General features: G+C 39.3%; 10 protein-coding genes across 13 annotated transcripts; 6 read left to right on the top strand and 4 right to left on the bottom strand.

The window, feature by feature from the left end:
* The first annotated feature begins 14,658 nt into the window (after positions 1 to 14,658).
* stc2a (stanniocalcin 2a) lies at positions 14,659 to 21,071 on the top strand. Its single transcript, XM_026330120.1, has 4 exons — positions 14,659 to 14,921; positions 16,955 to 17,097; positions 17,741 to 17,952; positions 18,186 to 21,071. Exons 1-4 carry the CDS (start codon positions 14,783 to 14,785, stop codon positions 18,547 to 18,549), a joined length of 858 nt encoding a protein of 285 aa, XP_026185905.1. The 5' UTR covers positions 14,659 to 14,782; the 3' UTR covers positions 18,550 to 21,071.
* A 4,726-nt stretch (positions 21,072 to 25,797) lies between these two features.
* Positions 25,798 to 35,337, top strand: LOC113144329 (cytoplasmic polyadenylation element-binding protein 4-like). Of its 2 annotated transcripts, none has more exons than XM_026330306.2 (12): positions 25,798 to 25,934; positions 26,876 to 27,991; positions 28,107 to 28,205; positions 29,069 to 29,159; positions 31,080 to 31,103; positions 31,429 to 31,605; positions 31,893 to 31,982; positions 32,099 to 32,217; positions 32,651 to 32,765; positions 32,858 to 33,039; positions 33,183 to 33,411; positions 33,831 to 35,337. In XM_026330306.2, exons 2-11 carry the CDS (start codon positions 26,930 to 26,932, stop codon positions 33,408 to 33,410), a joined length of 2,187 nt encoding a protein of 728 aa, XP_026186091.1. In that variant the 5' UTR covers positions 25,798 to 25,934; positions 26,876 to 26,929; the 3' UTR covers position 33,411; positions 33,831 to 35,337. The 2 variants fall into 2 exon arrangements, with proteins under 2 accessions (XP_026186091.1, XP_026186092.1); XM_026330307.2 differs by lacking the exon at positions 25,798 to 25,934 and adding an exon at positions 26,248 to 26,383.
* A 9,833-nt stretch (positions 35,338 to 45,170) lies between these two features.
* LOC113144453 (homeobox protein MSX-2-like) lies at positions 45,171 to 47,283 on the top strand. The gene is made up of 2 exons (XM_026330524.1): positions 45,171 to 45,590; positions 46,058 to 47,283. Exons 1-2 carry the CDS (start codon positions 45,215 to 45,217, stop codon positions 46,504 to 46,506), a joined length of 825 nt encoding a protein of 274 aa, XP_026186309.1. The 5' UTR covers positions 45,171 to 45,214; the 3' UTR covers positions 46,507 to 47,283.
* Positions 47,284 to 60,828: 13,545 nt separating this feature from the next.
* Positions 60,829 to 64,257, bottom strand: drd1a (dopamine receptor D1a). Its single transcript, XM_026329632.1, has 2 exons — positions 63,937 to 64,257; positions 60,829 to 63,608 (listed from the first exon to the last, which is right to left on the bottom strand). The coding sequence occupies exon 2, from the start codon at positions 63,265 to 63,267 to the stop codon at positions 62,158 to 62,160; it is 1,110 nt and encodes a 369-aa protein (XP_026185417.1). The 5' UTR covers positions 63,268 to 63,608; positions 63,937 to 64,257; the 3' UTR covers positions 60,829 to 62,157.
* Positions 64,258 to 74,129: 9,872 nt separating this feature from the next.
* On the bottom strand, positions 74,130 to 77,709 carry nek12 (NIMA-related kinase 12). The gene is made up of 2 exons (XM_026330563.1): positions 76,470 to 77,709; positions 74,130 to 75,842 (listed from the first exon to the last, which is right to left on the bottom strand). Exons 1-2 carry the CDS (start codon positions 77,596 to 77,598, stop codon positions 75,643 to 75,645), a joined length of 1,329 nt encoding a protein of 442 aa, XP_026186348.1. The 5' UTR covers positions 77,599 to 77,709; the 3' UTR covers positions 74,130 to 75,642.
* A 998-nt stretch (positions 77,710 to 78,707) lies between these two features.
* pin4 (protein (peptidylprolyl cis/trans isomerase) NIMA-interacting, 4 (parvulin)) lies at positions 78,708 to 81,751 on the top strand. The gene is made up of 4 exons (XM_026330706.1): positions 78,708 to 78,852; positions 79,050 to 79,117; positions 80,037 to 80,156; positions 81,303 to 81,751. Exons 1-4 carry the CDS (start codon positions 78,816 to 78,818, stop codon positions 81,459 to 81,461), a joined length of 384 nt encoding a protein of 127 aa, XP_026186491.1. The 5' UTR covers positions 78,708 to 78,815; the 3' UTR covers positions 81,462 to 81,751.
* A 382-nt stretch (positions 81,752 to 82,133) lies between these two features.
* On the top strand, positions 82,134 to 88,229 carry faf2 (Fas associated factor family member 2). The gene is made up of 11 exons (XM_026330705.1): positions 82,134 to 82,245; positions 83,052 to 83,120; positions 83,215 to 83,349; positions 84,415 to 84,491; positions 84,592 to 84,730; positions 84,850 to 84,935; positions 85,099 to 85,190; positions 85,789 to 85,966; positions 86,154 to 86,325; positions 86,457 to 86,600; positions 86,983 to 88,229. Exons 1-11 carry the CDS (start codon positions 82,183 to 82,185, stop codon positions 87,163 to 87,165), a joined length of 1,338 nt encoding a protein of 445 aa, XP_026186490.1. The 5' UTR covers positions 82,134 to 82,182; the 3' UTR covers positions 87,166 to 88,229.
* Positions 88,230 to 89,852: 1,623 nt separating this feature from the next.
* Positions 89,853 to 99,894, bottom strand: rnf44 (ring finger protein 44). Of its 3 annotated transcripts, none has more exons than XM_026330253.1 (11): positions 99,598 to 99,894; positions 96,135 to 96,327; positions 95,064 to 95,283; positions 94,689 to 94,856; positions 94,054 to 94,227; positions 93,768 to 93,929; positions 93,264 to 93,379; positions 92,937 to 93,024; positions 92,712 to 92,833; positions 92,513 to 92,612; positions 89,853 to 92,411 (listed from the first exon to the last, which is right to left on the bottom strand). In XM_026330253.1, exons 2-11 carry the CDS (start codon positions 96,239 to 96,241, stop codon positions 92,349 to 92,351), a joined length of 1,320 nt encoding a protein of 439 aa, XP_026186038.1. In that variant the 5' UTR covers positions 96,242 to 96,327; positions 99,598 to 99,894; the 3' UTR covers positions 89,853 to 92,348. The 3 variants fall into 3 exon arrangements, with proteins under 3 accessions (XP_026186038.1, XP_026186037.1, XP_026186040.1); XM_026330252.2 differs by lacking the exon at positions 99,598 to 99,894 and adding an exon at positions 97,621 to 98,150; XM_026330255.2 differs by lacking the exon at positions 99,598 to 99,894 and adding an exon at positions 97,621 to 98,148 and having other exon boundaries at positions 94,737 to 94,856.
* Positions 99,354 to 116,077, top strand: cdhr2 (cadherin related family member 2). The gene is made up of 32 exons (XM_026330251.1): positions 99,354 to 99,431; positions 102,864 to 102,952; positions 104,725 to 104,781; positions 104,869 to 104,928; positions 105,048 to 105,187; positions 105,306 to 105,356; positions 105,433 to 105,522; positions 105,731 to 105,820; positions 105,909 to 106,031; positions 106,631 to 106,777; positions 107,085 to 107,160; positions 107,429 to 107,538; positions 108,159 to 108,380; positions 108,487 to 108,636; positions 108,722 to 108,883; positions 108,977 to 109,038; positions 109,151 to 109,394; positions 110,010 to 110,249; positions 110,357 to 110,426; positions 110,509 to 111,093; positions 111,293 to 111,364; positions 111,652 to 111,701; positions 111,793 to 111,944; positions 112,421 to 112,517; positions 112,643 to 112,731; positions 112,831 to 112,902; positions 113,219 to 113,354; positions 114,173 to 114,294; positions 114,434 to 114,547; positions 114,651 to 114,734; positions 115,011 to 115,074; positions 115,159 to 116,077. Exons 3-32 carry the CDS (start codon positions 104,727 to 104,729, stop codon positions 115,303 to 115,305), a joined length of 3,876 nt encoding a protein of 1,291 aa, XP_026186036.1. The 5' UTR covers positions 99,354 to 99,431; positions 102,864 to 102,952; positions 104,725 to 104,726; the 3' UTR covers positions 115,306 to 116,077.
* A 6,673-nt stretch (positions 116,078 to 122,750) lies between these two features.
* Positions 122,751 to 132,388, bottom strand: sncb (synuclein, beta). The gene is made up of 6 exons (XM_026330625.1): positions 132,259 to 132,388; positions 131,113 to 131,246; positions 127,744 to 127,773; positions 127,392 to 127,477; positions 124,835 to 124,921; positions 122,751 to 123,458 (listed from the first exon to the last, which is right to left on the bottom strand). The coding sequence occupies exons 2-6, from the start codon at positions 131,231 to 131,233 to the stop codon at positions 123,429 to 123,431; spliced, it is 354 nt and encodes a 117-aa protein (XP_026186410.1). The 5' UTR covers positions 131,234 to 131,246; positions 132,259 to 132,388; the 3' UTR covers positions 122,751 to 123,428.
* Between the last annotated feature and the right edge of the window lie 10,988 nt (positions 132,389 to 143,376).

Here is a 143,376-nt window from a genome sequence, read left to right as displayed (position 1 = left end):
GGAGATTACACTGAATGATGTCGGACGTGCAACACTGACTGCCTGGTCTCATTAACAGTTGACTTCATATTTATAATCACACACCTAATTTTACAGACAGAGGTTAAGGACTCAGTGTCATGATGACAAAGTTTTAACGGCTACATGCACATACACAAAAACCATTGCCTCGTTGACTCGTTGGTTTACAGGACAAGACCCCCATGTGTTACTCAGTGAGGCGTCTGTTTATTGTGCTGTTTTTACTGGTCTATAAAATATTAGTCTGAACCACTCTGCTCTTCTCTGTGTGGAAAAGCCACAACTGAGGCCTGCTGGTTTGTCATGAGTGGCTGTGGGGAATAAGAGCTAATGCCGTGGCTTGGGATCCTTCCTATAACAACACAGACTCCTTTGAGGGTCCCACCATGACAGCCAAGACCACTCGGGACTTGCCTGCTGTATATACTTCAAACATCAAACATGTTACAGAGGACCCGTGCTGTGTTTACTGACCGACCTGTCTGGCCTGTTGCCAAGAGCAGCTCTCATACACAAGTTGTTCCTCTGACCTCATCACACGTCTCAGCCTGTGAGGGGATGATGGGTAGGCCTGTATGAAAGTACAAGAAACCATCATCAGACCAAGCAAAAGTGTGTGCACTGGTCTCTAGAGGGGCAGCACATCCAAAGAAAGAAGTTTGGTGAAGACTGAGTCATGTCTGCCTGTCTTGCATGACCTTCAGCCTGCCCCTGTCTTTGCTTCAGTCACTGAGAACTCTTTTGTACATCATTTACGTTTGCATTACATTTTACATTTACAGGCTTCCTAAGCTCTCACTGAAAGAATATCTTGGTTGGCTGGCTGGATTATAATAATCCTATGAATCAGTTCTGGCTCCACAGGCAATGCAGCTAAAGCTACATCCTCCTGAGACAGGGACCACTGGTCCATTATCAGACCAAAAATGATGAATGATGAAGCCAGAACATGAAGGAGAGGATGGGAATCACAAGTCTTTATTTATCTGCATTCATTTATTCATCACTCCCTGTAGAGTCAAATCACTTCATATTAAATGTTTAAATTAATTTCTACCAGCTATGAAGCATGAAAGGGAAACCCAAATTGATCAATTTCTATTTATAAAGTTTAGATCTCTGCTCATACTCTGTCTGTAGAGATGAATCCAGCTCACTCCACAACAGGTACACTTAAAACAAACAGTGAGGACAAACTCAAACTCTTGCAGAGATTGTGAATAACTATACAGACCCAAAAATGCAAAAAAGGATTTTGTTTTTTTAATGAACACACCCCCCTCCTTTCAGGTCAAGCACAGCTAATGCACCTAATGCTTTTCACTTCATTACAAAGAGAATGTTTGGAATCTAACATACACACAACACAAACAGACTGAGTTATATTTGTATATTCAGTGAATAACTGGGTCTCTAAAAAATGTAAATAGTTCAAAAAGACAAACTGAATCTGTAGAGGGGACATAAACCATGAGAAACTAAGAAAACGAGAGGGCGGTGGGGGAAGAAGATTTAGACAATGAGGTATTATGATGGAAGATGGCCCAGGGCATTGAATCTGGCATACACACCACACACACCACTCTGTGTCCTGCATTTGTACACACAAACACACATTTGTATAGGTATCTTTGTGAGGACATGCACTGATATAATGTATTCCCTAGCCTCTCACCCTAACCTTATCGATCACAACTAAATGCTCAGCACCAATCCTTACTCAAACCCCAACCTAAATCTAATTGACTCAAAAACCAAGTTATGACCAACCAATGTCCTCATTCCCATGGTATGAAACTCACAAATTGTGAGTCACAATGTATAGACATAAGTACACATGTACATACATACACACACACAGTGCATCCCATCCACCAATCCAGCAGGAGGAATGTGGGTCCAGTAAATATCTAGAAGGGGAGAGTTGACATATGGCAGCCCTGAACACAATAATTACCACATACTTCCCACCACTGTGCATGTCTGCTACATCCTTAGCTCCCCAGGCCAACTCCCTCTAACCCAAACCAATGGCACACATTCAACCAGCAAAGAGCCCACACAGCAACTTCATCCAGCTTAGTTCTCCAAAAGAAATCTGGCTTTGGGTTAGCAGCTAAATCTAACCCGCAACACATATACACTGGCTAGTTGTTAACCAGAAGAATTAGTGCACAGACATATAGGTTTGAGCAAACGAATCATGTGATACTGCAGCCGGGATCAGCTCTGACCACAGAATCCTATAACCACAGAGGCAGCCGGAGGAGCCATTGTCTGCCTCTCTCAACAGACCTCAAAGACCACAGTTAGACCCGGGGGCTGCTTCTCACACCATAAACGCTCGACTTCAATTCACTAGCTGTCTGCAGCTCTCATCCAACCCACAGGTATGACTACGCACCCTGGAATGGCCAAGACAGCATAATCATCAGATTGGGGGTTAGAATCCGCAACCATGAAGATGAGTGGCGCCCACCATCGCAATGTCATGAAAACTAAGCTGCACCTCAGCGAGGCGCTGAGGCTCCCTGGACCTTAAAACTGTCTCACTCTGCCCTGTGGTCTCTCCTGATAGAAAATTCAAGTCCAAACAAGTTCACATTAGAGAAAGATATCAACATTGCAACAAGTACTTATGGGTCCAGTTTATTTCAACTTGTTGCACAACAACAGTAGAGCTTCAAATGTTTACACCGGAGTTCTCAACCTTGGGGTTGAGATGGATGCTATTTGTGGCTGCTTATTATGCAAACAGGATCACAGGACATATGTCAAACTGATAAATGAATGTCTGATATATTTAGATGAAAAATAAGAAACTCTAAAAACATCAAAATGTCTATGTGATTCATTTGGAGCATCTTCTACAGGAAACAAGTGAAAACGTTAACAGGACTGTAGCATGAGGACCTAAAAACTAGGTCAGAAAGGTTGAGAAATCCTGGTTCAGGCATCAGAAATAACTTGTCTTGAAATCTAATTCACCTCACAGACAACAGATTTATTACGTGACTCAATAAGAGGTGCTCAGAGCTAATGAATAAGTATGGGTTTAAGAGATAGATAAGGGAATGTGAGCTGGATAAACGTGTGTGCACAAATGACTCAAGGTGGACTGCTCTCCTTCTCTTACTGTGATCTTTCAGCACAAAGTAATGATGAAGAATGAACCAGCCTACTAGGGTTCACTGAGTTGGTCTACAAGTACTCCTCCCCCCCCCCCGTGTGCACTCAGCTCTAATGCTTGGCCATGCAAGGAATGTTCACACATACGGTTACAAACACAAACACTTGGGCATGCCCTGAAAACTGCTAGCAGGTTATCTAACATTCCTTACCTGGAAGACATTGGCTAAAATTGGAGGGTGGTTGTCACTAGAAAACCTACAGCACTGGTTGTTTGTTCAAACGCCTTAAATGATCTATGTTTATGATTTTCTCAGAAGGACCTCGTGTGGCCATGCGAATTATGACTGTTGTCTGTCAGAAGCAAAGGTGGAAGCAGAGTGATGTTGTTAAAGTACCACAAAATCTCCTAGGAAGAGGTTCCAGTGGATATTTGGGTAACTGACTGCTGTTTGCATCCCCTTTACTACCAGCTGTGGAATCTTCTTTTATTTGACCAAACCACAACTTTAACCAACAGGTTTTTAGCCATAGGCTGTAAAGATGGCAATGTCAGTCCCTTGGTCAGTCAGTCCACCACCAGAATGAAAGCAAAAAGTATGGTTCAGGTCTTAATATCCAGAAGATGAATCCTATTGACTTTAGTGATCTCCTGGCAATTGTTCATGCTTCAAATAGGTTGACATCTTTGGTTTTGTGTGAAATATTTTTTTTTTAGTTTTTAGTGGAATCTCTAAAGCTAAAGTCATATCCACCGACAGAGACGCCATCCCTAAGATCAGGGTACAGGATCAGAAAACATCCACATGAGTTATTTTAGAGTTGCTTTGTTTAACAATTAATGTAGTCTGCCAATACCCCTGATGCAGATCAACACAACACTGGCTAATAATGATAATGATTAGTACCTTTTGTTTTGGCCAAAGCCCCCTCAGAGCTTTTATATGGAGTTCATGGTGTTTGTGGTTCAGCTGCTGCTGTGTGTTTTGGTCCAGCATCATTAGATTTTGACTTACCCTTTCTTCTTTTTCTGGTTCTATGTTTATCCCATCTGTTACTTTCCCTTGGTTGTAGGGCAGTGGAGTGGAGAGAGAAAGTGAGTAAGAGCCAGCCTTCCAACCCCATGAGACTGGACTCCATCAGCCATGCAGCGATGGAACCACAAGCTTTGCTAACCACACTCAGAAATGCTCATGTCAGATGTTATAAAGTGCCCATGTGGGCCTTATGAAGGACCTCTGTGTGCCATCTCTAGTAAAGGGCCCTTTTATCCCCATGGCGACTCACAGATTGGTCTGGCCAGGAGTTTAATCCTAAAAATAAAATACACATATGCATTTTAGGTATCGGTATATTTGTGTCACATTGAATTCATGCACACTCACTGATGCTACACCAAAGATTTGTTTAGAGGTTTAAGTGAAAAAGCAGTATGACAAGGTACTTCATAAGTTTTAATTAAAACGAATCATTACAGTCTGACAGTGGCACTAAAATAGTCTTCTGACCCTTTTTTTCAGACAGCACTGGGATGAGTTTGGGAACATGTTGGTCAGCAATGCTGTTTACAGAACAGCAAAGCGCATAAATTCATCTTTACTCCCCATGAGTTGACATACTGTCAAAATAGTAGCACTTAATCAGGAACAAAATGTACAGAGCAAATAGAAACGCCCATGGTCAGCTCATACCTCCCACGACTCACACCACAGAATTTGTGTCCCCAAGAATTTCTGGCGGATGAAATAAGGAGACTGTACATAATGCCATTCTGACAACATAGTTAGGTGGGAATGATAAATGTGGGCACAAGAGAGTAGATATTAAGAAAGCTCAGGGAATGCTAGTTCCTATGACAAGTGTGTTACAGGGGTAGTGATCAACCGATCACCTCACTCAGCACCACCCCTCAGCTTTGGAAACCAGTTTAGCATCTCGCAGCTCACTGAGAGGCTGGTTTTCCAGCCATAGCTTTACTGTTAGCTCAACTGTCACCTCTCTCATAGTGTCACTCTCTGTCCAACACCAAACAGCAGTCCAATATAGAAACTAGCTGGTGAACAGTGATTTCCCTCAAAAGTCAATGGAGTCCAAAAATAGAGCTAAAAAGAGTGTATATTAGACCTACTCATCAGGATGACTAGCAGCATGACCTCAAATGAACACTAATGTTGGTCCATGCACACAGGCCACTGTTTGTCCAGCATATCAAATGAAATCATGTTATCTCAGTGTTGGGTTTGGAGCTTTCCACTGCCCCAGCGTGGCCCAAAAGATGAGTTACTGGTGGTCTAACCAATAAACCTACACAATGTAGTATCTCATGTTCCTCCATCTTATCTTCCTCTCTGCTCTGAGGCTCTCCATCCTCTCCCTCTGTTTCTGCCACTTTCTGTCTCTCATCTGTGATGATGCTAGTAGAAAGCCAATTGGAATGTGTGCACGTGTGTGTGCGTGTGCGCATGTGTTCACCAAGTGTGTGTTTGTAATGGGTGTTGAGGTGGTGGAGGGGGGTTTGTTGGGCCTCTGTGCCGTGGATGTCATAATTAGGATCTGGAATTCTGCGAATTCCTGGGAAGGTTGGACGGTCCTGGAAGGCTTTTCATCTGCTGCAGCGGCCCAGCCCTCTCTCAGCCGCTGGCCTTACGGAAAAATACAACATGTTCCAACACACACCATCACAGCAATCAATCACTGCTAACTGTAGAACACACATCGTACGTCGTAAACAACAAATATCCCAAAACATCCTGCAATTGTAACCTCATGGCACTGAGGTTCACAAGCATCTGTGACATGTTGGTTTGATCTGGACCCAACCACTAATTCATGAGCTGGCTAATTAACCTCAACTATTCTAAATATATCATGTGCTTTATTTATACCACTATCAATAGCCTTTTTTCCAAACAAGGAAAAAATGCTAAATGCACATGGTACTCTTCAACAGTACAATAAAATTCTTTATTCTGTACAGTCAGGTAGCCTTATATAACACTGTTGCATTAGAAGCATAACAGTAGAAATGTTTTCTGAAAACACAGGTGCCAGTATAAAAACAATGCTCTTCAATCAAACCATGTCAAACAACACTTTTCTAATGAGCTACCTGACAGGGTTATTATTGCTTACCAACGCATAGTCCTCCAGGGCCCAAGATCAGGTCTGAGGAGCTAATTACAGACCCAAATAAAAATTTAGCTTTTTCTTTAGAATCTCACTGCGTATATACCAATCACCCCAAACAACCACATGAAACCAAATCGATGAGTTAGTGAAATGGAAATTAAATATTGCTACTATGAGGTTTTGGCAGTGAAACCCAGCTGTAACTTAGCTTTTTTAGCCATTTCAACAGCTGTTTACAATTTCGATTGGGCTATGGTTTAAAGCCTGAATTTATGTTAATGGTTAACACAAGTTTAACTGATTTTTTGCTTCATTCTGAAGTGAAATGGTCCATCACACATATGATTTGTGAATTTTGGAGTTTTGCGCCATGATTGGAAACTAAAGAACAATGGGTTTGTTACAGTAACATTATATTGGCTTACTGCTTCCATGTGTATACACACCAGTGGTCTTTTTGGTATAATAATATTTTTCAGTTTAGCAAATTGCCAATTGTATTTTTAAATTGCATTTAGGTTAGTTTAACATTATCCCACAGTTGATGAAGCTCCATGCCAGTGGTAGTTCAAACAAAGTGATATCATATAATTGGCTCTGATGACCCAAGTTAACCACCCCATCAGTGAATCTCTTCCGCAATTGGTCAAACAGTGTCATGTGACAAATTGCAGGTCAACAGTACTTTGTGTTTTCTGTTCTGGGCTCCATAAAGTTGTTATTATTCTTGTTTTGAAGAAGTAAAGAGTTGTCTCTGTTCCCAGCTTAACTCACAAGGTTTACCTTCTTGTGTGAATGCCACAAGCAGACATGGATTCATACCCACTAGCCTAGACCTCACAGCACTGTATGTATCAGAATATGGCACTAAAGGTAGAGAATATGTATGTGGTGTGTGTTTGTGTAAGGCAGGCAGTCAGCCACTTGTTTCTGCCATGGTAGGAGCGCTGCCAGGAGAAGTAGCGCAGTCACTTGGACAGGTGAAGCGGGTGGAGTTAAAGAGCCAAGAGGTCCAAAATTGCTTTAGTCAAAATGAGCTCACCTCCAAGACATATATGTTGCACAGTCAGTTTATTCATTTATTTTCCATATTACTAGTGAGTGAATAAATGAATGCATGAATGGATACCTGCAGTTGCCATAAGAACTCTCAAAAACACACACACTAGAGCCCAGGTTTTGGTCTTACAGTGGAAAGAGGTATTGTTGCATTGTAAGAATACTGTGAGCCAGCTTGTCTTCTAACACAGTCTAATGAGGCAGGAACAAATGACTATCCACTCTAACACTCTTTCTCTACGTGCACTTCTCTGAAGATTGTTAATTATCCCCTATGTCTTGGCTGACCTGACTCTGAATGTGGGTCACAGGCCACACAATCACCTGGTAATTACCAGAGAGTAAACAAGCCAAGCCAGGGGAGAAGTTTTAATGATTGTCAGGCTGCCACAAAGGACCCTTCATCTCTAATGAGGGGTAAGTGTGTCTTATTATATTACACAATTGTTGGGCCTGATCATTATTATATATATAGCATCCCTGGATCTAATGTAATAGAATCAAAGCAAAGGTAGGGGTTTGCTGTAATCAAATAGGAGTGTATTGGTTCACTTTTCCTCAATGATGTTGTCTAAATTGACCTTATTTACCTTTGCCCTACTCTTGAATCAGATTATTAATTGCTCACTGGTCTTTTCAGCAGCTGTGACACTATGTGCCACCCATGGAGTCCGCTCTGGCCTCATGTCTAACTCTCATTAAATGGGGCCTTTGTGTCCCAGCTGCTCTCTTTTGTCCCAGCACGCCCACCTTTCAGAGGGGTCGACCCCTGTGTCTCTAGCCATGATGACATCACCTCTACCCTCATCGAGGCTAGAGCAGCCAAGGTGAGGGCTCTCATGGGCAGCAACAGCCCATCTCTTTCCCCTTATCACTCAATCACTCCTTTGTGCTGGCGAGGCCTGCAGGCTTATATGAACAGTAATGAGACAGAGCACTTTGTAATCTGCCAGCACTGTAGCAATATAGCCCATAGAGAGCAAATGCTATAATAGCACATTGTTTGAGGCGAGTTAAGTGAGGGTCTGAGATGTGGCACTTTCACACCAGTTGGAATCAGAGCCCAGAGTTGGGCTGCTGAGCTAGGCTAGTAAAACCTCTCTTTTCACGAGTCAGGTGAGTTAACACACCAAAGAATGCATTAATGGGGAAGAAAGTGAAAGGCCTCGCAGCACAGTGGTACAAAATTGCACTTTTTTTTTTTTCTTGCAGCACGCACACTATCAGTGAAGTTTACATGCTCCTTAATGAAATGTGACCAGTAATACACTCCTAGACTCATACAACTTGGATAAAGCCAAGAATGCACCATCATCCTGCTAAAACAAGAATGTTTTTCATGAAGCACACAACACTTGAGAGATGCAAGGTTTTCACCTGATACCATCAACATGCACACACACAGCCATAAACGGTGCCAAATTTAGAAACCAAGGTATCATCTTCAGGTTCCTCGAAGACATTGGTATTTCATATTTCATTTCATGGTCTTCTCACAGCACCACACTGCTCTTCTGTCATGTTCTTTCTCTACTGAGTGGGTTTATAAATTATATTTACACTATAGAAATTAATGTTGCAGCTTTTTCTTAAATACAGGTAACATTATATTTTTGTCATTATACCCAGAATCAGTCTGAACCGATCCCTTTAATGTCAAATAACACAATTATCATACAGAATAACCACCTGCTAAGCATTAGTAGAATATGAATGTAGTATGTGAATGAAGAGCAGACCTTGTTATCACACAGCTCAGTTGTGGCTATGTTTATTGCAGAAAATCCAGCCTGGCTTAGTGTAAAACGGTCATGTGTATTTTAGTTGCATATTTTTTTTGTTTTAAAGGAATAATTCAACATTTTTTGAAATACACTTTGATAAGAAAATTGACCTTCGTATCTATGCAGTTAAAACATGAGGTTACAGTTACCAGCTGGTTAGCTTAGTGCGAAAATCCCATCAAACCCATCCATCCATTTTCTATACCCGCTTATTCCTAACCAGGGTCCCAGGGATCTGCTGGAGTCTATCCCAGCTCTCTTTGGGTGAAAGGCAGGGGTCCACCCTGGACAGGTCACCAGTCCATCACAGGGCCACATAGAGACAAACAACCTCACACACTCACACTCACTCCTATGGGCAATTTAGAGTCACCAATCAACCTGACATACATGTTTTTGGACTGTGGGAGGAAACCAGAGTACCTGGAGAAAGCCCACACAAGCACAGGGAGAATGTGCAAACAGAAAGGCTGGGTTGCGAACCCACAACCTTCTTGCTATGAGGCAACAGTGCTAACCACTCAGTCACCATGCGGCCTCATCAAACGCAAGAAAGTAAAACTTTTCCCAAACTATTCATTTTGGAATCTTTTATGCTGGAATACTTGGACAGAGGTTCAAATAAAGTATGTCAATTAACTTCACAGTTCACCTGAATTTCCCCCCTTGTGATCAATGAAATTATATCTGATTGCACAGCTCATGCGTTTCTGAAAAATACTGGGTAAACCAAGTGTTTGTTTTCCCCCACAAATACCATCAAACTAATCTATTGCAACTGTAGCTGATGATCAATTTTTGCACCAGAAGGCATAAAAGTCAAATAACTGTTTAGACTGAGCTGACATTTCTGTTTTTATAATATATATAAGATTAAGGATCATGAAGTGGCCCAAGATAAATATGAAGAAGTCAAACTGATTTTGTTGCTGGTCACACTGGTCACATATTGAAGAAAAAATCTGACTGGGGACCATATCTCCTGCAGAGTGAACATATGTACAGGCTATTGTCATGAATGGGGCCAATCCCAGCCAACACTGTGTGTGTTCTATGTTATTTAGTGTTACTGTATAGTTAATGGGGAAGGGGGTTGTGTGTGTGTGGTGGTGGTGGTGGTGGTGATGGGGGGTCACAGACTAAACTGAAGTGTAATTTTTTTGCATTGAAGGTGGAAACCCTAGTCTGTGCTTGTAGCCTTGCCTTGCACCCACATGCTTCCCATAAAATAGGCTACTAGAAGAAGAAGTCTGTAAACTGGTAACATTAATTGCTGTTACAGAAGCCTCCTTTCCAGTGAAGCGACCCCCATTCACACACAAATACACAGGCGCACACACACCCAGCCTGGCCTCTCTGTTGTGGTTTCATCGGCTGATTACTTGCCAGGGCCCCAGGGGTCTCAACTCAGAACACGTCTGCTTTCTGTATGTTTACAGTACAGCAGTCAAAGTGAATGAACGTTACTGCTGTCAAAGCATGCTTGTCTATTTTCTGGACAGTGTCACCAAAAGGAGACAATTGCTTCATGCAGCATAAACATGAAGTAGACAGATTAATACATCTGAAGCAACACAGATTAAATGTAGGCTAAATATAATAATATGTATCACTCTATCCAACACACACTCTACCAGCCAAACTATGACAGTCCTGCCAGCATGTTTGTCATCACAGGCAGCGACAGCTTTGCACTGTGATCAGATATTTAAGAGATGATAACAGATGCGGCTATGATGTGAATGACAACTGCGGGAGGCTGCAGGTCGTCAAATAAAATGCAGTCTCACCCTGACATCCTCACTTCCACTTACAAATGAAACATAATTAAACTCGACATTTAAGCCAACGTAAAGGACAGAAAATGGAGGATGGAAAATTGAACATCAGCTATTCCATGACCACCGATCAAACTCCATCTGGTAATGACACTGGCGATGTGACTGGAAGCACCAAATAGCCACAAATGGCACTAAATGTTGATAAATATTGTATACAGTAGCTTCTTACGTATTGCAAGCTGCTCCTAAAATCTAAATTCTGACATTATTTTAAACCTCGTGAATAATGGTTTAAATATATATAATTTAGATATTTATTTATTAGGTTAAGCCTGTTTAGCATTTTGTGTTGCATTCAGGTACAGTAGTGTACAGTAGTTACGCACATTACCTCAAGAGTACCACTTTTTATTCACCTTTAAACAATTCACTTCATTTTCCCAGTAGTGATTTTTCAAAAAATAAATATCAGTCACTTGATGATTAAACCTGTTCCACAATTTGTGGTTTGGAGTCACACCAAGTATTACTCGCCCCTGACATACATGAACTTTGAAGAATGACTGTTCATTATATATTGTAGATATAGACTAGTCATTTGACGACAACAACAACAACAATAATAATAATAAATTAACTCAAGGTACACTTACCAGCTCCCTGCCATGCAAATAGTTTACAGCTAAGTTATAGACCCACTAAGATAAGTCTCTGACCCTTCTCAGTAAGAAAGTGAAATGTGGTTGAAAGTTGAAGAAAGAGTTTGCAAGTGAACTTTGAGTTAACCTTGGCTGTCATTTCGTACAGAGTAAAGATCCATTTGTTTGTTTTGAATCACAAGGTTTGTTTTTCTGTAGGCCTGAACACACTCATGTTTATCTCTCATTTAAACTATGTTTTCAAATGCTAATAAATAAATAAATAAATAAATAACAACTGGGATAGCAAAGTCTAAATAATTACACTACTAAAATAATTACAGGTCTTTGGTGTTGGTTTGAAGACGTCCGGCAGTATTTCCCATGGGACGTGAATGCAGCACCAGCAGGCAGCGGTGACGCACACGGTCTCACAAGCCTGTGGTCCTGTGCAGCACACCGATTGGGCTAAATCAAGGGTGTGTTCAGAGCGTGGGCAGTTTTTTGCGAGACATGAATTGAGCAGGTATAGGCACAACTGGAAACGCACGGAGCTGCTTCTCCAGACACGTGCACGTTGCGCTACACCCTCCTGTGTGAGCCTGTTGGAAATCCAGGCTACTATGAAAATACTGCTGCACTGCAATTTTCGCTGTACTTGTCAAGCTTAAACCAATTTGTACATTTTTTTTTTTTTACTGAAGAGAACAAGGGCTGTAGTTGAAGCACCATACTAATTACACCATATTAATATCATATCAAAAGTAATGTTTGTAGGAGAGCAGGCTATTCTAATGAGAACAGAAAATAAAAGTGGGATAAGATCATCATAAATTCATGGCAGAAAAATAGTTTGCCACCGAGTCCACTATAAGAATATAATGGGAACGTTGAAATGTTGAGGTTTTCTATGCTACACCATGTCCTGGCCAAAATAACTTTCATTTCTCAGCTGTGGTGACTTTTCCAAAATTCATTCCATTGACTAAAAACCTCAATTAAAACGATAGATACTGCAGTCTCAAGATAATAATTATCTATATTTAGAGCTGTAAGTGATCGTCATTTTGGTTAGGTTAGAGTTGGAGTCCAATTCCTGCTCTAGGCTAATTTCATTGATGGTCTAAATATAGCCTCTGTTTTAAATTTTTCCAGCAGACAGAGCCAGAGCTTCCCATGAAAAGGATTTTATGAAAATAAATGAAATGTTATGATAAACAGATTTCAAAGTCACAGATCTATGAAATTCAGCCGGCCATAATCAGATGCCTGTTTGCCTGTGTATTCCTTTGCCTGTCTTTCACAGCTGTCAGTAATTTCCACATGTTTGTTTATGGGGCGCCTGAGCAGCAGCGTAATGTATTTGTCTCGGGGTCTGGGTTTTAGATGGGCCCTTACCCTTCATCCCATCACACACAGACACTAAACCACATTCCTGTTGCTCATTATTCTGACACCCAGAAGTTTGTTTCAAACTTGAGAATTTGAGCAGTTAAGTCACCAGTCATAAGAAAGCTCGTGGCTGTGGTTTTGGGAGTTTATATGTAATCTTTATGTCACCCTGGGTTTCTCCAGGTGCTTCCACAATCCAGACATGCAGGTTAGGTTGAGAGGAAAACCTAAATTGCCTGTAGCTGTGAATCTAAACGTATGATTATGATTGCCTGGAGGTTTATCAAATTAGATGTTGGGTTTGTTGGTGAAGTAGCCCATATATTAGTGAGGTTGTTCTGTTACTGTGATGTAATTAAATGAAAATAAATAAACAGTTAGTATTAATGGGCCCCCTAGAGGCACAATGCCTAACCCCAATGTTTTTGCCCCCCTCCTTCACATCCCAAGTCATTTCCTGCCATCAGTACCATCTCCTGCCTTTTTGGCATGATGAGCGACACTGCAATGTGCCGGTTTGCATCTCACACTGGCTCCTATAGAAGCCTTTACCTGGAGGTAGTAACACCATTAGGTCACTGGAAACATTTTGAAGACAGAGACTTTATGTTCCTTTGCAGGCTCAGTCTGCTTGCAGTTATTCCACATGGCATCCTCAAGTGTTGCCCTTGAAAAAGATTCCTCTAACGTCTCCAAATGTGCAGCCGTGCCAATGTTGGTCCTCTATTCTTAGATCACTCCCTGTAGTAGTGGTTAGCAGACCTCATTGTCACAGACTAAACTGGGCATTGTGTGACAGACCCCTTCATATTCACTTCCTCATAAAAAGTTAAGTAAAAGGCATTCTATCTATAGGAACTTTCAACAGTAAGTATACAGTTATTGTGGCATAATCTAAAACATCTATATAAACACACTATATAAGCCTATACAATGTTTTGTTATCCTGATGTTTGTGTATCATTATACCCATTAGGCCTACTGGAACATGAATGACAAGACTATAGAGTATAGTTCATTTACAGAGTGTTTCTGTTGTCTAACTTTTCACCCACTTTGTGTGAATGTAGCAGACCTCTAGGAGGCTGTAGTTAATATAATTACTACCTTGCATTAATGACTTATAGGTTGTAGATCCACAAGCTAAACCTATTTTGGACATCATATACTTAAAGTTTCTCCAGTACTTTGGCAAGCATGGTATTTCTTGATCCTCCCACTGCTCTCATACATAGCCCTGTAGCCCAAATATAAGTGCTCCGGCTTTATGGCAAAAACAGATTTTCTGTTGATTTTTTTTAACCGTTCATATGCAAATCATATGAGGTTATTACAATGTCTCTGTGGGTTATTAGAGGTCTGCGGATCATACTGGATAATATATGATTGACTTTTGCAGATGTGATTTGCTAAAAGCTGCTTGCTCATCCCAGAGCTGTCACAGTCAGCTCACTCGTGAACATTCCTTTATAGCTCCAGTTTTATGGCAAAAAGGGGACTTTCACAGGACACGCCCCTAAAACCTTGGACGTGGATATCTGCGTCTCTGATTGGTTGTGAAGCCCCGACCGACAACACCTGCTTAACTCCTTCATCCAAATTGACACCCGGGGCTCTGAGAAATATAGGCAGCATCCCTTCTGCTCATTCAGTCCCATAGCTGCCCCTTAAGACACCAAGCCGCAGCTGCGCTGATCACTGATACAAGGTGAACCCTCACACACACACACACACACACACCTACTCACACACACAAACACGCACGCACACAAACACGCGCGCACACCCGCACACACACTCCACACACTGCCGGATCTTAGCTGGGAGTCGAAGCGCACTGTCGGAGACGATGTTGGTCAAACTGGCCGTGGCGCTGCTGGTTTTGTCAGTGCTGGAGCAAGTGGTGGGATCGGATAATATTGACATTCATGACAGTCCTCCGGAGAAGCCTGTGAGCCAGAAAGGACGCCTCTCCCTGCAGAACACAGGTAAAAAAAAAAAATTGTTCCCAGAGATAAGAATATGGGAATTCTTGAGTTGTGCAAATGCTCACAAATCTACGTGGGGTCTGTCCGGACACGTGTTTCTTTGGCTTTAAAATTAAACCGTGCAGGGGACACGTCCGGGTGATTTGAGCAATCTGCAGTTTTTAACTTAAAATCCAGGCGCAACGCTGCACACCAAAGACCATTTTCGATTACCCAGAAAGACGATATCTTGTAAATACTCCCAGGCAGCAATTCAATATGTTAGTAAACTATTAATAGCATGGCACAAGGTAATAGGTAATGTATACGGCAGCGTGCGCGCTGGTGTAGGGTATGTGTGTGCGGGTGTTATAGGTAACAGTTCAGCTTTTTATTTGTCAGGGTTTGCATGTGTCGCGCTGGATTTTGCATCTGAATGTTTGGTGATGCGCTCAAGCAGGTTAGTAGAGCAGTAATGATTGTAGTAATCTAATGTGGTGGTTGGTCAGCGCTTGAGGAAAGCTGCAGTTCATTTGTTGAAAAAATCATTTGAAATGGCGCTTAAATTATCATAGAAAAGGGATGTGTGCTTTGCCCAATTAACGCAAAGCAATAAAACTACTTTTGGCTCCTGAAATTCGTTGTTTGCCTTGGCTGATTTGTCTTAACAGCATGACTGCGATACAAAAAAAACTTGTGTCAAAATTTTGGAGTATTATTGTTATCTCGTCTCCACGTTGAAAAACAGCCCCAATGCAGGTTTCACGACAGAGACCCCGGTAACGCCACTGTGTAATTCAATGCACGCTGCGGCCAAGCTCGTACGATCCAAGCACATTCCCGTGATGCCAAAAGCGCTGCTGCGAGCGGCTCACTTTTCCTGCGCACTAAAGTTCAGCTCAATGTCTCCAAACCCCGCAGCAGTTCTTGCCTTTGCCACTTCCTGCCGTCCCCAACAGAGGCTCTTTGTTGACAAGTGTTATTTCAAATAAATCACATGTAATCCTTTATTTGCTGTGGACAACACAAACTCTTGTTTAGGCAACTGGTGCGCACTTCCGATTGAAGGAAAAACGTTCTCACGCCCATCAGCTGTCGCCTCCAAGACAAATCACGCGTATAATTATGTTTTACTTAAGTCAACAGTTGGGGGGTTTAATAGCCAAACTGTATGCCCCCCGTTGGCTCTCTACCTAACCTGCGGTATTACACTTAATAACTTCAAATAACCGTTGCTGGCAATGTCACATAATGCAGTTTATGTAACATGTTTCCATGTTTCCTAGTCAGATGTCTCATATATGCTATCAGACCGCAGTTTTGGTTCAAAAGAGAGTTTCACTTCCTCTAGGTAATTCATTTTCTCATTTATCTGTTTTATGCCAGTTGATAATAAGGGAAAATGGCACTTGAGATCCAACCCTTGATGTATACAGGAGCCTGTATTATGACATGGACTTACATATTTCTGAAGTTTATGCCTGCATTGCTGCTGTTGTATGCCCTTATGTAGCTAATGATGCATCCTTAATATGGTCATTTAAATATGCAATCTCAGTCTGTCCATGAATGCAATAATGAGAGACTTGTTGATGCACTTTTACAATAGGTGACTGACAATAGAAAGGACTGTCTTTCCTCCACAAGTAGTCAAGGCTGTATCTGCAATGCACCATCCCATCTCAATGCTAGGCAGTGCAGATGGACTGTGGTGCAGAATGACACAGTAATATCTGTCACCAAGTGTTCCTCTGCAGGAACCCCTCAGCCTGGGAAATTAGACTTCTTCCCCCTTATCCTGCATCCCTTTTCTCTCTCAAGCAGAAAGTACCTGAAACACACTCTAGATCATGAACGCACAAACGACCGCCTGTGTCTGTGGAAATAGCTGCATGTCACATCAGCTTTGTTATTTGTGCAGCATTCAGTGAAAAGATCGAATTGCGCCTTTAAGCCATATGGTCTTCATTGCCAACACGCCTGTAACAATCTGCTGCTGTCTCTGCTGTGAACAGATGATAAGGTCCCTCCCTTAACCTGTTCTCTCTTTCCAGCTGAGATCCAGCACTGCCTGGTGAGTGCAGGGGATGTCGGCTGTGGTGTGTTTGAGTGCTTTGAGAATAACTCCTGTGAGATACGAGGGCTACAGGAAATCTGCATGACGTTTCTGCACAACGCTGGCAAATTTGACTCTCAGGTACTAAACGAGTGTGTCTGTTTACATGAATGGTATAACTGGAGGCAGCATTCCTTTTCCTTTTCACTGGTTCACGGCTCCACATTTGTCGTTCGTGAACAGATTTGTTTACTTGTGTTAGGTTTTTTTTTCTACATACCTTACAATATATCATTTTTTTAAAAGAAGTGCAATCAAACTTATACTCATCACATAATCTCTTTCCCTCCCTTGGGAAGTTCACTTCCTTCTCAGTGGACTAATGCATGTACAGTTAGGACCAAAGGTCAAGAGCCAGCTGGCCAAAAGCCCAGTTATCTCCCTCATCATGCATAGCGGAGGCTGAAGCCCTGCCAAGCCAGCCCTGACTGGGGTCTTAATATGTCTAAAGCGTCACATGCTAAAAGCTTACATCGTTGGCAAACAACTCTAAAAAGCATAACATGATACAGCTATTCATGCAGAATTTCTTCTCCACAATATTTGCTCTAACACAAGCGTACAGACACTTCAACACAGCTGAAACTATGTGCATGACATTGCCAGAAGTACCAAAACTATTACATGCAAGTAATAAGTATTTCCTTTGGCTGATGCCTTAGCTCAACATTATCAAGGGACCTTGTGAGTTCACTCAGCTGTTGCGCCCCCTGTGTGTACATAGGGGAAGTCTTTCATCAAGGATGCTCTGAAATGTATGGCACACGGGCTACGGCACAAGTTCAGCTGTATCAGTAGGAAGTGTGTGTCTATTAAGGAGATGGTGTTCCAACTCCAGAGAGAGTGTTACATCAAACACAATTTGTGCTCTGCTGCTAAGGAGAACGTGGCTGTCATGGTGGAGATGATCCATTTCCAAGATCTCTTCCCTAAAGGGTGAGTCGCTGGTCTGGACAGCATGTTTGAATATTTTGTCTCTAGGCCTGTTCCTACTCTTTTATCTGTGACTGTTTACTTTCCCAGGACTCTTCTGCTAGTTTCTTCTGTTCTTCCATGTATAGTAATTCTACGTTCACATTTATTTTTGTCATTTACTGGACCTTGATGTGTTGTGCTTCCAACCATTAAATCACAGGCTTCATGTGAGTAATCTGCCTCTCTCTGCCCAGTCCATATGTGGAGTTGGTGAATATCCTCCTGAGCTGCGGAGAGGAGGTGAAGGAGGCGTTGACACGGAGTGTACGACTACAATGCGAGCAGAACTGGGGGGCTCTGTGCGATAGCCTGAGTCTCTGCTCCTCCCTCGCGCCATCACCTGCTGGGTCTGCCGGCGAACACCACCGCCACCCCTCGCCTTCCCACCCCTCGCCCGAGCACCCTCGTCCACCACGACAAGGCGACAAGGACAAAGCTGGTAAGGCCGGCTTCAACCCTCACCCACGCAATCGTAGTCAGGGACTGCGCCGCCAGAGTCCAGAAGCCAGGGTGGTGGCTGAGCAGGAAAATCCCGAAGCCCCTGACATCCGCAGGTGAAAACACAAGAGACTATCCTGACCTTTGGCCCCTTAGACAAAAAACACACTTTCAGACTTAAGCACATCTCCACATCGTAACACACACACACACACACACACACACACACACACACACACACACACACACACACACACACACACACACACAAATTCCCAGACAGACTGAGCGGAAGGAAACAAGCCCCGACCTTTCCTGTCCTTATTCCACCCTCTCAAGTCATTCCAGCAGTCCCACATGGTAAATTTGCAGGGTAATTGTGGTGTAGCTTGTACTGTTATGCCAGACTGTAGGCCATGATTTTTTTTTAATGAATAATAATTGTTATCATGATTATTTCAACTTAGGACTATTTTGGCTCTAATATAGCATTTCTCAAATCATACTTACTGTAAGATTTGATTATATTTGTATTATTTATTTTATTCTTTATGCAATGTTAAAATATGAAATTGTACATAGAAATATACTTATCTATATTTATATAAACATGTATAAATATAGTTACAATATGCAATACTGACATAATATATGGTGTGCTGTCTGTTGTTCTCATCACAGTATTGCACCCATCACACATCGGTCTGTAGATATGTAACATACACCATTTGTTGTTTTAAAGTGGGAATGTATATTATAATTATAGATACTTGATGATTAAATACAAATTGTACAGGTTTCAAGTCCATTTCTGGCACATATGAATTGTAGTGCATGATGGCCATGAAGCCAACAAACTTGTGCATTCTTAAAGTGATAGTCCACTCTAAAAAGGATGCAAATGTAATACTATGAATATGAAAAGTTATTTCACATTTCTGTGCAAGTCTGTTGTAAAGCTACAAGTAAGAGAGTTAAGACTGATCTCTGATGTCATCAAGCACTGCTGTCTGGGCAGCAATGAATGAGAGACTAACACAGCAGATGCAGTTTTACGGACTCTTTGTTTTTTAAGTGTTAGTGCAACTCTGACTTGTGTCTCATTTGGATGCAAAATGTGTCACATTCATTGTTTTAAGAGAGCTTAAAACTGTCTCAGTGACATTACAGACTAATGTTGTGTATTCAGCTTCTGGAGGAATTGTTTATGTTCACATTACAATAACTGAACTTTCAAATGTTATACATTCTCTTTGAGTTGGTTTTCCATCTATCAGCTATCAGTGAACTGCAGCAAACAGTGGATGTTCAGTCCACAAGTCCTTCCAAATGTAAGAATCAGACACATCAAGGTGCCTAAACTTGTTATTGTCCACACTGACCGCTTAGCTGTGATTTAAGTGAATGGATGATACTGTGTCATGGTTAGATTTAATGTTGAGCTATTTTACATGATGTTGAGCCACAAAAGTCTTAGATTTTGCACTTTGGATGACTGTCAATTTGTGTTGGACTGCTGCAGTTGTCCTCTAATCAGACCTTACTACAGAGGACATCGCATATGAGCGAGCCTGATTTTCTTATTATCAACTATACCACCATGTCCTGTTCCCCACGTGCTCCCTATGACCAGATTTAGCCCCTTTTTAGCCATGCTACCCTTCTGTGGTGTCCCAGTGGGCAGGAAAGAGGCTTGACAGAAACCCTCCAAATCTCTGGCCCCTATAAATTAGCCCTTATTCCTCTCTGGACTCTTACCTAGGTCAGGAGAGACATAAAGGTCTGTTATTCTACCCCATAAGAGCCGCAGGCAACGCAGCAAGGACCCAGGAACTGGGTTAAGTCCACACACAGGGGCTCTGGCGCTGTTATTCCAAATGTTATATTTACCAAGGCCACCAGAGAATTCCTCTGGGCTACAGCCAAGAGTCAGCAACACAGCGAAGCAGAGAGGAGTGGAGCAAGAAGGAGAGAGGCATGCTCAACTTTTTTTTAAAATGTGATGATCCACTCCATCTCTACTTCTCCTAGTAGTCTCCTTTTTTCCTCCTTTAGGTCACAGAGATAGGCTTTTAACCATTTCAGGCCAGTCACATGCTTTAGCTGTGGAATTAAAGTTTGTGAGCACACCACATGGGGGGGCACTTAGTGCAAAAAGAAAACAAAACATGCTCAGACTTTGTGGCTCAGTTTAGGGGTTTTCACTTTGTTTTCCTGGTGTACTTACAGTAACGTAATGTTTTGTCCTCCCAGTCATTTAAAGACTATTTTAAGCTCCAAGGGTTTGAACTAGCCGTGAGGCCTTCAGGCTTTTCTTTTTTTTGTTCTGTTGTGGAAGTTGGGATTCCTGTGATATCCCAGCACAAAACATAAGCTAATCCTATTGAGAATGTACTGTATGTGTGTAAAGTGACAATCTGTTCAGCTTTCTGTCATTAGGTTTGATATGGCTTTTTGTATTAATGTAGTGGTTTGAATGGGTTCTGTATATGTATTCAGAGGAAAATAAAAACTAACTACATTTTCTGTATTGTTAGTTCTCCATTGCCACATTACGTGTTGTCCGATGTTAAGCACAAGGACTTTACTTTCACCGTTGAAAATACAGAACATGGTCTAGAAGTTTGTAACTCACTTGTAAGACATTGGGCATATGATTCTATAAATATCTTCAGACAGTCAGATGTATCTTGTCATCATTAAAGTATTTTTGTCTGTATTTTGTACATCTTGTGTGTTTCAATATATTTTTCATTTATTTCAAAGTAGGCTTAGTATAAAAGCATGCACAATATCACAACACAGGAAAAGATGCAGAATGAAGGCAAGTGGTAAAACATACAAACAGTTCTAAGCAGGTTAACAGAGTCTCAGGTCTCAGGTGTCTCAGGTATACACACAGGTACGAGTATGGGCTGTGTTTAAAATTTTAGGTATCCTCTGTATTGAAAGACCTAAACATTTGCGTCAGTGGGTCTGGATTGTTTGCAGTGCTTGGGGCGAGTTCAGGATGTCAGTTTTTATGAGTTGTCCCAACAGTGTACGTAGTGTGCAGATATGAAAGGCAGTCTTCCAAAAGTTTGAGGAATTGTACTTTATTTAATTTCTAAAGCTCTAACCGGTTCTTTACTCAAGTTGAGTTTGCTGATGTGCATTTAATTTGCCATACATGAGAGTTTGACATTGCCCTAATTTTTTTCCAGCTTGTGTTCACTACGACAAGGAAGAAGGAAGGCTATGTGTCATGTCATAACATATTATGCCACTTTCATATCAGCCTCTCTACAGTTCACTCTCACTGTCTTGCACTGTCACCGACCACAGCTGTTACCAGCTCTCAGTGTGTAATTATAACAAATAACCACTGGATGGCGCCACTTGTCTGCTTATTGAAATAAGAGCACCTGGTGGAACCAAGTATGCGTGATCTAATTGACACTTCACATGCTTTTAAAGCTGAGTTGAGTAATTGGGTAAAATATTTAAAATGTCTTAACTCCCTTTTATTCTTGTTTCTCTTGAACTACAGGAAATAAAAGAGAGTGTTTGAGGTTAAATAACCTTTACCAAAAAAAATGTATTATATTAAATAAACTTAAATAAAGTTCAAATATATTTCCCAAGTATGCTTTATATAGGTATATTAATATAAATAAAATGGTAGTACACTTTTTGAGACCATACTGGCCCAGTTTTAGTTTATAAAAGTCTACTTTTATCTATACTTTAGGTGTAAGAGCTTTGAGTACACAAATAGTTTGTATTGCAACTGTATTGTGTACTAAACTTGCAGACTTTGGGGATATGCTTTCATCCCATGTCTGGTTTTTGAAAATATACTTTGAAGTATACTGCAAATGAACTTCTCTATATATTATTAGCTACCTAGTTACATAACACTCATTCCCTTTGTAGTTTATGAAAGTTTACTTCTATAGGTATAAGACAAAAATGTTAGCTCTTATATTTTACCAATAATTTACCTCAAATTTGTGTTTTGTACTGCAGCTCTACTGTAGCAACACTGGTCTGGACAAAAAACACTGACAGCATTGAAATAATAGCCATGCACACTGCTACAATCACACACAACTTAGGAACAGAACTACACAATCTGAACACAAACAATAATAGCAGTCCAACACAGTTTCTATCCTTGTAACATGCTTGGAAATCTTTCCTCGTCCAACATGCTATTACACTGGGTAGTACACTATAAGTGAAGTTGTAGGTACTAGTTACACCTTTGCCAAATCAACAGAAATGTGACTAAAGGAGCAGTTATGAGTGATATCACAAGTCTAATAACTTATGTATTAGTAGACCTGCTCCTTTTGCTACTAATGGTTCAGTTCCACCCATGTAATATTTACTCTAAGCTATTCCACCTGAAACTATAAAGCAAAATATGTATAACGCAAGAATATTTAATTATACTTAATTATACTAAGTATATCTCAATCAAAAGATTAAGTACAAATATAGATTATAATACACCTATAATACATTTCTGTATACTTGTCAGGACAAGCCAAGTATTCTTGGCTTTAATTTTGTTTAGTATATCTCTAGTAAGTACATAAAAGGTCAACGGAAAGTATCTTATTTTAAAGTTTAAAAGTATCCTAATAGCACACTTGAATACATTTCTTTTTGGTAAGGGAAGGCAGATGCATTTCTGGGGATATCATGTTGAATTATGGGAAATTCAACATTTTGGAACTTGACTCACTTGATTAGAGCATAAAAGTAATAATATTTCATCCTCTACCATTTCAGTTACATAAGTAAATCTGATTTGACTATATCCTTCTTTTTAATTTACCTTTTGTGAGTTCTCAGTGCTTATGGAAATGCATTACTCAATGGCCAGAGGGCATGTTTTACCTGTTATACATAGCCTTCAACTACTAAACAACTTTGCTTATTTAAACAGATTAAACAGAAAAGACAGATTGGGATCATTGCATCTTAAACTATTTGCATCTGCTTTAACATTCAAAACAAACTTCTAATTTTGTTGGCACTGTCGGCCCATACAAATTATAATCACTGCAGTAATATGGCCTTTTCAGTATAGACAGCGGGTGAAATATTAACAAATAAGTACATGCATATGGATGGAAAGGGCAGTGTATGCTACAAGTCAAAAACATGTATGCAAATATCTTGACCTGCATATTGTTGGTTTCACACTACAGGCAGAGAGCTGATAAGAGACCTTGGTGTATATACTACAGCATGTGGGGGAAATTATGCTTTGTCACACTTGGCTTATTCAACAAAACATTGAGTCTGAGATGGATGACCTCCTGGCCAAACAATGGGCTGCTGGCTGGATCAGAAATCTCCCAGCTTGTGTGGTTGGTATGGCAACGGTGCTCTGTCAATATGGAGGCAGCAGAGCTCACATCTGAGAGGAGACAGAGACTTCACCTCTGGCCAGAGAAACCTGAGATAGCTGTATGTAGGTGCTTTGTGAATGTCCGCCCTGTGCTCCAATGTGAACTAATAAATTAATGACTGCGTTCCTAAGTTGCATGGATGAATCATTTAAGAACCATCCACAGTGAATGGGTGCATCCCATTTCTATCTGCTGTTGCCCTCAGAAAGATGTATATCCTATAGGTTACTCTACACCCTAAAATACTAGAACATTGTACTAAAGATTTGTAAATGTAACAGAGTACCGACCAATTGTGTCTACCCATTCAGCTGCATAAAATGAATGGAACCTCTGCAGCACAGCTATATTTCATAGTGAAATATAGTGTGTTGCTTAAAATGGTAATTCACTGGGACTGAGTTACTGTGAACCTTAAAAAAACAACATAGAAAAGATGATGGAACACACATTTAACCACACAAAGATACCAGTGCCTTAACAATGTCTCTCAGGTGGTAAATATTATAACACCTGGAGCAGCAGACCAGAAGCTCAGGACACTGTTGTGTTGTTAAACCACCCCAACAGGCCCTGCAGCGCATGGGAGTGGGGTGGGGCTCATGTATGCTGCTGCTCTGTCACAGGACACTTATTTTAGCCTGCATTCATTATTATCTCTTTTTTTTTTTTTTTTGTACTGTGTTTTGTGTGTTTGATGTTGAATAATCCTTTCTGAAACCTGCAATGCTGCCATTTTGGCCCAGCCTCCTTCAAAATGGGATTTACCTAAATAAATAGAGAGAAAATAAAATAAATAAACTACAAATGAAAGTTTAGTTTACCTTGGAGAGCTACACACTGAGTTAATAAGACTCAGCAAGCATGGGCGGAAAGAAAATGGAATTTCTAGTATTTTTTTGAGTAGGTTGTAAAACCAGTGAGTCTACTTTTATATAAGCCTGTTTTTGATAAAGGATTTGTGTATTCTCTGAAACCCTATTTCCTTAACAAGACAACTTTTGCAAGTTATTCCTGAGGCAAAACGGTCAGCAGCATTGCTGAATGGATAGGACATAGTTGCTGTAATTGCATTATAATATATTAATATATCATTCTTATAAGAATACCTAATCTTCACTTTCATATTGACCACAGTTAGCTGTATGGTGCTTCCTAGCAGTTTAAAGGTGTTACTTTTACGTTAAACACAAATGATCTTGAGTAGTGCATAATGTAGGTCTAGCAAATGTACTATTTATGAATAGGATGGTGAATGTTCATTAAGATTTTAATGAATCAGCTTTAGTAAAGAATACTGTACACCGATGTGAGGTTCTAGGATATAACATTAAAAAAATATATCTTATCACAGATATCTGTATCATGGAAAGTGAAAATAAAGATATGACAAAATGATCAGAGCATAGCACTGATATGACCAGAGTAAAATTAATCAAGGTTTAAAGCTTGATTATGTGCTGAAAATAGCAGGTGCTTACTTTAATGAGATTGCTATGCTGTTCTTTGCTGTGGGGAAATCTGTCTGTCTATCTGTGTATCTGTTAAAATTTTTCAGGGCAACTACAGGCTATGGAAGACATTTGCTTAGCCAAATCATCTCATCTACATGTGGAGGAATTGGTTGTAAATACTTTGCATTGTGCAGCCACTGTCTTATAATACTCTTAGATAAACATTCTTCTTTAGTCTTGAAGATATGTGTTAGAAAAAAATTATTTTTTGGCTCGTTAATGTATTTTGCTAAAAGCAACTCCTCCCATTGATTTCAGGGCATCCTTATTTGGGAGGAGAATGTCTTGAGAGCATGTGCCATTCATTCAGAAGGCGTGTTGTGGGCGTGGCTTCGCAGAAATCATCCAAACAATGTTAGAAGTGAGGTGAAGTGGGCGTGGCTTCACGAGGGAAATCCTGACAACCCAATGGCTGGTGGCTGATGGTGGGGCGGGGCTTGTAGACGGAAGTGTCTCCCGACTGGCCCAGCTGTCATCTACAGGAGAGAGGAGACCATTTATACCGGCTGCCTAGGAAATGCAGAAAAAGGAAAAACGCTAAAATATGGCAACAGCAAAACGATAAGGTCATGACGCCGAAGTGAAGGTAGCTATGTCCGACATATCACCAAATACACGTTTGTCCGCATGTTAGAGTAGCGGTCGAGGTTGCATTTCGTTATTTCAAGATGTGAAAACGATGAGAAGGATTGGTTGGTTGTGTGACATTGAACATACAGGACACGAAACAGACGAGGTCGCTTAAAGAGCCACACACCATTTCCCACTTGTCATGTCCTGGAAATTTCCGCCGTGCCGTCGCTGCTAACGTTACCGTGTACGTTAACGAGAGTTGCCGGGCCGCTGTACGCGTTTATTGCCTCCCAGCTGGTTTGCAGAAAATGCTACAACGCCTCTGCGGCTATTATCCTAGCCTAGCTGCTCGGTGAAAGGAACTACCCTAGATTCAGTGCAGACAGGAGACGTCATCAGCATTTTCCTGTATTTAAATGGTTGCGTATGAGGAGGTCATTGCTGAAAAAGGAAGATTATTCGGTAGGTGTCCATGCTGTAAGCCGTCTCAGCGTTTGAGCGTTTACAGAAACACTGTAATGTATAAACGCACTTTAAAATAGACTGCTGGGCTCTGTATGATTAATAGGGGCACATGGAAGGTGGCGGAGCAGCTGTTAGCTCGCTGCTAGCTGCGTAACGACCTTTGGAGACGTCAGCTTTACCAGCTCAAGCTGTTAGCTGCGTCTGCTGGTTAGGCTGGGTGTTTTCCATGGTCGTCTGCCTGCTATTCGAGTGTTATTTCATCCAGGCCATGCGAGTCAGTGATTTAATCTCACTGATTGCATCACAAGACCAGGCAGGGTGCAGCCCAAACACATTCACTGCGTTTGGAAGGGCTTGTTTTTTTTTGTTTTTTTTTTATTTCACAGGCCAGATCAACTTGAGGTGTAACAGTTTTTTTTCCCTTTTTTTGTCACCTGTCCCCCCCCCCCTCCTTCTCCTCCTTTCTCCTTTACTGTGTCTCCCTTTTAGGATAAAGAAGACGGTGAAAGTCTGAAAAAACTGAAGATTTACAGGGTGTCCTAAATGGGGGACTACGGGTTTGGAGTTCTGGTAAAAAACAGCAGCGGTAACAAATCTGCTTTCCCTGTAAGGATCCCTCCTCACCTCCAACCCCAGCACCCTCACCACCCCTCCAACCCACCCAGCCCCCCTTCCTTCATAAACAACACCTGCTCCACCAATGGAGGCAGTGCTTGGCTGTTTCCTGCTGTAGCCCAACACAGTAACATGCAAGATGAGATTCTGGAGTCAGACAAGTCCAAGGCCTTAGACCTCCAAGACATGCAGGAGAAGACTCAGGTCCAGACCCAGGCTCAGGCCCTGTCCCCAGGCCAACAGGAGGCTAGCGGAGGACTAGGTGACCTCGAGGGAGCTCTGCCTGAAGACGGTTCACTAGAAAAGGGTTCCATAGAGAGCAGCGGTGGAAAGGAGAAACTGAGGATGGAGTCACCAGTGCTCAGCGGCTTCGACTACCAGGACAACCTGGGAATGGGTACGAGCTGTGCACAGTCCACCTCCTCCTCATCCTCACTTACCAGCTTCAACAACTGGTCCCCTGCTGTCCCATCCACCCAGTCTCCAGTGGTAGGGGAAGATGTTGGAGGGTTTTTTGGTCCAGCTGGCTCTAACACAAACGGGCCTCCCCTATTGTTCCAGAATTTCTCCCATCATGCCGGACCTGGTTTTGGAGCTGGAGGTAGTTTCTCCCCACAGATTGGCCCAGTGTCCCAGCACCACCCACCTACCCCTCATCCCCAGCACTACCACCCCCACGGTCAGGGGGTCCCACAGCAGCACCGGCGATCCCCAGCTAGCCCTCATCCACCCCAGCCCTCTTTCCCTCCGCATCCCCATCGCACTGGTCCATTCACCCAACTGCCCCATCTCACCCCTGCCCAGAGCAAGCCACCTTCACCTTGGGGTAACTACCAGAGCCCCTCCACTCCCACATCCACCTCCTGGAGCCCTGGTGGCTATGGTGGCTGGGGAGGCACACAGCCGGTTCGGGACTACCGGCGGGGAGTAGGGGGCATGACAGGCCTTAACTCCATCTCACCATTGAAGAAATCCTTCCCAAACAACCAGGTAAATGAGACTGTCAGAACTGATTTCAGAATCTTAGCAGATCTTTGATTGATATTCTAGCACACGGTGAATTGGGTTAGTAGATTTGTATGAAATTCATCTCTCTGTCATCCAGGTTCCCTCTCAGAAGTTCCCTAGAAATAGCTCTGGCTTCAGTCACAAGGGCTGGGTGGAGGACAATATGAGCCGCAGTGACAGCGTCTACCCTTTCCAGGTAAGCATGTCAAATGGATATATGTTCAGTAACACGTCTTCTTTTACACGATAGTCCTAATGATTAACCATACATTTTCACTGCATCAGAATTCACTTAAAAAGCAATACACTTGACTGTGATCCGTCAGTACCACATATTGAAAATACAACATGTCTATTGTGTTCTCCAGTGCCAAATGATGTTATTCCAGTCCCATCTGTATCAAATGTAACTAATGATCCATGAGCCATACAGAATACATGTCAGTCAAGTCCACAAAACAGATGAATTGTGTACTTGCATCTAAAGTCATATCTAGTTCATTTGGATGAAGCAGAGCAGTCTTATCTGCTCTGATCACATGGTTTTCTTCTTGTCCTGATTTGAGAGGTCTTGTGCTGTACTGCAGCTTTACATGCTATTAGCCTATTTAGATGCACACTGACGCATTTCGGCTTGTATTACATGTTACTCATTATAGCTTTTCTTTGTTTTTGAATTTGTTTCAAATGCAAATATGTGTTTTCACTGTAGGCCATATAATTAGAATTCATGTTAATTTCAAATTGGCCAAATGCAATGATTTTAGCTTCTGTGGTAGCATTTCTAATTGTCAGAAACAGGAAAGATGTTTCTTGATTGTAAATATTTGCAGGTGATTTTTTTTTTTTTTTTTTTTTGTCATCCCACAGTCTGTGCTCCATTTTCTGTTTACAGTACTTTCCACTGAGGGTCTCTATGGAGATTCTCTCTCGATTTTTTTTTTTTTTATTAGCTATTAGCATCATACCACACTATGTCAGCGCTCTTGCAGCTCGTGCTGCTTCGATGGTGATGTGGGCAGTGAGGAAGCTAATTGCTGTCTTCCTCTCTTTGAGCAGGAGAGAACACGGTCCTTTGATGGTTTCAGTATGCATTCTCTGGAGAACTCTCTGATTGACATTATGAGGGCTGAGCAGGATTCCTTGAAAGGTTGGTTCCCACACTAACAATGGTGATGAAGGCTTAGTTTTTCTCACTGCTTGTTGAAGATAAATACGTGTTTGCTGCATGTATTTTGATATCAAGTTGAAACTGGGTATTATTTCAAAGTGCTGGCAGGTGACCGTTGACACCAGGACAGTTTGAACATGCACACTGTAGGTCTCAAATATTAAAAATGGCTGTGTATATACAGCAGAGAAAATAACAGAAATATTGTAAATATCACTGTAATGGTGCTCGACATGGAGATTGGGATTACCTTGGTGGAAATTTCTAATTCTATGATAGGAAGTGCAGTTGAAATACTGTTTTTTCAGTCGGCTCTGATTAACATTCCTTTCTTAATGCAGGTTCATATATTGTCAGGATTTTGAGACTTTGTCTTGCAGTGTAACAATTTGATACTGACAGCCAAACAAAAAACCCAATGTATATTTAATGCAGCTTTGTTGTGGTGTTTATAGGGCTAGGTATCATTCAGAATGCTTAAATATGGGTGACAATATAACACCTGAGATTTGGTAATGACACAAAAGAGTACTGCAGTTATGTGCTGACTGGCAATCCAAAACTATTGATGGTTAGTATCCAGTGCTGGATATTAACCGTCAATAGTTTTGGACAACCCAAAGTTGTTTCTTTTGCTTGTTGGATATAACATACCTCTAACCCATTTAGAATATTTTGTATTTCACACAACTAGCTTCACCTAAAATTTACTTTTTGAGTCTTGATCAGTAGCAATATATCTGTGTATAATGTTTGTGGAAATTCTAATGGAAGGTGAGTTTTAAATGCAGTATAAGTAATAATTTCTCTTTGGGTATTTATTTTATTTATTTATGTTTGGGTAATTTTATCTTATTTTGTGATGACATAAATTGTCAATACTTATTTTTAATGATTCTTTGATCATATAGTGCCCGGTATTATTTTGGCTTGGTGCGAAACTATACATAAACAGTATGTTAAATTCATATCAGGTGGATGAACATTTCATAAGAGACCCACTCACACAGAGGTGGAATTGGAAAATTCACTAATAATTTGCATAGCTGTCAGGTCGAACAGACATTCTTCAAATTTCACTAGGGTAGTGCTGACTGCAGATTGAGAACAGAAGACATTGCCCCAAACCTTTCCTTTATGATGTCCGTGCATTCGGAAGCAATGTAAACATAACGGAAAGGAATAATTGAATGAATAGTGCAAAAATGACATGTATACAAATATCCAGTCAGGTTGCAAAGGTCAGAGCTTACAATGCCAGCCAACTGTTAATAAAAAATAATTGTTAAAATTGTGGATAGGAATTTGTTTTGGTGAGCTTAGATAAAATAAATAATAAAAAAAAAAAAACAAACGAAGACATACAGTTTTATTATTGAAGTTATATTACTTGTTTTAAAGCAGTCTAAACTGCTGTGCTTGTTGCAGTACACAAACAAAGTGGCTCTCTAGGAGGAGAAAAGAAACTATCATGTCAGTTGTTTCTGCAAGTAGGAAAATACTAATAATGCCATGAGGGGAGGTTCTGAGGCAACAAAGAACCAATATACTCCACCAGAGGCGGACAAGCCTTTTGTAAAGTTAATTTATGTTTGTTCTAATATAAAAAGCCAGTCACTAACTTTCCCTTGGATAATGATGAGCATTTTTATTTTGGAAGACATTAACACAGTGGTTATCAATCATATGTGCAGTCACTGACTCTGTAAAACAACAACTTACATAAGTAGAAGTGCATGTTGCCTTTTTAGAATGTAGAACCAGTTTTAGAACGTAGAAGCCATTTTGACTGGTCCATCACAAGAATTTCAATCTTTTGCATGTAGTGTTCTTACTTTTTTTTTTTAATGTGCCCTTTTCAAAAAGCTATTTCAAGAGTGTTTTGTGTTTTACATGCAGCGAGAAGTTACGGCAGAAGACGAGGTAATGATTGTGAATTTCTTTTTTTTTCAATGTTACTTAGAAAGCAAATAATGAATTGCTGTTTTGGCTATGTCTTTGCTAGATATTGTCACTGTCACTTATTCTGTTTTGAATGCTCTGAGGGATTTTAAGCCACCTTTTCTTCTGCAGAGTGTAAAAGCCTTTAAAGTTTGTCTGCCAAGAACTAGCAGCTATAATATTTTTGCTTCTACTGTCATAAAAATAGCGAACATGGCTGCTTTTGTATGTGTATCTTGATTATTTGCATCCATTGAATTCTTTAATTCTTGAAAAACATAATTCATTTAACCTGCATCTCCTCTAGGGCATTCCTCTCTGTTCTCCATGGAGGATGAGCGCCCTTTTGGAGAGGATGAATCAGGTGACCAGGGGCTTCCTGGCCTTGGTTCAGCTCACTGTTTCCCTCACCTCAATGGTGAGCGTGTAGAACGTTATTCTCGCAAGGTGTTTGTTGGAGGGCTGCCTCCGGATATAGATGAAGGTAAAGACTATTCCCAAATTTTTGATCTGTTATTGTAGATCACAAGCTGTGACAAACCAGAAATTTGAAACATTTTATCTGTGGTGTCCATAATGTTTGAATGGAATGCTTTGTTTAATTCTGTATTTGTGAGAATTGATTGCATGTAATACCGTAAGTTTTAATTTTACAACTCCAATATCTCAGTCCAGCTACACTGCAACAGGACATTCTTTAGTTTTATTGAGGGAGCACAGTACTGTTACTGACTGTAGTTAATGTTTTTCTGTCTGGGTTTTGCTTTTCAGATGAAATCACTGCCAGTTTTCGTCGATTTGGGCATTTGTTTGTTGACTGGCCTCACAAGGCAGAGAGCAAGTCCTATTTTCCTCCTAAAGGTGGGTCTAACAAGAGTGAAGTACTTTTGTGCCAGTATGTTGACTCTGCAGCATTAATGTGCGATCATGCTCTGTTTTTTTTTTTTTTTTTTTTTCCCCTTGGCTAACCGTTCCAGGATATGCATTCCTGCTGTTCCAAGACGAGAGCTCTGTTCAGGCTCTAATTGATGCCTGCATTCAGGAGGATGGCAAGCTTTACTTGTGTGTCTCCAGCCCCACCATCAAAGACAAGCCTGTGAGTGTCTTCTTCTATTATCTGCTTCATGCTTGTTATCCATCCATCTCAACAAGTGCAGTGTTCAAATTGTAGACTCAAAGTGATCTTTTAGTGTGTTTGTATGTCAAAAAACTGGAAGGTTCAGTGCAGCTCCCTTGTTTAATTATCAAGGAAAACTGTCTAAGCAAATTTAAATGGCATTGATCTGGTTACCCCCTTGGAATATTTATGGTGTCTCAAATGGATGTTACAGTAAATGATAAATGTAAGAAGTGTGACACCATCAGTAGGCCAGCTACAATAGTTCATTGTCATTCCAGGGGTTTCCTGGAAAGAGCCCCAGGCTGAACCAACAACATCTGACAATAGCAGGAAATTGAACCAACTTTAACCAATTTGTATCTTGCTTATAAATGACTAGAGTCTTTATTTGTTTTTATCATTGATGTAGGTCCAGATCCGGCCCTGGAACCTAAATGACAGTGACTTTGTAATGGATGGCTCTCAGCCTTTGGACCCAAGGAAAACTATCTTTGTAGGAGGTGTCCCTCGTCCCCTACGTGCTGGTATGTGTTTGTTGTGACCCCAAAATGCATTACATTTCTCTGATCAGAAGTAGTTAGTGCCCAATAACTTGCATTTTCATTTGCCATTGCAGTGGAGCTTGCCATGATCATGGACCGTCTATATGGGGGAGTGTGTTATGCTGGGATTGACACAGACCCTGAACTCAAGTATCCAAAAGGCGCAGGGCGAGTGGCCTTCTCCAATCAGCAAAGCTACATTGCAGCCATTAGTGCCCGATTTGTTCAACTGCAGCATGGGGAGATTGATAAACGGGTAAGATGATTTGATGTTAGCTTTTTCCTGAGGTCTTAAAAATGAGAAGTTACTATCCCACACACTGCTGTGTCTGCATTAAAGTGTTTCTCTGCCTCCATTTTAATACAATTTCCAAGTCGTCCATTTCATCTCTGCTTCAGGTGGAAGTGAAGCCATATGTCCTGGATGACCAGCTGTGTGATGAGTGCCAGGGCACCCGCTGTGGGGGGAAGTTTGCGCCTTTCTTCTGCGCCAACGTGACCTGTCTGCAGTACTACTGTGAGTACTGCTGGGCAGCCATCCACTCTCGGGCTGGACGCGAATTCCACAAGCCACTGGTGAAGGAGGGAGGGGACCGACCACGACATTTCTCCTTCCGCTGGAACTGAGGCGAGAGGGAAAGGGAGGGAGACAATACAGGAACAGGGAGGGATTGAGAGAAAGGGGTAGCTAGGGAAGGGGTATGGGCTATGATATGAAAAATAAATGCACTTTTCTTTTAAGTTAAAAAATAATTTATTTTTTATTTTTTTGGTAATTGGGCCTTCAAAAAACAATGAAATACTAAGAAGCGAGTGAAATCCCATTTATGTTTTGACTTTAAGTGTGCATTTTGCATATGGATGCATCAGATTTGGATTTAGGTGTTTTCTGACTTGACTGTACTTTCTTTTCGTGTTAGCTGGCAAAGCTGCTTACATTTGTTGTCAAGAGTAACATAAAATTTAAGTGAGTTTCATCATACCGAAATCAGTATACTACCTATGGAAGTTGAGTTTAAGAAAGGTGCATTTTCTTTTTGCTTGCAGGATTAGAGAACAACTGTACCATTTACCAAAGGTTGAGTGCAAATGGTTGGGGTGAACAGAGGAGGAACACCATTTCAGATGGTTGGACGATGGTTTTTCAAGCAGCTCAGTGTATAGCATCTGGCCATGTTACAAAAACAAAATCTCCCCTCAGTCTGGCACATGTGTTTAGATTGCTGGCACGAGTTTTTACGTCTTGGTTTAACAGTTGACACTTTGCAAACAGGAAGAGCAAACCAAAGATTGGCCTAAAATACATCAAAATCAGATGTTGGTCTGAGGTTTTTCAGGATAATGTGCTTGTCATATGACAGAGGAAAGGCTAGACTTGTCTGGAGTTTTGGTTTGTGGGTTTCAGCTAATAAAGACACAGCCCTCAGGGCTCAGGTATTGGCAGTAGTATTTGCTCACTTTATATTGTCAGGGATATTAGCACTGGAAGCTAAGATGTTAATGTAGTACAAACTAATGGGAATGCACAGTCCAGTCTCCCTGAGCTGTCCTCATGGTGTACCACTGCACGCTCTACCATGACTGGAGCTTCTATCACATGTGTTGTGATTGGATATGGTAGTAGCTAGAATTTGCTGTCACAGAGATAAAGATATTATTTTATACATGGCCTGCTGATTTTTGTACAGTGTTTTATAGCTGATTATTTTGTCATGAACATATAAACATTTATTATGCACTACTTTTCTAAATATTTTTTTCAATAGTCATTTTAGGCACATTTTTCACAGATGGGAGAACTCCTTTTGCAATACCTCATTTTTTTCACTTGGTGAAAAATAATTTTGTACCTTTGTTACTAAGAGATCTGCATTTATGGTAAACTTAATTTAAAAAAAGAAATGAATGATATTAATATAATTTTCAATTAGCTTTTATATATTTAAGTGCTGGTAAATCTAAAAATTGTCTGGTGCATTGGTGTGATTCTGTAGATAAAAAAAAAAATAAGGCTATCATTAGCCAGTCATATATGGATTCTCCTCTGTTCTAATTAACATAATTACAGGATCCTAAGGCATGACAGGACCTTTCTAAACTGATTTTGATAGTCTCTAAAATATATTCTGATATATTGCTCCTAGGTGTAGTTAATAAGATTATCAATAGGGTACATGTTTTGGCTTTGGTCAATGTAAAATCTTCCCTTCTATCACCGGAGTCGGTATCAGCTGTTTGAATATTTAGACCCTCTTTCTGGGACTGCCTGTAAGTTCTACTTATTCTTGGCATGCATATGTAATACAGAAATAACATGGCTAGTGTTAATGCAGGACCTAATGTAATGCACTAGATCTCCTTTTTCCTTTAACTTTCTTTTCATTATCTCTTTGAGATTGCCTCTCTTGTAGCCTCTCTTTTACATGATGGAGTCTGCCTTCCTTACACAGACATGTTTATGCAATCTACACAGTGACAACACTTTGAATGCGTTTTGCAATGTAGAGGACACTCAGTAGGACATAGGTGAGGAGACTCACTTGAATCACTTGACCCCCCCCCCCCCCCCCCCTCCCCTCCCTTTGTGATGTGGCATGCTTTGGGACATAACCTGAATGTGATTTAATGTTGCAAGTTAACTTTGAGCCATTATGTGCAATACTTATTCTTTCCAGAAACAAGTCTCTGCAGTGTAAGTCATTTAATCCACATAAACCATGCAGTCATTTACACATTGTTTCCTATTGTTCATGCTGATGTCTGCAAGAAAAAAAAAAAAACTAATTTATACCTGAATTTATTTTTAAACATTAGTTTTGTGCTTATTTACTTATTTTGCTACTACCATGCTACTGTGATTGAAAATATTGTATATACTAGGTCAATAATGTATTTAGCATTTGCTATATTTTCAATTGAAATGTATAACTATCATTTTGATCAGATTTTTGTTATATTTTTGGGGTGATGTGTTAAAACTTGTTGATGTGTCTAGTTTTTCTAATTGCTGTTTTGTGCTCCCCAAAAGAATATTATGTCTGTTAGTATTACTTGATTGCAAAATTTCAATAGTTTTTAATTGTATGCTGGGATGGTTATATTTATTAACTTTTTTTTTTTTTTTTTTTTTTTACCTGATATCATTTGATTTTTATTAAGTCATTTCACATTTATACGTAAGTTCCAATTTTTATATTTTCTTCCAGATTAATTTACGCTACAAACAACGTAAGTTTTTATAGTTGGTTTGTAGTATTGAAGTAAAACAAAATTCTAATGTCATGGATTAATTTGCTGCCAACTGTTTGTAACTGTATGCATACATTTGAAGTATTTGTAATGTGAGATGTTGAACGAATAAAACAGCTGTGAGGAAGAATTATACGCATAATATTGATTCACAGAAATTTAGGTTTTCCCCTTTCAAGCATTTTAATGAATTTGTCTCTACCTGATGACGCGGTCTGAGAGCGCTGCTTTGGCACATCTGGTGAGCTGGGTTGAATGAGGTCAGAGGTATTTTTAGACAGGTTTATTTCAGGCATTAGTGAGGGCTATTTAGCACCACTAATGTTGTCTCACTAAGCCTTCTCAATTAAAGCTTGCTTTATTGTTTGTTTTTTTTTTTTTTTGAGTGAGCTGTATATACATAGGCAACAATGAGTGAGGCCAGTCAGCCATTTTACATCCCTGATGTTATTCAAAGAGGTCTTCCTCAGACAGGAGTTATGCCTAGCACCCTTTTCCCTTCCATTAATTTGTTGAACTAGCATTGATGCAATGTAACTAGTAGTCTGTATTTAGTCAAGACAAAATTTTGAGAACCTTAGACATGACTACAATTCATACTTTTGTTTGACACTGACTTTATTGTACCACCTCACAATATAAAATGTTACACATTCACCAAAATCTGACTTAGTTTTGGCTTTTAACACTACAATACAGTATATTTTTCTAACAGTACACAGGTTTAATGAACTACGCTAAATAGATTCTGATTACTTCCTCCATTACTGGTTCGTGGGAAAGGTGTCGTTTCTAAGACCATAAACTTACCTGAGGTTTTACCAGATTGGTTTATGTCTGACCTAGATACATTTACACAGAATGATTTGGGGGGAGGTGGGGGCTGGGGCTGAGGCTGTTTCCATAGAGACTAAACTGAACTGTACTGTACTGTGCCACATTTTCCGGGTAATAGCGCCACCTGCTGGCTGACAGCTTTACAACAGAACGTATCCAGTTGTCTTCCAAAAAAAAAAGAGAAAGCTGTTTGGTTTTCAGTCCCTAGTGTGGATTTGAAGACAGGGAAACATGTCTCGGCCTAAGACTGTGAATGTGGTTTTGTCACAGCTGGGCTCCAGCCAAAGAGATGTACCACAGCCTGGCCAGACTGGGACCCCCTCTCAGACAGGACTACGGGAGGGAAAACGCGGGAACAAGCGAGCTAAAGAACAAAGTACCATTAGTACTCGGACCATTTTAAAAGTAAAATTGCCAAAACTCGACCGCCGCAATTTGTCCAAGAAGACGACTAGTGAGGACAAAGCGCAAGAAAAACGGATACTGGAGCCTGCCGTGCCTAAAGCCAAGACAACTATGAGAAGCACAGCAGGAGGAGGAACACAGTGTAATGCATTGTTAGCTAACAGTAGCTAAATAGACTGAGTTAGCTGGTTAGGTTAGCTATAATACAAGCTGTCTTGCTACAACTTTAACTTTGAACTCAGAAAAAATGAACATAAACATGTCTGACATGTCACTTAAGACTCGTCACAATTATATTTACACATTTACAACGCTGTAAATCACAGTTACTCAACATAATGCTAGTTTTATTTTGTGCTAATGCTAACTACTGTTTCTTCTGATGGATGACGTGAAAGGAGCTCTCTCTCTTTAGCAAATGTAATTAGGGTAAGAGTTACTGGGTGCAGGAGTCAGGGAGAGCTAATGGCTATAAGAAAACCTGTAATTTATCCAAATATGTGTTAAAAAATGACAATTTGAAGTAGTCATAGCTACTGTCTAGTTTTGGGGAGCTCTACAAACTGAAATTCACAATCTCCAGAAGAAAGTTAGCATTACCTAGCTAAGTCTGTCAGCAGCATTTAAAACCTCTCTAAGCTTTCAAATTGATTAAGTTAACTTCACAAGAAATTTTTCTAGACTCTACCGTAATATATAAAATGCTCTCCTAAGATATGTAAAATTTCTTAAAAGATCACCTCCATCTTGTTACATGGTGTTTACACAAAAAAAATCTCTCACATTGAACAACTTGAGAAGGAAAACTCATTCTTTGTTTGAACTTTTCATAACTCAAGTATTCATAAATTACAATAGTGGGTAGACCTATTGCTTGAATTTAAGGGGTCACAAGCTAGGAAGGCTGAAAACCACTGCAGTAAGGACGTCTAATACAGTCTTTCTGCAATAAAAGCATTTTGTAAGAACATCACATATAATATTTAGTTTTGATTTGAACTGGTAATGTTGATCAGGAGTCACCAATCCTGGTCCTCAAGGTCCACTGTCCTGCTGGTTTTCCAACTATCTCTGCCCTTTCAGTTTTTGATTGGCTGAACACACCTGATCCAGGTAATCAGCTGTGTGGAGGGCAGGGATATCTGGAAAACAAGCAGGACAGTGGGCCTTGAGGACCAGGATTGGTGACCCCTGATGTAGATGATAGGTTTAAAAATGCATTTTTTTTTTTCAGGTGCTGGCACAGATTCTATATCTGTTGATGCAGATGTTTACCTCTTCCCCCAAGGGCCCACCCTCCAAGCAACAAATGAGGAGGAAAAGGTAGGATTCCAACAACAGAATAGCTTTGAGAATAACTGGAGAAAACAGAAGAAATGAAAAACAAAACACTTAAATATTGTAAAAGGTAGGCTTCATAAGTCCTTTAGCTTTACATTAAAAATCTTGAGAACTAACAAGTCATCACAGTATGGAGGTTTGACATTATAGGTAAAAAGCAGAGGGATAGGCTATGTCTCCCACTCAAGACAGCCATTGTTTTTTCAGCTGTACTGTACATTGTGAGGTAAACCCTAATCAAATATGTCCCAGTGATGTTAATAGAAGTGTGCGTTCTGTTTAATCCAGTGAAAAATTCTGGTATTGTTAATGTTAACTGTAACACTTTTCTTGCTTTAAAAATCCAAAACATTTGCTATGAAAGTTACTTTTTGATTAAAACACTGAATCTGCTCCTCCTCATCCATTATATAGACAGCCACATGCTTTGTTTCGTCTGTACCCATGAACTTCCAAGCTCTTTTATTCCACCCTTCCTCTTGCTTTTCTGGACGTGTGTCCCCTTTTCTTGATAGGCCAAGCTTTCGGTTCTTAGGACCATCTCCAAGATGCTGGAGGAGAACCAGCTTATCAGACAGAGATTGGCCACCCTCAGCCAGGCCAATTGAGGCTGCACTGAGTGAAAAAATGGCCCACAGCCATAACAGGTCATGCGCCTTTACTCTATGTAAAAGATGTCATTGTTGTTGAAGCCAGTATTATAAGCCACTGGTTTGTGGCTCATTTGTATTAAAACATATTTGTTAGAGGCAGTTTTCTTCTACACAAAGTTCAATGGACAGTGTTATTGTATTAAAGTAATAAACATTCAAGTCTTTTTGTATTCAAACTTGTACAATTTGACAGTATGGCTAAATTAACTTTTTCGACCATCATATGTGTTAGTAATTACATTTGTGACAAGCTCTGCTGTTCATTGTAGGTTGAATAAATACACATCAAGTAATAGGTGAATAAAATAACACCACCAACAACAAATGCAAAGGTGTGTGGCATGCGATTGAACAGGTATTTATGATATTGAGTACATCCACAGTATAACATGTTGAAGGAGTTAGATTAGAAAATCTCAGCTAAAACTCTAATTTCTCCACCAGAGGGCACTAGTTTATCTAGTTTCATTGTCTGCTGTGTTAGTTTTTATTCAACACTATACAATATATTATTAGATTCTCTTACACTATAAGAGACTATTTTTTACTGTCATTCACCAGGCCCTTGTACAGTAAGGCCAGCACACCAATAAACATCTGTACTTGTGAGTTATGTAGCATCGTTACTGTTCTAATAATATTTTACTATAAAAATATGTTTAACCCTTAGGAGTCTACTGTCATGCCATCATGATCAAATCAAATGACTAGTTCAATGGCCTAGACTTGTAACGGTTAAAATGATGGCCCGTGTTGAGCTTCTATGAACTGAAAATTTTTTCTGTAATACCAAGAAGTTGAGTGTAGTCCTTTTGTTTACATAGTGGTGATAATTATCAAATAATAGTATTGAAATGATTTTGTTTACCAAAGGTTTCCGTGATGAATCTGCCATCAAAGGTTTCAAGTTTATCCCCTTTTTTTAAATCAGGATTTACAATAGTAAATCACCTTGAGAGCAGCATATGGTAGTGATTATTTTACCTCTAAAATAATTATTGTTAAACCATGGACAATTTACTTTAAATTGTTCTGTAGTTTCATAATGTTTTGATTGATGAGCTTCATTGCCTCTGTTTGGAGGCCAGTTCTGCTCTGAACAAAACATGGCAGCCTTATCAGAGTTCTCACTAAAGTTCATAGAAGTGTTGGCACTGCAAGTGCATGTGCCATGATATAAAGCATTCATTGTCGTTATGGAATGACTGTATGACCCATATTTACTACAGCTGTGAGTAATTGAATGTTTTGTAGTTTTCAAATTTTAAAGGATCATCAGATATACATATATACTACATAAAGGTTAGTGGAATGTATAATAGTATAATCATATAATGCTCGATTCAACCTTCAGAAAATTGAAGGTGCTTTCATGCTATTTCTTACCCAAATCTAACCAATCAATTGGTGCATGTCTGCTGCAAATAGAGCAAATAGAGTTGGTGGTTTTGCAGCAGAAAACAGGTGGTTTGTTAAAAGTGTTTTTGCAGCACTGAGGATACATGACTATTGGTGTCAAACAAGTCTTGCTGTGGTCAGTAAGGAGACTGGCACTCTTTGGCAGCTGTAGCTCCAGACCACACTGCAAAGACTGTTGACCAGCAGTTTGCTACATTATTTACAGACATTGAGGCCCCAGAATGTGCTGTTGTTGTGACCTGTTTAGGTCACTGTAATCAGCAGAAACAGTGGATGTGTTGGAGAAGAGAAAAAATAAAAAACACTGAGCTGTCAAATGTAAAGCAGCGCATTGCACTGTTGTGCGTTTAGTGTTGCCTTATGTTGTTGAAACTCTAAAACGCTATGCCTTTATGGATTCTAAGCAGCTTTGTGACGTTACAGTTGTTTGGTTTATTTGAATTTTAGTATCCTAGATAGCATGCATTTGTGCAGCATCTGCTTTTGATGATTTCTTTGCTTTAACACCTACTATACCACATCCTGACTGAAAAGACTCAGCGTGAGAAACACGATCCAGTAATGTCAGCATGTTTGAGAGGAGTGTTGTTACACAGCACTGCCAGGACAGTTTAGTAGAATACCAACCACCTGTGAGATTAGGGTATATAATGAGCAGATAGCGATGACTTGATAACTTGAAACTAAATGCTCCAATGTGTTCACCAGTATTCTAACTTTGCTTTCCTTTTCTTTGGTACCAAGGTGGCAGTGTATGTTGTGTTTATCAGGTCAAGAAATAGTATTAATGAAAATGATGATAGTGAACCAGATCAGTAAAGTTGTTGGTATAACACCGTGAGTTAAAAGATGATACAGTTCTCCAGTGAGCGGAGGGGAAAGAATGTACTAAGTAAAATGCTCATTTTCTGACATTACATGTAATCAGGAAGGTAAATTCCTTGAAAGTTCCTCTGTAACTGTCAAGACATTTTACACAAGACCGTAAACATGAACCTCATGGTGGTGCTAGATGAAAGGTCAGGGGATCATCAAAGTCATTTAAAGTCACCTTCTGGAAAGAGAAAAGAGATCTTGTCATTGTAAATCCTGTGACCTGTTAGGCTGTGAGATAAAAAATATTTGACATGTCCAAAACAGAAAACTGAATCCAACATGGTCAATGGAGATGCCTTAATTATGATTCTTATGAGATTGTAAAATGTTATTGTAAATTCTCTGTGTTTTCCCTCTTCTGTTAGTAATAGCCCCAACATTTTAAAAGTTTGGCAACATTTTAGCATTTTCCTCCTTTCATTCCTGTAAAAAAAATAAATACAAGGAAAAATTATTACAACACAATTCCATAATGTCATTATGATGACTCCTGTGTTTTATATAGATTACCAACTCCTCAAAAGCAGGAAGTTCTGGGAATTTTAAAATTTCAGGAAACCAAATGGTATCAGTTTGATCAGCTTTAATTCAGTAAACAGGCACCATCTCTTTGTAAACCAAGAGCTGCTTAGTGTTAGACTAATATGTCTCTTTAATCTCTGATGGCATCTACAGAGAAAGCGAGAGTGAAAGTTCATTAACCAGCTAGTCTTTCGTCCATATATGAATATCTAAACTAAAGTGAAATTTCACAGCTGAAACAATCTTCACAGTGCCACTGAGCTGCTCTTGGTCTTTGCCATATCGTGTCATTTTTATACATGGACATATCTAACATTGGATAAAGTGTACATATTTACCTATATAACATATATTTCAATGCTCTGTTAGAATCAAGTTGTAAATCATGTATCATCACATTCACATGAGAAGCCATTGATTCTGCAGCTGGATTCATTCACATTAAACACTAAAATCCTATCCGCAGTATTTAGTGTCTGATGACATTAATGCAGGTGTAGTTCTTTAGTGAACATATGGATGGGTGACTGCTGACATAGGGCTTCTTCATTTCTGCCCCCTTTGAAGGTAGTGGGTAGAAGAATATTTTCAAAACAAGTTTTTGCCGTAAATTTGACTTTTACATGTTTGTGGGGTTTTGCAAAAAGAAAGGGCTTGTGTTGATTTTGATGGTAACAACAATTCTTCAGTAGCAAACTGCAGACACTCTGATGTCTGAGTACATTAGTGTGTAAATCTATATGTAATATTACACTCCACCCTCTTCCCAGCACAAACAACGTTAGTGAAGTTGGGGGGGGGGGGGGGGAGCACCGGTAATTGGTGTTTCGTGTGATTAGTGTGAAACCAGGCCGTTAGCTCCCTCATCTGCTGCTGCTTTGCTCCATATGGAGACTGGCTGTAACTTTTGGTTACCTGGTTAGTTGCACCAGCTGTGTAACAGTGAGACCAGTGGACAGCAGGGAGGTGATTGGGCCTTGTTAGAAAATGACAGACTACAAAGCATTGGTCACGTGGGGCATGTGATGCACAATTGGATCACTGTCAAATTGAATAAAAAATTATTTGTTATAAAAATTCGGTTACTTCTGCTTATACAAAAAACTTACTTGAGTAACTAGATCGGCTAACAAAAACAAACAAATTGCTGCTTCTTCCCCTTGTGCACCCCTATGCTGCCACTTACAACTCCTATATGTAGTGGGTACATGTACTGCTGCTACTTCTAAGAGCTACTCCTAACTTTAACTATTGTTACTTCATCTACTACTGCTAGTATTACTATTTAACTATCCTGCTTCTGTTAATGTGTCCATTTAAAATGCTACTTGATAGGAAATTGGATCAACCAGTCATCTCTCTGACATGCAGTCTCTGTGTCAAACCCTCATGATACACTCCACTTTGTATAATCATCATTTGTTATATAGGAGAATACTTCAACTGCTATTACTTGACAGGAGTTTTAATTATACTAAGCCATTCAAGCAAAGAAGCATTTTATGTAGTATTTTCTCCTTTCCTGTGCCTTGTTAGTTTAGTTTTTATCAATAATTTGTGCAAAATAAAATGAACCATTCACATTTTGCTTGAATGTAATTTAGAAAAGTACTGAAATTTGAAGTTTTCCTGGTTTCCCAAGTTTACCACCACTATTATCCATAAATGCTTTCAATAGGTCTTAATAACTTAAGCTTTAGTCTAATTTCAAAGGTGCTCACAAACACACACTAACACCCACAAGTCAATGGACTCTGTAGACATAATGCAAATTGAAAGGCCTCTTAATTGATAAGAGCGAGCTCATGCTGTGTGAGCAGTTTGCCTCATATGGAGAGATTCATATGGAGACTAATGATTTTGACACACTGGAGAATCAACCCCCAAAGGCTGATAAAACTGTACTCCTGCTGATTACGCCCTCTCTCAAAGTGATCACAGGACTCTACAGGCAGCACACTCCAGTCACTTCACAGGTGGCATGTGTATATGTGAGCATCTGTTTGAGAGAGACAGACAGAAGAGTTGGACATAGTACGAGACTGTAGGACACAGAGTGCAATAAGCACATGCATGCACTTTTTGGTTGGTGATCAGGACATTGCATTGCTGAATGTTTCAGTTAGCAGTTAGAAGCATTGTTAAAAGATGTTAGAGCTGCTGTTGTACATCTCATGATGTTTCCTAATACCCTTGAGCCCTAGAGGTATAAGCTTCAAACAGGCACAAGATGCCTCTGTCTCCACCGACAGAGCAGAGACTGGGTCTAATCACAGCGGGCGCCACACACCTCAGGAAGGTAGCAATTTTCTATCATTACCGTTAAATCCTGCTTAAAAGAACTAGATTCCACAAGCCTAATTACAAGGTGTTAATAATAAGAACAGTCATTTGAAAGCCTACCCAAAACCATAATCCGTCTCCCAACGGACACTTACATTTAAGTGTGTGTTCACTGTACAGTGATGTCTGAAATTCAAAAGTGCCATGATGCTTATTGATTGCCATTGTGATTACTCTCTCAATTGGTGTTTGAGATCTTGCGAGTTAGGGCTTAAGTTAGGAGCTCTGTCAGCTTTTGTTAAGTGGTAATACAGCTCTTCAGATGTCACACTGATGCTTTTTATCCTGAGGCTGCTGATTCTCCGAGACATAGCCAGGCCAATCCACCAACCTAATTGCAGGATGGGAAGGAGTTTAGCAAACATGGGACTGATTTACATCTATTAGAAGTTTTTTTTTCCCCCACACAATACCTCAGTCTCATCCAACTTTCCTAATTCAAGATCTCAGGACTATTATCCTGTCCTTTCAATGCCAAAGGATTGTAGTTTGCAGAGAGAATACAAAAATACGCATTGTTGTGGTCAGTAAATATGATATAACCATTTTTACCTTCTCCCAGGGTTATTACTGCTAAATGAAGCTGATCAGTAGCTGAAATCCTGTCAAGTTGTGGGGGGGTGGGTGTAGGGGCACAAAAGCGATCTTATCTTTCCCCGACCCTGGGCCCAAGGCTTATTGGCTGACTGTGCCGAGTCCCTCCCACAGTTTTCCCAACACCAACATTGTCAAATTTGTGACAACTTTGAAGAAGTTATTCCAAATCTCTCCCTGTGTGGATGCTGCATGTTTTCACTTTGTGACAAAAAGTTATATTTTTTCTGTCTTGGAATTCAATATCGATATTGGCTTGGAAAAGAAAGTATGTCTTCCTCTGGAGACTGGAAAGATGAGTTTTCAACAGATGAGGATGTACAACCACCGCGGCTGAAGAAGCACACAACACAAGTGTCCAGTCTGCCCTTCAGCGTCCATGCACTAATGTTGGACAGGAGGCCACTGAACAGGATGGACAGACAAAAAGGAAATAACACTCTTGATAATTACACAGCTTACAGGCCGGATGAGTTTTCCCAGTTAGCATCTATTAAATCAAAGCCATCAGAAAAAGGGGACAGTGCGTCTTGGATGTCTAGTCCGATTAAGATGTCCACACCACCCCGTAAGTGTTGTGGTTTATTAAATTATTTCTATTTCTATTATTCCTATTATTTTTATTAAATAGTTATTTCTTTGGGTCCTTAAATCAGCAAATAAAGGATATAAGCTAACAGGATAAGTTGGAGGAAAAAAATCTCTGTTTACAGTTGGTTCTAGGTTTATAAGAGATACATTTATGGAAAGATAGGAATAAGCCTACATAAAGAGTAGAGTTAAACATGACAGAAGAATGGACCATTTTATTAAACAGAACTTTAATCCTGTTTCAATATTAAGATAATACTTTTCTTAAATATTTATTCTTTTTTTTGTTTTGTTTTTTTGTCTGATTAGCCCTGCAACATAGATAATTTTGTATAATAAATTAATACGTTTTTTGTGATGGTTATTTTCATAGTTAACTGATGAATCATTTAGTCTAAAATAGCTCAGCCAAATCTTAGTCTCACAGTTTTTCATGTCCTTTAGGGCAGCTCAGTCCAGCAGTCTGCTCTTTGAGGAAGCACAAAACCAACCGCAAGCCTCGCACTCCTTTCACCACCACACAGCTCCTGGCCCTGGAGAAAAAGTTTTGTCAGAAGCAGTATCTCTCCATCGCAGAGCGGGCTGAGTTCTCCTCCTCCCTGTCACTGTCTGAGACACAGGTCAAGATCTGGTTCCAAAACCGACGAGCTAAAGCCAAGAGGCTTCAGGAGGCTCAAGTGGAGAAACTCAAAATAACAGGTGGTCTTGGTGACAAAGCTATATTCCACTCAAGCTTCTCGCCATTAGGCTACCCCATCAGTGTTAATCTGCAGTCAGGATCCACAGCACTCTATGGACTGGGCTGCTCATACAGCAGCAACCCAGTTATTCCAACTGCACATCTGGCCATGTATACCTCACAGGTCGGCTACAGACTTTTCCATATCTTCTGAGAGGAAGCAGTACTATACAGAGTGATCTGGATTTGTGTGAAGAGGAATGACAAGATGTGTAATAAAGTCATGCACCTTATGAGACACCTTTGTGCAAAAGGCCTGAAGTGGAGCCAAAGCTTCATGATCTTGTGTTGATTTTCATGGAGAATTTAGAAATGTTCGTTTCGTTTTAAAAGAAACTCAAGGATACAAAGATTATCACTAATAATTAATAAAATATTGATCAGGCCATTTGTAGCAGATTATTTTTTCTTAATATCATACTACATAAACTGTAACTTCTTGGTTTGTCTTTTCTTTGGTTTTTGTATTTTCTGATAGATTCCAACACCAACAATATTATTTTTCACTCGTTAGCCTTACATTTTTAGAGATATTGTGTCATACCCAGAAATGTAAGAGGCTACAACAAAATTGCCTGCTTATAAGAAAAACAAAGTTTTCCCCGGGTCCAAAAATATGCAAGAATATCTTGATTGGTGACTCCAAATTCCAGGTATAAATAGCTTTCTATATGCCAGACCTATCTCACGTCAGACTGTACCCTGCCTCTAACTGATTGTCCTCTGGGATCAGATCCAGCTACCCAGTGGTCCTCCCCCAGATAAACAGCATAGCTGATGGATGAGTAGGTGACCCTTATTTTCATATATTTCATAATGCATACTTACATTTTCAGATGCTAATATTTTATGTGTTTAACATTAAATTAAATTTTTTAGTTAACTACCTGTTTTGTTCTCTTTGCCTGTTGCCAGTGGTTAATCTCATCAGTTACCTGGTGAGCTAACTCCATGTTGCTTGATTATAGCGGTCTGTGATACACAATGTTAAATGGGTGTTTCAGCGCTCATTAGCTCTAAATAACCACTAGGCCATTTGTTTGACATCCAGCTACTTCCTCCTGCAAACCCTACATCCAGTATGAAGCTGTGTCTGATTCTCACTCTAATCTGATTCCTGTGTTTTTCCTTCCACAAATGCTCAGCACAGTAGTAATTCTTGTACTAATGTTCCCAGGAAACCTCTTTACCAAACTTCTATGGCAGACATGTTTGAGATCTCATGACTCTGTCCTCAAGCAGAAGCAGACGTTGCTTTTCCTTTTCTCACTGCACAGTGATCTTCACCTTTTTTTTTTTTTTTTTTTTTTTTTTTTTTTTGACATTTAGTGTTATGGATCCCATTTGGAAATGCAACTACTCCCAGCTCAAATTGTCATTTCCCATGATTTTGCTTTTGGCAGCAGATCTTTTGACTTGTCAGAGCAGAAAAAGCACAGATGTTACGAATAACACTAACAATGACTGTTCTATTCTGAGTACCACTGTAAGCCACAAGAATGCGACAATAGTTCTTTTTAATTAGTCTTGCTGTTTTTCCATAGTTACAAGCAAAAATGTCCTTTTGTTCAGATGAACACGATGAACAATGATGTTTCTGTATTCATCAGTCAAGGAAGCTTTGATGTAGAGAAACTGTGCAATGATGAACCATATTATTCATCCCACTGACCTGTTTACAGTATTAATCCATTTTACAGCTTTAAACTAGACATTCACCAGGATGTAATACTGTATGAATGGGAATTGGTTAAGATTCACTGTAGGCCTATGTACTGTGTGAGTGGATGTTAACCTGGGTGGCATGAGTGAAGAGGTTGTTTCCTCTTTAAAGAATATCCAGATTGATGCGAAATTCTGTCCACAAAACACGTCGTTTCATAATGTCGTGATTGCAAACGTCAGTGTCAGGTTGAGATTTCTTTGTTTAATGTGAGCCATATTTTTAAACTGTATACTTTGGATGAACTCAGCCTCTCTCTGTGAACTTTGCATTATAGCAGACTGCCCCTTTGCAGCCAGCAGTTTAATTGTCCTTGAACTTGAATTCTGACTCTAAATCACTGTGAAATTATATGTGTTGACTCAGTGATAACAGAACAGGTCATTATATGGTCTCTTTCTCTTTCTTTCCCCAGTTCTCCCTCTGAAACTTGGAGAAGGAGAATGTTTGTTAGCATTAGCACATATTTCACAGCCCATTTGCTCCCTTGCATTTTGAAATTAAATCTGGCATTAGGCTGATAGTGAGGGCTTTAATAGCTGTGATTGCTCAATCACTTCAGCCTCCAATTTCAGTGTGAAACCTTAGTCGAGGAAATGACACACATTGCCAAAAGTGGATCAACTGACCTCTGATAAAAAAAGAGGTATTAGGTCTTTTAATGATTAAATACATAACCATAAAAGCACAAATAAAAAACAAATCAAAATCACACTAAATAGACATGTTGATTTGACAAAGAATGGCATGACATTTCATGGCAAGGTGCTTTGAGAAGTAATTTCAGGGAATACAACTGACCGATTTAAACTGGGTTTCTCAGGCACATTAGTCAGTGAGGTTTCAAATCATTCAAGGTTTAAAATATCTTCAGACAGGACAGCACAAGATCCAGACTTAAAGGATAAGTTCACATTTTTCAAGGCTTTATTAATACCACAGTCACGCACCAGTCATTTGTAAATTTTAAAGCATTTTTACTCCCAGCAATCATTAATAGACTAGATGGTGAAACAAACTATTCCTATCGTAACTTGATTCTAAAGTATAGGAGATGAAGAACCAAATTCACCATTGTGTACTAATAAATAGGTATTTTTTATAAATGACTCTGTTTTTGCATAGATTCATGACAGTTTTGTCCACAACTTATTTCGTCTTCGAGGGCCATCAATGACATCATGAACATTTACAGCAACTGAGAACTCTATCAATGTATATATAGGTGAGTATTAAAAAATAACTATTTTTTGCCTTTATTTTCACCATTAGATTGTATGAAAGAACTTTATTGCTACTGCTTGTCCTCTCTTGATAAGAAGACTTGCAGTTTTGTCATAAATCCACAGGGTGTAGCAGATTCCCATCTGTTACTGTACCCTCATTTAAACAATGCCGTAATCTCACTGGTCTCACTGTAGATGCATAATTGCAGAGCAGTGTTACATCAATTCTTCTCAGACTGAGCATAAGATTGAATAAACAGATCTTCTCTCACCTGTTTTATTGTGATATATACATATATTCACAATATTAAGGACCCATCCAATTACTTTGATTAGACTGGCATGAACAGTACCTTGTATACAAAGCCACTTAAACTGTTCAAGTGCATTAAGGCAAGACAAATCAGCCAGAGCCATTGTGCTAAAAGAGTAGCCGATTGGGTTTTCTTACTGGTCTTCTCCTTTCTTGTCCCAGCCTGTTAGGCAAAATTCAGAGGAACACTTCATCATCTAACTGCACACAGGTGCTAAGCTAAGCTACGGCAACTTGTTACAGAGCAGAAAAGCACTAATTTCTTAGTAATGCCAGATATATGTTACACAAAAGTATAGCAGGGTTGTGTGACAGTGCTTTTTCTTTATGCCACACATCTTGCACGAATAAAGCTTTGACATTTGTGTTGTTGGAAGTGCTGTAATTAGACGACATGCTTTTATCTTGTCTTCAAAGCTTTGGAGCAGGTGTGTTTCCCAGAACAATCACTGCTCTATCCTCCGTCTTTGTTGTGGAATTTCACATTCTCTGAATTTTTTTTCCTCTGTTTTGTTTTTATCTCAGTTTCATTCAGACTCTTTCTGGTTCATGTTACATGAAAGGTAGGAAAAATGAATAATAATATTACTCCCTCAGCCTTCAATACCTTGCTCTTAATTTGCTTTATGTGCTGATTGTAATGGCAACAGAGGTCTACACACAGTGTGGTACTAGGACTGGTACCTTTCGACTGGTTTTCAGATGACATGACCTATTTAAACCAAAATGTTCTAGGAACTCACTTCTAAGAACTACCTCGCTGAAGAACAGACCCAAGGGTCTTTTTTTCTGTTCACATTCACATCGCCAGTAGGAATGTTGAAGTAACCCAAGCAGCTGATTTGGTATAGTGACATCACTTCTGCATGATATTCAACAACAATGCTAGCGAAAGATGTCTGTGAAGATTTTCAGTTGTCCAGGAATAGTTATCTAGAAGCTGAGTCAAGTCAAAATGTTTCACTGCAGATTTAAGTGGCATCTTCAGACTGAGGATAATGCTAGATAACACCAGTGCAAATTTTTATATGTACACTTTGATCCCTCAAGATCTTTGAGTTTTCTCTGTTGTGTAAACAGTCTTGACTCCATTTGGTCCAATTATGTGAATTTTATTCCATGTCTAAAGTTGATGTTTATGCTACTAAAATTACATTTTAAAAATTCCAGTTGGTGGTGTACTGGAAAAGTACATACTTCTGAAGTAGGAGCTAAAAATAGTCATCCAAACCAGTGTTCTAAGAACTACTATAGTTCTCTGTTCCTGCAGTGCAGACAGACAAAAAAGGGAAACTACCTTCTAGGGTTCTAAGAAATATGAAAAAGTTCCTCCAGTCTGAAAGCACATATGAAGACACACCTAAGCTTTGCCGTTGAGGTCCTGAGGCAGAAGACCTGACCTTAGTTATGACCTTTTTTTTTAAGATCAGGGACATGCATGACTGCATGGGTGATATGAAAACACACTCCAGTATATGATCTTTTTATCCTTTTATATATTTCTTCTAATGTTTAAAGCTTAAAACATCCTTTATTTCTGTGGTCTTTCATGCTGTATTTTTCGTATGACAAGGATGTTATTGCAGGAAAACTGCCCTTACCCCTACAAAGAACCAGCCCAGTGATGGCCTGAGATGTTCACATTTGTGCTCAACATTAATGTCGACTTTTGAGGGTAACGATCAGCAAGTTACATTTTAGTTGCTGATTATCCTTGTGTGCATTCAGTACATACTATAATTTTTTTCCCCAGATTTGTTTCTTTACAAGCCTGCAAAGATTCACACCTTTAGTCTTAGATCTTGCTTTTATATTCTGAAGTGCCTCTTCTAGATAGGACACACCAGTGTCAACCAAATTAGCATCTCACACTGACATCTATATATTGCCCTGTGGGAGATTTAAGCCCTCCGTCCCATCTGTAGCCTTCGCCATTGTCTGTGCATCCTCTCTCTCTCTCCTGAGATCCTATGAGTCATCAGTCTCCCCTATGGCCTCCCCTGGTACTGAAGGAGACCTAGCCTTCCAACACTTTCTGGTAACTTAACACACTAGCTGATATGTCACATACACCCATATACTCAGAAATACTCCGATGGAGAGTGTGTTGAGAGAAATCTGATGGTGCCTCCTTACCTCTGATTTGCATTTGAAATTTGAAGTTGATACATTATGCATGTCATTCAAATTTATGTGTGCAAGTGTTTATCTTTCCTGTGGTGCATAAAAGAAGTAAAGAAATCTCTGTTAGCTTTACCTCAGATTGTTTGGTTTTACATAAAGTTGACAGACCTTTGGCCCAAACTTCATAATAAGACTGTGAGCAGTTTGTGATTAATTTTATTTTCATTTAACAGGTTAAATATTGGTAAATAAGCATGTCTGGTATTGTAAGGCATGTAACCCTGCAAAGCAGACCTGCACCCCTGTGTGGTAGCATATTGAATTATTGATAAACTGAAAATGAGCAAAGCAGTGGAGCAGACTTCCAGATTGGACAATTGAAACAGTTAATAATGTCTTCTGAAAAATCATTGATCTCCACTTCCTCTCTTGAAGTAATCACAAATGCTGATGTAAACCATTTAAATGAAAACAGTTTTTTTCTTTTCTTCTCATCTTTTAGCCCCTCATCAGTCACATTTTTATATTTAAATTTTCACAGACATAAATGGTTGCCATACAGTGTTAATTTTGACAGCTGTTTTAGAGTTAGTCTTAATCTTCAGATGAAAACAGTCACAATTTAGGATGCACTGTAAAAGTGTAGACTGACCATGCAGCCTATTTTGAAAAATCTGGTAAATTACATTCTAATTTTGTCTGATCAATGAGAAAACTTAAGACTATTTATCACAGTTTCAGTCATCAGATATTAGTTTTATCTCATCAGCTTTTAGTCCTAGTCCTTGAAAAAGAAAAGTTATTAATGAACATTTTTCATCATCGTTGCCATAGTATGCATCCTGGTGATGCTGGTGGTCCCTTGACCTTTCCTCTAGCACCACTGGCAGTAACTACTTTTGTAGCTTAAGGAAAAATGCTTTGACCGCCGCTGAAGAAATCAAAGGACAAGGTAGCTTATATATCTTTATAATGTAAACTTATCAGCCCAATAAATTATAGCTAATCCATGCACTGTCACACCATGAGCTATAAACAGAAACAAAAAGAACCTAAAAGTAAAGCTTGAAAGTACATCTTCAGATTAGTTTAAGATGGTATTTTAATTAAGTCTTGTTGTCTTGTGCTCAGACACATCTGAAGGGAGACATGTCCACTAACAAGTGGACTATGCTGCTAGATCAGTTCTCCCAGGAAGTTCTGCTTGTCATGCATTAGATTAGTTTTGCAGGAGTAATATAGGCACTGGGTGGTGTAATGAGTAGTAAGACTTGGGTTAAGACCCCAGGCAAAAACTCCTCTGTGTTGTCCTTGAGCAACACACTGAATCCCTACAAGTTGCAGGGAGGCTGCTCTGCAGTCAACCCCAACCTTCGACCTCAGTCTGGAAGAGCAGCAGGGAAAGAGATTTTTCCTATGAGAGTCATATTACATTATTACATGCACAGTAATCCCTAAAGTGGCTTAAAGCAGGTTATATGGGTTACTGCAGCATTGGTCAGCTGGCAAATTTTCAAAATGTTTTTCATCCCTGCTGCTTTATTTCCTGTCATATAGTAACTCCCATTCTGTTGCTGATTTTTCAAGAGCTTTTAACGACCTTACAAATCAGGCCGTCAGGTAGAGGTTACAGAGAAGCTGTCAGTTCTGTTGTCTTGAGTGAGGGAAAATTCCTGATTTTTCAGCAAGTGGCAGTGTGATGCTCATTTTAAAAAGTTACGTGGCAGGAACAGAAGTGGTACATGTTTTTTGGATCTTTGACAACCGCCAAATGAAGGACCCAAAATTCTTGTTAAAGAGGCCTCTGTGTCCCTGTTTAAGTCAAATTTCACATCCATCCATTATCTATACCCGTTTATTCCTATACATGGTCATGGGTCAAATTTCTTATGATTCTTCAAAATAACAAAAGAACTTCAGGCTGGTCGACATAATGTTTTGTGATATTGAAATTTCTAGGTTCATCATTCCCAGACCACCACACTACAAGTGCTGCTCTCACTTCTATTGCACTCGTACTATTTTAAAAGCATAAGAGCCTCTTGTTCCGCACACTCAAAAGCAAATCTGCAGATTTGATGGTGGTGGTGATTTTGATGAACATTTAAAGTTGAAACAATGACATCAATCTGGCTTCTACAAATCATCTCTGTCAAGCTGCTGAGTTTGTCAAGCTGCCAGAAGCACATTATCAATCCATTCAACCAGGTTTAAGAGATTGTTACCACACCATAGGTTCACAGCCCTAATTATTATTTATTAATTAATTATTGTATTTTTTTAACATGACCTCTCTCCTCTGTGTAGTATTTCTCTCATAGAGAAAGATCATAGCAGGGTTATAGTCATCCTAAACTCAGCTCCTGAGTAGTTTACGAAAGTGTAAAATATTTTTAGTCTTAATTACCATAACCTGTGTCTAATTCACCCAAATTACCACTGGTAACCCCCAAAAAGAGTTTCTGTGTCTTCAGTGTTCATACTCGCTGAAGAGAGGACCACAACAGTTTTAAAGCTTTCTTCTTATCGTTCACCTTGTCACAGTCTGCCCCAAGTTTCTTCCTAAACTCTCAAAATGTGTTTCCACCCTGCTGTCCTTATCTCCGTTTCCTCGCCTCCTCACCCCTCCTCTCCCGTCTACTCCTTCCTGCTCTTTCTGTCTCTCTTTTGGGAATGTTTGTTCAGCTTGTCACTCTACCATCGCTTGAGTGGGATGTCTGCTACCGAGTGATCTTCTGTACTATTCTCCCACTCTGTTAAAACCCTTTTCACACGCACAAAGCAGAACCTCAAAAATATGCCTGGCTTTCATATTTTCTGGGTAGTCATCCGTCAACAGTGATTATAGTTGGCATTCAGCGGATACATTCTAATCAGTGGCTTAGTGTATTTGGATTTACTGTGATTAATTAAAACAGATTGCGATTGTGAACCATTTAGCATAAGTTTTGTGAACAACACAAAAAACAAGGTGTAATATTTATATGTGACTATTATTTGTATTTCACATTCAATTTGACCAAGTGATAAATTGAGTTGGCTTGGATAAGGTTCTTATTTTCTTTTGTGCAGCCCATAACATTGTTGTTATGGCCAAGATATATGGACAGAGAATACTGACATGAAACTCAACAGTATCTTTCACTGGCATCAGGATTATGTTACTCCTTTGATTTTGTCAGTACATACAAAATAACATCCATCCATCCATCCATCCATCATCCATACCTATCAGGATCACGAGGATCTGCTGGATCCTATCCCAGCTCGGACGAAAGGCGGGGCTACAAACTGGACAAGTCTCCAGTCCCTCACAGGGCTATAAAATAACACACAAACAAAAAATAGAAACGAGCATTAGTTTGTAGAACAGAATTGCTCTGGTTGACAAATGTAGATGTTAGAAAAGGGAAGACATAACAACCTGTGAATAGAATTTTTTGTTTGTGAGATCTTTTTACTCACCTCAAGTAACCAGACACTTTCAATACCAAGGATTGTTATTTGCAGTTTTTTTGGTGAGATTTTTTTCCAGACATACATGAGCTTGAAAGTATGTAGGTGGGGCTCTGTGGGGTTACAGTAACTTCAGGAAATGAACAAAGCTGAATTTGACACATTTTTTATGAAATTGCATGAATCATCACCTCCTGTGCGGATTTCTCTCACAACTGAAATTAACATATAGTATTATTATTAGTACTAGCTATGGCTCGAGGTAGGTCTGTGATGTTTGTTTCCCAGGCCTTTGGTAATGCAGCATCAAGGGTCAGATTTTGTTAGTAAATTTCAGAAATAGAATTACAATATCTGATCATTTAAAAAGAGACTTTCCTGCACAGTTGTCAGTAATCACTCTGCTGCTCTGACTCTGTCAGTTCCTGCTGCTGATGTTGTGCTCTTAAAGAAATAAGACACATCTGTTCTCCCCCACAAGCTAGCTGATTAGCATTAGCATGGTCGCAGTTTACCTATGGGGCATCCTACCAGCATGAGCATTAACACTGGTATCATTAATAGCATCTCCACTTAGAGCTGTCTCTGCCAGACAGTACCTCTTTCCAACTATGCTGCAGAGTGTGGCTGGAGTAGACATCACCCCTGCTGAAAACACTATTCATCAGCCAGCCGCATTTGGAGCAGGGTTATTATTCATTGTATAATTTGATCTCCATGCACTGACATGGCTTTCTACTCTGATAACATGCCTCAGTGATGTTTTCTATTCTGTCTCGCTGACAATCTGTGAAAGGCCAGAGATGGTGGTGATAGGAACAATTATGCAGATAATATATCAAATCTGTCTCTGTTTCTCTGGAGGATTTGATTGGACTGAATTTAGCAAAGACCCAGGTCAACTCATGTCCATTTTCGGCTCATCTCCAGTAGAGGTCACTTCATGACACAATATTATGCTGCACACTGATTCAGTTTATGAGGGATTATGTCGTCTGATTGTTAGCTCATATGCTTTAGGCAAAAAAATACACACACTGTGATTTGTTACAGGGACAAAACCCCACAGTTAGAACAAAACAAAGTAAAAAAAAAAAAAATGACAGTTGTAGTTGGATAAGTGAATTAATAAAGATGATTAAGAAGCAGTAGCCCCGTTGCCTCTACTCTGCATTTGTGTGCAAGTATAATTTCTTGGTTTTGCTCACTCTCACTTCCTGCCCATCACTTAGAGATGCCTGACGAATTAAAGAAAAACCTGATTAAATGAGTGAAGCAACATTATAACTGCAGATGCATCCATATAAAGCACAAAAATGCTTTGATGTGGATGAAAATTATCCTTGCGCATTAACCCTAACAAATACTTATCAGTGATTTTAAAGCAGTGTTTTACACCATCATCAAAACACCAAAACTATTTTGGAGAAGGATGTTTTTTCATACAGTTGACCAGACTTTCAGGGTGAAATTGTAAAGTGTAATATTGGAAACTGTTTTGACAGCTTTAGTGGCCAAATACCTTACTAAGTCACATTTGATTGCCTGCATTCTTTATTGCAGTGGTTCACTGTAGAGGACAATTTAGTTGTGTGTATATTTTTTTTTACAATCTAGGTCATTGTTTACCTTAGATGAAGTGAATAGTTTGACATTTGGGAAATTATAGCCTTATACACTTTCTTACTGCTTTTAGCATAAAGACTGGCAGCAAATAGAAACAGCTAGCCTGGTTTTATCCAAAAAAAATAAAAAAAAAATCAGCCTACCAACTATTCAATACACTTCAACTTATTTTTTAAAATCTAAATTGTACAAAATAACAACTTGTGGTTTTATGCACATATAACACCCCCCATCCCCACTGTAAAATGGCATGTTGTAATTTCTGTGCGTCAGATGAGACAAGATATCACATAATAAATGCATTATACCTTTCTAAGAGATTTTTTCCAGATTACAATCTTTATGTTAACAGTTTTATTGCTAATATACACCAAATAGACTGGTAACAATATTCTCTTGGCATGAAGGCAGTTAACTGTATTTGCTGAAATAAGTCCCCAGTTGTTGCTCCACTCCTCTCTGGCCTCTATACTCTGCCTTTGTGTGCAAAAGTATAATTTCTTGGTTTCGCTCACTCTCACTTCCTGCCCATCACTTAGAGATGCCTGACAGATAAGACAAGGTATTATATAATAAATACATTCATTGCTGCTGGTAGGCATGTTATTATACCTTTCTAAGAGATTTTTTTCCAGATTACAATCTTTATGTAAACAATTTTATTGCTAATATACATCAAATAGACTGGTAACAATCGTCTCTTGGCATGATGGCAAATAACTGTATTTGCTGAAATAAGTTCCAAGTTGTTGCTCCATTCCTCTCTGGCCTCTGTAAAAATCATTCTTCTCTGCTGCAGTCTCTCACCGAAGAGCTCCCTGTGATTCTCCCTTTCTCCTCATTCCCTTGCCCCTTTCCCAGTGGTAGGGTCAGAGGCCCTGTCCTCTCCACTGGAGCCAGTTGGAGTGATGAACGGCAGCACAGCACTGCCAGTGGCCTGCAGCACAAACAGTAAACAGAGTGAGGGGTGGAGGAAGAGAGTAGAAGGGTGTGATAGAAAAAGAGAATTAAAGAGCAAGAGTAAACGATGCAGAGGAACGGAGAGGACTTGCTACAAAGGACGAACACTTAAGGTCAAAATATGTGCAGGGCAATCTGAAATACCCTAATTCTGAGAACAGGCATGTTTACATACTTTATGAATATTTTCTGTGGCTTGCAAAGATTGTCTTCTTTAGCTCTGAAATAAGCAGACAGAGTGGCAGCATTTTTTTTACATGCAAAGTGCATGTCTATCAGCATCTAACTGTGTTTACACACCTTGGCTGGAGCCACCAATGGCCTCAGTTATACTCCTCTTGTTATTGTGTGAGGTATTAAAAATGCACAATTCTAGCTATGCCATGGCATATAATACATATTTTACTAATTGTTTAACCGACTTTGAATTCTCCAAGATCCCACCTGAAGAGAGAAGGTGAAGAAAATCATTAACTACATGATAAAATTCCTTTACATGTCAGGTGTGCCGGCCTGTAAGCAAACATCACCTGATCCCAGTGGAGACTTGACTGCAGATGTGACAGCAGTCAGACTTTGGTGATACTTGTGGGTTATGATTATGTGATATTTACAGTGCATCATTTGTCTCTTTTTTGAGTATGCCATTGCTATTGCTTGAGACTTATGTAACACTCTCTGTCTCTCCTTACCCCCTTTTTGTCTCTCCCTGTCGCACTAAATCATTTCCCCAGGGCCAGTCATTAGCATCATCTGAAGTTGCCACGCCTGACATCACTTCGCCGATGTGCCAATCTAAAAAGACGGTACACTTTGAAAATCTATTTTTCCACTGGGAAAAATAGCATAATGAAAGGAAATGTATTTTCTTTGTTTGAGGAGTGCGGCTGACATTGCAGAGGCTTTGGAGCAGGTGATAGTAGTGCTAGTGCTGCACCACACACATGTATGCACATTCAACCACACATGCCCACACATCCTGTCTTGTTGCCACCTCAGCCATCACTCTGAATGATGTCAGTCAAATTAATTGCTGTTCCCTTCCCGTGGCACGCTTGAGGAGGTTTCACCAAGGCAAGGACAGTCCACGGCCCAGAGAAAGCAGGCTTTAAAGGACAACTGTGTTTGTGTCTGTCTCTAGGTGACAGACAGAAAGACTTATCACAGTATTTACAGTTTTTCACATTCATTTTTCGGGAGCATGAAGTTAATTAGATTTTAGAAATCTGTCCTCTAAATGGCTCTGTAATCACTGTAAAATGTTTATCTGACAATACTAAGCAAGTGTAGTCCATTTAAACATCTGTGTAATTTAGGACATCTAGGTTTTTGTGACAGTTGCATACTTTAAATACCATTCAAAGTTTACATCTTTATCCTCGTTTCTGTTATTAGGCATTGTTTCAAAAGTTCAGTCAGTCCTTTGATGGTGAAGAACAACTTTAATGTAATAAATGAATGAATGAAGTAAAGCCAACAGTGAGGAACAAAGGGGTGCCACGGCGCTTGCGCTACTTTATTATTGCAGGCTGCTCACAAATCCAGAGTGGACCTTTCACTTTGTTAATGAAGGTAAAACATCACCAGACAGAACAGACTCACGAACACCAGAGCAATATAATTTTAGATGTGAGACACAGCTGTTCCCGTCAGGTTTTAGCCTTTAGACTCTGGTGTGAAAGGCGCCATAAGAAGTTTGATTTATGTAGGTCAAGGTTGTACAGCCAATTACACATGATAATATACAAACACTCATATCACGCTGTGCATTAAGACATTCCCACATGGCTGAAACCAACATTGCACAACAGTTGTTTGTACTTTCACATAATATACCAACGGATATACAGTCATCAGACCTTCATAACAACTGCATAATTAAAAGAGAATTTTTTTTATCCAAGCACATACCTGAACCTTTGTTTATGTCATGAACAAACCACACCTGATTAGGATATCTGACATCAGTTAGCCCATAAAGAATAAATACAGCACACTAAATCAGAGGTAACTGTTGATAGTAATGGCGAAAGCCCCTGTTCTTCATACTCCACCATGCATTGCTTCAGTTTTCCTGGGTCTTATTTTTATGTTTTGGTCAAAATTACTCTCGGTTTTGATCTTGCTAAGATCCAAATCAAAACATTCCCATTAAAATATGAAGCCACTAGGACATATTTAGCTTATGGAAGCAGTACAAAACAGCTAGCTTGTTTAAAGGTTAAAAAGAGCACCAGCACTTTTAAAACTCACCTCTAATTATATTTAACATGGCTTATCTAAGCCAAGAATTAGAATTTTAAGTATAAAACCATTTTTTGTGCTGGGTTATGTGTAGGACTAATTCTTTACCAGGTGTATTGACTTCCCAAGGTCACAATCAGGCTGCATGGTGCTCCTTTAAGTCACACAAGATAGCTAGTATGCATATTGTACAACATGTGGAACTATTTCTTTATCTCATGAGATCTGGGAGTTCAATGACATTGCTAAAAAAAAAAAACTGAAGAGAAAGGAAATACAAGCAGTAAGGTTGATCAAAATTTTTAACAAAGAAAGAGCAAACACTAAATAATCATTTCATGAACTGTCCGTTGTAAACACCCCTGACTTCTTCATTCTGTTTTACCATGGTTTTGTGAACTCTGAAACTGAATTTAAAATTCCTACTGTTCAAAATCTGTTATTACCTGTTTGAAATAGAAAGTTGGTGTGTAAGTGCTACCATTGTTTGTCCAATCCATTGCATGTACTGTTTCCTTAAGTAAGTTTTTTGATATTTTCCCTAACCCAAGAATGTAACAAAATAGAAAGACAACAGGTATATAAGGGTATGGCTGTTTCCTGACTTTGTAAACTATAACTGTATTACAGAAACATTGTCTTGTCATCTACGTGAATAGGTCAGAAATGGAGGGAATATTCTACAACATAGGACTGGGTTATTATCCATCCATCCATCCATCATCTATACCCGCTTATTCCTTAACCAGGGTCACAGGGATCACCTGGAGCCTATCCCAGCTCTGTTTGGGTGAAATAACCCATCACAGTGGGTTATTATCTTTTTTAAAATTTTTATTTGTTTAATTTAAACTATGTATATGCTAATGACATTTAATGGTAGCTCATGAAGTTTTGCCTTCAACCAAAGTCCTCAGTAACAACTGGGAGCTGATTTACAACATGTCCAATTGCCTGGCTGCTCGTGTTTCTTGTTTTGTCAGTTTTCATTTTGGCGATGGCAGTTTTCACAGAGGTTATCCAGTTTAGTGAGTTGTCTGAAAGGAATGATAGCCTTAATAATTCACTTTAAAGAACAAATTAAGACTGATCTACACAAACACAATTGCATCATCCACAAAACAAGAAGAATACAGGTTGACACCACAAATCAAGTAAATCATTTGTTTAGAGCTTTGCCTTTTGCTTAGCAGAGGTCATTAGCTGTTGTTTATGAAAATTACAGGACACACAAAGTAAGATGAGACACTCGAGCACTGAAACAAATCATTTATGAGGCATCTGTTGAGTATGTTTGGCTTACAGTGGTAATGATTTGACATTTGAATGACAGACAACTTGTTCTGAAACCATAACAGCAATTAGATATAGCCTGTGGTTTGACAGGCTGCATTTTTCATGTCTGTTTACCTTTGCTTTAAAACAAAATTCAGTTCACATTTTCAGTTCCAGAGCTTTCTTTTTAAACATTAATAGATAAAACTCAAGTGTAAACTCAAACCTCTTTTCCCTCTGTCCTTATTATTAAGTCCTTTTGGTTTGGTTTGGTTTAATGCTTTACCACAGGAACCCCTGTAGAACCCTGGATGTTAACGTAATGAGTAACAGTTTTTCTGTGTGCTGTCATGTAATCCGTTGTTGTGTGCATGCTACAGCATAAATGCAGCTACATTGTATTTAGAAGAGTATGTTTTGACAGTGTTCGTGTTTGTGTACGTGTATGTGATGGTATTGAAGAGAGCGGTGTCTGACAGCATTAGGGTGTGTGCTGCCCAGTCATGGGATTATCTATCCCAGGGGCGTGTCAGCACCGCTGTGCTCCCAGCTCCCTGGCACAACAGCGGAGACTCTTACTCAATCCCCTTACTCAAACCCCCCTCTCCTCTTTTTTAGGAGTCTCTTCTAAATGAAGACTGTGTAGCAACACGACAAGCTAGCTCTGACAGTCCGTACACAGGCAGGCCACTCGCCTAATGCAAACATGGGTATATATAGGGTCACCATAACCTTCAGTCACACTAAGAGTTAGCACAAAGAGCAGCGTCCTTATTTGAAGTCAATCAGACCAGCCTCAACAAGAACGCTTGGACTCTTAGCATTTAGGATGAGTCAGTGCTTTGAGAGAGTCATGAGTCATTTCTTGTTTAGACTGACCGTCTCTATGTTGTGGCCTCCTGGATACAATCTGTGGCAGCCCAGCAGGATGGAGAAGGCCTTGCGGAAATCTGCATTGAAGGCATAGATGATGGGGTTGAGGGAGGAATTAGCCCAGCCGAACCACACAAACACATCAAACGTGGTGGGGCTGATGCAGGGGAAAGCCTCCCCTCCGCTTGACTGCTCACAAAAGGGCACCATGCAGTTGAGGATAAAGAATGGGAGCCAGCAGCACACAAACACCCCCATGATCACAGAGAGAGTCTTCAGCACCTTGGTCTCCCTCTTGAATGTCATTTTGAAAGAGCTCTCAGACTCTGCGATGCTGGACCCTCTGCCCATGCTATTGTGTCTGTTCTTGGCACTTTCAGCCGCTCGCTCCAGGGCAGAAATCCTCCTGATTTGTCTGTGGGCAATGCAGTAGATCTGAGTGTAGGTGGCCACCATGATGGCCACAGGGATGTAAAAGCTTATGAGAGATGTTGAGATGGCATAGGTCCTGTTCAGGCTTGAGTCACAGTTCTCTGGGATTGGGTAAGATGTAGAGTTTATGCCAGAGGACCCAGTGAGAGGAGTGTAAGGTTTAGTTTGAGCCTTGTGCCATTTGAGCTGCACTGGAATAAAGGAAATTAGGACAGACAGTGTCCAGGCCACACTGATCATTACATAGGCCACTCTGGGTGTCATCTTCCGCTCATAGCGAAAGGGGCTTGAGATGGCCCAGTACCGGTCCAAGCTTATCACACAAAGGTTCAAAATGGATGCTGTGGAGCACATGATATCAAAAGCCACCCAAGTGTCACAGAAGGAGCCGAATGGCCAGAACCCAGCGATCTCTGTCACTGCCTTCCATGGCATCACCAAGATGGCAACCAAGAGGTCTGACACAGCCAGAGAGATGACAAAAAAGTTAGTCACCTTAGAGCGCAGATGTCGAAATTTGGTGACGGCTGCACAAACTAGAGTGTTTCCCAGCAAGGTGGTGAGAATGAGCAACGAGAGGAAACAGCCGGTCAGGACACGGCTTGATGGTGCCTCATCCAAAAACCCGTTGTCGATGACAGTTGTAAAGTTCATCAGATCCATCCCTAAACATGTGCAAGAGTTGTGCTATGTGCTATTCACTAGATTAGAATCTAGGAAGCTCTTGTGCTGTAATGCACAAAATCTCCAACACTGTATCTTCTGATAAATGGTGAAAGTTTAGATGTTTGAGGCAAAGCTACTCTGGACAGGATTTTCCCCCAGACTTTGTAAATGAGATCAGCCATCTTTTGAGCTGCAACAATGAAGAGGTAGTTGTAACTCAATTCCTCAGACGCTGTTTTAGTGTAATGACTGAGGCTCTTCTGTCTGCTCTGTTTATAAGTCCCACACTGCTGTAACTTTAGGAGTCCTCTGCCTGCTTACTAAAGCCACCCTCAGCCCTGTGGATTAAAGAAATGAATTACTATATAACATTTGCTGTGTGTGTACTGAAGTTGTCATGGAGTGAAACGTTGTTATAAATATTGCATCTTTATTTTGGATTCTTGTTTATGTAAGATTATACTTGTATAGCCGGTTCAAAAGCCGGTTAGGTTTAAATATATTATTGGTTATAAATGTCAGAGCAGGATGTTTTTTTTTTTTTTTCCATGAGCACACTGTAATTATGAAGGTATGGCTCTACTCAAGACGCACATCTCTGTACCACCTGTACATAGCCTATCCCAGATGCAGTGTTTCTATTTTGATCCTAATTATCATACTCACCTCAAATACAGCTGTTGCTTTATTTTACATTTCAAAATAAACGTCCCGTGGCTTTAGTAAGAACTTCTCAGCGCAAAGCGCATCCAGGGGGCATTCAGCCTCCACGTCCAAAACAAACAAAAGATGAGTCCTCGATTATATATCCTCTAAGGGCTGCACATCGCTGATTATTATTCACAAATAAATAATACACACAGCAGGATTCAAATACCAGTCAGCCATCGCCGTTCATGTTAAGTCCTTCTGCAGCCTCAGTGCGCGTCTGCGGCCAAATCCCAGAGACTGTGCGCTCCGGCGGCTCAGTTTCACACAGACGCACTGACGTTGACCCGGTGCAAGAGAATGTGTAACGTTAGTAGGAATGCAAACATGCAACTGTGGCCTTTTGGCGACCAGTCCTCCCATAATGCTAATGCAAGGTATGATACAACAGTTTCCACCTGCCTTGTCTCGAGCGGCCTCTTGCATAATCTAGAAATTAGTGGTTGAAACATCACAGTGCTGATTTAACCCACCCGCTATCACTAGTACTTATTAGACAGTTAAATCTGCCCTTTGGTATATTTTAATTCCTTTAAAAAAATTCAGGCTGTAAAACTGAAATCAGGACAAGAGCCAAACATATAGGGCAGTGGGTTAACGAGGCCACCTAATGGAGAAAGTGAACATTTGCATCTTTGGTGGGAATTCAGGCTGGAGAAACACTCCTGCGATGGCTTTTAATTCTGGTCATGATTTTAATAAATGAAATGGCAGGTCTATACCCACAGTAGATTATATCAGAAACTCACATTCTTCATCCTCCCATGCCAGAGTTTTGATGTGCAGATCAATGTCACCTTCAGCTCCACTCATTTCTCATCATTTCTGTCAGCTATGACCAACAAACTGTGCGCTGCCTGTAAAAATGCTGGAAAATATATTTCAGTATATAGCCCTAGTTGTCTTATCCGGTTCAAGCTGATATCTTGCATGCAGAGCATCATGGGATACAGAAACAGTGGTGACATACCAGCTGTCACCTTACAGTGATTTAAGTACTTCTGACAGGACAGGGACACTTTACCCTTTTTCTTCACAAACACCTACTCTGTAAGAATAATAAAAAATAGGTTAAGGTCATGTGAGTGATGCAAATAAATGAATAAAATAAAAACAAAGGTAAAATAGCTTTACTTTGGTCAAATTGTTCTTACCATTTCTCCATCCTTACTCCAAATTATACCTATGGATACTAAAAACTAATCTTAAAGTCAAGACTATAACTACACGGAATGTTACATTGAATTATAAAGAATATATCATTCCTAAATGTTTTAAGAAAACAAGATAACCAATCAAAAACAAGCTTTATAATTAATTAATATCTTTGCATTATAGTAATTATTATTACCTTTCTTGTCAAGAGATACGCGTCTGTCAAGTCACTGTAAATTTAGAGCTAGCAGCTAGCAGCTCTAAATTTAGGAAAAAGGAGGAAATAGCTGCTCTGGATTTGTCCAAATTAAGAAAATGCACTTGCCACTACCCAAAACCCTCACTGATTAACATGTCACATTTTGTCTGTTTCATTTATACACAAATCAAAGGCTAAAAAGAGACAATTTGTTTTGGTCATGGATTGGTATGGTCTCTTAGCTCTAAGCAAGGAGATTTTATCTAAAGTGGCAACTTATTCCTTTATCTTCAAACTCACTCTGGCAATACTCAGCATCATCACCATCAAAACTAATGAAAAGAGTGTTTGTTAAAAGTGTAATTTCTAACTGTTTATTATAATTGTATTCTTATTGTTTTCACTCCATGTGTTTTCATTCTTTTGTTAAAAATAGCACATTCTTCCCTTTTCCCTGCTCTTTTTCTGTGACTGCTGCCCTGCTTTGAGGACATCAAAGACTTGGTATCCAGAGTTCAATGGTCAGATGCGAGACCATGAGTAGACAGTCAAGCTGAGGTACACTGTGGGCCTATTTCAGAGCACCTAACTCTCTCCACCTGCCGCCTCCTCTGCTAGTTTTTTGTGTTCAAAAGTGCAGCTGCTGCTCCTTGTTTCCCATGCTGTTCAGAGAGTCTGCTGCATTTAATGTTTCCCAAACATACTGATGGTAAATAACTCTGAATCACACTTTTCTAACAATGTAATGAGTCACTGTGTCTTTCCATCTCTTCAGATGGTGAGATGTGACTAAGAAGATGTAAGATAAGATAACCTCTTATGCAGACAGTATAATTATCTCATGAAATACACATCACGCTGTCTTAGGCTCCCAGGATCTCATTTGTAGACATTCAAGTGATGGCAAAACTGCTCTTGGTTTGATGCCCACACAAGTGTTAAGACAGCCGAGAGCAAAACAAAATTTCAGAAAACCTCATCCCTGCAGCTTTGCTCCGCTGTATGTTAGTGTGATTGTGTGAGTGTGTACTATTGCATTATCTGCACTATCAGCATTATTTCATCTGTTAAGTGCATGTGCACAGACCTGCGAATGCTTCAAAAGGGACGCTGAATGACTCTCGTTCTCTAACTCTGCCTATTACTGTCTAACTTGCCTGCAATTTCACTTCTGCTTCACATAAAACTTTCACAGAGTGCCTCACACTTTTGGGTTAACCAAGAGGCGGGGAACTTTGAGCATTTTCTAATTGTGTCTGCTTCACCCTCAACACTTCCTCCTCCCCCTCTTTACCCACCATGTCATTACAGTCTGTTTGTATCCGATGCCTTTTTGAATATTTCAAGACTGAATTTTCCGCATGTATACACCAAATGCTGCTTAAGTGTTTAATTTTTTAATATTGCTGTCATACCGTTTATGTAGTTCTACTTAATATAGAGTGAATTAATTCTACTTAATTACTGTGCTTATTTTCTTTTGGCATCCCAGTAGTGCAATCTTGGTAGTTTAAACATATTAGCAGTTCAAGAGCATTTAAAATAGATGTACAAATACTCAGTGAGAATAAATTCTGGAAGTACTACTTTGTTCTGCTTATAAAAGTAGTTTATTTGTTTGAAGACAGCAGCACAGTGTTTCTGAACTGAAATAATATTTTTTTTCACATTGTAAATATTATTTCACAGTCTAGGTCAATTCATATCAAAATCAGAAAAAAACACATTAAAATAAATAAATAAATACTTAATTTAAAAAATAAATATTGATAAATACCAATAAATACATTCATGAAATTGTGTGAAAATGCATATTAAATACATTTGGTATATCTGTCTTTTCTTCTTTGTAAACACTAACTCAAACAATCACGCAAAAAAGAGAAGACTGGCTGAAATCCTCATCTCTTCCTTGAGCTGTTTAGACTTCTGAGGTAAATAGCATAATTCTTAAACATCGTGTGACTACATTTGTTTACACATGGGACCATTGAGCAGTTCAATGGAAAAGTCTGGAAAAAAGAACAGAGAAAGTTTAGATTTATGTCTTATCTGGATACTTGCTCTGCAGTCTGTGCAGTTAGAGCTCAGTATTTGTTGCAGGTTTTATTGACTAACCTGTTGTTGTGGCTTCAGAAGCAGCAAGTTTTCCTTAAGTTCTTCGAGAAGATGCTGGTGGTCTTCAGGTACTGTCACATTCTCAAGATAGCCCTTCAGCTCTCTGGTGAAGGTACCCAGACAGGAATCCTGCAATAGCAAAATGACAAGGCCCAGTGAGACTATCATTTGCAACAAAATGCATGTCATCAAGAACTGAGCTCAGAAAGAAGTGCTAGAAAGCCTGATCTTGACCAATAAAAAAGCAGATAATGAAAAGGTGTAATACTTACTGCATGTTTACGCATTCGTCGTCCTGGGATGAGCAATGGGCTTTGCTATAGGAAAAAAATAATGATTCAGTTAATATACAAAGCACTGGCTGACTACTTTAAGTGGAAGTTTGTGACATTAAAACAGACTGAGAGCTGTTTGACAGCAGAAACATGAGACACTTGAGAGTGAAGCATCAGTACCCTGCAAGTGTTAAATGAATTTTAAAAAAGTGTTTTGTTTTTTTTTAAGTTAAATGAAAATGCATTATACTTACACTTGTGAAATTGACTTTATTTTCTTTGTGGAGTTCATTGAGTTCATCCAGTCTTTTTATCATCTCATTGCTCACAGACATGTTTTTAGCATTGTAGCAGAGAGGCAGCAAGACAACAAAGGCAAGCACACACTTCATACTGCAGTGTCAAGTCTCTCTCCTTCCTTAACAGCTTCTTTTGGGTGCCCTGCGTGGCAGTGATGTGATTGCTATCTGCCTGTTTGTCTTATATACATATAGCAGTAAGGAAAAGGAAGTCACTGATGTCAGCGTTATACACCTACCTGGAAACACAATGAGCAAAAAATTTGCAATGTAATATACCAGTTATGTGGTAGGGGCTGGAACAATTTCATCGAAGGTGATCAGTCATTGTCTGTCTCTGATCAGTCATTGTCTGTCTCAGGTCCCAATTCAACCAGTCAAGGAAAACCACTTCTGACACCAGGTTTTTGCGGAAATTTTGTGAGACCTCAATATTCTGTGGAGAATCTGAAATGACCTGAGACTTAAATGTCTTTTAGATATTTTAATTGTCTTGGCAAAGAGATCACATGACAGAGTGCTAAAGTAAAAGAGTGACAGGAGAAACAATAGGCAGAGTGAGTTTTATACAGCATCAAGGTGGATATAACAACTGCTAAGGGCCAGTCTTTGTCCCTGAGAGGGAGCGAAACTAATTAAGTGAGTGGAGGGATTCTAGACAGGAACAAACAGGTGCTATAACAATAATTTGTGCTAAGGACATCTCTATAAAGCTCATAGAGTAGATTTTCCACTAAACATTTTTTCAAAGTGAGCATAAAATGTAAAATAGGATAATATAATTTTATGGCAAAAGATCTTATAACTTATTTTTATCATCTCAGTTATGGATGATTGCCTCCAGTTCAGTTTCACTACATTCTGCAAGAAGGCAAACTGTAGGATAGTAGGGCACTATTCATATGCATACATTTGTAACTTAAACACCTCCATTTATTGTGTTACATAGCAGTCTTATTTGTCTTATTTTATTCAAAAGAGGACAAAGTCTCTGACACAAAGACTTAAATTGTTATCTTCTTCACTTCTGTAGTTCATTGCATTTGTTCCAGAAGTGACAGATGAGCAGCATCTATGGGCATACAGTATTAGGTTGCATTCTGTCACAGTAATCTGGACATTCCAGTTTGCAAGTAGATCAGTTTGTCTTTTTTTTTTTAAACATTAACACGTCTGCCCCTATTCACCAGTTAGTGCTGGAGGTGATTCAGCTAAGTGACTAATGTGACCAAAGGCAACATAGTAAATTTTTTGTGTAGTTAAAGGAAGTACGTGAAAGAACCGAGATGGGGCATCTCTCTCTTTTTTTCCTCCATTACGTCACAGTTTCTGTGGTCAGAAAAAATGTTAGACTCCTATTTAATGATTTTCTGAAGGTCATTTCACAGTTTCTGTTTTACTTTACTCATGTCCAGTAGTAATGCTGATGATTTATACATACCAGTAAATTCGTGTTTATCTTTAGAACAGAGGTGCTAGAAAAGATGAAGGAGGTATGTGGGCAGTTGAAATGAAATACGCGCTATAATTAATGTTGGCCTAGTTTCAGAGAAAGTCCCGTGAAACCAAATGTGTGGTCAGTGTTTAATTATATACATTATCAATTGAATTATTTATATCAATGCAGACTTTATCTCACCTCTGGTGTTGGTATGACTTTTCTGATGCAGCAAGAGGTGCTTGTTTCACTTCCTTTAGGTTAACATATCTCCCTCCTTTTGCAAACAAAAAATATTAGGAAACAGTTGAATGGTTTAGGTTTCATTTCGCATCTGAACACGACATAAGTCTAGTGATGCGCTAAGTGTGCAACAGAATTGTTTGTATTTATTGCATGTCACATTGTGGGAGGTCAGCCTAGTAAATTCTCAGTAGGTTTGTATCAGGTTGTACAATATCACTTTGAGACGTGAGATTGTGCAAAAATAAAGTGGTCCATTGTAACCATTAGTGTAATTCATTCATTTCCTGGATAGAGTATCTTCCACCACATTATTTTTTGCCTGAAATGTACTTGACATCAATGCCACACTAAGCTCCAAGACCTGAACAGTCTAACACCTATGCAATGGCTACAAAAGGCAAAGGGCTAATACCGAGGCAAAAGCCTCTATTTCATTATATGAATATACTTATCGTTGTGTGTTTAGCTTCTGGAAGAGTAAAGCCCTGATTCCTACATGACATTCATCCAGAGCAAATAGCAGGTTAAGCTTGGAGCTTTCAGTGATGTAGTGTTGAATGAAATGGCCTTCACCTTCTTCCACCTCCAGAAGTCCACAGTGCTGTCATGGCTCGGGTATGCTCAAAGAGAACTTGTTTGCATATGTCCTTAAACAAGTTTACCATTTTTACTTGGTATTGTGGGGCAGTATGGTGGATGAGTGGTTAGCACTGTTGCCTCACAGCAAGAAGGTTCCTGGTTTGAATCCCATCAGGGACCTTTCTGTGTGGAGTTTGCATGTTCTCCCTGTGCTTGTGTGGGTTTTCTCCAGGTACTCTGGTTTCCTCCCACAGTCCAAAAACATGTATGTCAGGTTGATTGGTGACTCTAAATTGCCCATAGGAGTGAGTGTGAGTGTGTGTGGTTGTTGGTCTCTATGTGGCCCTGTGATGGACTGGTGACCTGTCCAGGGTGGACCCCTGCCTTTCACCCAGAGAGAGCTGGGATAGGCTCCAGCAGATCCCTGGGACCCTACATTGGAATAAGCGGGTAAAGATGATGGATGGATGGATGGATGGATGGAAGGACTTGGTATTGTACAGCTCGATGGCACTGATAACATGGTAAACATGATGAATATTATACGTGCTAAACATCAGCATGTTAGCATGCCATTGTGAGCATGCTGATATTACCATTATGCTCAAAGCACTGCTTATAAACTCTTGTTAGACAACAGTACTACTGGAGGGTCTGGATGATCCTGAAGAGTGAGCTCAATGATGCCAAAATATTTACAGCAATTAACACCCTAGCTGCACCAGTCATTACATATAGTTTCGACAACATTGACTGGAAATTGTGTGAAATCAAAAAATTAGAAGACACATAATATACCAGTTGTCATCTGAGCGCTTGGACTTGTTAAAAAAGTAAAAAAGACCTCAATAAGTTCACAGACCAAGTCCCAGGAAATAGACCTGATGCAAGTTCAGAAGATTGCTTTACTGGCAACAGTGCATTTACTAAGACGCATCTTGTCTCTGCAGTAGAATCACCATCAAACCAGTTTGTAATCCCTCAGGAGCATGGTTTTCACCTGGGACTATAAATGTAAAACACAACAGACATTTAAAAGAAATAATAAAAATAATAAGTTCGTTTCAACAGCAAATTCTACACCAAAGCTGTTCATTTAAGCAAATTTAATAGTTTATGTTAATTTCATAAATCACAGTGTCTCAAGTTTATTTCCAGACCCTCAATAAGAGGTTTAAGATTTACCCAGCAGAATGGCTAATTGCTTGAAAAGTAGCTTAAAGTAAGGATGACTGAAAATGAGTTATATATGATAAAACACAAGATGTAATCAAAATAGAAACAACAGTTTGATTTGGATCACCCAGTTCCATAAAAAAACAACAACTATAACTTTTAATTAATTTCTTCTTACTACTACTGTTTTATGGTGCTGTTAATTTATGAGTAATGCTTGCTGAAATGGTTTCAAGAGTTTGCAGCTGTCAGCATGGAAGTTACTGTGGTGTTTTGTCTCTAACACCATCAGTGAATGAAGACTCAGATGAGTGTGCAAGTGTTATTTGAGGAGACTTGAGGGGAATGTCAGTTGTGAACAGAACAGGGGAATCTTTGCACATGTGGGAAAACCTCAAGATGACAGAATATACTCTAAGACCTTTGGTCTACTATAATAATAATAACTTTAATAATGCTATAAATAAATATTATTATTATTATTATCATTATTATTGTTATTACTATTGTTATTATTATTATTTTCTGCCATTTTGTTTTTTGTTGTTGTTACTATTATTATACTAACTACATTTAAACAGCCAGTTTTACACCAAAGTTGCAACAACATGAACAATTAGGCAGATTAATTACTACATCCATCCATCCATTATCTATACCTGCTTATTCCTAACCAGGGTCCCAGTGATCTGCTGGAGTCTATCCCAGCTCTGTTTGGGTGAAAGGCAGGGGTCCACCCTGGACAGGTCACCAGCCCATCACAGCATTAATCATTACATGTTAAAACATAATGAAATACAACGAAATTGCTCCTGATTAACCTCTGATGCACCTAAGCACATTTTTGTGTCGAAGGGACATTAATGCTCCCATTGACTTTTTGGAAGGTGCCAGGTGGGTTAAAAAAAACTATAGAAACAACAGTGGCAATAAAAACATTTATTAGAGATTTTAAGAGAGATTTTTACTGGTGACCTGTCCAGGGTGGACCCCTGCCTTTCACCCAAAGAGAGCTGGGATAGGCTCCAGCAGATCCCTGTGACCCTGGTTAGGAATAAGTGGGTATAGATGATGGATGGATGAAAGAGAGAAAGATTTTTTAAAACGTTACGTTTTAAGACGTCATTAAAAACATGTCAGTTGTTCAGCAGGTTTCAGCTTCTCAGGCAGGAAGTCCCTGCCAGTCAGGGGCCCTGACTGCAAAAACTCCATCTCCAGACCAATACTTTGTACACTCTGCACACATCTGACTTCTGCACTGTTTAGACAACACCATGAGCTTCATCTGCTACATATAACAACACAGGTACCCTACATATTTTGTGAGAAAAAAATATGCCCATTTCTGAACAACAGTGGAGGTTTCCTGCACAAAGGAATTAGCTAAAACAGTGTCGGGATTCACAGGCACAAAATTCTCTTAGTTTTAGTGTCTGTGTGGGATTTGTGGAAAAAATAAATAAATATATACACACATATATATATATATATATATATATATATATATATATATATATATATGTAAATGTATATATGTAAATGTATATATGTAAGTAAATAAAAGAACACAGAAAATCACCAGCTGTTTCCCATAGGGACCATTAAGTAGGCCTCATTCACCCATGGCGAATGCTGTGGGCAACCACAAATATGGTAACGCTGACCAGTGACATCATCATCGTAACCTGATTAATGACGATATATGCGGTTGGACTTTCTTTTCATCCGGGAAAACATTTCACCCTGGTTTGTCCCTGTGTGCAGTAGAAATTCACAAAGGAAAAGACCTTTGCACCAATATTAGCTCATGGAAAAACGCTTGTGTCTGTGTAATGTCAGAATAGGGTGTATATGTTGTATTGCAGGAAAATGTAATGTGGTTGAACCCGAGACTGCTGAGTATGAGTGTGGAAAATCTTTGGTCAACTCATGATAGATCGTGTGTTGATAAATCAGAATCTTACGTTTCCGTTGAGGCGACTTTTGAACTTGGCACTTTCAAAGCTCAACTTGTACTCGTTGTTACTGGATCTTAAACATATATACCCGAAAGTGTAGGTCTGCAAATATGTTAATGGAAAAAACACTGTAACCGTTACGTCTGCATCACATCTTACCTGTCTGGTGTGCTACAACATACTCTAGGCCGACTTTGTCACCTTTACAAAGTAATACCCCAAGTGTTTAATAGTATAGGTGTGTGTGTGTGTGTGTGTGTGTGTGTGTGTGTGTTTGTTTGCATGCATGTAAAATGTGCACTCCCACAGAGTACTTTTTAGGGAAAAGGTCAAATTTATTGGGTGAGAGAGTAGGCAGGAGAGACAGAAAGGAAAACCAGAGTGAAATTTTGAGGAAGTTATGAGAAGAAGAGGCAATGAATGTGAACGATGACAAAAGAGTCACGAAGAGTGTTATGATAGAAAAAATACAGAGGAGCTGTGTGTTGAATACAGTATTATTCATTCATTATCTATACCCACTTATTCCTAACCAGGGTCCCAGGGATCTGCTGGAGCCTATCCCAGCTCTCTTTGGGTGAAAGGCAGGGGTCCACCCTGGACAGGTCACCAGTCCATCACAAGGCCACATAGAGACAAACAACCTCACACACTCACACTCACTCCTATGGGCAATTTAGAGTCACCAATCAACCTGACATACATGTTTTTGGACTGTGGGAGGAAACCAGAGTACCTGGAGAAAACCCATGCAAGTAGGAGAACTGCACACACTACACAGAAAGGCCCCAGAAAGGTTATGAACCTGGGACCTTCATGCTGTGAGGCAACACTACTAACCACTCATCCACCGTGCTGCCCATTAATACAGTATTGGATTATCTTATTTGCCTATTGTTTTCCTTTTTTTAAGCTATAGGCCTATTCAGAAGTTGCAGCAATACAGGTTACTCCCTAATTGGTCACTCAGTGTACATGACAGACCAGACACACATGTGAATGCCATGATAAGCTAAATAAAAAAGAATGACCCAGACATTTACATGTGTCCTGGGAATGATCGGAGATGAAAATAAAAACTAAATGTTGTAAATGAAACATATATTAAAACCTGGGCTGAAATTTTGCTTCTGACAGCTGCTCAGATTATTGCCCAGTATGGACAAAATGACTCAGAAACCTCAAAAATGTAAGAGGCTTTCTTGAAATTTTAGATCTCCTCAGAAAACATGATGTGCTAGATGAAAGAGCTGTCACAGGGCTCTGAAATGCTAAATATGCTAGGGGAAGTCAAAATGAGATGTTGAAGTATTTAGCAGGAATGGGGCAAGAGGAGATCACGGTGTAGAACGAGGTTAGAAATGGTGAGCAGTTTAATAACAACATGGAATGACCAAAAACTGCCCAATCTACAGCACCAGAAACTAGATAGAAAAATGTAATAGCAAAGGCCCCAAACTGTTTCATATGCATCTTGTTTTGTTCATTTTATACAAACCACCTGTACCATGGGAACCTATAATTTAAAGCCCAGTTTCTCGTTTCTGTTTGTTTATTACTCGGTTATTGTCTTCATTTTAGTTTGGTTGATGCAATTATAACATCTTTGTGGCCAGATGCACACACCACATTCTTCCTATATGCCCTTATCTCTTATTTTAAACCAAAGATAAAAACCTAAAATGTTTCATGTTTCATTTCGGATGTTATGCAATAAACTGGAAGATAATGTTTAGAAAATATATAAAAAGGAAAGCGTGAAGTGATGTACTAGATATAAAGACCAAATTTAAATTCAATATCCAGTCTCCCTGCATCTGCTTTTATATCAGCATTGCAGGACATGCAATACTTTGCTATTTATACTATAAGAATAAAATAATTAAAGTTGTTGATATAATTTGCTAAATTACATTCCTATTATATTAATTAATTCTCTGACTTGCTGCAGGACAGAGAGCAGGACTTCATCCACTATCTCTAGCCTATGATGCCACTATGATGTCTGTCAGGCTGTAGTAAATGTACACAGCAGGTTTTCAAATCCAGCAGCATATTTTTCAAAACACCTTTCTCAAAACACCTGTGGCTTGATGTAACATACTGTGAAAATGACATAAACACTATTCAGACAGGTATTTGACAGATATTTCACTGTTCTGTCCCTGTGTTTCACATCACAATCCATTGGCATGTATGTTTTTTGTGGTTGTAAAGGTTTTTAGCCTTTTTCCTTCAGCGCTTTCAGTGTGATGGTCAATCCTCCAGCATCACAGAGCTGAAACTCTTCCAGCCCATCATCATGTGGCGGTGGAGTATCAGCATGGACTAAATCCACTTCATCGTCATAATCTTCCTTTTCCTCATCTTCCTCAAAGTCATCTGGATAGTCAGCTTGTTCTGAAAGAGCCTCTGGAAATACTGTAAGAGAGAAAGAAGTGATTTGTAAATACCAGGATTTAAGACTGTTGTTTTCATCATAAAACAACTTCTACATTATATTAAACTTCTATTCTTAATCTTTTATTCAGTTGTTTCAGCAGTACGCCACAGTAATAATGTTTTGATGTAACAGTAACAACTGTTCACATGTTGGTCTTGAGCCTTGCGATACCGTTTTTCCAGAGTGTTACAGCTTCCTGTACTAACCTCACAAAATCTTTGAGAATACATTTCTTACTGACTAAATGTTTTTAAGATATTATCTAAAATGTCAACCCAGCGTTCAAAAAAGCAAAGAATGAGTGTTTAATCCAGTATAGACTTCTGATGCATGTTTGAATTGGGATCTTTGGACTAGTGTTCTTGTTTACCTCTGCCTTTATACACTGCAGAGAACATTTGTAAATAATGTATTTTCTCTTTACTTTACTTATGATACTTTAAGGAGCATTTGTTTTTAATACTTATGTACATTTAACATTTAAGTAGAATATTACGTTCAGTACCTTTAGTTATTGCCGCCATATTTTTACACTGTGGTATTGATATGTTTATGTAAGGGATCTAGGTGCTTATCCTCTCATTCATATTCCAGCACTACGTTACCATTTAGCTCAGCTGACTCGCTCTTCGTTGGAGACCTTGGCTGTTCACTGTGTTCATCTACAGAGGGCAAACTCTCATCTTCATCAAAGTCTTCAGGATAGTGGCAGTCACTGTGTTTTTGTCCCCAGTTATCGTCATCTTCCTGCTCCACATCACTGCCAGTGGCCTCTACATGGTGTCCTTCCTCTACCCATGAGTGTGACTGGCTGAGAACATCTGGCCCCTGTGTGGTGACAACATCTCTGCTGTCTTCTGTTACTTTAATGCAGCAGCTTTCCCTGTCAAGATCAGTTTCATGCACACAGTCTGCCTCACTGTGTCTGACTGACTCTAGGTGATCTTGAACATAGCCACTGCTTAGTATACAGGCAGCACTTGGCCTGTTTTCTGGGATGAGGCAGAGCATCCTTTCTATCAAAGATGAAATATTGTCTGAGTACATGTTAGGCACAGGGTCGTACTCTCCTTTAATGATCTTGTAGAACAGACTCAGGAGGTTTGCCGCTGCGAACGGAGGTCTGAGAGCACAGAGCTCATATAGCAGACAGCCAAGAGCCCAGATGTCTGACTTTGAGCTGTATGGGACATCCTGGCAAAGCTCAGGACTGAGGTAGTTTGGTGTCCCAACACATGTGGAGGCCATGTCAGCTGTGTTGGTCATTACTCTGGATATCCCAAAGTCCCCTAACTTCACCACACCTTGCTTTGTTAGCAGTACATTTGAGGTCTTGATGTCCCTGTGTAGTATTTTAGCCGCGTGTATGTAATGTACAGCCATAGTGACCTGCACAAACCACCCCATCACAGTATTCTCTGAGAAAAACTCCTTTGGCTTCCTCTCTTTCACTTTGTCATCCAATGTCCCGCCATCACAATAGTTCATCACAATGTAAATGAAACCATCCTCAGAGTTCACGAAGGCATCGCTGCATTTCACTATGTGAGGATGCTCCAAGCTCCGGATGATTTCAGCCTCTTGGAGGATTGCCCTCTGGGTTTTTGCTGTCCTTGTGTCCTCCACTTTTATCCTCTTCACTGCGTGCAGGCCTTTCCGCTCCACATGCCTCATTAGGAACACGTCTGCTGCTCCTCCTCTCCCCAGACACAAAACCTTCTCGTATTTGTCCATATTTTTGTCAGGAGACGACGAATTAAGTCGTTTTGGTGTGTAAAAAAGCTGTCGAGATAAAGACAACTCGAGCGGCAGACAGCTGTCAACGTACTGCACGTCACAGGACGTTTGTGTTCAGTCCCGTTGCCACAGTAACCACGCTGACGCCGTGAAACGTAACGTAGAAAATGTTATTTTTGTGTTGAGCTAACCACGTCAATATCGTATCAATGGCTTTCACGGTTATATACGCGTTACATAAATGTCTTTGCGTTTATTTGTTTGTTTTTGTTAAATTATTTTTTTTAGTTAACTTGAAGGTCACAGGCCTAACTGGATTATTGAACAATGCATTGAAATGCAAAATGTCGTCTGTAATGAATATGCTTAGCACTATCAGGTATTCATAACCGCTTTTTCTCTTTTCTAAAAAAAATATTATTGCCTTGCATTTCTGTGCCGGGGGTTTTGTTTGTAGTTTTTTTTAATTTAATTTTATTTTTTATTGTTGGACTGTTCTGTGTGCTTCTTGCACATTTGATATGTTTTCTCACATGTAGCTTGTTATTTTGCACTTAACCTATCATTCTATTAACTTTATTCTCTATGGATAAAAGCATTAGCTTTTGGCTAATATAAACTACTATACAGAACATACAGAATTATATCTTGTTATACTTTACAGTTTTGTTTAGGCCTACTCTGTCTGCATGTATGTGCATGGGAGTGTCTGTTCTCTTGTAATTTTCATTGTATAGGGTTACAAAACATTTGTCCAGCAGTGACAAAATGAAGATCCTGTTATTTAACCCATGCATAACAGTAATATTCTTTAATATGCATGCTAAATAATTAGCCTGTAACCAAGTTGTTAAAGAAATAACTAAATAAATAAGTACATTTTCAGTGTATAGACAAATTAGAATGAAAGTAGATCTTGAATTGATATTAAAATTGCTTGTAGAATGAATAATAATGGGAAAGGTGTATATTTATATATATATATATATATATGAATTGTATGAATTGCAGCGTGGCATTATAATTCCTTGTACATTCCATTAGGTGGCGGTATGGACGTCAACCGGCTATAATCTGCCAAATATTAATGAACGAGGAAGAATCATTGGCTCTGTCGGCGCATGTTTCTGCGCATGATAAGCACAGCAGTCGGTGTTTAACAAGACTTTTCTCTTTTCTATTACTGTTTGAATTTCTGTACGCTTCCAGGTCAAATGCCACCAAAGGGAAAAGGTGGCAAGGGTGGCAAAGGTTAGTGGTTCGGGGGTTATTTGTGGTGTTTGCTTAAATTTACGCACATTTACCATCGGTTAACCTTTAAGTTACCGTAACGTTGCAGCTGCGATACATGATTCCACATGGAAATGTAATAACTCGGGGGTGTATTATAATGTTACATCGCGGTTAGTATTGTGTTGACGGGTGTTGTGTTGTCTTGTACTGTGTAGGAGCTGCTTCGGGAAGTGCAGACGCTGATAAGAAAGAAAAAGCACCTAAAGGAGGCACTGCTGTGAAGGTAACACTGAATATTCAGATTTCCATTTTTAGTCAAGGCCACAAGGCAAATGTTTGATGCGGTGTAACAGGGGATTTTTTTTTCTTTTTAACCAAACGATGTGGACCTCGTTCTTCTCGCCCACCGCAAACTCAGTTTTGGACTCGAACGAGATACTGTCTAAGTGTAACTGGGTAGATCATAGCTTGGCACCTAAGCCGTGGTGATAAAAACTAAAATAAAAGCTTGATCAGTGAGCAACACATAGCCCTACAAATGTATCACTAGATGCTGTAACGACCACTGCCATTTTTCTTTAATGATTAAAGCTAATATATGTGATAAGCATGTACACTACCAGTCAAAGGTTTGGACACACTTTACCATTGAATTGAATGAGAAGGTGTGTCCATACTTTTGACTGGTATTGTAGCTACAGCAAGCAATTAAAAGAACAGCAAGACAGTTCAATTTGCTTGTTGAACCTCAAGGCTGAAAAATAAATAAAGTTATGGCTGCGTGAACAAGACAACTGGATCACAGAGAAGAGGAGACGCGGTGTTTCACAGCGTGAAGGAGTTTGGGGAACATAACCTGAATACCTGATCTAGTATTGTGATGCTTTCTCTATTTATGTCTATGTACACAGTGATTTAAATTAGAGTATTTGAATATTTGAAACGATCAATATTCTTTTGATGTCATATAATGCAGGTTTGAAATTAAACTTGTTTTATTGATATAGAACCATTTTTGAATAGTCCTTCAATCACACTCAAGTATGACAACTGATTTATCTTCCCTCTGTTTCTTATTATATCAACATGCTGATTTATTGGTTAGGCTCTAATTTAAGTTAATTAATTAATTCAAATTGCCCTTCAACCATTTCCTATTCCTAGATGTCTAATTGTGCTTTTATGATTGTGTTCTTCCTCAGGTTCGACACATCCTCTGTGAAAAACATGGGAAATGCATGGAGGCAATGGAGAAACTAAAGGCTGGAGTGCGTTTCAGCGAAGTAGCATCACAATACAGTGAAGACAAAGCAAGACAAGGAGTAAGAACATTCAGTCAGCTGCATGATACAGATCTGGTGTTTATATACTGTGTTACCTCTCTTATTGCTTCAAGCAAATCACCTCAGTTAAGCAGTAACCACCTGCCCACTTCACTGTTTTGTCTACACTGATGTGAAGTGATGCTGAAATTAAAAATTTCTGTTAATGGGTAACTATTTATATTATTGCAAGGAATGTGACCTGGTGCATATAAATGTAATCAGAAAGAATCAAAAGACAACAATAATAATCTATATGACGATATCCATTAAAATGTTTTGGGTCAGTTTAGTTTTTTTGAAGTGCTTTTCAACAATGAAAACATTTTAACGATCCATCCATTATCTATACCCGCTTATTCCTAACCAGGGTCACGGTGATCTGGTGGAGCCTATCCCAGCTCACCTAGAGACAAACAACCTCACACACTCACACTCACTCCTATGGGCAATTTAGAGTCACCAATCAACCTGACATACATGTTTTTGGACTGTGGGAGGAAACCAGAGTACCTGGAGAAAACCCACACAAGCACAGGGAGAACATGCAAACTCCACACAGAAAGGCCCCTGATGGGTTAAGATCACGGGACGTTCTTGCTGTGAGGCAAGAGTGCTAACCACTAATCTACCGTGCTGCCCTACATTTTAACCAGTGATGATAAATCTATATATATATATATATATATATATGATATGCAAACTATAATGTTAACTGTAATATAGTGTAGGTCTACACCTCATAATGAATCCTCAAGGGTGATCAGTGTGCTTTTTCCACACCTGCTTAGTACATATGCGTTTTCACATTTGCACAACACCCACACAGATATCAGTTACTGGGAATATTCTGTGGTGATTAAGCAGTTAGTCACGTAGGGTACCACATAAATATTTGAGATATATAAATATTTGTTGGAATTATTTTCCTTATACAATTATTTATGACATAATTATCCCTGTAACTCAAGCTGTAAAAAAGGAAATGTTTTAAGTTCCTGCACTGCACTCAGTTATATATTACATTTTCTATCTTTACAAGTACAGTGTAATGTTTGTTTCTCATGTCTGTCAATTGTTTGCGGCTCGGTACGCACATTGAATGCATTCTGTGTGTTTTCTTCATGACTGATATATCTGTGACAGGGAGATCTGGGGTGGATGACACGAGGATCAATGGTTGGACCTTTCCAGGATGCAGCATTTGCCCTACCTGTCAGCACCATGGATAAACCTGTCTACACAGACCCTCCTGTCAAGACAAAGTTTGGGTACCACATTATTATGGTAGAAGGGAAAAAGTGAAGTCGGATGGCCTAACATTTTAAATTAGAACATAAAACAATTCACAGTTTCCTATATTATGAAACTATTTCATTCAGTGTTTCCTTGTGTTGCCAAACAAGAAATATGATCCTAGTGTGAAATACTTAATTAAATGTACACTACCACACTGACAGTTCAAATTGATTAGTTTTACACATTCAACTATTACATTCTCATAATTGTTTGGATTTTTATGTAGTTTGGTAAAGTTTGTGTAACTCAAACCATGAATGGCCAAATAAATGCATTCTCACTCATGTAGTACAAAATGTGCAAGGTTTATGTGTGTGCGAGAATGATACAGTACAGCAGTATACTCTTACCAGCACACTATATTTTTTAAGTGAGTTCCAGAAATGTAAATACTATTTGTAATGACGCTAGACCCAAAAACACTTCAAATGTTGTGAAAATCATGTTACTTTCTGTTTTTTTATTACAGATAAATGATATGCAAAAAACAAATAAAACATCCGTTTTTGTAAAATAAATGTCAAATAAAGTCAAATAAATAAATACATCAATATGAAAAGTTCATATTTACTAGGTAAGTTATTACAAATAAAGTCTGGTTACTTAAGTAAGGTGGGCCATCCAGAGCGCTAGGGGGCAGCAGCGCGCAGAGCCTGATGGAGCGCAGTCAGCATTAGCAACGGACCGTTGACGTTGATACGCTGTGCTAGATGATTGGCGAGGTAAGATGGCGGCGCCAGAGGAGCCAGAATTATCTCAGGCGCAGACTGAAAAACTCCTTCAATTTCAGGTAGGCAACCTAAATTCAACACTAATGCGAGTCACTTTGAACCATCATGCGTTAATACTTAATTGTTGATCATGAATCAGTTTAAAAAAGGGGAATTGTGCGTGTTACGGCGCTTTTTACACAGTCAACTTCGGTAACGTTATCCCAGCTCTTCAACGTGAGTCACAGCTAGCGATAGCAAAACTAGCTAACATATCCTAGCCAGCTAACAGGTCAGCAGACTTAAAGGGCCATGGGTGGTCTTAAATATCGTAACATTTGTTATGATTTTAGACTAAGACACACACCCGGCACTTTGTAAATCCAGTTCTCTCTGGCTGCGTTTTTAATGTAGCTAATTTTGACTTAACGTTGTGTTTTCACTGACGCTCCCTGGGATAACGCTAGCACAGCAGTCATGTTCAAGCTGTCACTGAAGTTTCCCAGCGACACAAATTTTCTTAGATGCCCAACGAGATTGTTAGCCACAAGATAAGACTGGCGAGTCTTCCCTCCATTGTTTTTGTGGCGTTAGTTTGTCGTAGCTTAATTCACCTGCAGTTGTAAAGCTATGGGTAGCTATTAAAGTCACTCGATATTTTGAGGAGCTAACGCTAACTAACCTGTAATGTCATCCTGCTTTAGGCAAACGTAGTTATTTCCCTCTTTTAATGTTGACATTCATTAGCTAACAAAATGATAGTTGATCACTTTTAATAAGCGTTTCATTCTACGTCTTTGACAACCCAGACATTTTCGGTTTGTAACGTTAACATTGACGTACAAACTTGAGACATTCAGCCTGACTTTCTTTGTGTCTTTCTCAGGACCTTACTGGTTTGGAATCAATGGACCAATGTCGCCGAACATTAGAGCAGCATAATTGGAACATAGAGGTAATTTAGTGGATTTTCATATATGTGTATGTAGAGGTTGTGCAGCAATCATCTGCCTTGATTTTAAGTAAGGGTTTAATTTAATGTTTTACAGGCTGCAGTACAAGACAGACTTAATGAGCAGGAGGGAGTGCCCAGTGTGTTTAACCCTCCACCATCCAGACCATTACAGGTCAATACAGCAGACCATAGAGTATATAGTTACATCGTCTCAAGGCCACAACCCAGGGTAGGTCTTGAGGTTTGCATGTCTGTACTTTGGTATGATATACTGATCTATTTTTTTGCTTGACACATAGTCCTGTTCTAGCCCAACTGTCTGTTTATTTCTTTTGTTAATAGAGTCATTCAGTTGCTGTTCTGGCATAGTTAGTTCTTAAGTAGTAAATACAGTGCCTATAAAAAGTATTCACTCCCTTGAATGTTTTGCCATTTTATTGATTGTATAAATCAGTTATGGTCAATATAATTTGGCTTTTTTGACAAAAAAAAAACAAAAAATCTCTTTAATGTTAAAGTAAAAACAGCTTTCTACAAAGTAATACTATTAAAAAAAATGTAATGTGAAATAAGTGATTGCATAAATATTCACCACCTTCATGTCAGTATTTAGTAGATACACCTTTGGCAGCACTGAGTCTGTGTGGCTAGGTCTCAGGCTTTGGCTCAGCCACTCCAGAAGAGCTACCTTGTTGTCTCTAAACCCTTTCTGTGTAGCTTTTGCTGTATGCTTCAGGTCATTGTCTTATTACAAAATAAATCTTCCCCAAAGCTGTAGTTCTCTTGCAGATTGAATTAGATTATCCTGTAGGATTTTCCTATATTTTGCCACATTCGATTTTCCCTCTACCTTTACAAGCCTTCCAGGGCCAGCTGCTGAGAACCATTCTCACAGCATGATGCTGCCACTGTCGTGCTTCACAGTGGGGATGGTGTATTTGTGGTGATGTGCAGTGTTTGGTGTCCACCAAACATAGCATCTTGTCTGATGGCCTTAAATCACCATGTTGATCTCATCAGACCAGAGAACTTTCTTCCATTTGACCATGGAGTCTCCCACATGATTTAATAAAAGAGTAAAGCACCCAAGGGGGTGAATACTTTCTATAGGCACTGTAAATTCTTAAAGGAATGTTCAGTCTAAATGGCATCTTTATTTTGTCTGATTTGTGTATTTTTAATAGCATTTTTATGGCTCAAAAACCTGAAGAGGTCTTCCAATCTGAGAAGTTTGTTTTATATTTCTTTGTTGTTTAAATGCTGATGGGCTGTGTTTGTTTTTGTTTTTTTCCAGGGATTATTAGGATGGAGTTACTACTTGATAATGCTACCTTTCAGATTTACATATTACACACTTCTGGATATTTTCAGGTAATCCAATCACATTTATTTGGCCTTGTAGCTGCCAGATAGAGGTAGGTAACTGATTGCAACATTGTCATTTGTTTTTTTTTTCTTTTGTTTCCTCAAGGCTTGCGCTGCGATTCATCAGGCCAGATCCTCGTGGTCGTGTGACAGACCCTGTTGGAGATGTTGTGTCTTTCATTCATAGTTTTGAGGAGATGTATGGTCGGTCACACCCTGTATTTTACCAGGGAACATACAGCCAGGTAGGATCAGAGATAGAGTGCAAATGCCCAGTTAGAAATGCACGTTTATCTTACTTTAATCAAGTTCAGGTAAAGCTTGCTGTTTGATCTGTTGCATTTGTGTACTTGGTCTCATCTAGGCACTGAATGATGCCAAACGGGAGCTCCGCTACCTACTAGTGTACCTTCATGGGGATGATCATCAGGACACTGACGAGTTTTGCCGGTATAATGTTTATTTTTATTCCTAACTTGTGTCAGCCATCACAATACATTACATAAATCTGTTGTCCATGTCACATACCTGCTACAGTTTCTTACTCAAAGCACCCTGCTTGTTTGTTGCTACATTTTAATATGCATATTGTTTCTGATCTGTCATGTCTCAGCTCCACATTATGTACAGAAGAGGTCATAACCTTCATCAACGCACGCATGCTCTTTTGGGCATGCTCAACTAGCAAGCCGGAGGGCTACAGAGGTATGTAAATGTATTTATTTTTACCTCATCATTTGTTGTGAGTCAGCTGTTAGTGGCTTGCTGTGATCATGAAAAATATGTCATGTATCACCCAGAAATGTAATTGCACATAATATCTGCATCTTCTGTATGGAAGAGGTTTGAGACCAACTGAAGCTGGGGCATTTGAAAGTGTCCCTCCTTATCTCTGACCTGACAAAAGGGAAATAACCAAAATGACATTCCTTTTTGTCTGGACTTTTCTTATTTTAATGCAAGTAAGTGTGTTTTGTGTTGTTGAAACTGTCAAAACATTAAAAGGGACAGCAAATCCTGTGGATTAGCCTTAATAACTGGGACGTTGATGTTGAGTTTCTTGTATAAACATTTTTGATGCTCTGAATGCCACTGACAAAATTCCATTTGCTTCTATTGTGCTGAGGTAGCAATATGTGTAAAGAGCTCTTTGGCTCACATGACAAACTATTTGCACACTACCACAGAGACTTAGAGGGATATGATTTTTGTTTGTGTATGGGTGAATTGAAGATGTATAATACTTAGTAGAAGCACTATAAAAAGAGTGAGATTTGACTGTGTAACATTTGGGTTGTTTTAGTGTCCCAAGCGTTGCGGGAGAACACCTATCCATTCCTGGCCATGATAATGCTGAAGGACCGCAAGATGACAGTGGTGGGAAGGCTGGAGGGTCTCATTCAGCCGGAGGACCTCATCAACCAGCTCACATTCATCATGGATGCCAACCAAACATATCTGATGTCAGAGCGCCTTGAACGGTATAGGAACTTATACATTCACATTAGATTGCTTTACTTTCAGGCATGTTATGTCACTTTACATACTGAAAACTGGAATTACACCATAAGAAGTTCAGTTTATTTTCAGTCTCAGGTTTGCAGTCCAAAACAGTCTTTCTCTACCAGTGTTTCCTAGGGCAAATTTGGTGCTGTTTTTTATTTTCAGGGAGGAGAGGAACCAGACCCAAGTGCTACGACAGCAACAGGATGAGGCCTATCTGGCCTCGCTTCGCGCCGACCAGGAGAAGGACCGAAAGAAAAGAGAGGAGCAGGAACAGCGAAGGCAAGAGGAGGAGAAGGTCCGGCAGAGTGCTCTTGCTGAGGAGCGTAGACGAAGAGTGAGTCTCATTTTCCATTCTACCTGCCATTTTACAGTGACCCTAATTAATCAGTTAACAGTTCAAAGTCAACATAGAAATCCTGTCTTACTCACTCATGTTAATGTCAATTTTGACAATTTTGACCCCAGACACTCGAAGAGGAGAAGGAGAGGAAATCAGAATGTCTTCCTCCAGAGCCACCTGCAGATGATCCAGAAAGTGTCAAAATAGTGTTTAAGCTGCCCAACGACACACGAGTAGAGAGGCGATTCCTCTTTGGGCAGTCTCTGTCGGTGAGTTCTGTGGATAAGACCTAGTGTACCTGGCTGACCATAGTTTATTTCATATAGTAGTTTTTCAGTAGGTTTGACAGAATCTGATTTAATTCCAGCCTAACAAAGCATCATGAAATTGTTGAAAAATGCTCTGGAAAACAAAACCTATGTGCCAACCATGGCACACAGTTTGACAGTGTCTTATCAGAAGGCATACATATGGTCCTCATATGAATGAAAATATATCTATTTTTTTTCCCTCATTGTGTTCACTGAATGGTCTAAATGTGTTTAAACCTGTTTAAATGTGACTTACGAAGCATTTCTCCTTTGTATCTGCAGAATAGTGTTAGTTGTTGTTTACCTATCCATTTTCTTTTTTTTTTTTCCCCATTTACAGGTAATACACGACTTCCTTTTCTCTTTGAAGGAGACCCCAGAGAAATTTCAGATAGTCACAAACTTCCCTCGCCGAGTCTTGCCCTGCCTTCCAACAGACGAGCAGCCCAACCCTCCCACACTGAAAGAGGCAGGACTCAGCCGCTCTGAGGTCCTTTTTGTTCAGGACCTTACGGACGATTAATAGATGACATACCTCCTCTACCTGGAAACAAATTTTCCTATGATGCCCACCCACTCCCCCCCCCCCCCCCCTTTTTTTTTTTTTTTGAATGGTCATTATGCACAAGGGATCACTGAGATAAAATCCTAACCTGGAAGAGTTAAAACATCCTGCCTCGGTCCCCGTTTGGTTGTGTTTACAGGGTTCCCAATAGCCTGGACAGTCTTGAATTTTATCAAATAAATAATTCTTCCTTGAACTCATCTTTGTATCCAAGACAAGGTTTGTTTTCCATTATCTGTATTAGCTACCATTTAATTCTTGTCCTTCCTCACCAGTGACTGTTGCAGCAAAGAATTATTAATCTACTGAAATGTACTGAAACAACTGAAACAGTAGCATAGCTTTGTGCAAACCCAGAACCATATCCTGCATTGATTAATGTCTGGGCAATTGAGGAGGGCAGGTTGTATTAATACCTACTGACACATACAGGAAACAGCATGGAAAAGTATGGATTTCTATAATGGTGTGAATACCACAGTTTTTATTTTGTCAAAAACATGTCCTAATTCAACACCCCTTTTGCCTCAAGTTTACACATGCTTTCTCCACGACTGACAAGCACAGAATTGGTCTCTGCTGAGTTTGGTACTGCTGTGATTGTTAATCCATGTGGTGTAGCAAGCAAATGTAGTACTTCAGGGAGCTGGTTTGGTGGATTTGGACATAAATTAAATATGGGAACCCTGTTTTAAATGAGCCATGACCTGTACATAAGTTAAATATTTAAAACCTCCAAAATTGACCTGACCTTTTCTTTTTTTTTGGGCTGATCTGTGTCATGACATGACCAAATGCAGGTTGGTTACTATGTAAAGCAGACTGCCTCAAGCTCATGAAGTTTAAAAAGACAATATTTAACAGAGGCCACAGCTTTTACATGTGGCTTTATCTAGTATAGTACGAGTCTGCCCATAGTGTGCCTGTGGTTACTCATAGATGCCTGTTTTGCCTGTAACATCTAAATGGGCTCATGTAAAGATGTAATTTTCCAACTATAAATTAAAAACATTTTAAAAATCTGGGTTTATTGAGAATGTACAACACTTCCTTGATAAGTTTTCAGCAGATGGCAGTGCATATATATATTTATATATATATATATATATATATTTTTTTTTTTTGCTGATGAGTGGGAAACCACTGTGAAATGTTATTTTCATACAGCTATTTTCACCAGTGACATTTGTATACATTTACAGTGATTTACATTTTTTTCCAGCTTGTACCTTTTCAGTAGCTTTATGTCAAATATGACACTTGTGATATTGGTATACAGCATACATTTATTAGTGAACAACCCTCTCAAATCAGCCACAACAATTAAAAAAAAATATGATTGCACTACTTGGTAAAGCATAACTAGCAACTTTCTTTTAAAAAAAGTACAAATCTTAAAAATTTCAAACAGTATACAGATGTATATATAATACACTAACTAGTAATGTTAAATGCTACAAACAATATGATTCCAATGGAATGAAAAATTATAACATTAATAAGAACCATTTCCTATATATAATATATATTAGTTGTTTTCTCCCCCCACCCCACCCCACCCCCTCAATACAAACATGGAAAAAATGAGGTAACTGTAAATGTGCAAGTACCAAAGCAAAATATCTGCCTAACACAGAACACATGCCCCTGGCTCTTTTGGCGGGTGGGTAGTCTGGTGTTCAGGCAAGGACCCCTAGAGGCCAAGGAGAGTAAGAACAGTAAACCACTATCCCACCACAGCAAAAATCATTGGTAAACAATAAATGGCATCTACAGAGCAATCAATCACAAATCCTAAATAAATTTTAGCTGCTTATTGGAACACATTTTTGCACCACACAAGCTGTGAGATTATTCATTAACTCTTAACAGAAAGACTACAAGACTCTATTCTCGTTTGTCATTAAAAATTACTTCATTACCTAGGCCTTAATGGGAGGTTCTCTTTTTTTTATTTAATAGGGTAGCTGGATATTGTCAATTAAATATTTACTCCAAAAATAATAGTGCTAACATTAACATGAATTAAGGTATCTATATGTGAACAATACATTTTAAGATATTGATACACTGAGAGCAAGAGCCTGATAGGCAGGTACAGTACTACACTGAAATAAGTATGACAACACTTTTATTCTTTTTTTAAAATTCCTTAAACTATATTGATTTTCACTGACATTGTTTAGGGGTATTAGTATAACATGCTTTAAGAATACATGGGATCCATGACAAACTATTGCATTCACGCAAGTGAGTTTTCATACCTAAAAGCAGAAACATCTAGCACCTTTTCACTATGGCTTTTGATAAACTACAGTAGTTTCAGAGCATGTAATTTTCAGTCATTAGGGCAATAACAGTAACACAATGTAAGAATTTCTGGATTCAAGACCAGTTATTTTTTTTTTTTATAAAATGAAGTTAGCGCAATAAAATCTTGTAGTCATTCAGTTCTATTACAAATGTGTGCAGTACAATGCATGGCAGTTATCAGCTGAGCATTAAGATCCGAACTCCCAGAACCCAAAGCCAACTAGAACTAAAAATCAGTTGGGATCTGGTTTGACAAGCATGCATATTGTGCACCATTAAATAGGTCCCCACCAGATTTTGAGATATCCTCCACTATAACACACTTGTTTTACTTTTTTTTTTAAGTCATGCAAACACCTCTGAAGTAGATTTGGGAGTGAATTAGGTAGGATAGTGTGCACTGTGGCACATTTAAGAAATGGGATCACAACCGCTATGTCTCAACATATGGTTTGAGTACAAGAACAAAAGTCAAACAGGTTTGAATAATACACTTGTAATAAGTTGCAGTGTACATTGCCTCTTTTCAGTGAATAACATATTTACTGATCTTTTTTTCTTGCATGCCTGTCTTTAAATGATGTTATATCTACTATTTCAGACAAAACAGAATATTATAATTGATTACATTATGGTCTGAGGAAAACGACCAAACTAAATTCAGATATACCCTTTTTATGGTAACCTTTTCATTTAAAATGGACTGTTCTCCTCTATTTTTATATACCGAGAGGCCCTGAGTGATTTTTTTTTTTTAAAACTTACAATATATGCCAGCGAATAGATATGTACACATAGGTTAATTCTCAAAGCTGTGGGTTTAACTCATTAAATGGCTTCTTTTTTTTTTTTTCTCTCGAAGGTGGCACACACGTCAAAGACTCACATTCACGTAACAAAAGTAAAGAAAAAGGCAAGATCCCTTTACGCATAAAAGCAAAGGTTATAACTGCCTATTAGTGCTTACTGGGGCAGTTAAAAGAGTGAATCCAAAGCAAAAGTTCATTTGTTGCTCTTTTCCCTCCCACCCCAAATATATCCTGTAGTTTTAGTGTGAACACAAACAGGGAACTAGAAGTCTTAACAGTGTTTCTACACTACTGAACATTCCAGCTCTGTGTCGTCTGCAGCCCCTCCTGATCGGAGCGGGATACAGACAGCTGGCATATCCTGGAGTGTCACCAGTGACTTCTACAAGGATTTTCAACATTCTTCTGTCTTCAAATGTTTATCTAAAAGCATTCTCACTGAAGCTATACAGGTTGCTCTTTTCCAACACCATTACCATGGCCTAAGATAATGACCTGACCAAGTTACCAGTATATAACACATACCATAAACAAACATCATTTAGTGCTCCAACTATTTCCTTCCATGTGTTTTCTCCAGAAGATAAAACCAATAAATAAACTATTTCAAAAACAGCATACTTTTAAAACAAGTGGAAATGACAGAGTATTTTCAGGATTAGTAATAGGTTTGTGCTTGTCAAGGTCATAAGAAGGCAGAGCTGAAATCTTGAACAGTAGGCTATGTCTGTATATTGGATTTAGCTCAAAGAAATAAAAAGCCCAGTCTTCCTAAAAGGGGAAGAAAATGTTCATTTAAAACTCGCCACTCACTGCACATATTGCTTTCTGCACAGGCCTCCAGAACTCTATGGCATCATCATAGCCTTCAAGACGAGGACTCCCATCATTAATCGCAGTCAAGGTGGAACCACGTGCTAGTCTTCCCTCATGGCTCTTTCTGAATAAGTAATCAGTTCTTTTAGGATGCTTCTTTGTCTCTTGTTATTCTTAAAATTTGATCGTTTTGGTGGCAATGCTTGATTAAAATATTGCTAGTCTGAATCAACAGTTCATGCAAATCCTAGCATGCTGCCCTGTATCCAGTGGTTACACAATGCATTGGCTCTGTGAACAGGACAAACATACACACACAATATACACACGCGCATACACACTTGCCAGAGGAACAATGTCGACGTTAAGGGTGGATGTAGCACTTGTGCAGTTTTGCCAGATGACCTCGAAAAGATGCAGTCCATGAATCCATGACTGCTTTCTGTACAGATCTGCGTTCCAGAGTGAATTATCTGGGGTAAAAGACACCCCACAGTTGCATGTCCCATCACTTGCAGTCCATAACCTCAGGCTTAACAGAATCCGCATTTAACCACAGCGTGTGACACTTTCACAATAGCATTGGCAAATTCTAAAACAAGGGGTAAAACTGTGGAAATGATCAATACATTATTGCAGAACATACATTATTAACAGGTTAATTAGCCCAACACCTACACAAACATGCATCTATGATGGTCAGGCATCGCCTCCAAACACAGATACCCAAGTTGAAGTACTCCTATTTTTTTCTGCTAATTGCACAAGGTGTCCAGCCTAACATCCTCCAGGCTCCCTACTCACCGCTTCCAATGCAGGACTCCCACTAGCCATGAACACCACAATCAAATCCACTAAATTAAAATGAAACCCTGTAAACAAAAGCAGCAAATAATGCATTGTAGGGAAAATCTTTGGAATCTGCAAAGAGGGGGCAGAGAAAGAACTGGCTGGAAATCCCAGAACTCTGGCTATAGGCTGCAATAGGCAGTGGGTTTCATAACACTTGGACAATGAAGCACAGCAGAGGTACAATAGGCTCCAGAAACAATCCTGGATTGCTTATTATTTAGGAAGGGGGGCAGGAACAGTGGGTTGATAAGCTATATTTACTGGAGGACGCAAGATAGGTGGCAGGTGTCCCCAGTTTTGGGACAGCCTCTGGTGTGTGCAGCTTTCCAGTTCAGCACTCAGAGACCGTTCTCACTCCACCTCCCGGTGTACGTCCGAGGCATCAGCTCGGCAGATGGGACAAGTGCGATTGGTCTGGAAGTGGAAACATTAAGTATAAAAACATCAAGCTCTGTATCTAAAAATCTGTTTTAAACTACATGAACACTATCAAATGTAAACAGGCATAGTCTTACCTTTAACCATTTATCCACACACTTGGCGTGGAATTCGTGGTTACAAGGTAATACCCGAAGTAGCTGCCTACACTCGAAATCACTAAAGCACACGACACACCTGAGGGAGAGAAAGGAAGAAGTTACCAAGATGGAGACACATCTATACGGACTGAACAGAAGAGATACGATTTATTACAAAGGCGATGAAAAGGCTTACAGAGTTTGCTCAGATAGATGATTCTCCGAGTTGAATCTGTAGGATGGAAGTTGCTCTATATCAGCTTTTGTGAGTCCACGTGGTTTCGCTTCTCCTAACCTCTCAGCCAGATTCAGTAATGCCTGCAGACACGCAAAGAGAGTACAATGCTGATGATATTCTGAGTCTGTCAGGATATTTACTACTTGAAATATACTTATTGGAAATAACATGGATAACACAAACCTCGTAGTTCTCCATCTCCACATCATCCACATCCAGGTCTAGACTGATGGCTGGGCCCACTGCAGTTGGAGGCACAGGAAGCATTGACCTGAGCAGAAACAGAGAAACACAACACGTTGAGCAAACTTTAACACAATCACTGCAATCATCTGAATCACCTCTTCATCTTTTCTCATTTAAAGAAAACTGACAAGCAATATATTATCAACTCTAAACCAACTGCACAGTTCTGCTGCCAGACAGTAGAACAGTCAACTGTGGAGGCCAGTAGCCTACTATAATCAGATATTTTACACTTTACATTGCTTATACTGCAGGTATACTCACAGGAAGTAAGGGAGGAAGCCTGGGTAGTAAGATGGGGGAGGTGGAGGAGGGGGGAGCGGTTGCTGCAACCGGTATCTCTGTCCACTCACTCGCCGGGGAAACATGTGGGGATATGGCTGTGGAAGACATGCCGACCCATGAAGTTATGCAAACAGAGCTCTGTGATTATAGTGAACTGGTGTCTTTAAATGTATTTGGCCACTATTTAAATATAAACACATCAGAATAATGAATATTGACAGAAAGTTCAGGAAAACCCTGATGAGTAGACTGAGTGTGGCTAAATTTGACCAAAACAAAGTCACCAGCCTTGTCCTTTAAGTCTCCATACTTTCCCTTTATGAGTCAATAACCTTTAGCACTAGTAACACACCGTAGTGTTAGTGACCAACAACTCCATTAAAGTTGGTGCTGAAACAGTCCAGTCCAGTGTATAAGACATCTTTAGTCCAATGTTAATACTCCTGGAAAACAAACATCTGAAAACACCTCTGAGGCTCTCACCACTCCAAAGGGAAGCTCCTGATGCAGAGGCTCTTGAGGAAGATACTGTAGGGGCAGAGAAGGAGGCAGCGCTGGTGGGTGATGAGAGGGAGGGTAGGAGAAGGTCCCTAATGGGTGCTGGTCCCCTCTTAGGTCAACTTCATTCTCTACCCTCTGTAGAGGCTGAGATGAGAGAGAAAGGTTTCCGTTAAATCCAATATGTGAATATAAATCAACAAACTCCAAGTGATTACATTCTACATCTCCTGGAGTTGATCAATTAACATGTTTACTGCCAGCTGCTCACCATGCGTGGGTGCTGAGGCTGTAAAGGGACAAACTGGCTCAAAGGAGTAAGGTGCGGCGGCTGGTGGGGGGGTACTGACGGGGTTGGGTGCAATACAAAATGGTCGCTGGAGATCAGCGGTGGAAAGGCTTGATAAGACACTGGCATATGTTGCATGGTACATGCCTGTATGAGCTGGAAGGAAAAGAACACAGAAGAAGGGACATACATTTGTGTAAGTCAGTTTTCTTTAGTGATTTTTATCTACATTACCAATCAAACTCAACACTTTAAAGCAGAGCGCAACTAACCAAAGTAAATTTGCACATTACGTTCACAGTAAAGCATTAATAATGGCAACAAGTTGTAAGCATGTAGTGAACAGAGGTGATGCATTACATAAAACCACAGTACTGCCACAAATTATTCCCCTGAACTCTGTTTCCACAAGTAACAGACAACATTTACAGCAAGTCATATTCTGTATTATTGCTGTTGCTGCTAAGTTTTGTGTTAACACCAAGAATCAATTTACAAGTGCTGCTCAGAAACAGCAGCATCTTATCTGTTAGTCATGAACAGTGACAGATTGCATGGCTGGTATGGTGTGCTACATGGGTGCCACTGACATTTGGGCTCTTCCTTTTCAAACTCACAGGAGGAGGAAGGCAGCAGAGCAGAGAGAGCTGTCCGCTGAACATTACCGAGCATGCTGGGAGCTGCTGAGTGTTGCACCCTGGGAGAGGCTGACCGGTGTGGATGGGAAATCCATGGGTCGTCACCGTCGTAACAGTGTATGATATAGGAACTGATCCCTGGTGCATCTTTTAAGAAAAGAAGTGGGGTGAGATGGTGCAACTACACAGTCTGCCTAAAACAGAAAACTTTCTGCCAAAAAGATCTCATCATAGGCAGCGCCATGCATTTGTCATATTAAACATGCATGTGACTACAGAATACATACAGCCAGACAACACAGCAAAACATTTTTAATAAATCTTTTACCTATCAAATTCTTCTTGTTCTTTTACCTGGTCATGTAGATCCACCATGATGGGGCTCTGCTGGGGGAGGTGAGCAGCAGGGTGAAGCATGCGTGGTGTGCTGGTGTGGCTGTATTGTCTGGACTCATCTAAAGGAAGCTGTTGGTGGTGATGTGAGAAAAGCAGGTGATGGAAATTCTCATCCTGGACCAGGGAAGTGTGCAGTACAGGTCTGTCTCGTCTCCCCCACTGGTGTCTCACTGGTGGACTGTAAGATCATATATATATATGAATTAAAAAAGATCACCACAGTGAAATACATTCTCCCTTTAGACAATACTTTCTATCAGACAAATCAATAGATGTTTCCTTAAAAAACTTTGTAATATTATTATACCAGACTGAGTTTTTATATAAACCATTTGAAAAATGAAAAAATATTTATATTTTTAAGCTGCTATATAGAAGCCACACTGACCTGTGACAATACTAATATGTTTGTTTTCATCAAAAGATTCATGTAAAAAAAGGTATGTTTATCCAAAACTAACTACAACTACAATGTAGATGTAGCTATATATCTATATATAGATATATATATCGTATGCCAAAACAAGGAAGTCATACTTCCTTATTTAGTATATGCCTGTGTGTGCTAGTGACAGCATATGACATCTCCCCTATTTTAATGAGACCATGTGTAATTTTGCTGGACAGGGGTGGGCAGCATGTTGCTGTAGGATTATAGCTGGAGGTTGTAGTGCTCTTGATGACCTGACATCATTATTGAGCCAGCGATTTAAACTCAGAGACAATATAATGTGTCTTTATAAATAAAACAGTTACTGTCTTGAGACTTTAATTTGGGTAAATCTGAAACATTCAAACCTATCCTATGTTTGTCTATTAATTTGTCAAAATATTACGACATACAGCATGTCATAATTTGCCCCCAATGAAAATACTGTGGTAATGATTACACCTGATGACTAACAGTGCTGTAATTTTAAATTTAGAAACATCATATTACTCTTTGCCCCTGGGTAAAGCAGCAAGATCACACACAAAACAAAGCTTACATTTGGTTAATGTTTTGAAAGTATCTCTGTTAGATTTTACCTTCTCCTGAGATGCACTGGGGCGTTGCAGGGCTCTCCAAGGAACCTCCGTGGGTTTAAGGGGGCTGTTGGTGGCAGCCTATTTACTGCTATTTCCCATGGTCGCATTGGTGACGTCGTGCAGACGAGTCACACTCTGGGAAATTAAACCGTACAGTGGAGGCAGCTGTATGTTGCCTCTGATTGTCTTAACCCTGCAAAAACACCACACCAGTTGACAAATTAATTATTCTGCAGCCTATTCCTTATCTAACAACTGAGAACACAATATATTCATATAGACCACATATCAAGTGAAATGTGTACACAGCCAGTCACATTTTACCACCCTGAATCACAAATGTATTTATAAGATATTCAGATCTGTGTCATAACACATGTTTGTTCAGGGTATCATGCTTCACTTCCAACATTATTTACGTTTCTGCTATTTTATTTGAAAGGGCCTAGATTACAACCACTGTTGTTTAGACTACTTATTTATCCAGTAGGTCTGAACAATCACTTCAGTCCAACTTTCAAATGATTTCTGACACCTAAAACTAAAATACTCCAAGTTTGCTGATAATTTCTTCAGAAAATATTTAATTCCAAATGTTTTGCTCTTGTGAGATGACATGTCCCTCCCACGGTGACTACTAATCTGCATCAGTAATGGTTTAAACATTTGTCTTGAAGTTCATATTTGCATATACTGGCTCTAAGAGCTCAGTAGAACTTTCAATAAATAGGTTATTCACGAATATACACTAGAATGTTTTTTAATTAAAACATTTATTAAAAACTTAAAATAAAACAGCTTATCCCCAAATAGAAACAACTGTGTAATCGACATATATAGTTACATTTTAAACTACATCATCTCGGCTAATGTGAGACACAGTTTAGTTGTAACTTATATATTCCTTGTCACATTTCTAAGTTCACACTAGTACACTAGTTACCGTTATATATAAATTGAGTTCAACCAAAATGCTAAAATACAATGTAGTCAGATTACTGGGGTTGCGTTATATTCGAGGACAAACATAAATAGGGGTCGCTGCAGCGTGCCTGAACAAAAACAAGGAAAGCCATGTGCTCAAAAGACAAAGCAACAACAAAAGATGTGGAAGGAAAGCGGGACCGTACAATCCAACAGGCCACAGTACCGTTACACCATTTTCTACCAGTAATATGCAAATGCCCGTGCACATCGCTGCGAGAAATGAGAAACACGATCGCTGTGGTGGCCGTTGGTTCCTTGTCTCCAGGACAAATTCGATGCCCCCTGTTGAAGGAGAGCGGCTAACTTCAGCCGAGCTAGGCTAACGCTTTGTCCAAACACAGCAAGACTGGGCTGCAGATGACCGTAGTAAAGCAACTACCTAGCCAACATGTTAATACACGGTTAGGGCATCTGTTCATATACCACAGCATACTCTACCCATGTTACACACACACAGACAGAGACGAGCATTGGACGGACAGGTTTAGCCACATCTTACTTTCTTAGCTAGTTTGCTTGCTCGGTGAGAAGGGGAGATGGCAGGTGTTTCAGCCTCCGAAATGTCGAGTCCCATCAAGGTATCCTTGAATGCAACGGCCACTAACCGACTACACACCACCCGACAGAAACTAACGTTGGCTGATTAACAATCGACTGTTTTCTTCCGACAGCTTTTTCTCAATGTCCCAGACGGGGCTGCTATTAGCTTGCTAAGGCTAAGCAGCTAACAGTAGCTTCCAGTATGCGGAAAGGTAATCCGTTTTCTCGAGAAGCCGTAAAAGGTCGTGTCCGTAAACAGCAATGTTTGCCTGAAAAAGCTCTACCGCGTGGAAAGATAACGTTAGCAACAGAACGATATGCAACATTCCTTGGCGCGTGTATGTTCCTTGAAATGCATTGTTATGATGAAGCCCCGCCTCCTTCGCGAGCAGCCAATCAGCGCACAGCAAACACAGACAGCAGCCGTCCAGACAGCTTTGCTTACAATGTATCAAAACAAGCAGCTCTTGTTGTTACCTGTAGCTTATAAACACAAAAATCCGCGAACGGCTGCAGGACGAACCGGACCTCGTCCAAAACGTGATTTGACTAAATATCCCCACCCCTGATATTAATGACAGCAGCGAGAGAATGAATAGGTATTATGATCTTTTCCTGTTTCCTGTTTTCTTTCTCTGGCTTGTCGCCTATAGCACAGGCAGCTATACAGTGAGTGGACAAATCATAGTTTCCTGTGCTGGAAAATAACCAGGTGCAATCACTGAAGTATTGTGATTAAGTAGCATTTTATGCAAATTGTAGCTCAACTTCAACACAAAGTACGGCATACATGTTAGTATAGGCTACATCAGTAATTATGACTAAATAATAAAAATAATAATTATAGCAATAATATTCGGGTTACAGACGGGGGTATTCTCTACAGTAAGTACTTTTACTTTTGAAATTGTATGTGCATTTGGTAATTAATAGTCTATTTATGTAGGTACGTTTTTAGTACAAATTTGGATGCAGTTACTTGTGATGTATTGTTTTTAGAGTGGCACTGCCACTAATACTTAAGTATAATGTAATTCATAGTAAGCCACTGACAGTCCCAATAATACAAAACAGGCTAATCGTGTCAAACTATTTTGAAATGAGGACGCTGTTCTAATATTTAACCATCAACCGGAAACATTTGTGTATTTTCTACGTAAAGCATATCTCTGTTTTGGCAGGTTGATTCCCTTCAAAAACAATTAGTTATTACTTTATTATTTTAGACTAACGGTAAAACACGTACATTAGTTAGATTCAGTCCACTCAAAAGATACAGTAAGTGTTTATTTTGTAGAACACAGTGTTTTACTTTGCTGATTCTATGACTCCACTGTGGTCCACAGTCTGTTTTGACTCTGACTGGAGGCCACAGTGTCCTATCTAGACTACCCAGCCGGTTATGTAATATTGCACTTGCATGATCAAGTGAGAAACAGCCTTTATCAGCTATTATGCGAATTTTCTGCGGGTCTGTTTTGTAGGACAGACAATGCAGCTGCAAAGGATTTGGTCTAATGTTGCATTTGAGGATTATCAAGCTTTATTAGGCCTTAGAGGCTACCTTTCAGGCCCTATTTGTCCTGTAAGAGCTAATAAATGATGTCCTCGACTGTTCTGTATGTTTCACTGTAAAGCACTGGAACACATCCGTTTTTTTTTTTTTTGCAGTTTTTTTTTTTTTTTTTTTTTTTTGCATGCATCCAAAAGTATGCACCTAATGAAAAGCTGGCGAAGGAGAGGACCAGCGGTATGCAACATACACTAAAGGTAAATATTACAACATCGCACTCGGTAGCAGCAAAACAAGGAGGGGCTGGAGGTTGAGCAGGATGACAGCCCTAATAACCCGTCTAACCATCTCCCGTAAACACGCACCATAAATCTCCAAAATTCAACGGACACGAAGCAGTAACAATAGGAGGAGTGTAGTTACCTGATTGTTAATATGCAAACATCTGATCAGTGATTTTTTTCCTTGTAATGTTCACATCTCGTTAGGCTAAGTGCGGCATCCTATGGTCAGCTGTTCCAGTGTGGAACATTCCGTGGATTTCACCACTGCTGTAAAAAAGGTGCTAAACATGAGATCTTCGTATTATCAATACATTCTGTCTAAACATGGCGCTGCTTAATGTCTTTGCGAGCCCAAAAATTGCTTCTGAAATCGCCACTTTTTGGTTTTGGAAATGATAATCCAGCCCCACGGTTGTGCTGGGTTTCTGCAGTTCTCTGTTACACCCCCATTTCTGCGTATTTCCAGAGAAGAGAGCACACGCCAGGCTGCCATATTTACCGTAATGGACAGAAAACAGTGTCAGTGTGATTCGAAAGTTCAGATATGAAAAGTTTCTATGGAAAAAATCATTTGTATTTCGTGAAAGACGAACCCACAGCATTTATATAAGTAAAATCAGTAATACTACAGTGTAAAATGCCCTTTGGAAGTAGCCTAAAGGTCCTCCATTCACAGATTTATTTAAGTAAAAATACAGAATATATTAAGGTACTAGGAACATCAAAAGTTGAAGTAGACCATTTATGAAAATGGTCCCTTCTATTATATTCTCTATATTATTGGCTTATTATTATACATGTAGATAATTTTAAACAGCATTTTAATGTTGTAGCTGCTGGAAGTACTGCCACTTCAGTTACTGGAAAATGTAATTGCATTATATATTTATTTATTTTTGGATTATGTGTTTTATATGGGCAGCACGGTGTATGAATGGTTAGCACTGTTGCCTCACAGCAAAAAGGTCCTGGGTTCACAACCCATCAGGGACCTTTCTGTTTGGAGTTTGCATGTTCTCCCTGTGCTTGTGTGGGTTTTCTCCAGGTACTCTGGTTTCCTCCCACAGTCCAAAAACATGTATGTCAGGTTGATTGGTGACTCTAAATTGCCCATAGGAGTGAGTGTGAGTGTGTGAGGTTGTTTGTGTCTATGTGGCCCTGTGATGGACTGGTGACCTGTCCAGGGTGTACCCCTGCCTTTCACCCAAAGAGAGCTGGGATAGACTCCAGCAGATTCCCATGACCCTGGTTAGGAATAAGTGGATATAGATAATGGATGGATGGATGGATGGTTTATATATATGTGCAATGTCATGAATTAATTATACCTGTCAGATAAATGTTGTGGGGTCATGGTTACTTTTTAAGTTAAGTAGAAGCAGCACATAAAGTCAATTAATGGAAATTTGACCTACTTCAAAAGTGTACAGGGTTAAAGTAAACATACCTATATATTCCACCACTGCTCCTCAGTAATATCTATGTAGAGGATTATGTGGATTTTAGACATTATGCACAATAAATATGTAGAATTTTAATTCTCCTTTGGAAAAAAAATTACATTTGCTTCACACACAGGGCTTAATTCACACTTCACACCAGCTCAAAATCTAGAGCCACTATAGGAAAATATTCACTCAAATTAAATGGATTTCTCTGTGATGTTTTTTAAACATTTTTTTACTCTTCCTGACTGTGTAGTAAGTGGAAAATATTGCATTGTCATTATGTTTTTGTGTCATTTTTATCACGAAATCATGTTTCTTAATTCACTAATGGTGAATGGAACACCAGAACTCTGAGATCATTTAGTCATTAAAGTTATATTTTTTCAAACTACTACTTGGTTTCTGTTTACTGGAATTGCATTGGGAGTGTTTTATTAGCTTTCCACCCATCTATATATTTGTGTACGTGGTCAGAAATGGCAGTGTTGTGTTCAGTACTGTAAGTCATAAACCAAAGTCTAATTGGAAAAGAGAAACAGAGTTCTGGGCTTCTCTCAGTGCCTACACTGGGTAAGCTTTGAGTGAAAGTATCTCTGTAGTTTATTAGCACATATTTTGTCGGCTGTGATGAGGTGGTTAAAAAAAACATACTTTTCACCAATCTGACCCATTTTGATACTTTTTTTTTAATATTTGAGAAATCTGGGTCAATTGAACAAATTAGCGTCATAGTCTTGTTTACGAAGAGAGGGGACATCATTTCTATTTCATATCTTAATTTCCACCCAACAGGCTGAGGTTACAGATAATTAAGAACCATATTGGTTTCTCAGTTGGTCTTTGAAATGGCTGAATTTTCATATAGCTTATCACCACCATAGACATTTGAGTGAAATTCTATTGCTATTGGCTGGAATTTGGTACACATATTCCTGTTGCCCACAGGATGTATGGAAGATGACAAACACAATACCTTCCTAGCATCAACATGTTAGCATTGTCACCATGTTAGCATATAGCTCAACGCAACGTGTGCCTAAGCCTCAAATGGCTGTATAGTCTGTATTGTTACTTCTTTAGGCTGTTTTTTGTTTTTAAAGAGGTTAGGTTGGTAAATCTGATTTTGTTAGTTGAGACATTCATGCTCATCTAAGGATGAAATATAAGATTTTCTTCCAAATCCGGAAAATTCTGTTGAGCTAAATGCCACACATTTTCTTTGAACTATACATAACCTTTAATATGCAGGAGTTCAAAATGTGATTTTAAGTGTAGCCCCTTCTAAAGAACACATTTAGAAGATTGGAAAAGAAAAAGAAAAATTCTAATAAATGTCTCCTGTTATTTCAAGAGGTGAAGTGTTCTGCTTTTGTATTCAGGCAAACATCTGATTATGAATGAAGCCAGAATGAAGCCACAAGAGAAGATAATCCTTTGTGTGATGCCCTTTAATTAGGAGGGCAGACCAGAGGGGGAGTGGGCTTCATTGTGGAGAGTTCATTAGTGAGGCACATGGATCTGCACTCTGAGAAAGACATCAGTTCTGATGAGACACATTTTAAAAAGGGCCATGGTAACACTAGCTTTTCTCAATGGAAGCAAGCGGACTGCTGTTGTTGCCATGACAACAGAAGCACCCATTCAGACAAAAGCGCAGTTCACATGCTGCTGGTGTTCGGGTATGGACACAAGAGACCCAGTATGGCACAGTGCCACATAGTTCTAGTGCCAGTGCTGGGCAGCCAGTGAGCCAAAGAGCCAAAGAGTTTTCTATCTCTAATTACTGCCCAGGCTTAAAGAGCCATAATAGAGCCATGTGTAAGAGCAAAAAACAAGTCGGATATTTTAAGTGTTGCAGAGTTGATATATTTCATTTTTACAATCGGTAACGGCAAGGAGCAGGTTAAGTGCCCTGTTATTGACAGTTCTTGTACATGTTAATCATTTATATTTACAGCTTTCAGATGATGAACACTGGGACGAACAAGAACCAAAGGTCTCATCTCAACATCAGGAAAAGAGAAGTTGCTCTGTGAATACCATCTGGTAAGTCTGACTGCTGAATTTTAATTTAGATTTATCTGTAAAGTGTTGCTTTTATTGTTGCATTTAGTGATTATATAGCTGAGCGACAGTCGATACACACTATTTTTACCTAAGTGGGCTGATACTGAAGATTGAATATTGATACGTATCAGTGTCTTCAGTGGGATTTAGAATATAATTCATTTCTACACTTATATTTTGATAGATACAGATTAAAATGGAAGAAGTCTAAGAGGCATGGATATATCAAAGAGATTCCCAGTTAGAAATCAATCATTACAATCGGTTTCTTCAGAGATTTATTCCAAATTATTCATTGCTCATAAAAATAAAAACCTGCCATAGTCTAACTCCTTTTTTGGTCATTACACAAAACAGAAGCTCTGGAACTAGTGGTTTTTAAAAACCTGAAATCTTTACATAAGCTCAGGTTCATTGAATTACCTAAATAAAACTGTAAACATTTTCAAACTGAATCAGTAATTTCCAATTTGACCATTGTCTATTAAGGATTAACTTCAGTTCTTTTTAACCTCTTTGTTTTATTTCATGTTTACCTTAACTTTGATATGAAATATTTAAGAGTTTATGAAGGTATAAAATGAAGGGATTCTTAAGTGAATAAAATTGCAAAAAAAGAAACATTGTCTATATACTATAGCCCTCAGAATATTTTCATTTTGCTCATGTTTGATTACTATTCTACTGTAGTATTCTCTTACTTACATTGAAAAACATTCTGTAAGACCTTTTCCAATTTAATATTTCATATCTCACATCTAACTATCTCTTCCAGTGTACTTCTAACATTATCATTATTGCAGATGAAATCACATAGGACAGAAAGTTTTCTCTTTAAATGAAACTTCCTACTTGTTACTGTAATGAACTTCACTCAGTGACGTATCTTACCTGTTATGATTTTACTACTTTGGGTGTGGTTAAATGTGCAATGTGCTGTTAAATTTTAACATACAGTAATAAAGATAAGAGCAATTCTCAACTGCCCGTGTGTTAATGATGCTCCATCGAATGTTGATGTATTTTTCTCAGCTCTGAAACTGAATATCCCCTAAACCATAAATTACTTTTACCCAGAGGAATAAGATGTGGAAGTAATATCACTGACTATATGTTTTACCACAAATCGTCTTGATACAGTATATAAGTGAGACATAACAAAAGCTGAAATCTCTTTAAATTGTTAAATGAACAATGGTGCTGCACTAGAAGGCCTACAAATTAGGCAATTTGGCATTTTGTTTTTTGCCACCAAACTACAACAATAGAAAATTGCCAGAAACTCAGATTTTAGAAACTGAAATCTATATTGATGGCAGTACTGGTTAAACAATTTGGTCAAGACTGAAATATTTTAACTGCTTGATGGGTTGTTGTATATATATTTTTTATTGATATTTGTGGTAATAAGAGTACAAATACTCATAATAATCATAGTCATACTCATCTGATTTTATATCAAACACCATCAGCACCATGATGTGTTTGGCTTTTAGTGACATGTCTTGACAACTCTTGGTGTTGACATTCATGCTGTCCAGGAGGTTATTTGTCATAACTTTCATTCCCTGATCTTTTATCTGGCCTCAGCTGTACTTTGTGTTTTGTACTAATAATGAGATGTTAGAATGTTAACACAATAAACTGAGGTGGTGAATTACAATATATTGACTAAGCTGCACTATGTTGTTCCACTGAGTCTGTTATATAACAGTTTTGTTTATAATGTTTGTCTTTCTATGTATTTTCAGACATGGGGGGAATCACAGGCAGTTTCCTACTGTTGTGCCTTATCAGCTTAGCTAATGGTGAGGACTCAGTTAGTTTTATTGTCATTTTCTCATTATTTCTTTATTTTACTACAGTCAACTAAGATTCAAATATTGTTTCTACAGCAAATACCAGTCCTGAAATCCATTCTCATGTTTACAGTGTGTGTGAGGACACCCCCACAGGTATATATGTGTGTACAATAACAATATTGTAAATTGTTTTTAATTCACCTTTATGATATTATGCCTCAAGAAATGCTGCACACAGTTTTACATGTTTTCCACTAACATTGTTTTCACAGGGCGCACTGCATTTACTATAAATGCAACAGATGCAGAAAATGACCCACTGACTTATAAACTCACGGGGCCTAATGCTGTATTCTTCACAGTAGGCGCAAGCACTGGTATTGTAACAGTCAGCAGGCAACTAGATAGAGAGGTATGATGTGGTGGAAATAGAAACCCTCTGGAAATAGATACCATTTAGCAAGGTAATTTTGGTTATATGTATACGTTTTATCAATTTATTTATTGGTTTTTAATTTTTCTTGTTATAGAGTGATGATTTAATGCCGCTAGGAGTTCTTATCTCTGATGGTCCCAATTCTGTAAGTAACATTTAGGTTAGTATTAATCATCAACTTTATATTTGTTTGTTGTTGATATTCATAAAATGTCTTTCAGACACCAGGAGAATTAAATATAATTTTATTAGAGGCCAATGACAACAAACCCATATTTGAGGAGTCTTCATATGATGTTGAAATCCCAGAAGTAAGTCAAATATATTTTATTTCATTTTATTTTCCATTAATAGCTGTCTTGCTTTGTTTATCATTTTTACTACCTCATTATGTTAGAGGATTTTGCAGCCAGGTCATCCAATGTCAAAATCTGTTAATTAGTCAATGCTAAGGGACATTTCTGCATTTACTTGTCTGATTCTTTTTTCTTTGGGTTTTATCCACTTTCGTTTCATCAGGATACTGCTGTAGGTACATCTCTGTTTAGAGTGCTGGCCACTGATGCTGACACTGCAGCTGCTGGTGTTGTTCAATACAGAATTGATGAAGTAAGTTTCTGCAGTAAATGTAATTATTAATGATATAGCCTGATGTTCCTCCTTAAACCTAATAGGAGCACTTGCTGTTTTTTTGTAGGTTACTCCAAACAATGGCATCAGTCTGTTTGGTATTGTAAGCACAACCGGCGAAGTCAGGTTAACTGGACGTCTGAATTATACAGAGCTGAGCACTTTCTATCGGCTGAAGATAAACGCAACTGTAAGTATTATTATCTTAGTTTAAATATGAAAAACAAGAGACAAATTATGGAAGAAACTTGGAACAAATGTCAAACCACCCCTTAAAACTTATGGATGCTTCAATCATCCAATGCTCTTTAAAATAGATGGATACCATTCCCATATCTGCGGAGTACAGTAAATATGAAGTCCATTAGATGTTTAGCAAGACTGGAAACAGCAAAACAGCCTGTATGGCTCTGTCCAAATTCTAGGTTAGAATCCTATTTGCCTTTAGGCTTGAGTTTTTCTATGAATTCAACAGGTTCATTAAAATATATTAATTAGTAAGTGTTGTAAAGGTGCTGTTTGTTTTGGACAGTGCTAAGCTGGTGGTTTTCCACTGTTTCCAGTCTTTACGGTAAGCCAAGCTAACCAGCTCTTGTCAGTAATTTCCTACTAAACAGACTATGATAGTGGTTTCGGTCTTCTCATCCCATTTATTTGATATACATTATGCAGTTACTAAAGTGCAGACGATTTGCAGATGTTATAAATTAAATGTTACTTTTTGTTATTGTACATTAGTACAAGCTTCATATGTTTGAATTCCAACAACCTTGTGTCTCTCCACAACAGGATGGAGGTGGCAAGTGCTATTTTAATGAAACTAACTACTTGTCAAGCATTGCTTTTTCCTTCATTACTGTTGTGGACGTCCCAGACCTTGACCCACAGTTCATTGGTCTTCCCTACATAACGAGAGTTGAGGAGAGTTCTCCTGTGGTGAGTGCTGAAGGAATATATTTGGATGGATGTATCGTAAAATGTGTTTTAAAGTGAAGATGCTGGAGTTTTACTGACAAATAAAAAAAAAAAAATGCAACACACATTTTCACATTTCTATATGTGACACATGATTTTGATTATAGTGTACTATGTGGCTTTGTGTGATAGTCCACTTCATGTGACAAAGCTGCTGCAAACTGTGGTCTGATATGTCAGATCTACTATCAGTAAAACCGCTTTGAGCTGCTGTATTGCCTGTGTGCAAATGAAGGGACATTCACCCTGCCCTGCTTTCTTTTGGCAGGGCCTATCTGTGTTTAAAGTAACTGCATTTGACCAGGACACAGGAGTCAATGATGATATCATATATAGCACTGAAGGTGAGCATAACAATGTTTAAAATAAAAGTTAGAAATAAATTACTAAATGGAAACTAGGTTAGAGCAATAGGATAATGTCACCTGTCATGGGTCCCATCTTATTTATGATGGCACAGCCTGATTCCCACTGTTGGTGATAGTTCAAAACACCATTTACTGAATACTCATCTAACATTTGGCACACTTAACAATGTACTGATCACTGTGAATTTGCTGCTGGCAATGACACAGGCAGTATAAAATATTATTTTTTCCTACCACTTGACAGATTCAACAGCAGATGGCCTGTTTAGCATTTCAAGAGATGATGGCATCATATCTGTTTTGTCAGATATTGATAGAGAAGTTATTGGTGATACTGTTACAATGACTGTAAAGGTACTCTTGTTTTTTTTTTACACCAATTTATACCTCTCTGTGTAACATGAGTTAGTTTAGTTTAGCAATTTGTCTTTGAAAATATGTTTAATTGCACCAAAATTTTAAGCTTCCTCTTACAAGTTCTTTGTTAAAAAAGGAGAAAAAGATCAGTATTTAACTTTGTAAATAGATTTTAAGTGTTCAAAAAAATAAGGCTGAAAAAGGAAACATTTTAAAAAGTGTTTTCATTCACCTTTAAAAACACTTACTTGAATTAAAAAAAGCATATCTCTGAAATGGGGTTTGAGCACAAGGGGATGAGCACCAGGGTCAAATGGGGATTAACACTACACACAGAGCAGGGGGTGTCATGGTGAGTAACCTAGGGATTGAGGCTCAGTGTGGGAGCAGCGTCTTGATGTGAGGTTCCTGTAGTGAGAGACAAGGAGGTGAGGAAGCAGCAAAGAGATGAAGTGAAAGAAAGAACAAGGTTAGTTAAAAATACATAGACACAGAAAACTAGAACTAGCCTTTTCTCAACTTCCTCTTATATAAGAGGATGGTAGAAATGTTATAATGTTATACACAGCACACATGACTACTGATGTAAAATGATTTTTTTCCTACTCTATGTTCAGGCTACTGAGTCTAAGCTAAACATCCATGGGATCTATGCCAGCACCACTGCTAATGTGCAGATTGACATAATTGACATAAATGACAACAAGCCAGAATTTTACAAGTGTGGTGGCTCAGGGGATGAGGTGTCCTGTGTGACGGAGAGCCACTTCACAGGAGAAGTTTTTGAGCACTCATTAGGGACTATTCCCATCAACATGACGGTCAAAGATCCCGATAAGGTAAGAATAAAATTTTATAGGAGGAGATTTCCCTGTAAGACATGTATAATTAAGAGAAAATCTCTGATTATATTAATGATCAATCATCTTTCTTTGATTTTTGGAGATTTCCTACACTGAGCTAATCCTGGAGGGAACTGACAAGGATGTGTTTTCGGTGGAACCTCAATTTACTATGACTGATAGCATCGTTCAGCTTCTGGTCAAACAGCCCCAAGCAGTGGATTATGAAGAAAAACAGCAAATGATTCTACAGGTACGAAAAGTTCAAATAGTTCAGGTGTCTGTGATAATATTAGCGGCATATTTGGTCTATTTACTGTGCTTGTGTGTTGGAACAGGTGATTGCTATGGATAAAGAAGAAACCAGCTTCCGCTCCACTGCTACAGTTACTATTAACATCAAAGACACCAATGACAACAGCCCCACATTTCCATTGGACACCTACAAACTGACGGTGACAGAGCATTCTCCTGTTGGGACAATAGTGGCCAACATCACAGTGGGTCTTCATATATTTCCTTACACAGACAGTTTGAGGATAAAGTAAGAAATACTTGGCTAGGACTTGATTTATGCTTTTTTTTAATTCCAGGCAGAGGATCCTGACACAATGGATAAAGGCAAACTCATCTACAGACTTCTTCCAGACAGCATGTATGTCTATGTCCGAACCAAATTCTCATTAGTCCAGTTATTTGAAAGTCTGTTGTCTTATTGATGTCATGCTGCGACAAAACCATTGAGAAATCTGTATCTGTGTTTTCAGACTACTGTATTTTGATGTGGACCCACATACGGGTACAATATTTGTGAAAAATGAAGCTCTGTTGGATCGCGAGGTCAGATCTCTCTATTACGCAACTCTACAGGCCAGAGATACAGATGGAAAGACCGGCACCACAGTTCTAGACATCACTTTGACTGACATCAATGACCAGCCTCCAGTCATCAACAGAAATACTCCCCCAGTGTTTGTTGAAGAGGGTGGACATTTTGAAATTAAGATAGAGGTAACACAGAGAGAAATGAAAAACAGAAGAGACAGAAAAGTAATGAAATGAGACAGAAGTAGAAGCAAAAGAACTTGTAAGCCAAAACTGTGGACACAGAGAGTGTTGACATCCATATACTATGAGTCTATAAGTCGACAGTTAGACAGCTAGTATCATAATCAGCTACACTTAATAGCAGCTAATATAGCCTCAAGCTGCTAGCTCCAAGCTGGGTAAGCTCAAATCCACAGATACTATTTTTCATACTTAGATTTTAGTTTTTAACTGATGCTGAGTCAAGTGATAACACTTAAGGCAATTTATCAGATTTAAAAAAAAAAGCTTACACAAAAGCTTATATTAATGATTTTATAGGCACACCTTGATGTGGGGAAACTAGTGGATTTCCCGTTTATCACCACAACACACAGTAATATTTTAGGCAACAGTTTTCTTCTTATGCTGTGGGAGCAGTTTGGAGAAGGCCCTGTGTTGTTTCAACATGATCATGCTCCTGAACGTAAAACCAGAGTAATAAAAAAAAATGTGGTGCCTGCATACTTTGCAGTGTATTTGCAATATCAATGAAATACTCTCTTAACTATTTCTTTTTAATATTTCTTATTTGGACAGGCTACTGATGCAGATGAGCCAAATACAGTAAACAGCCAAATCGTGTTTGGAATTATCCCGAGCAAGTACAGCGATAACTTCACCATTGACCCTGACACAGGCGTACTGAGGAACAAAGGTGAATTGGACCGCGAGGCCATAGACCCAGAGCTGAAAGGGAGGATCGAGCTCCATATAAATGCTAGTGACAAGGGTATTCCCCCACTGTCCACCACAGTCACAGTTATTATCAATGTTGAGGTAAGACCATAGCAGTTTATGGAAAATTATTGATACTGTGTACTTATTGATGCTGCCACCCCTGATGTGGATGATAAATGCTAGAATTATCTTTTGATGCAACCCAGGATGTCAATGACAATGCACCACACTTTGAAGCTCACTTTTACAAGTTCTCTGTAAAAGAAGGAGAAAAAGGTCAGTAGTTAACTTTGCAAAGTGATTTCAAGTGTTCAGAACTGTGATGCTGGATCTAATTGTGTTTTTCCATTAAAATCAGGTGCATATGTTGGTTCTGTTCACGCTGAGGATTTGGACCAGACAACAGACTTCAATCGCATTTCTTTTAGCATCATTGATGGAAGCTTTGGAAGCTTCATTATTCGCACCTTCGCAGAGGAGAGGCGTTACAGGGGAAACATCACCGTAGACCCGGACATTGAGTTGGACTATGAGAGCTCTCGCACGCATTTCAGACTGCGGGTAGAGGCAGCAGATCTAGAGCAGAAGAAAGCTGAAGTGATGGTGGAGGTTGACGTGTTGGACGTGAACGATGAGAGGCCCGAGTTCAAGCCGACAGTGCCTGTGACAGTGAAGGAGAACACCACCATCACTGAGGCTGTTGGGAAATTTCTAGGGCACGACAAAGATGGAAACCACTCACTGGTCTATGAGCTGGAATCCATCATATGCAGATGCAATGGCTCTCTATCACCCTGCAGCTGGTTTATTCTCGATCCAACGGGGGAAGTCAGAGTCAACCCAGAGCACACGGTGGATTATGAACAATGTGACCAGGTAGTGATGGAAGCTCAGGTTGTGGACGTGTACACAGAGAAAGGAGAGAACAACAGTGTCACGACAGGTCAGAACTGAGTTGTTCACAGATCAAGTATAAGAGTTAAAACATTAGCAGCATAGTAAAAACAATTATATTGTATCATACTATACCACATTATATTATATTATATTATATTATATTATATTATATTATATTATATTATATTATATTATATTATATTATATTATATTATATTATATTATATTATATTATATTATTTCAGGACAAATGGTGATCAACATCGAAGACATCAATGACAATGCTCCAGAATTTATTCCTTCAGGATCTGTATTTGGTGAGTGTATGTCTGAGTGTTTATTGCGATAGTAATTATACAACTACTACTGCTACTAATAATAATGATAATAATAATAATGATAATATTATAATAATAATGCTAATTGGTATTACTAGCAATAGTAGTCATGTTTAGAATGATTAAAGAGATAATGAGATGAGATGAGAAAATGAGATTAAAGAAGCATTTTGTGAAAAAGTCTAAAATTATTATATATAACTTGTATAAATGTTTTCGTATCAGTCCATTGAGTAACTTAAAACGTAACCTTTGTTGTACTTTAGTTGTGGTGTCAGAAAGTGCAAGTAAAGGGACATCAGTCGCAGGCGTCACAGTGAGTATTAAAAAAGACCAATACTTGACATTATTATTTCAATTTGAGATATGGGCCATGATGATGTTCAGACATTATTGCTTGCTCTCAGGCTACAGATCGTGACTCTGGAATAAACAGGCAGATTGACTTTAAAGTAACAGCAGTCCAATTTGAAGACACCAACAATCATACAAGTAACATGAGGATGCTGTTTGAGGCTATCACCACACAGCAAAAGGACATTTATATTGGAATTATTCAGTGAGTACAAAGTCATCCATCAGCATCGTACATTCTGCTCTAGATGTTTTGGATTTTTCCCCAAGCTTTTTTGCTTGCTGATGCACTCATGTATGGATTTTTGAATGGCTCTACTGGCACAGGCCCAGGGTAAGAGGGGCCCATAGCCAGATTCTGTATTTGAAGTGAATCTTAAAATTGGGTTTTGAATAGTCAAACAACCACAAAGAGTTACGAATGACATCACAGAAACAAAACTACAAAAAGACACATCACATCTATACAGAGCTGCAAAACAAACACACAGAAGAGACATTCAATTTTGTAACTAAAAAAGATCCAAAACTATCATAAAGGTAAACAAAAGCAACCACAGAGAACTGTCCTGCTGGGTCTCTTGTCTCCATATAGGAGAAGCAGGAGGCTTTTAAATTTCTGCACTTATTTTTTTAGACTCTGTCCATGGCTTCACTTATGGGTTTTTCAACCTTCCACAGAACTACTGAAGGGCTTGACATGACCCTGAGAGGGAAGTATAAGGTAACAGCAACTGCAACCGACACTGGAGGCCTTTCCAGCAGCACCATCCTGGATGTGAGTGACTCAAATTATCCAGCTGAATTCACATTTGGTCACATATTCTTGTCTGTTTGTAAACACCAGAAAGATGATAGAGACTGCAGAATGCCTCATTACTTATATTCTTTTTTATATTGCAGATTTTCACAGTTGATGAATCGTATAAAGTTGAACTTCAATTTACAAGAAGTGTAGATGAGGTTGAAAACAAACGAAATGAAATTGTCAGGTATACATTCCTCCAGACTATACTATGTTTTAGTAAAGCTTTAATCTTATGACAGGAACCTATTTCTCAAGGACATTTTTCTTGTCTCTACAAATCCAGAGCGCTTACTGCTGCCACTAAAGCTGCTGTTGAAATTGTTGCTATCAAGTCTGACAGTACTGATGCATCCAGGCAAGTTGCTCCAGCTTTAAGCTACTTTACATCAAAATATACTAAACACTGTGTAAATACCGAACATAAATCATTTGCTGGTGTGGATAGAAATACCCTTCAGCTTTTCACTTGCATACACAGATGATTTTTGACCACTAGGTGGTAACGGTGCGCCTGTAAAGCAGCATCATATTGTTGAGGATAAATTATTTGATAATTGTAGATTATAATTGCAGCAACACAAGGGAATTTTGATTTTATTGAGATTTAAACATCTCAATTGTTTATTTGGGTTCATTAGGTTAAGTAAAGGTGCTTCATATTCCTCTCACAGGGCTTCAGGTGTCACTGTCATGGTGGCATACTTTGTCTATTCCAACGGGACAGCTCTTACCTCTAATGAAGTGGAGAAGATGCTCTCTGATCCTGATCATTATCTTGTCCTGACAGACCTTGGCCTCAGGTACATTGTAAGTACAAGCAGTTTTAAAGATTAATTTGTCTGTTAAGCATGGGTCTCTTTGCTGTCATGTCATACTTTATTTACATTACATTATAAACTTAATTTAGCATCTTTATATTCCCCCTGTGAATTGGGACACCAACTTGAAAGACCAGGGGCCGCTATCCTCAGACACTGAGACCGCGTCAGGAAGGGCCAAATTGACAATGCGGATCAATTGATCCGCTGTGGCGACCCCAAATGGGAGTAAGCCGAAGGAAAAAAAAAAACATTCCCCCTGTGAATATTTATTTTTACATCACTTATTCTCCCACTTCTCTCAATGCATTAATTTTCCACTGTACTAGAAGAGTTAACAAAAAGAACTTCACTTGTTTTTGCTGAGCCTGGTCAAAAAGTAGTTTAGCATTAGAAGTATCTGCTGTAGGACACAAATGAGAAAAATCTGTCTCTTTGGCAGACTGTTAAAAATGTGCAATATAATGATCCCCATTGGAAACTAAAATGAATGACATTATCTCCACAGTAGCTGTGAGGAGATTCTGTAAACATAAGCATACTTATGTAACATAATAACCAAACATAAGACTAACTTTGTCATGTTTCCACATTTAATATAATAATTATAGGAGATTATTGCGGAATACTAAGACATAGCAATTAGTATGTGTTTTTGTTTCTCTAATATTTTAGTGTCAATTGAGAATAAAACTGTGTGAAATTAAAATATGCCATATGTTTATATCAACAACAAGTGTAAATGTAACCTTGTCCCACAGGTTTACAGATAATGAACTAAAGACCAATTCCGTATATATTTTGCAGGGGAAGGTTCCTGTGAACGAACCAGACACAGACCCTGTAAAGTACATCCTGCTAGGGATTGTGGGAGGCCTCATTATCGTGTTGGGTGTCCTCACCACTTCACTGATGTGCACTCGCAGAAAGTAAGCAACTAAAATTTGAATAAAATTAGTGACAGCAAAAGCAAAACATGCTCTACAAGACTACAAGTCAACATTTCCAAAATGTAATTGATCTAAAGCATCTATTTCTGTTTGCTAATCAACTCACTTCACACTACAGCTACAGGAGGAAGCTAAAGGCAGCTAAAGCCATGAACTCTGCATCCATGGTGACTTCTGACAACCAAAAAAGTGGTCCTGTGGTACCTGGAACCAACAAGTACACCATGGAGGGGTGAGGAAATAATAGCATCTGCAATAGTAAAGAAAAACACAGTAGATGATTCAATGAATACAAGGATATAGATAGATATTTTTGACTCATTTTTCTTTGCCAGGGCTAATCCTGTTCTCAACCTCAACATCGACACAGCCATGGTCCTGGATTTGGAAGAGGAGAGCTCAGATGTGGACAAAGTCAGGTAAAGACAGCTTTCCCATCACCATCCCCATCCTGTTCTGATAGCAGATATTTGCTCTGTCACCACAGTTTGACAATGTAGTGGCTCACAGTGACACATGACATCACTCTCCAGTCTATAGCAGTGCTGGTTAACAAACTGGGACGGTTTCCAGGTGAACATTTTGTCACAGTGTGCTCACTGCTGCATGCTCCCATCTCCCAGCAATGCCATGTGACCTGTATTTAAATCAAAACCTAAACACTGATTTGAGATAAAAAAAAATATTTCTTTCAGCCTCACTTCCCTGGACTACAGTGACTACACGACCAATCCTGAAAAGGATACAAAGCCTGTTATAGTGAGTGGGCATTTTAAAATCCCTCCTCATCCCACTTTTTATCAAAACATGGTCTAATTTTAAAACTTCTCCACTACTCATCAGCAGATGGCTCAGGAAGAGGAAGAGGAGGACCGCAGGCTACCAGAGTACAGTGAGCCTCTGGGTGCAGCGCTGGCTCAGCGGGGCCAGAAGAAAGACAAACTGTGTGTGGGTTTTAGTAACCCTGCTTTCAGCACGACAGACCTGTGATGGAAATAGTGTAAAGAAGGGAGAGACTGACAACAGGCTTCAGATGGACATATGCTGCTCTTCTAAAATCAGGATGGCCAAATTACCAAATGTATTTATAGTGTTAGCTGAAGACTGTGAATCAACGTAGCCCTCTCCTCTGACTAATAGCACTGTATTATTGAAATTCTAGTGTGGATTTTTGCACAAGGTTCATGATTGATTTGCTTTCAGTTTTAGGAGAAATCAAAACCAAAATGAATGTTCAAGTATTTTTAGTTTTTTGAAATAACAGTTAAAGTAGCTTTATGCAAAGTTTAAAAAAAAGTTTGTCTATAAAGATAAAATATCTCGGTTGTTTAATCCATACAGCAACTTAAAACTCCATCTATTTTCCCTTCTCATATAGCTCTCAGCAAAAAGCAGTTGAAAAAGCTTTACATGCACATCATTGACACAATGCAAATTTGGACAAAATTTATAGAAAAGCAAACAAAACAAGTGTTTGTTGCACACGTGAATCACTTTATTTCATTGATATGCTAAGTGAAAATGTTTGGCTCGCTTTAAAATGAGTTGTATTTATGTCACCACACATTGGTAATTTTTGCTGCAGCTGATGTTACTAGACAGTAAAACAGCAAGAAGAGGTAAAGAAAAGAATATTGCATAATGTCAAATCCTTATTAATGACTTCATGTCAGCCTGAATGTTTAATTTGTCCGTTTTTGCTTTGGGTTAGAGATACATGTTGCTGAAATAAAAATCTATGCAGTGTTACTATGTGATTTCCAACAAGCAGAAGATTGAAACGATTATTTCACTGTTCACTTACATCTAAATGAGTGCAATGTATGATTAAAATAATTTCCTTCAAATGTGGATTTAATCCTACTCTTATGAAGTTAACATATGAACACCAAAATCACCGACACTGTAACAACTTCTGAATTAAAATACATTTAAAATAAGCTTCATCACATAATTTACAAACAAATCACTTCATGGCATTAAAATACAGTAGTAGCAATTAAGTAACAATAACTAAAAATACCCTCATATGAGGAATCATTGCTTTTCTTCAAAGATCATGACTGTGGTTGTGCATTTTTATACGTTTCACAATGCAAATGAGTCCAAAACACTGTGCCACATCTAAAAGCAGAAAATAAGACATATAAAAGCCTGCAGAGACCAGAGAGACTCCTCTCATACACATTTTGATTAATTCAAATTTCTATACATCCGAAACAAAATGACCTTTAGACTGTACCAAAAGATCACAAGGTCAGAAGTCAGAATCAGAAATTGCCACTCTACCATTATCTTTCTCGAGTGAAGCTAACGTTGTTAGCAGCCAGGAGGAGAAAAGCTTGTTCCCATGGTTTCATATTGTCTGAGGGGTATAAAAAAACCTCAAGAGCTAAAATGAGCTAGTGAAAAATTGAATGGACTGGGTGAAAAATACTGAAGGAGAGGAAAAGTGACGACATTGATATATCATTATGATGTTTCCAGACTTGAAGTCCATCAGTCTGTCAGTCAGCACATCGGAGAACATACATGAAATCTGTGAAAAAGATAAATCCAAGAAAAAAAGAGGCGAAACAACTTGTTCGGCTGATTCTCAGCAACCGATGCTCCGTGTTACAAGCTGTATATTAAATGCTTTTGTGCTTCTTTGTGTTGTGTGAGAAGGTGGTTAGGGTCTCACAGTTTCCTGTCATGTTGAAGGAAACCAGTGAACGTGCTGTATCACAGCCACATATATCAGATATCATGTGGTTTCCAGCACAGAACTTCTTCTTCCAGCCAGGTGTTGATTTTTCTCCTCTCACTCTGTGGTATGAGCCCTGGAGCAACAGTGTGGCTGCTGCATGTTCTCCATCAGGAGCCGGAAAGGGTTTCTTCTCCGCCGTCTGACCTTCCCATCCCGTTCCCCCCTCTTCCCCGCCTGGCCCTTACCTGACCCTGAACTCCCCTGGGTTGATTCTGAAGCAAGAGGCATGGCCGAGGAAGTGGGCTGAGGAGGGGGAGGCATGGATGCCTGTTTCTTCTGCTTCTTCACCTGTTTCTCCAGGTGTTTCTGGATGGCTGAGCCCAGAACAGCCACTTCCACCACTGCCCCGTACACCTCCCACGTCATCCCCTTCTCATCCCAGCTCACTTCCTGCACTGGCTCTTCACATTTCTCCTCTCCTTTCTCCTTACAATTTATGTCCTCCTTAATTTCCTCTTTAGCTGCTTCCACTGTTTTCCCTTCTGTGACTTTGTCCTCTTCTTTAACTACTTTGTTTTTGACATCCTCAGCCTGCTCCTTTTCATCCTCTTGCTCCTCCAAAATCTTCTCCCCTATGCTGACATCCTTCCTAATCTCAGGAAAAGTCGTGGTCGTGGGTGTTCGTGGCGTCATGGGTGCTGTTGCGACAGAGCGAAACTCCACCTGCTGACCCACCTGTAGCTCAGCGTCTTTGGTCTCTGCAGCCACTGCCACACATCTCCCAAAGGAGCTTGGGAAGTAGAAGGCCTGTCCCCCTTCAGGAGGAGTCATGGGGCTGGTAGCTGCAGATTGACACTGCACCACCTCCAGGCTCACCTGCGTGCGGATATTGTGGCAGCCAAAGGGAGCTGGAGATTCAGGGACAGGAGGCTTGGTCACATCTTTCATCTCTTCACATGCATCTTTTTTTTCTTTGACATCTGAATTGTCTGATTTGATTTTGTTGGTTGGTTGTTCGCTAACATGAACAGATATTTCCTCTGTTTTGTTTTGAGGAGGATTTGTGATTGTGGTGTCCTGAGCCTGGTCAGGAGCAGCAGTTTCTCTTGAGATCTTTTCCTTCCGATCCTCCCTGTTTAGATCACTTTTGTTTTCAGTCACTTCATCAAATTCATCTATCTTGACCATCTCTGGCTTAATGGAACAAAATGATGCCTCAGCCTTCACCTCCTCGTCCTCCTCATTGTTGCCATAGTGGGTCACCAGGATTGTAATGTCTTGATCCATGCTTCCCATCCTCTGCTGCTTACAGTGCTGATTACTAGCTTCCACTGTTACTTGTGAATCTATTAACCCCATAGCCTGGCAGCTGGTGGAGCTCACTGGAGATGTATTTTTGTTGAAGGCTTCAGTGAGCTCCTTTGATGTAGTAAATTTCGAAGCTCCAGTTATCTCTGACTCAGCCTCTGGCGGACTTTTTGTCACAGGGGAAGTCTTTTGTTGTCTACTCTCCCTCTGCTCCTCACTCTTTTTCACTTTCTCCTCTTTCTGCACTGTCTCTCTTCCGACAAGCTCTGGAAAAGATGTGGTTGATGGTGTCTTTGGGGTCATGGGGGATGTGGCAACAGAGCAGACCTCCACCTGCTGACCCACCTGTAGCTCAGCATCTCTAGTGTCAGTACCCACACCTCCAGATTTCCCAAAAGAACCTGGAAAGAAGAACGAATTTCCACCCTCAGGAGGAGTCATGGGGCTGGTGGCTGCTGAGTGACATTGGACTACCTCCAGGCTCACCTGTGTGCGCATATGATGCTGGCCAAAAGGAGCTGGTGAGCGTGGGTCAGGGGAACGTGGATCAAAGGGGTCTGGGGTTAATGGTACAGGTACCAAGATACTTTCATTTTCTCTGTCTTGACCCACGCTTTTATCCTTTTCAGGCTGAATTTCAGCTTCTTCATCACCATCACTCAGGAACTTATTATTAGAGAGTGCCATGTCATTGTGTGTAGCTGTTGTTGATTTATCAGCTCCAGGTTGTTGTGTCAGAGTAACAAAATCTTTAACTTGCACACAGTTAGTATCACAATCTTCTCTTGACAGGACTTGATCTTTGGATGTTGGATTTTTGCCTCCTTCCTCCTCAGTGTAGTTAACATACACATGTAGCTCTGGCTGACAGTCCTCTTGAATTGTGGACTCTTGACTCATGTGTATCTCAGGTCCTTCAGGCACAGCAGCAACATCTGAGCCACCTGGATGCTCTCCATCATCTGCCTTCTCACATGGCTGGAGGTCGTCTCTGAGACCTCTCATCTCGTCCTTAAGACTTCCCATTCTGTATTCACAGTAAACTGGCAGAAATACCTGCAGGGCATAAGAGAGAGCTGAAACAATTTGTGCAATTTATAATGAGTAACTATATCAACAAGCTCTAGCATAAATGGAAAACAGTACACACACACACGTATATATATTTTTTTAAATTAAAAATATTCTGTCATATGATATTGATGTCCAGCATCCAAACACTAAAATGTAATTGAGTTACATCACTGCTACTACTTCAGATGCTTTTTTAGTATCGTAGCATCACTGTAAGCTGGGATATTTACTTTCATTAAACACTTCATTAAACAGCATTTTAAAAGCTAAATTTGAGATTTGAAACATTGTATTGCTTGATTTTTGTCTAAAATAGATTCACATAGGTTATTGTTCTAGAATAGAATTATTGTTCTACGCTGTTTCAGTCCACAATCATACACAACCAGAAACATGCACATGAATCCAGCGTACTTTTCTAATTTTTACTGAGAAAACACACATGAAAAACTGCAGCAACAGACATACCTCAGCAGCCCAAGTCAGACTGAAGTCTCTCCATAACTCTCTTTCAGATTTGGGTCAAACGTCGCAAATCTCAGCGTTGATCAGGACCCCCACATCTGTCCATACATCTCCCCTGTTGATTGATTGTGATTTCAGTGGCTACAGGTTTGTCTCTGGAAGAATCTATCTTAGGCAATCCTCGCTCTTTAAGCTGTGGCTGTGTCTGTTGAAAAGCTTCACATTTCCAGTTTCCCTGGAAACCACGGTCGGGTTCTAGCAGTGTGTGGTAATGTAATGACAAACTCTCTGTTCAGCTTGCTAATCCTCAGCAAATTATAGTAATTAGTGCCAGGTTCTTATCGCAACACAATGACATCTTGTGCAAAAAAGATGAACCTGTGAATTATTGTACTGACTTTTTAAAAGAAATTTAAGAAGACATAATTTGTCGAGAAAAGCTTTCTTGTTGGTACAAGTGATCGGTGTGAAGGCTATGGAAGGGAGGGTGAAGTATGCGACACAGGGATTTCTCTTCTTTATGAAAAAAAAAACTGTAAGACAGCATTTTGCATTTGTGAAGGCCAAATTTGTTTGACCACTCAGTGTAAAAAGAAAAAAAAAATCAATGAGGAGTAGTAGACTGAAAAAAAGCACTTCCTTTTAAGCACCTTACCACAGGTTAATTACAGGAGCAGAGGAGTAATGCAAATTCAGGTCTTGTGGAAGAGATTTGTGAAATATTAGAGCAACTGCTGCAACTGTGAACGTACATGCAAAGACAACAGAGGATAGCAGCTGAAGGAGCCTGGAGGAAGCAGAGCTGTGCCTCCCACACAAATAAACACTTGCAAACCATCACGTCTTTCATACTCCATATTTCATAGTCCATATTTGTACAACCTCTCCACTTTGCAACATGTCTCTCTCAGCGCCTCATTATTCTGCTGGCTCTGCAATTGTGTGGGATTGAGGATGTTTAGATTTCTTTCATTTCTGAGAGTCTTCCCTTTCTTGGTTTTACTGTAGTGGTGGGCTGCAGCCTGGCCAGAACACTGTGTACTGACAGAAGTGTTCTCACCATTAATTCAGAGGCCTCCACCAATCCCCGGCCGCCGCAGAGCTCTGTTGCCAAGCAACCATGTAGTGTGATGGAGGGAGGTGTGCTGCTGCTGAGGGCCAAGGTAGACAGCTCTGATCACATTCTCATCAGGAGTCATCAGCCTGCCAAAGGCCCTCTTGTCAGCAATGTGTTAGTAATAATGACCATGGTGATTCATTGATGAGCTCTCTACACAGCAGGATGCATCACAGACACAGTGCCTCTGCAGCTACTGACAGTGTTATCGCCACTGTACGTGGCAGCATATCACATTGCATAAACCTGATAAACAAGTTGGTATGTGTTTTTATTTCCAATAATAGTCACATATGAAATTCATAATAACACAAGAAACACAAAAGAATATGGGTTAAGGAAATTTTAAAAAAGACCTTTTATAAGGATTTCTTTTGGAATGTTAGTTAAGTGGGGAAATATGTCTAACTATATTTTTTCTATTATAATATCAACATACTTCCATTCCAAAATTATTGCCTTTTTTTAACCCATGGATAGCAGACAAATCGGCTCTGGTTAGCACTGTTCATATTAAAATGATCACTTGGTCTCCAGTTTCTGTCCAAACTCTTTGATGGTGTCTGTTGCCTTGTCTGCAGCTTTTCCTATGGCTGCCTGAGTCTGTCTGCTGGCTTCTTCAGCAGCTTCAAAGAGTCACGCAGAGGAGAAACAGTCAGGAAGCTATACAGTAAACCCACATTAACAGGCTGATAAAAGTTGCAGACTACACAATTTGATGACAACTATCAAACTTCTCTTACCACTTCTCTTACATGCACTGTCATATCTTTCATTAACTATGAAAGATTTGATTTGGGAACATTTTTATTTTCCTCAGACAGTTTATTCTTTCACTGCTCCAAATAATATATCCACTTTTACCTATGTTGGCTGTTTCTTTGGACGAGTCTGCCACCTGCTGCACAGCTTCTTCCGCTGCCTGCACTGGAAACACATCACAGGGACTTAGAGCGACTGACCTCAGGGGGAAAAACTAGAGCAGTTAACAATTTACAATTCATTACAAAAAAATATAAATGGCTTAAACATGTAGCTTCTCAAAGCACTTTACATGTAAAAACATTTTAAACAGTCACGAATTATGACAAAACAATTTATTTACAAGTAGGTACATTATTGAAGAAATTATTCTCTTGCTACCAGATGTAAATATGCCATACATCATCTCATAGGCCTATTTCTGTACCTGCAGTGTCTGTGACTCCCTTCACTGCCGAGTGGCTTGTGCCTTTCAGGTTCTCAAAGGACTTCTTGAACGAGGCCATGGCTCCGGTCTTGCTCCCTGCAGTGTCCACACATCCGTCTGAGCTGCCAGCGGTGGGAGCGGCTGTTTAATACCCTCTGTTTGAGCCGGACAGCACAGAGCCTGCACGTTCCAGATAGATTAACCCGAACAAAACCTTCTCAAAGGGGCCAGCTCAGACTGGCATCCCAACTATGGAGCGTCCTGCCAGGGGCCAGAGCCCAATCAGCAGATTCTACACATCCTGAAATCAATCCACCTAGACAAGCGTGAGCAAAAAGGAAAATATGCCAGGACGATGCATAATACATCTTCATTTAGACAAAAAACAAAAACAAACAAACAAAAACACAACCAACCACATAAACAGAAACCAGAATTTGTTACAAAAAGTTGAAAATCTAACAAGAAATCAATGTCACTATCAAACAACACTAACAAATTGATTCCTTTTTTACTTTTTATTTACAGAGGATTTGTATGTCTGGCCTAACACATAAACCTTTATATTGACAAGTCCTGCAATTTAAAGCACATATTGATATAACAACCATCATGATTTCAAGACATAATATACTGACTTTGTTAAAATCTTCAATACACACAAACACACGCTCACAAACATGTATACTCCATTTCTAACATAGTTTACTGGAATGATTTCACAAGCAACTATAAAGATACAATGTAAAAAAAACTCTTACTTCAAAAATGCTCAAATTAATTTCCAAAGAATTGCAAAAAGAGAAAAAAAACCCACAAACAGGCATTGTCGACACTTAAGAGGATATTATTGTATTCATATCTGCTTGCAACCGGACATATTTATTTTTTCCACCCCCAAAGTCTCATTGGAAGATGGTGAACATCTATTGCACATTTCTAAATACAGATACACATAAGTACAAGTCACAAGCCCTGACTCTGGTCTCATTTCATTGGGAGGGAATCAAGGAAATGAGACTGAGAGGACAAATCCTACATCTCAATAAATACCTACACCCAACACATTACATTAATGACATTTACAATATATAATAATAAAAGATTTGTTTTGAAGGAAGAACATTTTTCAGTGGTAATGGTTGTCTTTGTTGTTTTTTTTTCTTTTTTGCAACGAGGGTATAATTGTAATATTTTCAGTATTTGTCCTTTTCATTATTAGAAATATTATTGTGCTGCTGGTTGGATGGTGACTTGGGCTGATGTTTGGCTTATGCTTCTGGCTCGTAGTCCTGGCTCTCCTGGAGAAAGAGGAAAAGAGAAAAGAGAGTCACATCTGCAGCACGTAGAAGCTCCAGGGGTATGACTCTAATTAAAACTTAAGTGGATGAAATTCAACTTAATTCGGTTTAAGAAGAATATATATGACTCCTGGTAGCACATGATAGCTCTCTGCTGAGGGTAATGATGTCACAGCTGAGCTCCCCTGCTGGGTCAATGTCTCTCTCTGGCCTGCAGAGGGCAGCACAAGCCAACAACAGCTTCAAGGACGTGTCGTGAGCATCTTTGCAACCCTGTACACACTTCCTCCTCATGCATGATCACAGAAATATTTACACAGCCCCCGGGAATGTGCAATAGTCTTAGGTCATCTGAAGTAGGCACAAAATGAAGTGCGATATTGGCCAAAATGAATTATAATCTCCAAATCTCACCCTGTAGCCCTCAGACTCCATATTTACAGCAATGCAGGGAGACCCTGACATTACCCACAATGCATGGAGGCAGAGCACGTCATCGCCACACCCATTCAGACAGAGATTGTACATTGCTCTAGCAAGGGATGGGGGAGGGGAAAGAAATGCGGAGGAGTACGAGAGAGGGCTGGAGAAAGACATGGATGATAGAAGCTACAGTATATGAGAAATTCACTTTTAATTTGTATCTCAGGAAATATGTCCACTTTATTTCTTTAACTGATGAATGCAATAATCTACTGATGGAGGCTGTAAGTGGGAATGAAAAAGAAAATCCAATCAAATGTGCTGAATAAACTGAACATTATAGAGATAATGTAAAATCTCATATTAAATCTGAAAGTTTTAATATTCACCAAGAATATAATAGCTTTCAGTTTTAAAACACATATGCTAGTAAAACTGTCATATCAACATTATATGCATTGGGTGATAGTTTTATATAGTATTATAGCTATTTAAAATCTGTTTTCAAAGCAATAGGTTCTGTATGGCTTGTCACAGCCCTGACAGCCAAATTCCAAAAATAGCGATCTGTGTCAGACTCGCATCCATCCTTCACACAACCACACACACACACACCGAGCACTCAGGGTAGGTAGGTGGTGCTATTTTCACTGTACTCAATATGTGGCAGTTGGCCTGTTAAGCCCTGTGTTTTCATTTCCAGAGAAAAGAATTACCTTAGCATGAGCTGTAGTGTTTGTGTGGGACAGAAGTGGAGGGCAAGTGTGGAGGGTTATTGAAATGCAATACAGCTAAAATGAGTAATCATGCAAAGCTGGTGAATACTGATGAGCATCCATCGACTGTAAGTGAATGGACTCATCCCTGAATGCAATCCTCAGCTTACAGATTTTGAAGAGAATTTATTGTAGAGCTGAGACATGTATGTGTTTTATGTCTTCTAGGCTGATTACCTGCTGGGACTCATCATATGTCTCCCCTTCTGCCTCCAGCATTCCCTCTCCCTGGCCCTCCATGGCCTCCTGCCCATACTCCTCAGGCTGCGGAGAGCGAGAAAGAGAGATGAGAAAAGGAAGGATCCATAGAGGCATGACATGCATTTGTAGTCATTGCTAAATTTTTAACCTCTTTCTCAAACTATGACTCTATTTCCTCTCCAGGACACCCAGGAAAAACAACACATCCCATGCTCTTTCTGTATAAAATAACGTAGTAGCATCAATATACACAAATATAAGTGAAAATCTGGTGAAAATTCGACTGAGCATTGCAGCTTGAGGACATATTCCATTTCTAGCTACCATATTTGCTTAGATTAGGAGTCACCAAAGGGAAAAAGGTATTGACACAGTTTTCATCATGCAGCCTAGATTTCTTTTTGTCCTGATGGTTAAAAGAGTCTTTTTAAATGGCAAATGAAGTTATATGACCATGTAGACATTTGTTCATGTTAGCACCATGGATGTAGCGATGGCAATGTCAGTACATTTCAGTACAGACAAATATCTCAGCGACTACTGGAGACACTGCTATGAAATTTTAGTAAAACGATTTATGTTCCCCTCAGGTGGAATTACAGTAAATTTTGTTATTACCTGTATTTTTTTTTTTTAATCAAGTGCTATCCAGACATGAGGGAAAAACTGGGAAAGCTTTGCTTTGATGATGAACATTACACCTTGTGAGCATGCTAGCATGCTGATATTAGCTTGTAGCAAAAACACAACTAAGATGGGAGCATGGCTGTAGCCTTGTTCACTGGGTATTTATTGTTGAGAAAATCAATGCACACTGAGGTTTTCAGCAAATATTACTCAAAGACACAGAAGCGTATATTGCATTTGCTGAGGACTATTTACAGCTGTGGACTAATACATAATTGATGTTCCTCTGAGTATTTATAACAGGATGATATTACATCAGTTACATGTTTCCTTATTGCTATGAATGTGGGCACTGGAGACCGCCTCCATCATTGCTTCATCTGAAACTACATACGAGCCCTGACAACAAAGCTAGTGGGTCACCACACATTTATTTTTAAACCCAGCACTAATCAAGTCAATTAGGTCAGAAAAGAACAGCCCGTAATCCTGTGTGGAGTATCAAGCTGGTGTTATTGCTGTAAGCCCACTGACATGATTAGCATGGCCTTAAACGCTGCGCAATGGGAAATCACCACAGAGACACACCTAATCAGATGGATCATTGCCTGAAAAAACAGTCAACATAAAAATGCTGGTTGTCTGATTATACCATAAAAGAGGGACAAGATAAGCTGTGTGTCTGATTGGTCACACATTTGCATTCAGTTGAGATAAAGAGTTAAGTACATTTATCTTTGTAAAACAATAATTTACGTTTTTTAAGTGTTATAAATTTAATGTCTGTGTGAATGGACAATTGAGTGCAGTTTTTCACAAACAAATGCATTTTTAGCATTCAAATATTAGCAGGATATAGTGAAAAAGAGTATTGATGTATGGCCCAGCACAAACTAAAACTAAACCAAAGGTAAATCCGCACATATGATATTAACGTCAGCAGTGCTGTCAAGGTGTAGCTGTATCACTCACGCAGACAGATTTTCTAGATTAGCCAGCAGGGTGTGAGCTGGCTAATCTAATCTAAAGCCAGGATGAGGTTTCAGTGCAGCGACAGCGAAAGATCATTTAATGCAAAGAACACAGGGGAATAAAATACGTGTCACTCAAATGTCAATAATGGAAACGGTGTGTATTGATGACAGCTGACAGTCCCACAGAGAGACCATTCAGCTCATCTAAAAACATCTGGACATTTCAACATAATGAAGTGATATTACAGCATAAAGGCTGTCTAAATGTATAGTGCAGATTGTATGGAACAGCCATTTATCTTCCAAGAACCCTTATGTTACTCCAATCAAACACGTGTAAAGACCTTAGTGTTCTTTTACTTAATGTAAATGGATGATGTTTTTCTCCTTTTAACTATATGTATGTCATTGAGAAGAAGAAAAACCTGCTCACCTTGATCCATGATTATGTTTACTCAAATAAGAGAAATTTAACTACTAGTAAATTGTTAGAAATGAACAAAATAGATGAAATTCAGACTCTGCTTTGGAATGAGTTGCAGATGCATCAACCTGTGTTTTTCCACGTCCTTTACACTTGGCTCTGCTACAACCTGTCCAGGCTTTAATAAACATATCTTAAAAGAAGCTGCCAGCTGTAAGTGAGTGCTGGATCTGGAACAGAGTCTTTTTTTCTCTTTCAGTTGTTGTCTGGCACGCGTGCAAGCATAACAGAATCTTAACAGTCGGCTGCTACATTACTTTACACATGAAGTTTAAGTTTAATCTTACTAAGTAACACATTTCAACCTGTAAAAAACATTTGTGGATTTTGTGTCGCTCTGGAGGGTAAATCCCAAAGCCTGAAAGTTGTGAAATAACCCTGACAACACAATCAGAAAGAAATTACAGCTTAATCAATAAAACTAATGGTGATTTATGGTTATACTTACATTCATGTCAGTAGGGAACTCGTCCTTCTTCCCCAGGCCGGTGGCAGCAACAATGTTCCCCATAGCCCCAGTGGTCTTCTCAGCCACTGCAGAGTCACACAGGCATCATGGACACACACACACACACACACACACACACACGTAACAACTTCAATAGATTAAAAGCACACGCGTGATCTCAGGCCTTTTTATATTTTAATGACCAGTCTCACACAAACCCTGTCTCATCACCATAATGAATTTGCCATTTTCCAGTTACAGCAGATGTCTTTTCACTGTAATGAAACTAAGCTTCTTAGTTGAACTTCAACAATAATAATGTTAGGATTTGACTAATAGACGGGGGACTCACCTGTGCCTACGCTGTCTTTGGCCTTGCTACCTGAGTTAATAAAAAAAAGAGAAATGAGTTAGAAAAGGTGTAGGTTCCCTTGTAGAAGAGTGCCACTGACATGTAACATACTCAAGATCAGTCATTTTTGTGTGCATATAATAGAGAATCTACTGTAGGTGCTCATGGGTTCTTTACTGTATGCTGAAACTAACCAACAGTATCATTCACTCTAAGTGTCCTGCAGCCTTCTAGATCATTAAAATACAAAGTTCTGGGTGGCTGGATTCTTTTTTTCCCAATCTGAGAGCATGATTCATAACACACTGTTGCTGCAGTAGGCTGACATAACAAAAGGCCTTAGTTCAAAGACACAACACTGAAACCTCCTATTCACAACTGCTCAAATGATAAACTGTGAAAAATAACTGTAATTAACTCTGAACTGTCACCAATTATTTTTGATATAAGTAACACAATATCAGTTTTCTTTATTATTCACAGCTTGCCACAGCTCTGGATTCACGAGAGGACGAGCTTGGCTTCTGCACCTGTCTTTCTTGGTACTTTTGTTGTGAGGAGATATTAAACTTTGAAGCTGGTTTAAACTGCATCCACTTTATTGTTAAATTCTCTAACCTTTGGCAGATCTCATCCATCTACGCTGTACTACTGTGTGCCCACTGTTCCTGATCACACAAGCATTGTCATTCACTCTACCGTGCAGCAGTCACGTGCCTTGCTGGTCCCTGAGGGCCTTTGAAAGCCAACAGAGGATAGAGGAAATGATGAAGAACAGAACCATCTTTATAAAAAGGTAATCTTCAAAGCAAGACATACGTCTAAGACATGCATCCATCCATTTAAGAAGCCATTTCGGTGAAGTGCAGTCACTGCACAATGTCAAACGTTTCCCTTAATGAATAAAAGTTAGCTTGTGATGATAATATTTGAAAACTCATTTAAGTGTAAAAAAACAGGGATTATCAGAAATTGTAGTGCTTTGTGAGAGGAAAAGACTTGAGTCACCTTATATGGTAGAAATACACAAAAACATAAATGTATGTTATTGTTAGGATTTTGTGATTAAATTTCAGAATGTAGCTTAAATCATAGTAACAACAGTAATTGTTAAATTAAACTGTAAGTCTGGTGTGACTGTAAGGTTTTACCAATGTAATTGCATTGCTTTTATAACATACTCCCCTTGTCATAGTTGAGTACAGTGATGCTCTATGAAGGCGACTGCTGTGACATTAAAAGGCATCTACAGTAGAGCAGACTGTTCACATTTCTACCCCTCCTTTTTGCCTTTCTGAAGCTGACTGCTCAGTCCAGCTGTGTAGGCAGTGAGCAGCAGCAGCTGTCAAAAGGTGGACCACAGGCCTAATCAGATCACTCTTACCCCTCCTCCAAGAAGGGCACAGCCTTTTAGGGCAACACCATGCTCAATGAGCTGCACACAGAAAGCAAAGAGATACCCCAGAAGTGCTCTTTTTCCTTCTTCTGTACAACAGGGAAATCAGTAAGATGAGGTGTAAAGGTGAAAATGAGCTTGCATGTGTTCAGTTCTACTGCTGTGACAAATCTAACAAATTCTCTTGGAAGTCCGTACATGTCTTTAAATGTACCCACATCAGTGACACAAGCTTTACACTGTAGAAGGACCAGCAGTGTTGAAAGTTAGGTCCTCTGACAGCTCAACACTGACAAAATCAATGTCTGTAATGGCTGGCAGGTTCTGGGGCCCCTGTCCAGCTCTGGGTCTCCTGAGTCACCTGTTCTTTACCTGCCCTCACTCACCTCTGAAACACTATCTGGAGGGTAACAAACAAAGCCAGCCAATATGAAAGCAATGAATTACCATGGGGACATTTGTCACAAGTAAATAAGTATAATACAATAAGTGATATTAATTACACTTAACTGTGGGACATTTGACACATTTAGAGCTGAAACACTCAAATAATTGGAACCTCTTTTTAATGACTGTTCAACAGTTCATAGTGACTCTTCAAGCCACACCCACTTCCAGTATCTGAATGATTTAAAAAAAAAAAATCTTATGTAACTGTACATAGTAAATATTCAGGACTTATTTGGACACAACAAGCAATCTGAAGATGTCACCAGGGACTGGTTGATATTTTACAAACCAAATGATTAATGGAGCACTCAAGAAAATAACCTTTAGATTCAAAATAATCATTAGTTGTTGCCCTAAACATATTACAACTAAAATTAGATAGAGTAAATTAAATTAGGTCTTAATTAAAGTATAATTTTGCTTAACATTTAAATTTACTGAGATTGGTATTAATTACAGCAGTGGTTATCATGACAGTAAAATTTCATTATTTCATAATTATTTGACATCATTTAGGAATAATCCAAAATTTTTGCCAAGAAAGAGAGAAAAGTAGAGAAAACATGGCACTGTCTTTACAAGTGCAGTAAACAGAACTTAAAATGCAACATGACTGTCAAAATTGGTCTTTTTTAATGTTGTGAATTGAAGAAACTGAGACAAGGTTTTTTCAGTTCCTTTGTGCAGTTGGACTCTATCTACTGACATGTGTTTAATCAAAAAGCATGGACTGAAGCAAGTGAAACTGATTGGGCCAGTAAATCTGAGGCAACTGCCCTTTAAAAGCATATTAGACAGAGGCATTAGTCTGTGCAGACATCTGTAATGCACCCATTACAAATTATGCTGCACAGAAAAGGACAAAACCAGAGGCCTTTAGCCTGTTTGAGATGACTGCAGGCTGAGACTGTGTTAAAACCTGCTGCTATCCAAGGCCATGACATGTAGCAAGAGCTGCTCCCACCATCCTGCTGCCCCACCCCCACACTGGTTCCCATCTTCCGCCTGTGACCCAGGACATCCAGAGCCTCAAATCACATGATCTATTTCAAAATAACTCATTATCTCATTGTGGGTTGTATTTAATATGGTGGCTAAAATAGCTGATTACTCATATACTGCATCAGCTTACATTACTTAGTCAAAAATACTGAACAATTGAAAGGTTGACTGATTAAATAGATGACTGCTGCTGCTGTATGATAAACGCCCCTGAATTTACCGAAGACGTGCATACGGCTGTACTTTACCATGCTCTACACCATGAAATATCAGTCATTACAGCTTACACTACATATTACCTCCAACAAAATACATGCACTGATGAAGAGAAAACCAAGAATATGAATACCAAGAATGTGAGTACCACTATTAATGTATTACAGCAGTAAACAATGAATGAGAATTTTTATGAATGAGAGAAGCTGGATTAAATGCAGCCAGTAAAATAACTGACTGTATTATTATAATGTATTATATATCAACCTTTAATGGGCCTGTGTATGATTCTGTGGTGATCTTACCTACAAACATCACTCCCTCTTTAGTCTTTTCAGCCGCAACTGCAACTCCTTCCTTGGTCTTCTCTGCAGCCACAGCCATCCCCTCTTTTGCTTTAGACAAACCCTTCATAAACACATCCATTTTGGCTGAGCTACTGTGGAGAGATGAACCACACATGCTGTCAGTCACCATCACTGCGATCACTGCTCCCACAAGTGGCTTTTAGCTCATTTTCACTCATGACTGACGGCTGATGATTCTTATTGTTAATAAGCAGTTTATAGTATATTATTTCTACAAAGCCCCCTGGACTTCACTCTAAGCTAAGATCATTATGGTAAGAGAAGCCAGCAGCGCCTCCTGTGGTCGGTCCTGACAGATGCAGCCCAGCCATCAGGCTGTAGTAAACCCCCCCTCTGTTCACTCATGCATTCATCCCCCTTTTTCACATCTGCGACAGTGCATGAAATATTTAAAGGCAAAAAGATTTCAATGAAATGGTTAATTGTGAAGGCTCTCATTAATTATTGCTCGCCTGAAATGCTACTCTCAGTGGCAGCGAGATGACAGGGCTGCGCCTGTGAGAGCGCGCAGGCCTTTTTTAAGAGGCTGTGCAGAATATTATACTAGGAGATGCATTTATTGCCAAGAGCTACACAACGTTGCTGGGGGAAGGGAAGCCCAGTGTGCACTATGATCCCGGTTTTAACGTGGAAGTACTTGGATGTAATGTGAGCTTGTCCGATCACACGCAGGGAAACGTTCTGATACATCAGATTAGGCTGCGGTGTCACTGCTCTAATTAATATCCACGCACCAGACACCGAACCTTCAGCGTCCCATCCTGGATGTGGCGGGTCAAGCCTTTACGACACGCACCAGTTTACGATGTCGAGCATTTCTCACGTTTGCATTCGTGAATATCTTTCCCTGAGCATTATCTTCCAAACGCAATGACTAACAACACGAGAGGAAGAAAAAACAAACAAACAAACAAGACTAATCAGACAGATATGTAGGTTATCCGCTGTGAGTTATTTTTACACACGGTGCAAACCAGTCTTCCACTGACGACGCTCGCATGCCTGCTATTTCAGTGGTGGTGACCTCTATATGATTAAAACAACATCAATAAAAGAATCGCAAGAACGAAGACGAGCACTTACCTATTTACAAATTAGCCTTCGACTTCACCTTATGAGTCAGTCACACACTCTTAATGGCTGATATCTTCAAATGATCACTAGGTGGGCCTTCCTCGGGCTGATCTCCACCAACAGGGACGGCCCCCTTCACAGTGCGGCTGAGACTATCACGTCCCCCCTGCCTCCGCCCCCCCCCTTTCTCTCCGCTATCACTGGCTCTCTCCACTATTGATCACCCCTAGATGTCAAGTGGTAAAGCAAAGGAAATGAGCTTAAGAGAGGCACACCATGTCAGCTTGTCCCTTTTCTATTGCAGCTGTGTCCATATTGACAGATTATATAACGTGAGTGCAGGAGTAACATAAATCCTGCTAATAGTACATTGTGTTAAGCTTTCTGGGTTATTGTCAAAATTATTGTCTCTCGTCTATGAACTTTAATGGAATGAAATGATGCTAAAACTAATATCTTCCTTCGCCTGTTGGCCCAGATGGGTTCTGGTGGACTCCATCTTGGTAGAGGAGCAGCATACTGCAGAACTGCTCATTAATGTAACCACTCTCCTACACAAATACAACGACATAGAGTTTACTGCCACCTTTTTAGGAGACCATAATCTAAGAGTACATTTTCTCATAGCCTCTAAAGTGTTGGGAAACGTTTAAAACGGGTCAGTATTACTATGTGTAACATGCCAATACTAATACGATTAGACCTGCATTGGCCAACATTAGTGTGACATAAGGGTGATACCATTTTGAGTAAGGGGGTGGTTTGATTTAGTTTCTGGAAGCTGTGTTGTGTATTTATTTGCATATTTTCTGGGTTGTAAAGAACATCACGCGATTATAGGCCTGGTCTTTCAGAGTTATTCACCCGTTTAAAACGCGGAACTATTTAACTATTATAAAAGAGACATTTAATGTTAGATTTTCTAAGTATTAGTCCCTAAAAAGTAACCAGGTCATTTCTGACTATTTAACTGAAATCTGGTCACGAGCTCGTGAGTTTTTTTTTTTTTTTTTTTTTTTCGTGTGTATTAGTTTATGACTACATTGTCTCAGCCAATCAGAGCAGAGGATGACCTCAGCTCAAATCACAAATCACGACTTCCCTCGATTGGAGCCGGAGGGGAGACAGAACACCTAATGCCATTAGTCCGGGTGTTGCTGGATACTCCACGTTTCCCCACCTTTCGCTGAGCTGATTTGCAGCCTAGAGGAAGGGTTAAGTAATGGCTCCTCCTTTTTTACCCCCTGTCTGACGTAGATTCTGTGCAGTGACGTCATCCTCGTAGTGGGCGGGTGATTGCGAAATCGTCCTTCTTTCCCATCTACCCCACTCCGCCTCCAACAGTTTGAGGAAATCCCAGATAGACACTGGTGCGGTGGAAGAAGCGTGACCAATGCTACTATGGCCATGTAAAGTCTGACCATCTTGAAGTCCTTTAAAAAAATGCAGCTTTTTGTGCTGTACATTCAACTTCCATGTGTTAGAGTAAATAAACAAGGAAATATTCCTTCCTATAGATTTGTGGGTTTGTAGGGCAGCACAGGGCAACAACCACCTTGCACTTACTTGCCAGCCCTCCATTAAAGACGTACTACTTAGTGTAAGCTGTGGGCTGCCACAAATACAGTTTCTCTCCCCTGTGACTAGTGAATGAAGCCTCATCCTCCGCTGAACCCTGTGTCAGGCGCTGTCCAGGGTCCTGAATTGAATGTATCTGTCCATGGTTCTGATCAGCTTCAGCCAGAACTACATAGATAAATAAAATGTGTAGTAACATCTTCAATAACACACTGCAAGCTGGCATCTCATGCAATTTATCCTAATGTCCTTTTAAACCTGATGTCAGCGTAGGGGTACACCAGATTAATTCATCATCCTGATTTCCTCCCAGACTACTTGTAGTTGTGAGACACATCTGCCCTCTTCTGGTCTTTTATGATAACTGCATGATAATCATTTTATATCGATAGCATCTTTTACAGAGAAAGCACATAAATATTTCTATATTTATATAAAACTGTTTTTGAGGTCGTCATCGTGTTCTTATAATAACAGAAAAATATGAATTTGGCTATTAGGAAATATGTAGTGCCTCCTTCATAGCATCTATTTTTAAAAATTAGGAATATTCAAAGCATCAGCAGCAACTTTATCAGAAGAATTACAATAGCAAACTGGGCTCATTTCTCCTTCCAAAGCATGAAAAACTTTTTATGCTCATGGTGCTGTAAAACACTGTATACTGTCTACCACAGTGCAGTTCATTACACAAGATAGCTATTATTCTCACCAGGGTGAGTTATATGAAAATCTTGGATGGTCATCACTGAATCATACCTTTGTTTTCATCTATAGAAGCCTGTTATTCAAGGTGACAACATATTAAACAATCTTAGTTGAGTTCAGAGCTCAAAAACATGATGCAAACTCACACTAGAGACTATAAACAGTCTTCACACTAACTGAACTGGGGAAGACTGGGTTCATGTACTCTGTGCCTCACTACTGAAATGAGCTGCAACAAAGTTAGACACATTCCTCTGGGAGATTTAAAACATTTATTATTTGTATCTCTTACAATACACTTGACAGTTTCAACTACCGTTGCTTTGTTTATGTGTTGTTCTTGTGTGTTTGTTGTTTTGGGTTATATTTAATTTTAAGCCTGTAAAGGACCACAGGGCTCACTTGAAAAAGCGATCTTGACCTCAATAAGACTGAAATTGCTGAAATAAAGTTTAGCTAATAACAAGCAGATGAACATCCTCTCTTTTCAATTAAATATGAATTTCAGTGAAACCCAATTTACAGTTCCTGAACAAACTCAGTGGGCAAGTGTTTTTACATACAATTTACTGTAAAGGACACTGGGATAACCTTTATGAAAAAAGGCAAAGTCTTGCAGACTGTCATATGACTTTTTACAGATGAACCAGGCTCAAACTAGGTTTTAGTTATAGGGTCTTAGGCTCTGAGAGGGGAAACTGGCCACAATATTATATTCTCTAGGACTGAGACAAACCAAACCTAAGTAGCACATTTGACTCAGAATTGAACTACAAACCTCATGTTGAGTTTGGCACTAAGCCTGCTTTTTATCATCTTAAAAATATTGCTGGAGTATAGCCATTTCTCTCACTGAGAGACAAGGAGTGATTAACACACTCTTTTATACCCAGCAGACTGAAATATTGTAATGCTGTCCTCTCTGGTCTGCTCAAAAAAGTTATAAATCAGCTGCCTGAGGTCTGGCCAGGACTAGAAGGAGAGAACACACTGCAGCTGTTTAAAGTCCTTACATTGGTTGCCTGTCAATTTTAATATTGATTTTAAAATTCTTTTATTGTTTTTAGGGCACGTGCCTGCTTATCTTGCATGCTTCCAATGCATGAAAAAACACAGCCTCTTAGACCCTCAGGCACCAGTCTTTGTGTTGTTCCAAAGAGCAGAACAAAAACCTCTGGTGAGGCAGTTTTCAGTTTTAATGCTCAGAGCCACTGGAACAGTCTGCCAGAGGAACTGAATCAGCTGAGAGTGTTGAGCTTTTTAACTGAAATTGTAAAAACTTTGATTTGTCTTTATGCCTTTGGATTAGAGCTTTTTAATCTGATGATTCATCCTGCCTTATGTTATTACTATTACAAAATTTAATAGTAGCCTATTTTATTTAGCTTTTATGTATTTTATTTTTAATTTTACTGATTGATTTTAAAACAGGGCCAGCACAGTGGCAGAGTACTTAACACTCACAGCACCTCACAGCAAGAAGGTTCCTGGTTCGAAACCCATCAGGGACCTTTCTGTGTGGAGTCTGCATGTTCTCCCTATGCTTGTGTGGGTTTTCTCCAGGTACTCTGGTTTCCTCCCACAGTCCAAAAACATGTATGTCAGGTTGATTGGTGACTCTAAATTGCCCATAGGAGTGAGTGTGAGTGTGTGAGGTTGTTTGTCTCTATGTGGCCCTGTGATGGACTGGTGACCTGTCCAGGGTGGACCCCTGCCTTTCACCCAGAGAGAGCTGGGAGAGGCTCCATCAGATCCCCGTGACCCTAATTAGGAATAAGTGGGTGTAGATGATGGATGGATGGATGAATGATTTTAAAACATTTGTTTTTATTATTCATTATCAACCTAATTGTCATCTTTTATCTTACTGTCTTCTTTCTGTAAACCAGATTAAGTTGTATGAAAGGTTCTATATAAATAGAAAGTTTGATCTGATTTGATTTGACACTGGTATGTTGATAAATAGTTTCCAACAAACATACCGATATTTTCCATCTGTTCAGCTTTACACAGTGCATGAATCTCAGTTAGTTATGTATTTTTTAAATGACATTATTATTACACATAATGTTGCCTTCAGAAAATGCTGGTTAAGAGACCACTGTGGAAAAAGCAAAACAAAATTTGGCAAGTCTAGGTTTTTACAGTAAAGTAAGTGCTTAGGAGACCCATGTGCACATATAAGGCAACAGACTGCAGTTAGATCTGTTTCAGTCTGGTTGCTATGCAGGTGTCTTAATGCAGAGCTTTTTAACAACCAGCCCAAGCAGCCATAGCAAGCAGGAAGACTACACATTTACTGAGCAGGAGCCTACACTTTTCAAAATAAAGTACATAATATACTGTCAAAAAGTTGCTAGTATTGCTGCCAGGCTCCATTATGAAGTCCCTAATGGGGTCTTAAAATTTGAAAAGTCTAGTTCGTCTTGATAATATATGTCAGTCACTTAGACTGAAACCATTTTCACTCTCTTACACTTGAAAAATGACTGACATGAACAACCACATGCAAACCAGCAATAGCAACATAGATTTCACATCGCAGTTGAGATGACTAATAATTGTGGGAGTAGGTGTTGAAATGGATTCTAAGATTTAAGACCAGTGACTCAGCTATACTGTACATGAAAAAACACACACAGGCCTTTAGCATATAACTTCATGAAACTAATTTATTTTTATTAAAAAAATGAGTAAGTTAATACTGAAAATGTAGTGAACTTGACCACTTCTAGGGTTCTCCATCTAATTCTATTTGTTCTGGGTCCCTGGCACATACCTCCTTGTGGTGGCTGTTAAAAAAAAACAGCCAAAATCTTCAATCAGTAGGAAGATATCTAGAGGTATTTTCAAAAATAATTAAAATTCATTTTAGTTTTGGTTGGTGCAACTTAAAAAAGTTCAAATTCAGGGAATTTAGACTTGGTCCAGTTAACGCATCACAGTTGGACTTGGTCTTGGATGGCTCCCCTTGGTGAAAAAGTCCTAAAATGCTTCCAGTTAACAGCCTTTTAATGAACAGCACCTTGCAAATGCTCCTCTCAGCAGGTTTACCTAATTTAAATTAAAGAAGCATGCTGTTCTGCTGCTAATAGGAGTCCAGCATTCAACATTTGGAGACCGTGCTTTCCTATCCATTTAACAAATACCCCTTGAAGTGCAATAACTGGCACATCACCTTGTCCTGAGCAGAAATATATTTTAATTCAAAATCATGAAAATGTGAGTAATATCTGATTCTAAGCCTTCGGTTTTTACAGAAGCTTGGGGCTGTGCAATGTAAATGAGGTGCAGCGAATAGCTGAAGTAGACTGTGCAAGTTCCATAGACCCAGTAGGCCAAAAATAAAAGTGAGTCACCATGCATTATATTCTAAGAAATAAAATGTGGAATAAAAGGTGCCCTCTGTGCAGCTCCAGAATAACTACCACAGTAAGATTTCTCAGACTCAGCTGGCAGTGGTTCCTTTGGCCCTAGTGAACCCGACTTTATCTATCATGGTTTTGTTATAACCTGAGCTCCTGCATGATGCTTTTTCTTTTGAAGAGCCATTGTGTGGAGTCAGGTAGTCATATCAAGCACTACACAGTTTCAATCAATCCTAGTTGTAAAATCTTGACATAGACTGAAATTTACAGCTGTTTAGATGGCAAGTCATTTCCCTGTTGCATGTGCATGCATGCTGCATCTGCCTTCTGGAGCTGGTGTGAAAATAAAATCATGAAAGATTTCAAATGTGAATTTCAAGTAGTCATGAATGAATTTATTTCATCACATTGCATTGATATTGTAGTGTATGCCATCCATCCATCCATCCATCATCTATACCCACTTATTCCTTATCCAGGGTCCCCGGGATCTGCTGGAGCCTATCCCAGCTCTCTTTGGGTGAAAGGCAGGGGTACACCCTGGACAGGTCACCAGTATGGTGATCATCAAGTAGAAAACAAACTTGATGTTTTTTTGAAATGATGAATGAACTGAAGCTACCTTTAGATGGCAGCAGAGACTGTTTATCTTCTTAAGGGAATAGTTGTGATTACTATTCACAGCACTAACCAGGATGCACATCAGTCCCGTAACTGCATCAATCGATTCAGTTAAATACCCACAGCTACAAAGAATGAAATATGTACTTGAATGCAACACTCCTCCAGAGCTTGACCATGGCTATTAGACATGCCAAGAGGCTGCTGTTATCAGCTTGAACAGTCTTAGCTCTCTGTGTCTTTATGCATGTGCTCGACCAGCAAGTTCAGCACCGAAATCTAAGATGGCTCAAGAACTGCTGTCTCACTATCTAGATGCTGACAGAAAACCAACATATCTTTTTATTACACATATGATATAGGCTTTTGTTTATTGCACCCTGCTGTATTTGTTGCAATGAATTTCTCTGTGACATATCCATATCTGTTAAGTATACAATGACACTTTTGATAATGTGTGTTAATTTATGTAACAGTTTTTGTTAACATACAGTATTTGTTTTAGTGATCCTTTATCCACTGTATTATACAGTCTGTGGGCATGTCTAGTCTGCTGATCGACCTATCCTTTGGGTATAATAACGGATGTACTAAAATTAAAGGCATTATGCAAATTGTACATACAAAGTGCTTAAAGCTATTCTCCATCTTCTTTATGCATTCAGGCGCAAGTCAATGAATCTGTGTGAGAGCACTTCCACCAGTGACCGTGCTCAGTATACAGTACCTGAATGTAAGCCAAGCTATACAGATTAACAATGTGACATACTGGAAGCAATTTAACAATTATGTCATAGCAATTTGTTAAACTGTCTCAGGGCTGGCCACATGAGCAGAAGGATAACTTATGGTTTTATTGTGTGTCTTAATGTGTGTGTGTGTGTGTGTGTTGGCCTCTATGAATTTGCTCCTTACAGGAAAAAGTCGCCCATTTCTCTTTTATTTGTCAATGTTTGGCAGTTATATAAATCAATCCCCGCTGGCCGGTTGCCCTCACAATTACCTGCTATTAATGTTGATGCATAATTGCATTACATAATGTACTGTACTGTCTTTTAGATGAGTCAAGCAGCTGTGGCTATCGGCTCTCTCTGCCACGCACATATTCAAGCACTCTCTCCTAGCACATTGCCAGAAAACAATCTAATCATAAATGGGAACTGTCACAGGTCATTGTCAATTTTAAGCCATATCAATGAGGCTTTTGTAACTGCTATGGCACTTCAATATGTTTTGTTAATGAATTGTAAGATTTTAATTCCCCAGAGATTTGATTCATTTGTATTCATTTATCAGACTGCTGCTCAGTTTAAACACAGTAGTCGAACAATGTCATCAGTAACAGACAGCGAAATCAATCTATGTTGCATAGACAGAGAGAGAAAGGAGGAGAGGTGTGAACATTTGCTGCAACTGAGTCTGACTGTAGGTTCCCCAGCAGATGGTAGTGCAGCATCGCAGAGGAGCTTCTCTCAGAACAGGATGAAAATGGTGCAGGAGACGAGCTGTCTGAAAATGAACACCGCAGATTCTGAGGTATGAACCTTAATGGGATAATAGGGTAATATCTTACCAACATCACTGTGCAAGGCAGCGCATTTTAAAAAAAATGACAGAATCACGAATGACAGCAGTATATCATTCAGCATCTCCCATATGGTGTACCCAGGGGACGATTAAAAGTGGAGCACATTGATAGCCGTGGTGAAATGAATGTATGTGTGTGTGGCTGCCGTTCTGTAGCCAGTCACTTACATAAATGAATCTAGGATTGAGTACAATCATACTGTAGCATTTAAACTGCAGATTAAACAGATTAAATACTTTATATGGCAAGAGCAAAGACATCCAGTTGGGTTTGTAGAAAGCAAACATGGAGGAGAGCAAATATCAAATGCGCTCACATGTAAGTCAAAACTGTCTAGAAGGACTTCATTGGCATCAACAAAGTGTCTGTTTTACAGGATGGCTTGTGATTTTTGTGTTATCAAATATCATACTGTTGTGCATAGTGCTGGGATGTGATATTATAGGTATGTCAAATATAAATCACTCTCTACCTGATACAAGGCTGAAACACTTTGCTATTTCACATTTGGCCTTTTCAAAATCTCCATGCAGTTGAGTACATATTGAAGTAAGGTCAAACTGGCTGATTCATCCAAATTTCTAATTGTCTCTGCCTCTAAACACAAAGCCAAGTATTGTTTCTGTGCTGTATTGTATGCCATTTGGGAAATATCAGCTGTCTCACACTCTGAAAAGTGTTTGAAGAGTCTGTGGTGAAGGAAGCTTGTCACACTGAAGCAAAAAGCACAAAACAGGCTGAGAACAGCGAGTGGCCGTACATAACAATGCATAATTTTCTCAAAATGGAAGCAGAAGGCAGGATGTCATGCTCTGGTGATGGGAGTTCAGGGTCAAATTCTTTAACAACAGCACAGGGGTGTTTAGGCTAAGAAATACAGTATGTTGCCTAAGATGTTATGGCAAAATATCCTGCAGCCACAAGTTTTAAGGCAGAACTGAATGCTTTGAAGTCATGTAAAATGGTTCTCATCAGATGAGTGCTCTGCAGAATGAGACATCCAGCATACAGCATAAAACATGCTGTGATTGGAAACCTGGTAAGCTAATGAGTTTGCACTTCTATCTTCTCAATTTGTACAGGCTTTTGTGCCAAGGCCTTTGAGGCTCTTCTGTGCCAAGTCTTGTAATAGTGTTCTCATTGTTCGCCTGAGAATCTGACACTTTTTCATAAAACTTAGGGGGAATCTGTCTCCAAACTTTTTTCACATGGGAAAGACGAGGCCAGGAAAAATCACTGAATTATGAATATTGCTGCAGTGAAATTAAGATGACAAAGAAATGGCAGAAAAAGAACCCTGCCTAAAAAGGCTCCAAAGGGTGGATATTTCACATCTGCATCTGAGCTGCAATGCGGTGTAACAAGTCATAAGTAGCTCTTGTTTGAGCCTTATAAAACCATATTGCTCATTTCCCCTTTCCTTTTTTTTTTTTTTTTTTAGTCAGACTGTGTGACTGAACTCTTGCAATCTCATAGGCAATAACCATCAGTAACTATTAGCTATTTCTCAAATAATATGAATATTAGAATCTCATTTTTCCTGTCAAAGTATTAGCAGTTCAAGTGAAATTATTAATGGCTGGTTGTGCGATAGTCATCTCCCTCTCTCTCTCTACCTCCCTCTCTCCCTTTTGGTTTGTGTCTGTCTTAACAAGCCACATAACTATCTGATTAGTGAGCTACAGATGAGAAAGGGTTTTTTTTTTTTTTTCCACTTGGGAGTTGTTCAAATTATTGGGAGGGCAGTGACCACAGTGTTTATTTGAGTTTAAGATGCAGACTGTTGAGATTTACTGGGAGTGAATCTAGAGGCTGGTTGAGTCTTCAGGCATGTCCAATCCCATCCATTCAACCATTAATGCCTGAGAGTAGACCAGAGGAAACAGCCCTCAGATCCACTGAGAGGCACAGAGACCAGGGTCCCTATCCTCCTCAAACTCACTGCTTCCTCTTCAAAATTCAATAATTCGTATACATGACACGGCAGTACAGCACACTCACCATATCCTCCTTCTCATCATTTGAAAATACTATGCACTCAGCATTTTTTCCCCTAACTATAGTTACTTTTGATGCAACAAACAGCTGTCTGGGGAGTTTGGGATAAACATGCAATATGGTACAGAATAGACATTGCACATTAGGCAGTTTGTTGCATACGTAATTAGATGTTTATTCACAAATATTCTGTAGGTCAAACAAATAAAGAGTAACATGCTCAGAACAGTTTAATGAGATATTGAAGAGCCAATTAAAACAACTCCCTTCAGTATATATTCTTCAGTATGAATGTATGAATTCTTCTGTACAGTTCAGGAGTAAAGTACAAACAGATCACCCACCTTGTTCTGTAATTCACAGGCACATAAACATGCACACAGTAATTTGATGAGGCTCAAGGTTGTTGTGCTTATTAAATGTATCAACTTAACCACTGATGTCATTGATCAAAAAGCCAATTCCAGTTCTATTATTGCGTTAGAGGGTAAAACAATTGCCAAATGACTTTGTAAGGTGCACTCACTTGGTAAACATATCTGAGATCCATTAAAGCCTTGGAGATTATCAAGCCTCAGTCCAACAATTTGTGGAGATTGCTCTAAACACCTTGCTGGTGACCTTCCGCATCCAGTTGAAAGTCAATGGGAAACATGGCAAGCAGCCCACCAGTGCCACAAGCACCCCCTGCCTGTTAATTTAACGCATCTCAGTTCATGGCCATTTCCGTGTGCCCTTTCCTGTCTTATATAACCATATGTCCCTATCAATACCTTGGACCCACTTGTATAGTCCTAATGTGTCATAGGCTTAATAGCCCCACGATGCTAACGTCCAGACTTGATCGGGGTGTCATTACTCTATGATAGATATGCTATAACATGAACTTCATGTCATCTCATCAGTGTTAATCTATGGAGTTTGCTTCATGCTGTGCTTCGCGGTTTACTGCAGCTGTCTCACCCTGACCTCTGAGTGAGTAAGGTGGATATTTTCCATATGTGTAATCATAATGCTCCGTGTCTACTGCGTTGATAGGTTAACGTCCCCAAGAGGATCAATTCAGTCTCAAGAGTGTTAGTAGGACAAATATTTAAAGGTCTGGTTTAATATCCAGTTTGCAACTGGTGTGATGGCTTACTGCTTTCCAAAGAATGCAAATTTAACCAAAAGAACATCTGGAGCAAATGGACTATATGTTATACAGATTTTTAAAAACATTCCTAAAGCTCACCATCAGTTCAATGCTTTTTGAGAAACAAGGAC

The sequence above is a fragment of the Mastacembelus armatus genome, chromosome 10 (assembly GCF_900324485.2).
Source record: "Mastacembelus armatus chromosome 10, fMasArm1.2, whole genome shotgun sequence".
Classification (NCBI taxonomy): Eukaryota; Metazoa; Chordata; class Actinopteri; order Synbranchiformes; family Mastacembelidae; genus Mastacembelus; species Mastacembelus armatus.
The sequence above is the reverse complement of the archived record's forward strand: the minus strand, read 5'-3'. Positions and strand labels throughout refer to the sequence as shown.

Bases quoted from the DNA above. Each gene is read 5' to 3' on its own strand.
- faf2 (XM_026330705.1), top strand. From the start codon at position 82,183: ATGGCGGCGCCAGAGGAGCCAGAATTATCTCAGGCGCAGACTGAAAAA. The intron at 83,121-83,214 runs GTAATTTAGTGG...AATGTTTTACAG, and splicing joins AGCATAATTGGAACATAGAG to GCTGCAGTACAAGACAGACT. The intron at 84,936-85,098 runs GTATAATGTTTA...GTCATGTCTCAG, and splicing joins GACACTGACGAGTTTTGCCG to CTCCACATTATGTACAGAAG.
- stc2a (XM_026330120.1), top strand. From the start codon at position 14,783: ATGTTGGTCAAACTGGCCGTGGCGCTGCTGGTTTTGTCAGTGCTGGAG. The intron at 17,098-17,740 runs GTACTAAACGAG...GTGTGTACATAG, and splicing joins CTGGCAAATTTGACTCTCAG to GGGAAGTCTTTCATCAAGGA. The intron at 17,953-18,185 runs GTGAGTCGCTGG...CTCTCTGCCCAG, and splicing joins CAAGATCTCTTCCCTAAAGG to TCCATATGTGGAGTTGGTGA.
- rnf44 (XM_026330253.1), bottom strand. From the start codon at position 96,241: ATGCGACCATGGGAAATAGCAGTAAATAGGCTGCCACCAACAGCCCCC. The intron at 94,228-94,688 runs GTGAGTTTGAAA...TTTTCCTTCCAG, and splicing joins TCTGCTGCCTTCCTCCTCCT to CTCATACAGGCATGTACCAT. The intron at 92,613-92,711 runs GTAAGCCTTTTC...TCTCTCCCTCAG, and splicing joins CATCTATCTGAGCAAACTCT to GTGTGTCGTGTGCTTTAGTG.
- cdhr2 (XM_026330251.1), top strand. From the start codon at position 104,727: ATGGGGGGAATCACAGGCAGTTTCCTACTGTTGTGCCTTATCAGCTTA. The intron at 106,032-106,630 runs GTAAGTATTATT...TCTCCACAACAG, and splicing joins GGCTGAAGATAAACGCAACT to GATGGAGGTGGCAAGTGCTA. The intron at 111,702-111,792 runs GTGAGTATTAAA...GCTTGCTCTCAG, and splicing joins CATCAGTCGCAGGCGTCACA to GCTACAGATCGTGACTCTGG.
- pin4 (XM_026330706.1), top strand. From the start codon at position 78,816: ATGCCACCAAAGGGAAAAGGTGGCAAGGGTGGCAAAG. The intron at 78,853-79,049 runs GTTAGTGGTTCG...TGTACTGTGTAG, and splicing joins AGGTGGCAAGGGTGGCAAAG to GAGCTGCTTCGGGAAGTGCA. The intron at 80,157-81,302 runs GTAAGAACATTC...TATCTGTGACAG, and splicing joins AAGACAAAGCAAGACAAGGA to GGAGATCTGGGGTGGATGAC.
- LOC113144453 (XM_026330524.1), top strand. From the start codon at position 45,215: ATGTTTTCACTTTGTGACAAAAAGTTATATTTTTTCTGTCTTGGAATT. The intron at 45,591-46,057 runs GTAAGTGTTGTG...CATGTCCTTTAG, and splicing joins TAAGATGTCCACACCACCCC to GGCAGCTCAGTCCAGCAGTC.
- LOC113144329 (XM_026330306.2), top strand. From the start codon at position 26,930: ATGGGGGACTACGGGTTTGGAGTTCTGGTAAAAAACAGCAGCGGTAAC. The intron at 31,104-31,428 runs GTAATGATTGTG...CATCTCCTCTAG, and splicing joins AAGTTACGGCAGAAGACGAG to GGCATTCCTCTCTGTTCTCC. The intron at 32,766-32,857 runs GTATGTGTTTGT...TTGCCATTGCAG, and splicing joins CCCTCGTCCCCTACGTGCTG to TGGAGCTTGCCATGATCATG.
- sncb (XM_026330625.1), bottom strand. From the start codon at position 131,233: ATGGATGTGTTTATGAAGGGTTTGTCTAAAGCAAAAGAGGGGATGGCT. The intron at 124,922-127,391 runs GTAAGTATAACC...CGCTCTCCGCAG, and splicing joins AGTTCCCTACTGACATGAAT to CCTGAGGAGTATGGGCAGGA. The intron at 123,459-124,834 runs GTAATCAGCCTA...CTCTTTCTCCAG, and splicing joins CATATGATGAGTCCCAGCAG to GAGAGCCAGGACTACGAGCC.
- drd1a (XM_026329632.1), bottom strand. From the start codon at position 63,267: ATGGATCTGATGAACTTTACAACTGTCATCGACAACGGGTTTTTGGAT.
- nek12 (XM_026330563.1), bottom strand. From the start codon at position 77,598: ATGGACAAATACGAGAAGGTTTTGTGTCTGGGGAGAGGAGGAGCAGCA. The intron at 75,843-76,469 runs GTAACGTAGTGC...TCTCTCTTACAG, and splicing joins CGAGTCAGCTGAGCTAAATG to TATTTCCAGAGGCTCTTTCA.